Consider the following 121896-nt stretch of genomic DNA (forward strand, 5'->3'; position numbering starts at 1 on the left):
CAAATCCCCCCTGACTCCTGGGTGGCGTCCCACGCAGGATATGTCAGAGGTTCCCGTGTGTCAAAAGCGACCAGAGGCGTCCCTCAAGATATCGCTATTGATCACCATCCTGCCTTCCCCAGGAAGGCATCTCTGCCATAAAAGGCCCTGGAGGTGTGCCGGCATCCCTCCACTTCCCCATCGCATCCTAGGCTACGGATGGGTGCCTGGTGAATGGACTAGGAAACTGTGCCATGCCATGCCATTGTCTATCCTGAAGACTGCATACTGTTTTGCCATACTAACCCATGGAAATATTAGAAAAGTTTGGCAAGGGGAAATTACCCAATTTCAAAGCTTTAGGCAGTTTGTAGAAGACACTGACAAGAAACAGTAAAGACTGAAATCCATCATGGTCTATGCGACTTTCCAACACATGTGGTCCTTACAACCAACTTCCCTAGGAAATGGTCCCCGGTTGCATTTTAATTCAATCGGGTACTGGTTTCGGCCGGCTCCCAGGGGCGGTCTCGCGGCCAGAAGTGGCTAGACCAGGGATGTGGAGGGGATCACATTAGATCAATCAGGAGGAAACCTCACACGGGAGTCTTAAGATTGGCAGCCGTCCTGGTGACTTAGGTGGCTGTCCCATGCCCAAGAGAGACAACTTTATATAAGAACAGGAATAAAGAGAGGCCATTCAGTTTCTGGGTCTTATTGCCATTCTGGCCAGGGTACTAACTTACAGCCAAAAGGCAGACGCTCTCCTCCCCATAGAGTAGCCACGGGCTAGAGAATTACAGCCTGAGCAACTGACATGCAAGTGTTCCAATAAAACCATACTCCTTGAAAAACCCTGAAATGAGAGTAAAGGAAAAGGAGAGAAAGTACTCACCAATTCTGCACCGAAGCTCAGAGTCCCAATGTAAAGACTCACAGCCCCACGTTCGGGCGCCATATGATGAAGTTCTAGAACCTAGGTGAGGTTCGGTGGGCTGAGATCCGGAGCCGATGACCAAGAAAGAGACCTCTTTGGTGCAAAATGGTGGTTTGTTAAAGCACGGGGACAGGACCCATGGGCAAGAAGAGCTGCTGCCCCCGGGTTGTGAAGGATGGCAGGTTATGTACCCTGAGGTTGGGGGAAGTTGAGGGGAAGGGAGGTTTCAGTGGAGTTTTCATATGCGAAAGAGGGCCTACAAGGTGCCAGGATGTCCCAGGCCTACCAGAGGCCTTGCTCCGACGACGGCTGGATCCATGTTGTCTTTAGACCAGCCATTAACATTAAGATAGTTGGGCGACTTTTTGGTGGGGTGTCACAATCCCGCTATCAATCGTCTTTGTTAGTGAGATTTAGGACATTTGTAAGCCAAGGGAGACTCCGGTCTAGCAGGATTGTGAGCTCTGCAAGTTAACTATTTGCTTATTGTTCGTGGCAGTCAGGGCAGCCTGAGGGATGCTACACATAAGACAGAGGGGGAGGGGATGGAGAGGGGGGTGCAAGGCACCAGCTTTTGCTTTGTCTTCAGCCAGCCTCGTGCTCCCTCATCAAGGAGGTATCATTTCGGTGCGTTTTTTGTTTGTTTTGTTTTAAAGATTTTATTTGACTGAGAGCACAAGCAGGCAGAGGGAAAGTGAGAAGCAGGCTCTCTGCTGAGCAGGGAGTCTGATGCAGGGCTTGATCCCACCTGCAATCATGACCAGAACCAACTGAGCCACCCAGGTACCCCTCAGTGTTTTTGAGTAAACCATAGGGTGGTTTTAATTAATTTATTTACGTTATCTGTACACATAACATGGGGATTGAACACACAACCCAGAGATCAGGTCGCACGCTCTTCTGACTGAGCCAGCCAGGCACCCCCATGGTTCTGTTTTATTTGGCAGTTCTCTTAAGCTTAAGAGTTACTTTTTTAAAGATTTTGATAGTTTAATATGGGTATACTAACAGTGGATTTTTAACTTGGGGGCTTTATCCATAAATTTATCATAAAGGAAACTTCAGAACAACTTTTCCTGCAAATACAGTTCTCTGCACGCAGGGATTTATTTTTCCTCATCTTCCAGGAGTTATATGTTGATTTCGGTTGGATTAGATTTGGTGTTTACATTATGATGACTATGTAAATACCATTTGTAGTTTAGCCATGTAGTGTACTATGATTATTTTTCATTTCTTGTACAATTTTTAATTCTCCCTGGAGTTTTCTTATTTATTCCTCCCAGAAATTCTGGCCCTTGGTTCTCAGAAAGCCCTGCCCTTGGCACTGGATCCAGATGGGAGCCCGCTACCACGTGTGAGTAACTTGCCACCTGGACATCGGCTTGGGACTGCTTTCCTCACCTTGCTGGGCGGTGTGTCTCCCCGCCACCTCTCCAAAGGGAAGCTTAGTTTCTCCCAGTCCTTGTTTTTCACTTCCTTGGATGGCATTATCACTCTCACTGTACCGTGAGAGCTTCTCCAGATATTTTGTTGTCCTCAAAAATCTTCCTCTTGGCCTCCATATCCAGTCTGTAGCGTTCCCAGGGTATTTGTCCTTTAGCCATTATGTTTGCTCTTTTTCCTCTGCTGAAAGACTTTTTAATTTTTGTACGGATACCTAACTTCTAAGATGGCTGCGCCCTGTGTGTTTTCCCAATTATTCTTCGTGCGTAGGGATTTACTTTTCTCGCCAGCCCGCTGAGGCGGATTAGCCTACCCCATGTTTACCTTGTGTAAATTAAAGCTTTTGAAAATCAGTGCAGTTTGCCTCGTAGGATTTTAGGTGCGAGAAATGGGTATTTTCGGTAGGTTTTTACTGTTCCGAGCCTTACCTGGCTTTTCCGGCCAAAACGGCCACTTCGCCTTGTGTACGTCGATTACTGAAGGATGGCCGCCTGGGGGACCGGTGGCCAGATGAGCGCAGACATACTGACTCCAGGAAAAGCCGGAAGTCCAGGCTCTGCAGAAACGTCTCTGGCCCTCGTCAGCCGCCGTCGCTGGCGTGGAGTCCGGGCAGGGGCGCGGCGGGAGTATTCGCGGAAGTGCAGCCTGGGGATGTTGCGGTGGGGTCCCTAGAAAATCAGGTGTGTGTATGTTTCGGTTTGTGGAGCGGGATGAGAGGACCGAGGTGTCTGTGGCTTCCCGGGTGCTTGGAGGCGTGGGGTCCGTTGGGGAGCAGAAGCAAGTGGGAGCCCGTGAGGGGCTGTCTGTGGGTGCGGTGGCTTTGGAGTCGGTGCTGAAGGACTGTGGGGGTCAGTGATTACAGGTGTGTGGATATCCCGGTTTCCGCGTCCGTGGTCAGGGTTTGGTTTTTGTCTGTAGCGCCCGGTGACTGAAGACTAGGGAGGGGTGTGTTTTGTCAGTGAAAGTGCTTCCTGCTTCGGATTCGGGTTTTACCCTGCGGCTCAAAGACGAGCTGGGGCGCACGGTCAGCGATCCCTGGTGTGTCGGGATTATTCCGGAGGTCGGAGAGGTCCAGGTGTGTTGGCTCTTGAGAGGTTTGTGACGGCTGAGGCAGGTTGGTGGGTGGGTTGAGGTCCCAAGGTTTCTTTCCCTCCAGTCCAAGCCCCTAGATTGCTTTTGAGTTTACACATCTTCTCTCGACCCCGCAGTTATGAGAGCTTTGTTGGAGAGAGAGGATTAAAGATTACCCAGGTTGTTTCTACTAAAGATGAGGGTTTTGCCCTTTCTGCAGATTTACTCTGGACGTGTTTGCACACCCACTTGGAAATGTTTCTTTAAAAAACTTCTGTTACAGTATATGCTGTCAGGAAGCAAATCTGTGCCATTTTGACTGGAATCAATCTCTCCATTCATCTAGGTAGAATTAAAGATGTTTATGTTTAAGTAATCTCTACACCCCTTATGGGGCTCAAACTCATAACATTGATATCAAGAGTAGCATGCTTCACCGACTAAGCCAGCCAGGTGCCCCTAGATAGAATTTAAATACTTAAATATTCAGTTATTACCTTTGAAAGCAGATTATGATTCTCCATTTACCCATACATGTGGTTTCCTGTCCCTCCTGCCCATCGTGATCTTTAATTTTTTTGCCATTGTGAATGGTGTCTTTTAATTTTTTGTTCTCTTTTGATTACTATCTCTTAGAAGAGCAATTATGTCAAAAATACTTATTTTGTTTCTGCTTACTTCACTGAATTCTTAGTATTATGAGCTTCCCATTCCCTATCATTTTTATTAGAATGTTCAAACATAGTTTAAAGAGTTTTACATTTGAACACCTCTTATACCTGACACTTAGATTGTCATCATGATTTTGTTTCCTTCATTCTATATCTATCCATATATCACTTCTCAATCATTAATCTACCTTTTTTACAATTTTTAACATGTATTTCAAAGTAAATAGCAGGCATTTATATATTTCTCCCTGAATGTTTCAGCAAGCATATAATTAGAGTTCTACCTGTAGCAACTACTAATCCTTCTGTCTCTATAGATTTGCCTGTCCTGGACATTTCATATAAATGATGCAAATGCAGTCATATGCTATGTGCACTTTTGTGATTGGTTTCTTTCATTTAATGTAAGAGGGTTATCCATGTGGTAACATATATATGTACTTCATTCCTTTTTTATACCTGAATAATACCCCATTGTGTGGATATAGCACATTTTGGTTGTCCTTTCATCAGCTGAAGAATATTTGGGTTGTTTCTGCATTTTGGCTGTTATAAATAATGCTCCTATAAACATTTGTTTACAAACTTTTAAAAAAAATTACAGTGTAATTAACCTAGTGTTATTTAATTTGTACAATATGGTAATTCAGCAGTTCCATATATTACTCAGTGATGATCAAGGTAAGTATACTCTTTTTTTTTTTTGAAAAAAATTTTTTTAAAGATTTTATTTATTTATTTGACAGACAGATCACAAGTAGGCAGAGAGGGAGGCAGAGAGAGAGGGGGAAAGAGGCTCCCTGCTGAGGAGAGAACCGGATGTGGGGCTGGATCCCAGGACCCTGGGATCATGACCTGAGCTGAAGGCAGAGGCTTTAATCTGCTGAGCCACCCAGGCGCCCCAAGGTAAGTATACTCTTAACCACCTTCATCTATTTCACTAGTGCCCCTCCTACCACCTCTCTGGTAGCCATCAGTTTGTTCTCAGTGGTTAAGAGTCTTTTTTTTTTTTTTTAGTTTCTCTCTCTCTCTCTATTTATTTAAGTAATCTCTGCACCCAACGTGGGGCTTGAACTCATGACCCAAACATCAAGAGTTGCAAGTTTTTTCGACTGAGTCAGCCAGGTGCTCCTGTTTGCCTCTCTCTTTGTGTTTTTTTGTTCGTTTGTTTTGTTTCTTAAATTCCACAGATGAACAAAATCATATGGTATTTGTCTTTCTCTGACAGGCTTATTTCACTTAGCATTATACTCTGTGGACCCATCCATATTGTTGCAAATGGCAAGATTTCATTCTTGTTTTATGGCTGAATAATATTCCATTATATATGTTATATATCATATAATACTAATATATGCCATATATACCAATAATATTGTATTATGTATTATATATTACATATATAATCTATATATTATATATATTAGTTATAATAAATGTGTTTTATACACACATGCACATACACGCACACACATATATAACACACCACATTTTCTTTATCCATTCATCTGTCAATGGACATTTAGTTTGCTTCTGTAATTTGGCTGTTGTAAATCATGCTGCAGTAAACCTGGGATGCACATAGCCCTTTGAATTAGTGTTTTCATATTCTTTGGGTAAGTATCCCGGAGTGTAGTTGCTAGATCATAAGGTTCTATTTTTAGTCTTTTAAGGAATCTCCATAATGTTTTCCATGGTGGCTATACCAATTTGCATTCCCTCCATCATTGCATGAGGGTTCCTATTTTTCCACATTCCCACCAATACTTGTTTCTTGTGTTTTTGATTTTTATTATCCTGACAGGTGTGACATGATTTCTCATTGGGTTTTGTGTATAAAGACTTTTGGGTGGACATGCTTTTAATTCTCCTGGATATAATCCTGGTATGAAATTGCTGAATTGCTGGGTCACATGGTAAATATGTTTAACTGTTGGAAGAACTACCAGATTATTCTCCAAAGTGGCTGCATCATTTTGGATTTCCATTAGCAGTTATGCGGGTTCCGTTTCTTCCAGATACTTACAAACACTGTTATTTCCTTTATTTTATTTTATTTTATTTTATTTTATTTATTTGACAGAGATCACAAGTAGGCAGAGAGGCAGGCAGAGAGAGAGAGGGGAAAGCAGTCTCCCTGCTGAGCAGAGAGCCCGATGTGGAACTCGATCACAGGACCCTGAGATCATGACCTGAGCCAAAGGCAGAGGCTTAACCCACTGAGCCACCCAGGCCACCCCCCCTTTTTTTAACTATATCCATCCTAGTGAGAGTGAGTGGTATCTTGGTTGTGGTTTTGATTTGTATTTTTCTGAAGAATGATACTGAGCATCTTTTTCATGTGCTTATACTATGCATAAATTGAGATATATATATATATTTATACAAAATTGTTGCTTACAAAACATATGCAAAAAAGCTTAAAAAAAAAAAGAGAGAGACCAAAGGCATCCTCCCGGCTAATTTCCTAAGACATTAAAAAAAAATCTAACTAACCTTCTTTATTTTTAGACGTTTAACGTTCTTTATTTTTAAGACACAGGTCAGGCGTAGGCACGATTCACGGCTGCAGGAGAGCAAGCCCGCCCCGCTTCTCCCTCCCGCAAGAGCAGGTTTGGACTCTCCCTCGTTTTCTACTTAAGGCATTTTTTCCTCTTTTCGGACATTTGTTAGCATTTCTAATAGCTGCATAATATTTCACTGGATATGTGAATTTTTATTCATTCAATGAATTCTCTGTTAGCAGACCTAATAATACTTGTATATCAGTTTTGGATGCTTGTTCCATTATTCCCTTTGCAAAGATTCCTAGAAGTGGATTTCTTGGATTCTAGCAAGATCTCTATTGAAAGTATTCAATGCAAACTGTTAAAACCTTTCCCCTAAAGTAGCCAGTCATGTAACACTGCTATAAGAAATGTGTGTTTTGGACTTACTTATTTAAGTAATTTCTACACCCAATGTGCAGCTTGAACTCATGACCCCAAGATCAAGAGTCACAAGTTCTCACTCAGCCCACCAGGGACCCCAAAATGAGATCAACTTTTAGATGTAATTCTATAATCAGCCATCTGACTATAAGGTTTGTACACCTTATATTGTTTTTTGTGTGTGTGTGTGTGGCTTTTTTCTTTTTTAGATTTTATTTATTTGTTTATTTATTTATTTAGAGAGTGCACATGTGTTGGGGGACGGGCAGAGCAAGAGGGAGAGAGAATTTCAAGCAGATTGCATGCTAAGTGCAGAGCCAGACTTGAGGCTTGATCCCACAACCCTGAGGTCATGACCTGAGCTGAAATTGAGAGTCACTTAACCAACTGACCCACCCAGGTGCCCCCACCTTACATCGTTTTTAAGAAACATCTGTTGCTTTTCTGTCTTGTGTGAGGTCCAAATTAGAGGGATGGGCACATTGCATTAGCCCTTCAGGTAGGCCTCACGCAGGCTGGAACAAGTGAACACAATTCTTTGCAAATCCAGTTTGCTCTCCTCATTCCAGGACCAGGAACCAGACTCCCCCACTGGGAAGGCTGGCTCCCGTCTCTAGGACGACTACCAAACTGAGGAGGCGGTGAAGTAGGGGCAAATAACAATGGCACAGAGCTTTCCTATCATTTTTAAGTTGCCTCTTTCTTTCTTTTTTTTTTTTTTTTTAAAGATTTTATTTATTTATTTGCCAGAGAGAGAGAGAGAGAGCGTGCGAGAGCAAGAGTGAGCACAGGCAGGCCAAGTGGCAGCAGAGGCAGAGGGAGAAGCAGGCTCCCTGCCGAGCAAGGAGCTCTATGTGGGACTCGATCCCAGGACACTGGGATCATGACCTGAGCCGAAGGCAGCTGCTTAACCAACTGAGCCACCCAGGCGTCCCAAGTTGCCTTTTTCTTGACTGAGTGATCACTCTGGGGCTATAAACCTGTGACTATTTTCAGAGTTAGGATAAAGGTGTTGTTTTATTCTTTATTCTGACACTTCTTCTTGTTGTTTCAGTGTTTCTGTGGAAGTACACGGCCTTGGAACTTCCCACTCTGCCATTTTCATTCAGTGGGATTTTCCTCCATGATGTACATAATAATGATTAATTTTGTTTTGTCTTTTTGGTCGTGGTACTTTTTTAAAGACATAAACTGACTGTGAATGCAACTTCAGTGATGACCTCTGATTCCCCTACCCTTCCCTCCCCAGACATAATGGCTTTCTTGAACTTGTTCTATGTAATGCATGTTTTTTTTTTTTTTTTTAAGATTTTATTTATTTATTTGACAGAGGTCACAAGTAGGCAAGAGAGGCAGGCAGGGAGAGAGAGGAGGAAGCAGGCTCTCCGCGAAGCAGAGAGCCCGATGCGGGGCTCGATCCCAGGACCTTGAGATCATGACCTGAGCCAAAGGCAGAGGCTTCAACCCACCGAGCCACCCAGACACCCCTGTAATGCATGTTTTTATACTTCACTCAATGTATATATAGTCAGAAAGAATAGTCTTGTTCATAGGCTTTAATTTTTTTTCTCTTGGTTTGCCTTTGTTTCGTTTCACATGATGATTAAAATGGTTTGTTGGGATAATGCTTTGCTGAGCTTGTTTGTCTTCAAACTGAGATGTGTGCAAAAACTTTCGTACATGAGCACTCTTGGTCTTAAAGGAATAGAGGTCCAAATCTTCACCTTTTGAGATGTGGTTCTTCCAAAACTGACCTGTGTGAGAAGCCCCTTTGCTGTGGGGTATCTTGCATGCTGGATCTCCTTTCTGGGCTCATTTTCACAGACACCACTTCCAGTCCATAGTAGAAGGTGCTCACAAAGTCACAGTCTGGTGTTTCATCGCCCCAGAGTGCAGTAGACTCTGGGATTCCAAACAAAGGGACAGATAGCCTTGAAACCCTGTGAGGGGAGGAGCAGGGATAACTTCTTGGTCCAGAGGAACTGTGTACTCAAAGTGAATTTACTTTTCAGCCCTTAGGTTCTACTGTAGGAGCAAGATCCAACAAGTAAAGCGAGGAGGTGGGCTCAGGACCTGCGTGTGGTCATTTGTGGGGACACCACTGACCAGACACCAAGATTTCAGAAATTGAGGGGAATGAACTCAAGAAGAAACTAAACACACAAGTCCCCTTTACTGACTGTTTTCCAGTAACAGAAGAAAATGATTAAGGACCAGGTGACTTTGTTTTATTCCTTCCTTCATTCTGTCATTAATTTCTGGAGAACTTTTAAACTTAGTCGAATTACATGGAAAAGACTAAATTGGTAAAGTAGGACTTGCGTAGAAACAGACTGTGCAGAAATAGATTTAGATTCCAACTTTCAATATCAAGGCAGATAGGATCAGGAATATGTTCATAGGATCCACACTGAGGGACCCGTGTTAGAGCATCACAGGTGACTGGGCGTCCTACAGGCTGTGCTCGCTGTTAGCTTATGTCTGCTAGCTCTGGCGGCCATCACAATTAGAGAATCACAGTGATCACAGCATTTGCAATGACAGAGGAGAAAGCAGCCTGGTTCCACAAGGATGTCGCTATATATTTCGTGGCACTCAGTTGTCGGGACTTTTGTTTAATGGTGCTTCCTAGACGTTATATGGTAGACAGTGTCCTAAACTTCAACTTTCTCCTAAGTGCAAAAGAAGGTTTCTCGAAGAACTCTTCGAGGCTAGACCAGGAGAATTCAGTGGGCGCATTTCTTCCTGGGATCATAACAAGGTGACCCATGGACCCAGCCTTGTGGCTGTCAGGGTTAATCTAGAAATAAAACCTAGGTGACCTAAGAAAATGGGAGAGTTGCATGACTTTCAGAGGTCCTGTATGAACAGGTGACTAAGTTGGTGTTTGAGTTCAGATACGGCTGTAGAGTGTTGAAGGTACTGTTGTCTGGCAAGGTTGTTGGGATCCAGAGGTTTGCTTTTGAACTTGCCTTTATGTAAGATAGTATATGCTCCTTGCTCATGTTCAAAGCCAATTTGTACTGTCTCCTCTTTTATTACCTTTTAAAATTTAATCCTGTAGAAGCCCCTGAACATATTTAAAGATTAAAAAAAATTCCGATGATTACAAAGTCCTATAGCAGAAGTAAAGTTCCTTTTTATCTGTATAGAGCTAATGGTTCAAATACTTACATTGGAAATGTTTATAATTTAGCAGAATTTAATGGCTACTTATTACAGAAACTTGATTGCTACTGAATGATTAGAGAATATTTTGTTATATATAGGATTGACTGTGGATGTGTTTTTTCCTTCTATAACAATGTAGTTTTTTTTTTTTAAGATTTTATTTATTTATGTATTTGTCACAGAGAGAGAGAGAGCGCGCGCACAGGCAGGCAGAGTGACAGACAGAGGCAGAGAGAGAAGCAGGCTCCCTGCCGAGCAAGATGACCGATTCAGGACTCGATCCCAGGACCCTGGGATCATGACTTGAGCTGAAGGCATCGGCTTAACCGACTGAGCCACCCAGGCATCCCAAAAATGTAGTTTTGGTTTTTTTTTTAAGATTTTATTCATTTATTTGACAGACAGAGATCACAAGTAGGCAGAGAGGCAGGCAGAGAGAGGAGTAAGCAGGCTCCCCGCTGAGCAGAGAGCCCGATGTGGGACTCAATCCCAGGACCCAGAGATCATGACCTGAGCTGAAGACAGAGGCTTTAACCCACTGAGCCACCCAGGTGTCCCCCAACAATGTAGTTTTTAAAAAAATCAAGATACCTGGGGCAGCTGGGATGGCTCAGTCTGTTAAGTGGCCAATGCTTGATTTTGGCTTAGGTCATGATCTTGGCCTCCTGGGACCAAGCCCTGTGTAGGGCTCCGCACTCAGCCTAGAGTCCCCTTGAGATTCTCTTCCTCTCCCTCTGCCCCCCCCCCCGCTTGCATGCTTGCTCTCCCTCTAAAATAAATAGATCAACCTTTAACAAAGAATGAAAACACCTAAATGTATAGATGTAGCCTGTGTAGTGAACACAAGCACAGCAACTTCCTTTATATTCCTTCCATTTCAGTAACTAGAGGAACACTCCCATGACACAGGACTGTGTTCTTATAGGTATCTCTGACACTGGAGGATGTGGCCGTAGACTTCACATGGGAGGAGTGGCAGCTCCTGGCCCCTGCCCAGAAGAACCTGTATCGGGACGTGATGTTGGAGAATTATAGGAACCTGGTGTCAGTAGGTGAGGACAGCTTCCCTGGGTCACTCAGAGGAATGCATCAGTGGTCTTTCCTCTTGCAGCTTCTGAGAGCTCTGGCATGTCTATGCTGCTCAGCAGGGTAAATTCTCAGTCCCCAGATTCTCTGGCCCCAGATTCGAGGGTATAATGTGCCCATCCTGAGAGAAGACCTTTAACTTTGCCGACCTGCAAATTGAGTGACTCCTGAAATATGACTTTGTTCTGTGTTGGCAGACACCAGCCAGTTCACAGAGCCTACCTCTTCTGTCATTTCCCACGCACAGGGTATAAGGCCAGCAAGCCGGATACACTCTCCAGGTGGGAACAAGGGGAACTATGGACAACAGAAGATGAAATCCGCAGTCGAATCTGTCCAGGTGAGAGAAAACCAACAAGGAAGGTGATGAGGAAGTCGTATTTAGTCACTTAGACCTGTCCCAGCTGCAAGGGTGTCTAAGGCCATATGAACAGAGCTCCAGGAATCTCCCTGAGAAGGGCGCTTTTTCTTTGAAGTGCTTAGAGCACTTACCACTTCTTGGGTTCAATCCCTGTTTGTTTCATACAGGTCTCCATTAATTTTTTTTTTTTTTTAAAGATTTTATTTATTTATTTATTTGACAGACAGAGATCACAAGTAGGCAGAGAAAGAGAGGAGGAAGCAGGCTCCCCGCCGAGCAGAGAGCCCAACTCAGGGCTCAATCCCAGAACACTGGGATCATGACCCGAGCTGAAGGCAGAGGCCCCAACCCACTAAGCCACCCAGGCGCCCCTCCATTAATTCTTTTTTTAGAGATTTCATTTATTTGACAGAGAGAGACACAGCAAGAGAGGGAACACAAGCATAGGGAGTGGGAGAAGGAAAAGCAGGCTTCCCACTGAGCAGGGAGCCGGATGCAGGGCTCGATTCCAGGACCCTGGGATCGTGACTGGAGCCGAAGGCAGACGCTTAACGATTAAGCCACCTAGGCGCCCCTCCGTTTAATTTTCTCTCTAGATATCTTTTTAGAATTCCCAAATCTTACCACCCTTTATCTCCCAGGACTGTGTCACTACCTGTTCCTTCTGCTTCTCTTGCTATGGAAGTCTGTCTTCCACACCTCTCTCCAGAGGGAAATGTTTGTTTTGAGCACTGGCTGCTGGCTGCTGCACTTCCCTCCCCTTTGGACAATGTCAGCTTCCCTTCTTTTTTTTTAAAGATTTTATTTATTTATTTGACAGAGAGAGATCACAAGTAGGCAGAGAGGCAGGCAGAGAGAGAGGAAGGGAAGCAGGCTCCCCGCTGAGCAGAGAGCCCGACGCGGGACTCAATCCCAGGACCCCGAGACCGTGACCCGAGCCGAAGACAGCGGCCCAACACACCGAGCCACCCAGGCACCCCGTCTTAACATTCACCTCCATTTTTGGGAGTTAGAATTTCAACAGTGTGACTTTGGCAAGCGGGGACATAAACATTCTGCAGTAGCTGCTGTTCTTTATGTCTTAAATGTCTGGCCATGCAGGAAAACCTTTTGTATCTTCTTTACCCTGACACCACGACCACATACACAGGACTTCTCACACCATGTGTTGGCAGTTTTCCTCACACCAAGCGGTTCTTTGTGACACCAGCCAGGTCTTCTACCATTTAACTCAATTTCGACTTTATCTATCTGGAGGTAGCGTCAGAACCCACAGGTTAAGGGCTCTGTCACATGAGACTGCCCCCCACTCCTTCCTTCCTTCCACATTTTATTTATTATATATATATATATATATATATATATATATAAACAGAGAGAGAGAGAGCACAAGCAGGGTGAGTGGCAGGCAGAGGGAGAGGTAGAAGCAGGCTCCCTGCTGAACAGGGAATCTGACTCAGGGCTTGATCCCAGGACCCTGGGATCATGTTCCAAGCCAAAGGCAGGCGCTTAACCAACTGAGCCACCCAGGCACCCATATTTTTTATTTTTCTGGAAAGAATTATCACACTTATTGATTGAGGAAAAGGGTGTTCTTTTTTTGCCCCCCCACTTTAGATATCAGTCACACTTAGTAGGTCCCCAGTTTCAAATTTGTCTCATGGCTATAAATCAGAGGTTTTCATGAACTCCTCTCCCTTAGATTTGCTTACTTGCAACAACAACTCAGAGAACTCAGGGAAATACTTGTTGTCTACCAGTTTATTAGAAAAGGATATGATAAAGGACATGGATGAACATCCAGAGGAAGAGATGCGTAGGTGAGGTATGTGGGAAAGAGCAGGGAGCTTCCATCCCCTCTCCAGGCCCCTGTCTCCTAGCACTTCCATGTGTTCAGTAACCTGGAAGCTCCCCGAACCCCATACTCCTAGAATTTTCTGGAGGCTTCCTCACGTAGGCCAAATCAGTCATTAACTCTGTCTCCAACCCTCTCCCCTTTCTGGAGGTTGGAGGGTGGGGCTGAATGTTCCAAGATTCTAATGATAGCTTGGTCTTTCTGCTGACCAGCCCCCATCCAGCAGCCCACCTAGAGTCATCTTATTAGAACAAAAGGCACTCCTTTTTTTTTTTTTTTTTAATTTATTTATTTGACGGGCAGAGATCACAAGTAGGCAGAGAGGCAGGCAGAGAGACAGGGGGGAAGCAGGCTCCTCACTGAGTAGAAGCCCGATGCAGGGCTCGATCCCAGGACCCTGAGATCACGACCTAAGCCGAAGGCAGAGGCTCAACCCACTGAGCCAGCCAGGTGCCCCCAAAAGGCACTCTTATCACCCAGGAAATTCCAAGGGATTTATGAGCCCTGGGTCAAGAGCCAAGGTCAGAAACTAAACATGAGAACAAAAGTTGCTCTGAGTACTCTTATCACTTAGGAAATGGTATAAGTTGTAGGGGCTCTTTGTGGGAACCAGGGGTAGTGAAGTGTTGGACCCTTCCTTACCTTCTCAGCTCCCTTATGTAAAGTCTTGGCTATTCCTGTTGATTTCTTAAAATTTGTCATTCTTTGTTCCCAGCCTAGACCACATCATTAAACTCCATGCCTGCTTTGCTTTAATTTCCTTGTATAATTATTCGTTCTGATCATTAGTTTAGTCCATCTTAAATGAGACTGCTGGATGCATTCTCTTGAATCTTTCCTTTTCCTTATGATAATCAGTAACATTAAGTCCCAACTAATCATATTACTGGTCTTTTTTTTTTTTTAAGATTTTATTCATTTATTTGAGAGAACATGAGTGGTGGGCAGGGGCAGAGGGAGAAGCAGACTTCCTGCTGAGCAAGAAGCCCAATGTGGAGTTCAATACCAGGGCCCTAGATTATGACCTGAGCCAAAGGCAGATGCTCAACCAACTGAGCCATCTTGGCGCCCTATTTACCAGGCTAATAGGAAGGAAATTTCTCTTTATTTATTTATTTATTTTTTAAAAGATTTTATTTATTTATTTGACAGAGAGAGATCACAAGTAGACGGAGAGGCAGGCAGAGAGAGAGAGAGAGAGAGAGAGAGAGAGGGAAGCAGGCCCCCTGCTGAGCACAGAGCCCAATGTGGGACTTGATCCCAGGACTCTGAGATCATGACCTGAGCCGAAGGCAGCGGCTTAACACACTGAGCCACCCAGGCGCCCAGAAATTTCTCTTTGATCAACAATTTCCATGATAGAGCTCTTGTTTATATAGAGTTGGCTTCCCTTTTCCTACAGTCAAGGTCAGCTATATTTGAAGGAGTCTCCTTAATATGTTCCATACATGAGGCTCTTTCCTTGGTTCATTGTGTTAAATATTTTTGATTATTTTAATTGGGGTGTGTGTTTGTGTGTGTGTAGCATGTTACACATGGGCCCCAACAGCTGTGAACAACAGCAGCAGCAACAACAAAACTCTTTACAGAGATGAGTTTGTACAAGGAGAAACAAAACTAATCTAAATAAATGAATATGTCTTATGGTGAAAAGTGCCAGGAAGATCAGTGGGACAGCAGTGGGATAGTGTGTGAAGCCCAGGAGCTGCTATAGCACCTGGGAGTCTAGCTGGGGCCTCTCCGGGGAATGGGAGTAACTCTTTGGTAAGATGCCTTTGAGCAGCTGCATGAGGGATGTGAGTCCTTGGACGAACTGAGCTCCAAGTAGACCAAATGGTGAGTTCAAAAGCCCAAGGCTGGGGCACCTGGATGGCTCAGTTGGTTAAGCTTCTGTCTTCAGCTCAAGTCACAAAAGCCATTTGTGAAATAGTTTTATTGTATACCAAACTCATGGAAAGAATTATTCTTCTTTTCTTTCTTAGAGATCAAGAAAGATGATGGTCATCTACAGGGGCACTTGCAAAATCAAAGATGTCCAAAGAGAATGAAACAATGCCATGAACATAATGCATTCAGAAACATCATTCATCAGAGTAAAAGTAATTTTCCCTTAAGGCAAAATCATGATATCATTGACTTAGATGAGAAAACACTGAAATCAAATGTAAGTTTAGTCAACCAGAACAGAATCTATGAAGTAAAGAATCTCGTTGAGGTTAGTGGAGATACAAAATCCTTCTCCCATACAAAGCATGACCAGTATTGTACTGAAATTAAATTTCCTGAATGTGGGAATTCTATGAATAAAAATTCCCAATTCATCAAGCATCAAAGAACTGACAAGGTAGAGAAACCCCATGTATGCAGTGAATGTGGAAAAGGCTTCTTCAAGAGATCTCGGCTCATGGATCATCAGAGAGTTCACACGGGAGAGAAGCCTCATGGGTGCAGCATATGCGGAAAAGCCTTTTCCAGAAAGTCCAGACTCACCGAACATCAGAAGACTCATGTAGGTGAGACGCGGTATGAATGCTCTGAATGTGACAAAGCCTTCCCCAAGAAATCACGGCTAATCATGCATCAGAAAACTCATACAGGAGAGAAACCCTATGTGTGCAGTGAGTGTGGAAAAGGCTTCGTCAAGAAGTCTCGGCTCATAAACCATCAGAGAGTTCACACAGGAGAGAAGCCTCACGGATGCAGTCTGTGTGACAAAGCATTCTCCAGAAAGTCCAGGCTCATTGAACACCAAAGAACTCACACGGGAGAAAAGCCTTATGAATGCACTGAGTGTGACAAAACATTCCGCTGGAAGTCACAGCTCAATGCCCATCAGAAGACTCATACAGGAGAGAAATCGTATATATGCAGTGATTGCGGAAAAGGCTTCATTCAGAAGGGCAATCTCATTGTGCATCAGCGAACGCATACTGGGGAGAAGCCTTATATATGCAGTGAATGTGGGAAAGGTTTCATTCAGAAGGGCAATCTCATTATACATCAGCGAACTCACACTGGAGAGAAACCCTATGTGTGCACCGAATGTGGGAAAGGCTTTAGCCAGAAGACATGCCTCATATCACATCAGCGATTTCATACTGGAAAGACTCCCTTTGTGTGTACTGAGTGTGGAAAATCCTGTTCACACAAGTCTGGTCTCATTAATCACCAGAGAATTCACACGGGAGAGAAACCCTATACCTGCAGTGACTGTGGGAAGGCTTTTAGAGATAAGTCGTGCCTTAATCGACACCGGAGAACTCATACAGGAGAGAGGCCCTATGGATGTGCTGACTGTGGGAAGGCTTTCTCTCACCTGTCCTGCCTGGTTTACCATAAGGGAATGTTGCATGCAAGGGAGAAAGGTACACGTTCAGTCGCATTGGAGAATCCTTTCGCAGAGAGCCACAGCTCATCGCTTTCAAATGACAGCAGGCAGGAGAAGGACCCTGTTAACACAGTGTCCGTGCAAATGCCTACTGTAGCAGCTCAGACTTCCTTGCATCTCTGTGGGCTCCTAACAGATGGGAACATGGCCACTGTGGGACATCCAGGTGCCAGATGCGCACCATCAGCAGATAACAGAATTTGCACAGAGAAACCTTTCGAATGCAGTGAATGCGGTAGTGCCCTCACTGATCAGTTGTGTCATATTTTATGTCACAAAAAGCACGCTGAAATAAAATGTGATACGATCAAGGTGGAAAACCCTTGACTAAAACCTCCTTGTTCATTTTGCGACCAATAAGTGTGTACGGTGACAAACAGTATAAAGACCAGGCATAGTGCAAAGACATAGTATAAAGATCGGAAAAGCCTTTGTGGAAAGGTAGACCTTACCGGGGCTTCCTAGGTCCCGTATCATCAGCGAGCTCATAGCTGGTAGAAATAGAATGACGCTGGAAAAAGGCCTTCCCCAGAAGTAAGACCAGTAGGCGTCAGAGAGTTCACACAGGAGAACAACAGTTGGAAGAACCCTGAAGGCAGTGCATGTGGCCCGGTGGTCAGTGGAGCACTCTGCCTCATCCCTTGGCAGAGGAAATCGTACAGAATATCTTCGGCAAAGTACCAGAAAACACATAAAGCAAATAAGCCCTGTGAAGATGAATATTTTAGAGATTTCTGCCACAAGTCTGACATCATTTTACTTCAGATAATGTACGTAGTGTATATTTTAGGACCGTATACTTTGAATCAAACTCCTCATTGGTACAATGGTCACTCTTCAATTCAAAGCAGGTGGTATATATTGCACATCAATGGTTAGAGCTCTAACAGTGCACCCCCTCCCTTTTTGGGGGACATGAATCTTTCATTTCTACCCACCATCATTATAGGGTTAGCTCTGGTGTTTCTCTGGTTCTGAATTTATTCAGTTTATTTTAGGCTACCAAAGTCCGTCCTTCAGCCTTCAAAAGGAAAGTGAATACATTGGATTCAGTAGCGTACTGTCATGTGTTTGGATGTGTTTTACTTTGTAAATCTCACCCAAAGGAACAACTCTCCAGGACCCATGAATAACCTATCAGCCAGGTTCTTTTCCTAGAAATCTGGTACACACACTGCTCAGAAAAATGTTGATCAGCTGTTTCCTTTACCTACTGATGTTCTAGAACCCACATATGATGTCAGTGAACTGAACAAAAGTCCCTGCTGACTTCAAGCTGGCATTTTTAAAAAAGATTTTATTTATTTAGCTGAGCACAAGCAGGGGAAGTAGAAGGCAGAAGGAAAGGGAGAAGCAGGGAGCCTGATGTAGGGCTTGATCCCAGGACCCTGGGATCATGACCTGAGCTGAAGGCAGATGCTTAACCGACTGAGCCACTCAGGTTCCCCTAACCTGGCTTTTTTTTTTTTTTAAAGCTGGATTATATGTGTGTAGCAATTTGACCCTCCAACAAATGTAATCAAAGGATGTATACACCTACATTAGTTGAAAAGGACATACTCTAGAAGGTCCAGAGTATCCTGGTAACTTCTTGTTCAAGGGCACATTATTATTTGGAGAGGGAGCAGGAAAGGATTCACTTAGTTTTACACATGTAAAATGGGACATGGAGACTTTTTTTAAAAGGTTCGTATCTTAACTTTCCATTTGGATTATAAATGCCTATCTGGTTAGTTTAGACAGTCATATATTCCCCAGCACATATAAAAATAGGAAAGAATTACATAGCTTTGAAAGGTGATTGAAGTGAATGCTTGACTTAAATGAATGACCTAACAGACTAATCAGTCAAACATATTTTTGTCACTGAAATAAAGGAGCTATGGGAATAAAATTTCAAAGATCAGTGCTATCCAAGGAACATTAAAAAAAAAAAAAAATCCTGAATAGAGGCCTCTGGCAATATAGAAGGGGCAGACCAGTGAAGGAATAGGATCTGCAGAACAAGCCCAATTAATGGAAGAAAGAGATGTCACTTTAAATATTGAGGACATTGTGTTAGATGGGTGGAGGTGAGAATTCCGTCATGTCATGGAGAAGAGCCCTGACTCTGGTCCATGGTCTGCCACTGCCATGGCAACTTAAGAGTTGCCAACATCTCAGGGATCCCAGATCCTCTGTGTTGTGATGAATGGAGACATGACGTGGCATCATCATCCTCATCGTCAGGGGAATGGGGCCCGTGTCATCTCTTCTGTACTCAGGGTTCTTTCTCTTGGTTCAGTAAAGATCTATCCAGCTTAAAAACCATGAGTCCTGCTTACAAGGGAAAAAAGTGGAAATTTGGCGTGTTCCAAACTCTTGAGTCAATTACTCAATTCACTACTACAAATAACATTTTTTGAGCACATGGGATACTCTGGTGAACAAAACATGCAAACTAATGACCTCTAACAAGACGGATGCCAGGCAGATACTCTTTAATCAGAAATGGATTCCTCTTCGACTTGGTCTCCAGGTCTTCTCCGCTCCTTGTCTTGTGGATCTACACATTGTATCATGGTGGTCGGCGTCCTCCTACTTAAATCTGCAGTCAGGTCCCTGAATGGGCTGCGTGGCCTACCCTGAACCTGACCAGGTGCTGAATTCACCTTTCCAAGGTTTGCTCCCAGGTAAAGAAAACATTGTAGTGGGATAGAGTCTGTGTTATCCTCTTTAAGAAGGCCATCTCATCTTGCATCCTCTACTGCTCCACTCCCTCACCTTCATAAAAATTAGTTCTAGCTAGCTCTAAGCTCGCTGTTTGCCAAATGATAACCACATTGTTTTGTTAGAATTCTGAAATGTTCCATTTCCATCTTGGTGCATTTTAGGGAAATGCTCTTGTACATTTGAGGCCTCATCACTTTGTCCTTGGTCCGTGTACCATGTTCTCAACTGTTGCACATGGTGTGAGTGAGGTCAGGGTTCGGGGTCTGCTGGGCTCACTCTGCCTTGTCTGGCCCAGTGCGGGTGGGTATATTAGTCTGCTTGGGCTGTCATAGCAAAACACGGACTGGGTGTTTAAAACAGCGGACTTTTCTTGCTCACAGTTCTGGAGGCTAAAGTGTGAGATCAAGGTCCACAGGGCAGGTTCCTTCAGAAGTCTCCCCTTGCTTATTGACCACCTTCAAGTCACAGTCTTCCCTTTGTGTGTGTCTGTGTCCGAATTTCTTCTCATAAGGAGACCACTTAACACTGGATTCGGGTCCGGCCTGTGTGACCTTATTTCCACTGAATTATCTCTTCAAAGACCCTGTCTCCAAATACAGTCACTTTCTGAGGTATTGGAGATTATTATTTGAACATAAGGATTGATGTGGACAGGGGAGGGATGCTGGCATTTGTCCATGAATGCCATTTCAAATTTGGAAATTCATATTGGGCTAATGATAGTGCTGGCAGCCATCAGTAAACGATAGTGCCTTTTCCAGGTTTGAGGATTAATACAGGGCCATACGTCAGTATCTGGTAAGGCCCCTATGTATCTGGTTGAGAGGCTGAAGCTTTGGAGTCCCAGGAACTCTGGGCTGTGGTATAGACCTGACAAATACTACTTTCCCCTCAGTCCTTCAAAATCCCTCTTCAGGGATTTTGTTTTATATATATATATAAAATATATATGTACATACACATTTATATATGTTATAAATGTTATATATGTATATACACATGTTATATATGTATATACACACATACATGCATCAGATACATACAAACACATGCATTTTATGGAAAAACAGTTTGTCCCTGGGGGACAATGATAGACATAGGCACTATAGGTAACAGGAGAGATTTCACTGTATTTTTTTTTTCATTTTAATTTTTTAAAAGATTTTTTCATTTGAGAGAGCATGTGAGTGGGGGGAGGGGCAGAGGGAAAGAGAATCCCAAGCTGCCGACTCCATGCCGAGCACAGAGCCCGACACAGGGCTTGATCTCAGAACTCTTGAGATCATAACCTGAGCCAAAATCAAGAGTTGGACGCTTAGCTGACTGAGCCACCCAGGCTCCCCAGATTCCATTGTATTGAAAGTGCTTTAGGCTGGAAAATGGAAGTGGAAGCTCTTCAGCTGTTCCTCATGGAGGACCATGGAGGTTCAAGTGAAAAGGAGAGTTGATTTTGGAGGGATGTACCTTGAATGTCTCTAAAAGTTGTATTTACTGATTTCTGCCCACAGTATCCCTGCCTTTGGTCTTTGAACCTTTTCCTCTGATGATGTTAGAGAGTCAGGAAGTTTCTGGGCCTTGAACCAAATTGCCTTGCTATCTGAGATGCAGGCTGGGTGATAAGGGCCCCTGAGAAAATCTGTAGAAAGTGGTTAAGGTTAAGCTGGTTCCTGAGCGAGATCTTTGATTCCAAAGGCTTAGTGTGACATAATAAGAAATATATATTTGGTCTCTGCTCCTAGTTCCTGACTCAGAGCTTCTAAAACCCTTTTAATTTCCTGAGTTATAGGGGTAATAGGAGTATCTTACACAGAACTGTTAAATCCCTTGGAACTTCTGGTGATAGAAGTATCTTTAGTTCTAATAAAGTGACTCTTGGTGGGCTCCTGGATGTCTGCCGGATCGGGACTATTTACCCTTAACTAGAAGTTTGGAACTTTAAGGGAAGTTCCTAAAGATTAGGCCCAGAGATTAGGTTAATAGTCATCCCTTCCTTCGTTCCTTCATTCCTTCCTTCTTTTCTTTTCCTTTCTTACTTTCTTTTATTTCTTCCTGTCTATCTATCTATAATCATTTGAAACTTTTATCTTTAAAATGCATACATGATTCAAGTAGGTAGTTTTCTTTAAAAAGTAAAATATGTATATATATTTAAATGGTTAATATTTATGCATATATTATATATATATTCAGCAAACAAGTTCCTTTTTATGTTGGGGGTCCCCAAGACCATCTTTAGGTTTGATAATTTGCTAAGAAGACTCAGAACTCAGAACACTTGTTATACTCAAGGTTACATTTATTATAGAAAGGCTAGAGATTAAGACAGCAAAGGAAAAGGCACAGTGTGATTTTGGGGTGGGGCTGTGTATCAAGGAGTGTCTGGGTCTGTGGAGAAGCAGGAGACTGAAGTCAGCCATGTGTGTGTCCTGCCCAGTTGACATGATTGATCCCTGATAGAGAGTGGAGATAAGGCTCAGGTGAGCTTTCTCTGTTGGCAGTTCCCCCTGCCTATGGTCACAAGTTTGTGCCGAGGAAGTGACACCGCCCATAACTCCATTGTGGGAGGACAGCTGGAAGCTCCTTGTTTGGAACTTTTCTGTACTCTGCCTTTTGTGCCACTTTTCTTGGCTGATGTTAATCTGTATCGTTTAACTATCATAAACGGTAACTGAGTATAACGGCTTTCAGTGAGTCAGCAAATTATCATGCCCTTACAGAATATTCTCCATAGTTTCCGTAGCTCCATGCTATAATTTGGGTAATTTCTAATCCATTAACTGCCCCTTCAATGCCTCTCATACGCTTTTAAAATATGTGTGTTTCCGTTTTCAGAAATACTCTTTTCCTCAAATCTGCCTACTTGTCTCTTTATAGTTCCTGTTCTTTAACTAGTTCTATAACTGTGTCGTCTTTAAAGAGGAAGACGAAGGGTGGGGGGAGGAAAAGAGGGAGATGGAGCAGAGAGCCCAGAAAGGGGCCGATCTCAGGACCTGAGATCATGACCTGAGCTGAAATCAAGAGTTAGGCATTCAACCAACTGAGACACCCAGATGCCCCTAAAAAATGTTTTTTTTTAAACTGCTTATATTAATGCAGCATATATGGTGAAAATAACAGAATAACTTCCTTTACATAACCTCTGTATCAGTAAAAGGGAGGTGTGCCTGGATGGTTCAGTATATAGAGTATGCGACCCTTGATCTCAAGGTTGTGAGTTCAAGGCCTGCACTGGGTGTAGAGATTACATAAAAAAAATCTTTAAAAAAATAAATGGGAAACAGTCATGTTAAAGAGGACCTATTGTTACAGGAATTGCTGACACTGGAGGATGTGGCCATGGACTTCACCTGGGAAGAGTGGCAGCTCCTGGCCCCCGCCCAGGAGGACCTGCACCAGGACGTGATGTTGGAGAATTATAGGAACCTGGTGTCAGTGGGTGAGGACAGCTCCCCTGTGTCACTCAGAGGGACCCATCAGTGGTCTTTCCTCTGTCAGCCACTTAATGCTTTTGAGTATCTGCAGTGCTCCCAAGTGGTAGATTCTCAGATCCTTCTCTCATTTCAGACAAGAGTATATAATGACTTGTCTCCTGAGAGAAAAGCCTCTGGGTTGCAGATGTGAAAACTGTCTCCGTCCTTCAGATGTAGCATTCCTCCATCTTGACAGACCCCAGCCCATTTCGAAATGTTCTCTTTTGCATAAGCAGTTTATCAAGCTAGCAAACCAGATGTGCTCTCCTAGCTGGAATGAGGGCAAGAACTGTAGGTGATAGAAGAGGAAGTCCACCTGGACACCTGGGTGGCTCAGTCGATTAAGCTGCTGCCTTTGGCTGGGGTCATGATCCAGGGTTTTGGGATCGAGTCCCACATCGGTCTCCTTGCTTGGAAGGGAGCCTGCTTCTCTCTCTGCCTCTGCCTGCCACTCTGCCTGCTTGTGCACGCGCTCTCTCTCTCTCTCTCTCTCTCTCTCTCTCTCCCCCCGACAAATAAATAAAGAAATAAATAAAAACTTAAAAAAAAAAAAGAAGAAAAAGAGGAAGTCCACAGTTGAACCCATTCAGGTGAGTGGGTGAGAACAGCAAGGTGGACGGCTGAGGAAGTCACATTCCCATCAGTCAGGGAAGGCTCCAGAGCGGTGACAGTGTCTGAGGATGTCTAAACAACTGCCGCTCATAACCTTTTTCCCTCACGAGAGCTTCGGTGTAGGAGTCGAGGAAACTACAGCCCTTTTGTTCTTCAGAGAGCGGATCCCTGTTTGTATTACGTACATCTTGATTTTTTGTTGTTGTTTGGTTCTCTTCTTCCTACATTTCTAAGATCTCCTCTTTTTTAAGATTTATTTATTTATTTTAGAGAAAGAGTGTGTGTGAGTGGTGGCAAGGGGCAGAGGGAGAGAGAATCTTAAACAGACTCTGTGCTGAGTGAGGAGACCAATGCAGGCTTGGTCTCAAGACCCCAAGATCATGACCTGAGCTGAAACCAAGAGTCAGATGCTTAACTGACCATGCCACCCAAGCACCCCAACTCAAATCTCCTTTTTAAATTCATTATAACAGTGTCTCTACCTACTTCTTCTACCTCCTACCTCCCTTACTATGAAATCTCACCTTCTGGGCATTACTCCAAAGGTAGACTTTTGAATTCAACATAGTCTTCCAACTAGTTTATCTTCCCATTCCATTGCAAACTAGTGATTTTCCTTCCTAGCGTTCAACCTCACTTTAGATGCTGTGCCCACAGCGTCATCTGATCTGTGTGTTTCCGTGGGTTCTTAACTTATTCTAGACTAAATGTGTTCTCTCAAGGTTAGGATGGGATGTTGAAATCCTAATCCCCAAGGGGATGGTGTTAAGAGGTGAGGCCTTTGAGAAGTGACTAGGTTATGAAGGTAAGGTCCTGCCTCTTCTGCCATAGGAGGTTGTAGCTGGGAGGCACTGCCTATGAAAAAGGAGGTCTCCCAGACACCACATCTCTTGGTACCCTGATCTGGGACTTCCCAGCCCCCAGAAATATGAGAAATAAATTTCTATTATTTTTTGTTATAGCAACCTGAGTGAATTAAGATACTTCTCTTTCTCCACTCTGAAATTGACCAAAGGTTCTATTTTCTGTCTCTTGCTCTGTTCTAATTTCGTTAAAGCTTGCCTTCACTTTGATGAGTTAAGCTCTTATTCTCTATAAAGGCTCCTAAGTTCACAGAAACTCCTAAGTGAATTCAGAAATTTTCTTGAGGAACTAAAATCACTTTCTCTTCCACCTGCTTCTTCTTCTTCATCATCTTCTTTTTAAGTTTAGGGTCCTCTAAAAGTTTAGAAAAACAAGTATCTACTAAAGTAGTTAAGAAAGAATAGTGGGGGGTAGGGCGCCTGGGTGGCTCAGTGGGTTAAGCCTCTGCTTTCGGCTCAGGTCATGGTCTCAGGGTCCTGGGATCGAGCCCCACATCAGGCTCTCTGCTCAGTGAGGAGCCTGCTTCCTCTACCCACCTCACCACCTGCCTCTCTGCCTACTTGTGATCTCTCTCTCTGTCAAATAGATAAGTAAAATCTTAAAAAAAGAAAGAAAGAAAGAATAGTGGGAGTTAAGAAAGAGGTAGTGAGGTTGGAAGATCTCAGAGAGGCTGATTTTCTAGAAGCAGAACAAAAATGTCTTTCAAGAAAGTAAGTGCTGGGGCATCTGGGTGGCTTAGTTGGTTGGGCATCTGCCTTCAGTTTGGGCCATGATCCCTGCCTCCTGGGATCAAGTCCTGTGTCAGGCTTGGGGAGTCGGCTTGCTTCTTCCTCCCCCTCTGCCCCTCCTTGCTGCTTGTGCTCTCTCTCTCGTGTTTTGTCTCTTTGAAATAAATAAAATCTTAAAAAAAAAAAAAAGAGGAAGTAATCCATAAATATTATCTGGAATTGCTGATTCATCAAGTAAGAGATCAAGTAAGGGACAGGAAGGTGATCTTACTGTTGTCTTCCCATTCATACAGTTGCGTATATGTATACTTTTTTCACTTTAAATTCTCTTTTCATGATGTGGTCTTTGACCACACCCTTGTGTCTTCCTTCTATGAATTCTCATTGTACTTTGTGTCCATACCATTGAAACGCAGCCTTGAAAACACTGTATTCATCTATTTTTCAAGTATTTCTTAAAGCCTAGGCTCTTGTTGGGAGACTGTGTACATAATGCATGTATCCAGGCCTCTCCCTCTTGGTCCGGTTGGTTAGATTTTGGGTGCAAGTCTGGGGATGTCAGTATTTAAAGTTCTCTAGAGGATGCTGTTGTGGCAGTTTACTTGGTGACTCACAGCTGAAATGCTGAATTTCAACAGAAGCAAAAAATACTCTCTAGAGGCAAAGATTTTTGTGGTGAATATATGACATGGATACATGAAAATCTGTATGCAGTATAGGTTTTTTTTTTTTTTTTAAGATTTTATTTACTTGAGAGAGAGAGTGTGTACACATAAGCATGGGGAGCGGCAGGCAGTGGGAAAGGGAGAAGCAGACTCCTCATTGAGTTGCTGATGTGGAGCTTCATCCCAGGACCCTGGGATCATGACCTCAGCTGAAGGCAGATGCTTTACAATTGAGCCACCCAGGCTCCCCCTACACATTTTTCTTTTAAAGATTTTATTTATTTATTTGATAGGGAGAGACCAAGCAGGTGGAGGGGCCAAAGGAAAGGGAGAAGCAGACTCCCCATTGAGCAGGGAGCCCGATGTGGGGCTCAATCCCAGGACCCTGAGATCCTGACCTGAGCTGAAGGCAGAGCCTTAATCAACTGAGCCACCCAGGCACCCCTGCAACGTAGATTTTGAACCCAAGGTATTTCTGCTAGATTTCAAGGTTGAGGTTACGTGTCAAAATGGTTAGTAAAGATGTGATCTTGTGGAAATCCAGAGGAAATAGAACCTATAGTTATATAGAGAGCATGGGGAATGATGGCATGATATTTGGGAGCATATCTAGGTTTTAAATAAAGGTCATGTGGGGCACTTGGATGGCTCGGTCAGTTAAGCATCCAACTCTTGATTTCAGCTCAGGTCATGATCTTAGGGTCATGCAGTGGAGCCCTGCATTGAGCTTCATGCTCAGCACGGAGTCTGATTGAGATTCTCTCTCTCCCCACTCTGCCCCTTCCCTTGCTTGTGCATGTTCTTTCTCTAAATAAATAAAATCTTAAAAAATATATAATAAAGGACAAAGGATGGAGGCATAAATAATAGGAAATGTGCAAAGCCATGGCCAAGACTGCCACAGATTGGTCTGAAGCTAGCCATCTGAAGGCCAGTGTCAGAGGCTATTTGTGGGGGAAGTAGTGGAATGGAAATGGGTAAATGGGGTAGTCAAGGTAATGTTAACTTTTATTGCCACATTGAATGTTTAGATTTTATACATTAGTAATTGAGTTCTTTGAGATAGCATTATTGTAGAGTCTTTTACTTTGTTTTTTTCTAGCTCTGGGTCCTCTTAATTTCTACCTTGTAGTAACTGTATAGCAATAATAAGGAATAGCCAGGGGTTAGGAAAAACAACGTATAGCTGGCTTGAATCTTGGTTCCAAAGGAGGCAAGTGGTCCTTCCAGCTGTTTAACTGATACCAGCGTGGAGACAGAAATGTAGGATTATGGAAGAAGATGCAGTCCGTTGCAGGATGAGGGATCAGTGCATTAGGGATTTCAAAGTGGGAGAAGGTCAGTTGTGACATCTGTATGGGTACAGCATGCAGAGTGTGTTTTTCTTACCATGTTTAGGAACACATGTGCGGAGCACCTGAGTGGCTCAGTTGGTTAAGTGTCTGCCTTCAGCTTGGGTCATGATCTCAGCATTCTGGGATCAAGCCTACTCAGGGACGAGTCTGCTTCTCCCTCTCTCTCTGCCCCTCCCTACCATTTGAGCTCTCTCTAGCTTGCACTCTTTCTCAAAGAAATAAAATAAAATCTTTAGAAGGACATCTGCCTTTGGAGAACTCTGTGTGTCCATCCAGTCTGTTGGAAATTCCTGGATGGTCATCATCTCTCATCTTTGCCCCTTTATTCAGGAACATACCTCTGCTAGACTGAAAGTTGGAGTGTTGAGGTAAGAGTTACTTCCTAGGGGCACCTGGGTGGCTCAGTGGGTTAAAGCCTCTACCTTCAGCTCAGGTCATGATCCCAGGGTCCTGGAATCAAGCCCCACACTGGGCTCTCTGCTTGGTGGGGAGCCTGCTTCCTCCCCCTCTTTCTCTCTCTGCCTGCCTCTCTGCCTACTTGTGATCTCTGTCAAATGAATGAATAAAATCTTAAAAAAAAAAAAGAGTTACTCTCTAAACATGTGACCAGTGTGATGGTACTATGCAGAATGAAGAAAAGAGTAAAGTTTAGAAACAGGACAACTGCCTAGGAGTACCATAGATATGCTGAAATCAAACACTGAGGATTCAACCTTCTGAATTGCCTCACTGAACTATTTGTTCATAATAAGCATCTGCTTCTATCCTTGACCAGCATAATCAGTTTGTTTCCTTTGGTGGGATCTTCCCAACCAGAAGTCTAAATATTTGAGTGATTAACATCTTGGCCCTCAACTTTCTTTCAATCTGTGCATTCTCTGAACATGATCTCAGCTCATCCTTTATCTTTAAATATTTATATACTGATGTTTTTCACACTGCTCTGTCCACACAAGCCAATACTCAACATTGATATATCCAACTGGGTCCTGGCACTTTATGGTCTAATAAAAATCTAAATGTTTATGTGCTTCTAAAAGTCCACTTATTTCCCCCACATTCTGAACCTCAGTAACATTCACCCTCTTGAAGGCAGTTTCCATTTACCTCTTGACTGAAGCAAAATATTTAGGAGTAAACCTTAATTCCTCACGTTCCTTATCCCCCCATTCCCCATTTTGAACTCACGGGTTGAGACTTGTCTTACCCCATAGTGTATCTTAATTTTCTCCACCCCTCTTCATCTCCTTTACTTCTTCAAACCACTTCTTATAATTTAAAGCTTCCTCCTTTTCTTCTTTGCTTATTTTATTTTCCCTAACTAGAATATAAGCTCAGTGAGAATAATATGTCTGTGTGTCCCCAATACCAGCACTGTGACCTGTACCTAACAGGCATTTTATCAGGAATTGTGGAATGACTGAATGCAGCCCTTGGAATTTTGGATGACGTTTTCCTTCCACCTCTATTTTCTCTTCTAACAGTGGCTTTCTTATTTTCTACTCTCTGCATGTTTTTACAAGATGCTATTTAGAAAGCAGCTGACTCCATATTTACTCATTGTGAATCATCTAAGCTCATTTATATGCTTTTTGCTTTTGCCACTCGAGTTTTGTGTATTGTGTTTTTAACCAGTGTTCAAGAAATAAGGAAAATTATTAAAGATTCTTTCATCCTGAGGTCATACATTCAATACTAGAGGCTGGCCAGTCCACACCTAGGCATTCATTGTTCTCTTCTTTCCTAGAAGTCGAGGAAACTGATGATCATCTGCAGTGATATTTGCATACCCAGAGATTTCTAAAGATGACTAAATATTGAACAATGTGTTAACATAATATCTTTGAAAGTACTGTTCATTTGGACCAAGATCACTTTCCTTTAAGGCAAAATCATGGAAAAATTCTAAAATCAAATTTAAATTCAGTCAGTTAAAACAGAAGCTGTGTAATAAAGAACCTTGGTGAACACTGTGGAGATGGGAAATCCTTTCTCCTTACAAAATACGAGCAAATTCATACGAAAATGCCTGAAATTGGAAAACCCGTCAGCACTAAGGCTCCCATTTGTTAAGCATCAGAGAACTCACAAAATGGAGAAATGCACGTATACAGTGAAGGTAGGGAATCCTTCATCAGGAAGTCTCAGCTCACTAAAGACGAGAGAATTCACTGGGGAGAGAAACTCCATGGCTGTAATACATATAGGAAGGCACACACCACAAAGTCTAACTAACTGGAATTTAAATAAAAACTTGGAAAGAAAAAAAGATGTATAAATAATCCAAGATTCAAATACTTTTAAAAAAATGCCCATGTCTTATCTCCCCACATTGATTATATATTCCTTGACAGTTTTGTACTAATTTCAGTACCCATTAGCTACATGTGGAAATTTAAATGTAAATTAATCAAAATTAAATTGAAAATGTGTTTCATCAGTATTAAGGGTTCACATTTCAAGAGTTCAATAGTTTTTTGTGGCTAGTGACTACCCTGTTGGATGGTACAGATGTAGAACATTTCATTATCGCAGAAGAGTCTGTTGCATGGTGCTGCTTTATAGAGTCACATATCCTGTGTGGTATAGAAAAATAATTATATATTGACTTGGAAGATGAAGATGACTGGATTATAAAGTAAAAGCTCTATCTTTGCAAAGAATGAGCAATTGTAAGGCAGTTCTAAAAGAACAGAATTGTTCAAAAAACGTTTTGTGTACATGTGCATTATTAGAATAAATGTTTACTATAAAAGGGGGGAGCAGAAGAGGAATGGGAGGCCCAGGATAAGTAAAATAAAAGGCATGAGAACCTCAGTCTAAGATAGAAGAAAGCTAGCATATGAAAGGAGGCAAGATTCCTCTTGAGTGTACTGGAGAACCTTTACGTTGTTCACAGCCCTATCACCTCTGAACGTTTCCATAATTTCATAGTTCCCATTTCCTCCGTAACCCGCTTCATTGCACGTGTGATCTTCCTTTTCTTTTCTTTCTTCCTCTTATGACTGGGGCTCTTGTCCTCTCTCCTCTACCCAGTCTTTCTCTTGATGCAATAAAGGTATCTTGCTAAAAAAAAAAACCTTGAATCCTGGTTAGAGAAGAAGAAATGGATATTTGCTATGCAGGAGTTGTCTTATCTTTCATCACACACCCCTGGATTATTGGGGGGAGGGATTCAACACATATTTTTAAGCACCTAAATTTGGTTATGTCAACACTTGAGATTTGATTCTGTAATGCAGTCATTAGATAATTGAGAACAGAAAAATTTTCATGATTGATTTGTGTTTTGCTAGGATCACCTTGCCTGCCTTATGAAAACGAGATGGTACAGACTTAGTATCAGGTAGGAGACTAGGCCTGCATGGTAACGATGAAGTACTGACTTCATGCTTTGACCTGTGGTTACATGACTTTATCAGGTGGATTCTGAACATGATGATGGCCTACCGGCTTGAACACAGTGGGAGCAAACAGGTTAACCTGGCGTCTGTGCCACAACCTGTGTCCTAGAGATCTCTGGTTCCTCAGGGGAGTGAAGCGAATATGAACTGGAGCAGGGCTAGAAACGGGTAGCAGGCCTGCAAATGGCTGGCAAAGGCGGCTTGGTGCTGCAGAGGCACAGTACTGTGCTAAATCAGTTCTCTGTGGTCATTTTATTTTCTACACATGAATGTTCCTAAGATGTCCAGTTGCAATATCCAAAACACTGGAAACAGCCCAAAGGCAATTATGCTGTGCGAAAGAAGCGGCGGGGGCGTGGGGGAGGAGTACAACCACGACTCATTTCATGAATACGTCGCAGACTAATCTCTAATGACAAGCGGCTGCCTAGAGTGGATAAGAGGCATGGTTGGGATGAGGCTGGCAACAGGCTCGACGTCCGTGGCTTCAGACTTCTTTGCGACCGCCGCATACCCCATATCATCTCATTTTTCCAAACCGTGCACCCTTGCATCCTGAAGCACCCTTGCCCAGCTCCCAGGCAGCTAGGGCTCCGCCGCCCGGACACCTAACTCCGTCCGGGCTGACGCGCACCCTCTCCGGGCGCAACCCTCCCCGGCCACAGCGCACTGCTTGCTTTCTTGTCACCCTGCTTAAATTTTGACACGGCTTCTGAGCCTCTTCTCAATGAGAATCGAGACTGCTTTCTTGTCACCCTGCTTAAATTTTGATACGGCTTCTGAACCTCTTCTCAATGAGAATCGAGACTGCGGGGCCCGGAGGTTATTTCAATTTCCCAACTTGCTGAGACGTCCGGCCGTAGGAGCCACGCCCCTTAGACGGGGTAGGGCTCCCGGTTTTTGAATACTTGGCGCCGTTCCCCGTCCCTTACCACGAGAAGCCCTGCCCCTTCAAAGATGATCCCCATGTAATGTCTGCCTTGAGTGAACTCGAGCCTCTAACCATCTCCCCATTTTCCCGTAAGAGCTGAGGGGCCAGAAAGCACGAGGGATTCGGCACGCTCACCATCCTGTCACCGCGAAAACGCGGACGCCGTGCCTCCAGTACGTCAGGTGTGCCAAGATGGCGGCCCCCAGGGCGTCCAGGCGACGGGCGCACGGCTGTATGACCTCATTAGGAAGCGCCGGAAACCCGTAATCCGTTTTCCATAGAAACGCGCCAGAAACGCCGCTGACCCCAGTCAGGTGTTCCCTGGAAAAGAGGCTGGGTGAGGGAACTAGAGCGAAGGAAGTTTAGGGAAGTAAGTTGGGCCCTGAAGAGGTCGCTGCAGGCTCAGGAGAGACTCCTGCCCGCGTGTAGGTCAGTCTGTGGAGAAGGGTTGGGGAGGAGAGGGGCGGCCTAACGGCCTCTGGGTCAGTTGTTGATCCCTTAAGTTCGTGAAGGTAGCGAGGGGCGGGTGTGTTTTTGGAGGTGAGCACGGAGGAGTCTGTACTGTATGTAATCGAGATGTCTTTGGGGTCAGTCGTGGGGGGCCTTGGTGGTCAGTGATGGAATGTCTGAACAGATCAACTACCGAGAGTCCTGAAGTCAGGGTTTAGAGTCGTCGCGGGTCACTCTCCTTGTAGGTGATTGACAGCTGGCGGGGTGGTGTTTGTCAGTGAAGGCGGCGTTTGGCGCGGATCTGGAATAATTTGGAGCTCAGCGATGGGGGAAACATTAAGGGAGGTCCATGTATGTGTATCGCTGGTCTGGGTTTGCTATCATCTGTCTTTTGTGCAGGATTGTGTGACAACAGGCGTGCATATTCAGGAACACTGGTTGCTTGGTGCTTTGGGCTCATATTCGCTTCTGGAACAGAGTTGTTGAACGTTAGCCCTCCTCAAAAGCTTCAAGCCCAAATCTGTCCTCCATATAATTTCTTAATTTCTTTTGGCTCCCCCGCATGAGCCCATCCCTTTGAACCTGCAGAAAGGAAAGATTTGGGGGAGATGAAGGATTCAGATTTTAAATTAATTAGCCTTTTTTTCACCAGATTTTATTTATTTATTGGAGAGAGAGTACAAGCAGAGCGAGCAGCAGAGGGAGAGGGAGAAGCAGGGTCCCCGCTGGGCAAGTAGCCTGATGCAGAACTGGATTATAGAACTGCGAGATTATGACCTGAGCCCAAGGCAGCCACTTAACCGACTAAGGCAACCAGGCATCCCTAATTAGCCTTTTATTTAAGATTCTGTGTCTACCCTCCTGTAATTTTTGTGTATTCTTTTGGATATTTCCTCTCAGGTTACCTATGTATGTAAAGACTGCTGTTTTCCCAGTATTTATATTTTTGAGGTTTTTTTTTTTTTTAATTTGTTCCTTCCCCCTTTTTTTGGTGTGCTCATTGTTCCTCACATTGAAGTGTATGTAGATAGGGTATGTAAAGACTTTTAAAAGAGGTAGGAGAACATCATAGTTTAAAGGAAAAATTCGCTGTTCCTCACTGTCCATATGGCCTCATTTCTGAAATTGATCTGAAAATTACCTGCCAGGGAGGCATAGTTCTGTTCTGATTCTCCTTTGCCACTTTCCCCATCCTTGTTATCTCTACACATTCAGAGTCTTATGCCTAAGGCATGAATTCTGGGGAATGAATAAAGAGACAGAAATACTGGGACCATGTGTTAAGGTGAGTGCATAGCAAGAGAGAATGCAACGCTGAAAGTAATTTTGTTCTTTGGCCCACAGATCCTGACAAGAAATGAATGAAGAAAAAGGAGGCCCCAGGACCTAGATAGTGTCATCTCTGGGCCACTTTTGACTGGTGACTAGATTTCTGACTAGAAATTTAGAGCATATCCAGAAGAGACAAAGACAGAATATTGCAGTTGCTGGCTATTTCTCAAAACAGAAGAAAATGATCAATGCCCAGGTGATTTTTGTCTTGTTTTATTCTCTCTTTTGTTCCCTAATGGATGTGTAGAGGCTTGTAAAAATCCGTTCAGTATCTACAGAGAATTAAGGTTTGAATCTAACTCCAACATTGTCACAAAGCAGAAGGAAGAATATAGGGTTCAGGGGCGCCTGGGTGGTGCAGTTGGTTAACTGTCCGGCTCTTGATCTCAGCTCAGGTCTTAATCTGAGGTCATGAGTTCAAGGCCTGGACTGGGTTCCATGCATGGAGCCTACTTAAAAAAAAAAAAAAAGAAAAGACCATAGTGTTCTTATGATTCCTAGTAAATGATGAATGTTGGAACACCACGTGTAACTGAATCCTCTGGCTTACATTAGCCGTCACACTGCATCTCTTGTGTGTGAAACCCACATGAGAGAATCATGTTATGTGATATGCAGTGACCATGAGGAGAAAGCAGAATGGTTCCTCTGGCACTGAGGACTCAAGGAAAATGTTATATTCTTAGAGTTGATGGAGTGGACAGTGTTGTGAGCAGTAGCTTTCCAATAAAGGCAGCAGCAGACTTCCTACTGCTATTACAGAGTTCCTCAGAGTCTTCTGTGGGAATAGGCCAAGGAAACTCAGTGACCACAATTTTTGCAGGGAACCGATGCAAGGCTTCATGAACGGGTGGCTGAACTGGCATTAAATTACAGATTTGGCGTTAGATAGTTGCAGGAAAATTTTTTTTGGTAAGAGCTTGAGTTATAAGGTTTTGGAGTGTTTGCTGTGTAACTTCATGTTATCCCAGAAAATGTGTTATCATTTTCCATTTTAAGATCTAATTTTTACGTACTCTTCCTTTATTGCTTTTGTTTCCTATATTTGTACAAATGACTCATGAGTGTCATTTTTAAAAAAGGATTTGTTTGTTTATTTATTTACTTATTTATTTTAGAGAGAGAAAACACACAAGTGCGGGGCGGGGCAGAGGGAGAGGGAGAATCCCAGCCTCTGAGCAGGTAGCCTGGAGCTTATGCAGGGTTCGATCCCACCACTCTGAGGTCACAGCCTGAGCCGAAATCAGGAGCTGGATGCCCAAGTGATGGAGCCACCCAGAAGCCCCCCATGAATACCTTTTCTTATTTTTTTCTCATGAGGACCTTTTAAAGGAAAAAAATCCTCATGATGGAGTATACATGGGCAAAAAAATAAATGCCCTCTTTCTGTCCCCTTTCCGCATTGCTTCATACCACTTCAGCAGAAACTTGGTGTGTTCCTACTGTCACTGAATCTGTGTGTGCATCTGTATACATGTGCCCATGTAGAAATGTATTTAGATTTATGTATATTTGTGTTTGTAAACACAACTATTACGACATTTTGTGTATCAGTGGAATCATACTCCAAAGGACATAATCTGTTGATTTAAGATGCTATAATTCAAGCATCTGAAGGAATAATAACTGCAACGGATTGGTGACTATTAACTACAAAATTCATTTGCCTGTAATCATACTCCGCAAAAGGAGTTAAACGATGTAAAGCATTTAGTGAGTGCCTCCTAAGTGGTATGTGCATGATCCACGCCTGAAATCTTTCCTGGTACTAATAGGACAGGATCAGATTGCTAAATTTTCTCTTTTTTAAAAGATTTTATTTATTTATTTGAGAGCGGGAGAGCACAGAGGGAGAGGGAGAGGGAGAAGCAGACTCCCCACTGAGCAGAGAGCCCAGTGTGGGACATGATCCCAGGACCCTGAGATAATGACCTGAGCTGAAGGCAGAAACTTGACTGAGCCACCCAGGTGCCCCAAGATTGCATAATTTTCAACAGTCGGAATGGTCCAATATTCTTTTGCCTTCTTTTGAGATTGGAATCCTTATTTACTTGTTGGCCAGTTGGATTTTTTTCTCTTGCAAAATGCCTTTTACATTTAGAAAAACATTTTTTTCTTACCAGTTAATGAGAATTAACCACTGTGTATTGGTCCTTTATTTTGTTTATAAAAAACATCTCTCAGCTTGTCACTTTTCTTTTCACTCTGTCCATGATATCTTTTTCAATACAGATGTTTTAATTCTTTCCTTTCACAAAATTTATTGTTTTTCTATGGATTTTGGATTATGACATGAACATCATAGGTTCCTTTGTTTTATGGTTAACTCGAAACAGGGAAAAGGTATTTTCAAGTGTGATATTAGGTATGAACCTAAATTTTCATTTTTCCAAATGAGTCTCCATGTCACATAAAATAATCAGAATGTGATAATATCAACAGTGTTAAGAATATGCAGGCTTTACCAAATCTGTTCTCATCTCTGTGTAATCTCTCAATGATGTGGGGATAGATTCCCATCAGTTTTTCCCTGATATGGCAGGTCCATTGACAAGCAGGTCTCAGTTCATTCCCTGGTGGCATTCAGGTATAAGATTTATGACCACAGGACAGGACATTGAAGACATTCCACACTCTTGATCTGTTTTTTTATTCACAGAAGCTCTGACACCAAATGTGTCTATTTTAGTCAGACCTACTAATTCTCCAAATCTGTTGGGTGTCCTACCCACCCAGCTGGGTGTCCTACAATTCAACTTAATTCTGATACTCACTACCTGGGGTTCACATCAGATCCCACAGGCCAAAGGCTTGGTTCCATGAGACTGCCCCCACTTTAGGAGCCAGTCAAAAGTCCCAGATTGTTACCTATATTTGTGGTGACCAGCTGTAAATTTGATGGTTCCCACAGCTCCCCTTTCAGGGTTGGTAATATGCTAGAACAATTCATAGAACTCAGGAAAGCACTTTACAAACATTTACTGATTTACTGTAAAGGCTACAATTCAGGAATAGCCAAATGGAAGAGATGCACAGGGCCAGGGAAGGGAGAAGGGGTGAGGAGGTCCTCCCTCAGGGAACCACCCTGCCCCCACCTCAATGTGTTCACCACCCTGGGAGCTCCGCACGTCTGTTGTGTAGGGGGTTTTATGATGGTTTTCTTATACAGGCACAGTTGATTAAATCGCTGGTCATCCAGTCCGTCTTTCCTCCCTGGCTGCTGAGGGTCTTTCAGGTCTCTTATCCTGAAGCTCTGCAGGGGGCCCCCAGCCATTAGTCATCATGTCAGGATGCAGAAAACACTTAGGACTCCAGAGAGTCCAACAGTTTTAAGAAACTGTGCTGGGAACCAGGGAAAGACCAAATACAGATTTATCACAACATTTTCCCTGCTTCTGTTGTTTTTATTTCACTAAATTTTATCTCTCTTTAGTTGGTAATGAGTCTTTTCTTTCTGGTTGTTTTCATAGTTTGACTTTTGCTGCTGGTGTTCTATGCGGTCAGATTGATGAGTCTAGACTTGGATTTCCTGCCGGGTTTTGCTTGCTGATTAAGTCTGTGTTGCAGGATGTTCGGTCAGTTCTGAAGTTTTCTCAGTCCTGAGATCTTCGCATTGCTTCTCCGATTCTCTGTAATTGCCCCCAAAAACTATGTATAGGCCTCACTCTGTCCTCAGTCTCTATTAATTCTCCTTTACATTTTCTATCATTTTGTGTGTCTGCTTCATTTTTTGGTTATTTTTTTTAAAGCTTTATTTATTTGACAGAGATCACAAGTAGGCAGAGAGGCAGGCAGAGAGAGAGGAGGAAGCAGGCTCCCTGCTGAGCAGAGAGCCTGATGCGGGGCTCCATTCCAGGACCCTGGGATCATGACCTGAGCCGAAGGCAGAGACTTTAACCCATTGAGCCACCCAGGCGCCCCAATTTTTTGGTTATTTTTTTAAATGAATATTACAGTACACCGATTATCTCATAAGTGTATCTGTGATGCTAACCTTTTATGAAAGAACAAAAAACATACACTGGTCTCTGCCCCTAGTTCTGACACAAGGCTCCTAAAATCCTTGTAATTCCCTAAGAGAAAAGAGTACCATTGGCATCTTTTGTTCAAATATTTGGTCTTTGACCTCATCTGCGACAGAGTTCCTAAATCCCTTGGAATTTCCTGGGTGATAGAAGCATCTCTTGTTCTAATGGCATGACTCTGGGTGGATTCCTGGGGGTGGGGTGTCACCAGAAAGACCAACCCATGGTTAGAAGTGTGGGATTTTCAGTGATACCCCATCATCCAGAGAGGGGAGAGGGGCTTGAAATTGAGTTCATGACGAGTCATTCCTGTGTGATGGAGCCTCCATAAGATTCCAAAGGTGTGTGAGTTGGAGTGCTCTCCGTTTGGTGGACATGGGTACTGGGACATGGGTGCTGGGTGACACACCCCTCCCCTCATGCCTTGCCCTGTGGGCCCCTTTGATCTGGATGAAATCTGTATCCTTTATAATATTCTCTTACAATAAACTAGTATGCAGTAAGTAAACTGAGTTCTCTGAGCCACTCAAGCAAATTCAACCCAAGGAGGGAGTCATTGGGACCTCCAATCTATAGCCGGTTAATCTGAAGCCCGGGTGACGACATGAACTTGGATTGGTGGTGTCTGAAGTGGGGGCAGAGGTGGGGGCAGAGGTGGGCAGAGGGGGCAGAGGTGGGGGCAGAGGTGGCCTTGTGGGACTGACCTCATGAAATGTGACACTATCTCCAGGTAGCTCGTGTTAGAACTGAGTTGAATTTTAGGCTACCCAGCCAGTGTCAGAGAATTTCTTTAAAAACGTGCAGACCACAACATATACATCAGACTTGGTCTCAGCTTTGTAGCTTTGTAGTTACTATTAGCAGAACAACTTCCTGTGTACTTCTTATGAATCAATGAAAGAGAAACACTCATATGAAACAGGAACATGTTGTTACAGGAACCGCTGACACTGGAGGACGTGGCTGTGGACTTCACCTGGGAGGAGTGGCAGCTGCTGGCCCCCGCCCAGAAAGGCCTGTACCGGGATGTGATATTGGAGAACTACAGCAACCTGGTGTCAGTGGGTGAGGACAGCTCCCCTGTGTCACTCAGAGGGTGCCCAGTTAGTGGCCTTTCCATTCTCAGCTGCTTACACTCCAGAGCCACTGCTTTGCTCTATTTGGCAGAGTCTCAGTGCCTCCTTGGGCACATGATACAAGGGTCTGATGTACTACGACCTGCTCTTACTACCAGCACAAACGGTGCTAAACCTGTGGGGTTTTTCTACACCAACAGCCAGTTCTCCAACTCTCCAGGGACCAGCTGGTGTCCTCCCATTCATTTCAGTTCTGCCACTACCCAGAGTTAGCCTCAGACTGCTCTCACTTCAGATGCCAGTGGCCACTGCTGGGTGCCCACTACCTAGGTTACCCATGCTTCAGTCCAGCAATAAATTGGGCAATCCTGAAACCCCCTTCAATTTACTGGAACAGCTGACAGAACTGGAAAGCACTTTACTTAAGATTACTATTTTATTATAAAGGATAAAACTTGGGAACAGCCCAAAGGAAGAGTTGTGTAAGGCGTGGTATGGAGGGAGGGGTGTGGACCTTCCATGACCACTCCAGGTCTGCCCACCCTCCCAGCCCTTCAGGTGTGTTCACCAACCTGGAAACTCCCAACTTGGTGGTTTAGGGATTTTTATGGAGGTTTTATTCTGTAGGCATGATTGCTTAAATCATGATTAACTCAGTCTACCAGTGGCAGGGGCAGGGGATGGGAGCTGAAGGTTCTAATCTTCTCATCCTGCCAGGGTTTTTGTGGCAACCAGCCACCACGCTCAAGCTCTACAGGGGTCCCTGCCACCAGTCATTAGTTCGCAGAAAGACACACATCACTCTAGAGAGTCCAGGGGTGTTAGAAGTTCTTATGTCGGGAACGGGAACTTAGACCAAATGCTCTAACAGAAGATGCTCCTATCATAGCTGTCACTTAGGAAATTACAAGGGCCTTAGGAGCTCTGTGTCAGGAACCGGGTACAAAGACCAAATCCACATCATTATTTCACAGAGTCATATGTGCCCTCTCCTAAGAGACAAGTCTCTGCTTTGCAGATGTGAAAACTGTCTCAGGCCCTCAAATGTAGCATTCCCCCATCTTCACGGACCCCAGCCAGATTTGGTGAGTCCAAGTGTTCTCTTTCCCATGAGCAGGGTATCAAGCCAGCAAGCCAGATGCACTCTCCAGGCTGGAACGAGGGGAGGAACCGTGGGCGAAACAGGAGGAAGTCCCCAGTGGAACTCAGCAGGGTGAGTGAGAACCGGGACCCTGGTAACCGGAAGTCGCCCTCGTCATCGAGAGAAGGCTGGCAGCAGTGCTCCTTGTATCTTTCTCCCATAGAAGAACTTTCCCTTTAGGTCTTCAGAGGGAAGTTGAACTCTTTTATTCTCTTCTGATATCTGATCCTTGCTTTTTTTCATTTTACATCTTGATTTTTGTTGGTTTGCCTAGTTTTCTTACATGGAGTCTGTGGCTTACCCTTTCTTTGTACCCTGTCAGAGTGTGTGTCCCTATTCCTTCCGCCACCCTGGCTGTGAAATCCGTACCCCCCATCCCCCAGGCCTTACTAGAAAGAGCTGTATGAATTCACACTGTTTCTGACTATGGTACCTTCCCGCCTGGCTCTTGGGAAATGCCAGCTGCCCTCCCAACGGCCGGCTCCAGCCCTCTTACTGTGTAAGAGACACAGTAACCTGGTCTCTTACGGGGCATCAGTCCTTTCTAGCTTTCTCTTCCACTCGAGATTCTTCCAACTCTTTTCCATTTTCTCTGCTGAATTCCTAATACTTGAGGCTTTCCTTCTGGCTCATGAATTAAGCTCTTTCTGTTGTCTGGAAGAGACTCCAAATTGGTGTCTCATATATACTGTGTAGCGTTGTGGGTATTTTACCTGCCCAAGATTTCTGAGTCCCTGCATGAGGAGAAGTAATCCCCTTCCCTCCACTGACAATCCCCTTCTATCTCATCTGAGCATCAGATTCGCCTTTTGTACTGTACACCTTACCCCGTCCACACTGCTCTCAGCTATAGCATTCTGGTCTTAAAGGCCTCTGCTCTTGCTGTTCAGTGTTTCACTAGAAAAGATGGTTTTACATTCTACATCACTTCTAATCAGCTTATGCCTGCCTTGATGGCTTCCTTTGTATGGTTAATATTTCCGACTTTCCCTTGGTTTGTCCAAGGTCTTCCCATTTCTCTAAATCATTTGTTTTCCCTATTTTTTTTTTATTTCCAGCATAACAGTATTCATTATTTTTGCACCACACCCCGTGCTCCATGCAATCCGTGCCCTCTATAATACCCACCACCTGGTACCCCAACCTCCCACCCCCCGTCCCTTCAAAACCCTCAGATTGTTTTTCAGAGTCCATAGTCTCTCATGGTTCACCTCCCCTTCCAATTTCCCCCAACTCCCTTCTCCACTCTAAGTCCCCATGTCCTCCATGCTATTTGTTATGCTCCACAAATAAGTGAAACCATATGATAATTGACTCTCTCTGCTTGACTTATTTCACTCAGCATAATCTCTTCCAGTCCCGTCCATGTTGCTACAAAAGTTGGGTATTCATCCTTTCTGATGGAGGCATAATACTCTATCCCCAGGGGTACAGGTCTGTGAATCACCAGGTTTACACACTTCACAGCACTCACCAAAGCACATACCCTCCCCAATGTCCATAATCCCACCCCCTTCTCCCAAACCCCCTCCCCCCAGCAACCCTCAGTTTGTTTTGTGAGATTAAAAGTCACTTATGGTTTGTCTCCCTCCCAATCCCATCTTGTTTCCTTGATTCTTCTCCTACCCACTTAAGCCCCCATGTTGCATCACCACTTCCTCATATCAAGGAGATCATATGATAGTTGTCTTTCTCTGCTTGACTTATTTCGCTAAGCATGATACGCTCTAGTTCCATCCATGTTGTGGCAAATGGCAAGATTTCATTTCTTTTGATGGCTGCATAGTATTCCATTGTGTATATATACCACATCTTCTTGATCCATTCATCTGTTGATGGACATCTAGGTTCTTTCCATAGTTTGGCTATTGTGGACATTGCTGCTATAAACATTCGGGTGCATGTGCCCCTTTGGATCACTACGTTTGTATCCTTAGGGTAAATACCCAATAGTGCAATTGCTGGGTCATAGGGCAGTTCTATTTTCAACATTTTGAGGAACCTCCATGCTGTTTTCCAGAGTGGCTGCACCAGCTTGCATTCCCACCAACAGTGTAGGAGGGTTCCCCTTTCTCCGCATCCTCGCCAGCATCTGTCATTTCCTGACTTGTTGATTTTAGCCATTCTGACTGGTGTGAGGTGATATCTCATTGTGGTTTTGATTTGTATTTCCCTGATGCCGAGTGATATGGAGCACTTTTTCATGTGTCTGTTGGCCATCTGGATGTCTTCTTTGCAGAAATGTCTGTTCATGTCCTCTGCCCATTTCTTGATTGGATTATTTGTTCTTTGGGTGTTGAGTTTGCTAAGTTCTTTATAGATTCTGGACATTAGTCCTTTATCTGATATGTCATTTGCAAATATCTTCTCCCATTCTGTCAGTTGTCTTTTGATTTTGTTAACTGTTTCCTTTGCTGTGCAAAAGCTTTTGATCTTGATGAAATCCCAATAGTTCATTTTTGCCCTTGCTTCCCTTGCCTTTTGCGTTGTTCCTAGGAAGATGTTGCTGCGGTTGAGGTCAAAGAGGTTGCTGCCTGTGTTCTCCTCAAGGATTTTGATGGATTCCTTTCGCACATTGAGGTCCTTCATCCATTTTGAGTCTATTTTTGTGTGTGGTGTAAGGAAATGGTCCAATTTCATTTTTCTGCATGTGGCTGTCCAATTTTCCCAGCACCATTTATTGAAGAGGCTGTCTTTTTTCCATTGGACATTCTTTCCTGCTTTGTCGAAGATTAGTTGACCATAGAGTTGAGGGTCTATTTCTGGGCTCTCTATTCTGTTCCATTGATCTATGTGTCTGTTTTTGTGCCAGTACCATGCTGTCTTGATGACGACAGCTTTGTAATAGAGCTTGAAGTCCGGAATTGTGATGCCACCAACGTTGGCTTTCTTTTTCAATATCCCTTTGGCTATTTGAGGTCTTTTCTGGTTCCATATAAATTTTAGCATTATTTGTTCCATTTCTTTGAAAAAGATGGATGGTACTTTGATAGGAATTGCATTAAATGTGTAGATTGCTTTAGGTAGCATAGACATTTTCACAATATTTATTCTTCCAATCCAGGAGCATGGAACATTTTTCCATTTCTTTGTGTCTTCCTGAATTTCTTTCATGAGTACTTTATAGTTTTCTGAGTATAGATTCTGTGTCTCTTTGGTTAGGTTTATTCCTAGGTATCTTATGGTTTTGGGTGCAATTGTAAATGGGATGGACTCCTTAATTTCTCTTTCTTCTGTCTTGCTGTTGGTGTAGAGAAATGCAACTGATTTCTGTGCATTGATTTTATATCCTGACACTTTACTGAATTCCTGTATAAGTTCTAGCAGTTTTGGAGTGGAGTCTTTTGGGTTTTCCACATATAGTATCATATCATCTGCGAAGAGTGATAATTTGACTTCTTCTTTGCCGATTTGGATGCCTTTAATTTCCTTTTGTTGTCTGATTGCTGAGGCTAGGACCTCTAGTACTATGTTGAATAGCAGTGGTGATAATGGACATCCCTGCCGTGTTCCTGACCTTAGCGGAAAAGCTTTCAGTTTTTCTCCATTGAGAATGATATTTGCGGTGGGTCATAGATGGCTTTGATGATATTGAGGTATGTGCCCTCTATCCCTACACTTTGAAGAGTTTTGATCAGGAAGGGATGCTGTACTTTGTCAAATGCTTTTTCAGCATCTATTGAGAGTATCATATGGTTCTTGTTCTTTCTTTTATTGATGTGTTGTATCACATTGACTGATTTGCGGATGTTGAACCAACCTTGCAGCCCTGGAATAAATCCCACTTGGTCGTGGTGAATAATCTTTTTAATGTACTGTTGAATCCTATTGGCTAGTATTTTGTTGAGTATTTTCGCATCTGTGTTCATCAAGGATATCGGTCTATAGCTCTCTTTTTTGGTGGGATCCTTGTCTGGTTTTAGGATCAAGGTGATGCTGGCCTCATAAAATGAGTTTGGAAGTTTTCCTTCCATTTCTATTTTTTGGAACAGTTTCAGGAGAATAGGAATTAGTTCTTCTTTAAATGTTTGGTAGAATTCCCCCGGGAAGCCATCTGGCCCTGGGCTTTTGTTTGTTTGGAGATTTTTAATGACTGTTTCAATCTCCTTACTGGTTATGGGTCTGTTCAGGCTTTCTATTTCTTCCTGGTTCAGTTGTGGTAGTTTATATGTTTCTAGGAATGCATCCATTTCTTCCAGATTGTCAAATTTGTTGGCGTAGAGTTGCTCATAGTATGTTCTTATAATAGTTTGTATTTCTTTGGTGTTAGTTGTGATCTCTCCTCTTTCATTCATGATTTTATTTATTTGGGTCCTTTCTCTTTTCTTTTTGATAAGTCGGGCCAGGGGTTTATCAATTTTATTAATTCTTTCAAAGAACCAGCTCCTAGTTTCGTTGATTTGTTCTATTGTTTTTTTGGTTTCTATTTCATTGATTTCTGCTCTGATCTTTATGATTTCTCTTCTCCTGCTGGGCTTAGGGTTTCTTTCTTGTTCTTTCTCCAGCTCCTTTAGGTGTAGGGTTAGGTTGTGTACCTGAGACCTTTCTTGTTTCTTGAGAAAGGCTTGTACCGCTATATATTTTCCTCTCAGGACTGCCTTTGTTGTGTCCCACAGATTTTGAACCGTTGTATTTTCATTATCATTTGTTTCCATGATTTTTTTCAATTCTTCTTTAATTTCCCGGTTGACCCATTCATTCTTTAGAAGGATGCTGTTTAGTCTCCATGTATTTGGGTTCTTTCCAAACTTCCTTTTGTGGTTGAGTTCTAGCTTCAGAGCATTGTGGTCTGAAAATATGCAGGGAATGATCCCAATCTTTTGATACCGGTTGAGTCCTGATTTAGGACCGAGGATGTGATCTATTCTGGAGAATGTTCCATGTGCACTAGAGAAGAATGTGTATTCTGTTGCTTTGGGATGAAATGTTCTGACTATATCTGTGATGTACATCTGGTCCAGTGTGTCATTTAAGGCCTTTATTTCCTTGTTGATCTTTTGCTTGGATGATCTGTCCATTTCAGCGAGGGGAGTGTTAAAGTCCCCTACTATTATTGTATTATTGTTGATGTGTTTCTTTGATTTTGTTATTAATTGGTTTATATAGTTGGCTGCTCCCACGTTGGGGGCATAGATATTTAAAATTGTTAGATCTTCTTGTTGGACAGACCCTTTGAGTATGATATAGTGTCCTTCCTCATCTCTTATTATAGTCTTTGGCTTAAAATCTAATTGATCTGCTACTCCTGCTTTCTGCTGATGTCCATTAGCATGGTAAATTCTTTTCCACCCCCTCACTTTAAATCTGGAGGTGTCTTCGGGCTTAAAATGAGTTTCTTGGAGGCAACATATAGATGGGTTTTGTTTTTTTATCCATTCTGATACCCTGTGTCTTTTGACAGGGGCATTTAGCCCATTAACATTCAGGGTAACTATTGAGAGATATGAATTTAGTGCCATTGTATTGCCTGTAAGTTGACTGTTACTGTATATGGTCTCTGTTCCTTTCTGATCTACCACTTGTAGGCTCTCTCTTTGCTTAGAGGACCCCTTTCAATATTTCCTGTAGAGCTGGTTTGGTATTTGCAAATTCTTTCAGTTTTTGTTTGTCCTGGAAGCTTTTAATCTCTCCTTCTATTTTCAATGATAGCCTAGCTGGATATAGTATTCTTGGCTGCATGTTTTTCTCGTTTAGTGCTCTGAAAATATCATGCCAGCTCTTTCTGCCCTGCCAGGTCTCTGTGGATAAGTCAGCTGCCAATCTAATATTTTTACCATTGTATGTTACAGACTTCTTTTCCCGGGCTGCTTTCAGGATTTTCTCTTTGTCACTGAGACTTGTAAATTTTACTATTAGGTGACGGGGTGTGGGCCTATTCCTATTGATTTTGAGGGGCGTTCTCTGAACCTCCTGAATTTTGATGCTCGTTCCCTTTGCCATATTGGGGAAATTCTCCCCAATAATTCTCTCCAGTATACCTTCTGCTCCCCTCTCTCTTTCTTCTTCTTCTGGAATCCCAATTATTCTAATGTTGTTTCATCTTATGGTGTCACTTATCTCTCGAATTCTCCCCTCGTGGTCCAGTAGCTGTTTGTCCCTCTTTTGCTCAGCTTCTTTATTCTCTGTCATTTGGTCTTCTATATCACTAATTCTTTCTTCTGCCTCATTTATCCTAGCAGTGAGAGCCTCCATTTTTGATTGCACTTCATTAATAGCTTTTTTTATTTCAACTTGGTTAGATTTTAGTTCTTTTATTTCTCCAGAAAGGGCTTTTATATCTCTCGAGAGGGTTTCTCTAATATCTTCCATGCCTTTTTCGAGCCCGGCTAGAACCTTGAGAATTGTCATTCTGAACTCTAGATCTGACATATTACCAATGTCTGTATTGATTAGGTCCCTAGCCTTCGGTACTGCCTCTTGTTCTTTTTTTTGTGTTGAATTTTTCTGTCTTGTCATTTTGTCCAGATAAGAGTATATGAAGGGGCAAGTAAAATACTAAAAGTGTGGCAACAACCCCAGGAAAAAATGCTTTAACCAAATTAGAAGAGATCCAAAATCGTGAGGGGGGAGAAAGGGGATAAAAAGAGGTTCAAAAAGGAAGAAAGAAAAAAAAAGAAAAAAGAAAAAAAAAAAAAAGAAAAGAATTAAAAAAAAAAAGGAAAACACCTAAGAAAAATGTAAAAAAGAAAAAATATATATATTAGATAAACTAGTAAAAAATCGTTAAAAAAGAAAAAGGTAACAGTTAAAAAAAAAAAATTTTACCCAAAGGCGAGAAAAAAAAAAAAAAAACAAAAAATGAAAAAGAAAAAAATTAAATTAACTGCAAGACTAAAAAAAAAATCACAGGGAAAAAGCCATGAGTTCCGTGCTTGGCTTTCTCCTCCTCTGGAATTCTGCTGCTCTCCTTGGTATTGAAACCGCACTCCTTGGTAGGTGAACTTGGTCTCGGCTGGATTTCTTGTTGATCTTCTGGGGGAGAGGCCTGTTGTAGTGATTCTCAAGTGTCTTTGCCCCAGGCGGAATTACACCGCCCTTACCCGGGGCGGGGTGAGTAATCCGCTCGGGTTTGCTTTCAGGAGCTTTTGTTCCCTGAGCGCTTTCCGTAGAGTTCCGGAGGACGGGAATACAAATGGCGGCCTCCTGGTCTCCGGCCCGGAGGAGCCGAAAGCCCAGGGCCGCACTCCTCAGTGCACCCTCAGAGAACAGCGCCCAGTTACTCCTGTCTGCCTGACCTCCGGCCGCGCTCCGAGCTCTCCGAGCCTGCGACCAGTTCAAGGTAACACCGAGCTGTGAGCTTACTGTCGGCTCTGTCTCTGTAGCCGGCTTTCCCGTTCCAATACCCGCAAGGTCTGCGACACTCAGACACCCCTGCTCCTTCTGTGACCCTGCGGGACCTGAGGCCATGCTGAACCCGCGTGGGCTTCGCCCCGGTTTAGCCTCTGGAGCGATGTCCCTCAGCGGAACAGACTTTTAAAAGTCCTGATTTTGTGCACCGTTGCTCCGCCGCTTGCCGGGAGCCGGCCCCTCCCCCCGGGGTCTATCTTCTCGTCGCTTTGGATTCACTTCTCCGCCGGTCCTACCTTTCAGAAAGTGGTTGTTTTTCTGTTTCCAGAATTGCTGTTCTTCTTCTCTTCGATCTGCCGATGGATTTTCAGGTGTTTGCAATCTTTAGATAAGCTATTTAGCTGATCTCCGGCTAGCTGAAGCAGTCTCAGCCTGCTACTTCTCCGCCATCTTGACTCCTCCCTCTGTTTTCCCTATTTTTAAAAGCAGCTTTGAAATAATTCGCATAACCTATAATTTGCCAACTTAGCACATACAATTCAGTGCATTGTAGTACATTGACAGGGTTATGTAATCATCCCCTTAAGCAATTTGGAAGATTTTCATCACTTTGAAAAGAATCATTTCCAGGGCGCCTGGCTGGCTCACTCAGTAGAGCATGTGACTCTTGATCTGGGGGTTATAGAAATTACTTAAAAATAAAATTAAAAAAATAAACTAAAAATTAAAAAGAAACTTTTCTTTCCAGGCTCTGGGCAGCCACTGATCGACTTTCTACCTCTAGAGATGTGACTGTTTTGGATATTTTATATAATCATAAAATATTTGGTCTTTTGTGTCTGGGTTCTTACATTTAGCCTAAAGTTTCTAAAGTTCTTCCATGCTTTAACATGTGTCAGTACTTCATTCCTTTTTATTGCCAAATACTATTCCCACTGTATGGATATACCACAATTTTATTTACTCATTCATCTGTTCATGGACTTAGGGTTTTTCCACTTTTTGGTTTTTATGAATTATGCTATGAACATTAATTTTCCTTGGCATACACCCAGCAGTGGAATTCTAGAAGCACATAGTGCTTCTAGACTCGTGGCCAGCATTACCTCCTCCCAGCCATGGTATGTGAGGATATGCAAAGAGTATTGTCAACCAGGGGAGCTCACTTGAACCTTTGGCATCCAGTGGTTTTACTGGGTCTCACTCACACATTGCCTACATGGCTGAACTTTAGTTTTTAGCCCCACCAGAAATCAGACTAATTCCTATAGTCTCCAGTTCCTCTGAGGGTCCAGAGGTTGAAACTGACATGGCATGGCTCAAAGTCTCCTTCATAAACCACACTGTTAGAGTATCCAATGTCCAAAGGCCCCAGGCAAACAAAGGAACTCCTATCAGGTAGGACATTGTGAGGGCCTAGAGATCACTTCCCTGGAGCCAATGGCAAGGGCCAGACCTCTCTTTGGGTGAAATTAAATCTTAACTGAAGGTAACTATAAAAATAATAAAGGGAATAATTTAGAAATAAAAAGGAAATAGAGCTTGTGGTTGTATCGTCAGAATTGAACGACAGCATGATATATACAAAGGACATCTACATTTTGAATTAGGAAGATGCCACTGGGAATTAGGAATGAAGGCATGAAATAGGAAACTGCAAGGCATGGTATTGACTACTCGGAATGGCTTGAAGTTGGCTGGACGAAAGCAGCATTAGAAGGTGTTGATGGGAGAATCAGTGGAGTGGACACATGGATAAATGGGAGTATTCGCGAGGGTGTGCACTTTTGTTGCCTGAATGACTGGATTTGATATGTAGGAGTACTTGAGGTAGCGTGGTGGAGGGCTGTGCTTGGTTTTGCATTTTTATTTTAAAGATTTTATTTATTTATTTGATAGAGGTTACAAGTAGGCAGAGAGGCAGGCAGAGAGAGGGGAAGCGAAGCAGGCTCCCTGCCAAGCAGAGAGCCCAATGCGGGGCTCGATCCCAGGACCCCAGGATCATGACCTGAGCCGAAGGCAGAGGCTTTAATCCACTGAGCCACCCAGATGCCCCGGTTTTGTATTTTTTGTAGCTCTAGGTTCTATGACCTTTCACCTGGACAGTGGTAGTGGAGTAACAATAAGGAACAGCTAGATGTTATAAGAAAAACTGAAGGTAAAGCTGACACACCTTGGTTTTAGAGGAGGAAGTTGCTCCTCTCGTACAACCTGTTGCCAACCAAGACACAAACGTAGAGCTACTGAACTAGATGCTGCTGCTGGCAAGTGAGGGAACAGCATATCAGGGACTCTGAAATGGGAAAACCTTGGGTACGGTTTCCATACTGAACGCAGAATGTCACTAGCTTGACAGTTTCTATATCCTGTGCAGGAGCATGTCAACTTCTGAAAATGGCTACCCAATACACTGTCTGGCTGCCAGATTTCCTACAGTCATGATCAGCTTATTCAGTGTAGATGGAACGTATGATAAGGCTAAGGGTGGTGTTCACTAAATCTGACTGATGTCTGTAGAAAGTTAGTCTGGTGGTGGTCTACAGAAAGACCAATTGAGGAACAGGATTACTATGCAAGAGTCTGTCTCGGGTCACTTTCAATTCTGAAGACCTTACTTGATTACTTGCTAGGTAACAAATGCATTTATTCATACACCTCCATTTGCATGGTTCCCCAATGTCCCTAGTCAGATTTTGGGTTCTCTAGGTGAACTTAAAGAATCCCCAGTCCAAGTGTTGAAATGTCTAAAACCTCCTGTGCCTTCAACCATCTTTCATTGTCTGTGTTCTCACAACTTTTCACCCAGTCGTCTTTTCTTGAGGACAGGTATGTTATCATTTCAACACTGCTATCTCCATCTACACCTCCAACTAGACCTCGATGTCTGTACTACATTGCCCAGTAATCCTCACAAAGTTTATGTTCTACAACACAGCTTTTTCCCTATACGTTCTGAATTTCAGCAATATTCCTCATCTCCATTTGACATGCCTTTACCTACCTAGTGGTAGGTACCCAGGCCATATGGTTATCAGGGAAATCCTAGATTCCTCACTGTCACTAACCACTCTCCACTGAACTCATCATTCAACTGTCTTGTCTTTATGGAGGTATATCCTGATTCCCTCCACTTTCCAGTCTCCATTGCTCCTTCAATCACATTTCACAATATCCAACTCCCTTCTTTTTTCTTTTCTTCATCATTTGGTTTTCCCTAACTAGATTTATGATCAGTGAAAGTGAGGCATATTTTATATATTCCAAACACCAGCATAGTGCCTTGTACACAGGAGCCATTCAGGAAACAGTTTGGAGTGAACAAATGCAACCCTCATAGTTCTGGATAGTGGTCTCTTCTCCCTTTATGATCTGGTGTTTTTCCAAGTTCTCTGGAATGGTGTTCCTCCAACCCTGTCGTTTGCTGCCAACAATGACTTGCTTCTGTTTTTACTATTTCTGCGTGTTTTGTGAGATCCTAGTTAGAAAGCAGCAAATCTACATACATTGTTAGATGCATAACCTTATTTATACTTACTGCTTTTCCCTTTTGGTTTGTTTATATTACTGTGTTTTTACTAATATATAAGAGATAAGGAAAATTTATATATGGCATTTAAAAAAATTTCATTTATTTATTTGACAGACAGAGATCACAAGTAGGCAGAGAAGCAGGCAGAGAGAGAAGGGGAAGAGGGCTCCCCGCTGAGCAGAGAGCCTGATGCAGGGCCCAATCCCAGGACCCTGGGATCATGACCCGAGCCAAAGGCAGAGGCTTCAACCCACTGCGCCACCCAGGCACACTATGGCATTTATTTTATACTGTTATCATAGGGTTGTCAGTAATGTGCCATTTGTTAAGAAACGTGAAAGAATTTTTTAAAGTTATATTCAAAACAAGATTATGAAAGGATTCATTGTTCTCTTCTCTTCTAGAACCTAGCAAAGTTCATAACCACCTGCAAGGTCACTGGGAAAATCCAAGAATGCTGAAAGGGATGGAACGAAACCACAAAAATGATGCATTTGGAAATACTGTTCCTCAAAGCAAAAATCATTTTCCTTCCAGGCAAAATCATATGCTTGAGTTCTATATAAAAACTTTGAAATCAAATTTAAGTTTAGTCAACCAGAGCAAAAGCTATGAAATTAAAAACTCTACTAAATTCAGTGGAGATGTGAAGTTATTTCTGTGTGATAAGCATGAAGATTTTCATTCAGCTGTTAAACTCCCTGTAAGTGCAAAACCTATTAGCAGTAAGTCCCAAGTCATTACGCCTCAGAGAACTCATGAAATAGAAAAACCCCATATATGCAGTGAATGTGGAAAAGCCTTCATTAAGAAGTCTCAGCTCACAGATCATCACAGAGTTCATACAGGAGAGAAACCTTATGGATGCAATATTTGTGCAAAAGTGTTCTCCAGAAAGTCCAGGCTCAATGAACATCAGAGAATTCATAAAAGAGAGAAATCCTTTCTATGCAATGATTGTGGAAAAGTCTTCACCATGAAGAGTCGTCTAATTGAACACCAGCGAACTCACACTGGAGAGAAACCCTACGTATGCAGTGAATGTGGAAAAGGTTTCCCAGGCAAGCGGAATCTCATTGTGCATCAGCGAAATCATACTGGAGAGAAATGCTATGTATGCAGCGAATGTGGAAAAGGCTTCACTGGGAAGAGCATGCTTATCATACACCAGCGAACTCATACTGGAGAGAAGCCCTACATCTGCAGTGAATGTGGGAAAGGCTTCACCACGAAGCACTATGTCATCGTACATCAACGAAATCACACAGGAGAGAAACCCTATATATGCAATGAATGTGGGAAAGGTTTCACGATGAAGAGTCGACTAATTGAACATCAGCGAACCCACACAGGTGAGAAACCCTATGTATGCGACGAATGTGGCAAAGGCTTTCCCAGGAAGAGTAATCTCATTGTACATCAGCGAAATCATACAGTAGAGAAATCCTATGTATGCAGTGAATGTGGAAAAGGTTTCACCGTGAAGAGCATGCTTATCATACACCAGCGAACTCATACTGGAGAGAAACCCTACATCTGCAATGAATGTGGGAAAGGCTTCCCCCTGAAGAGTCGGCTGGTCGTCCATCAGCGAACACATACTGGCGAGAAACCTTACAGATGCAGTGAATGTGGGAAAGGTTTCATTGTGAATAGTGGACTGATGTTACATCAGCGAACTCACACTGGAGAGAAACCCTATATATGCAATAAATGTGGAAAAGGTTTTGCCTTTAAGAGCAATCTTGTGGTACATCAGCGAACTCATACTGGAGAGAAACCCTTCACGTGCAGTGAATGTGGAAAAGGCTTCACCATGAAACGCTATCTCATTGTACATCAACAAATCCATACAGGAGAGAAATCCTACATATGCAGTGAATGTGGGAAAGGCTTTGCTATGGAAACTGAGCTCATTTTACATCAGCAAATTCATACTGGAGAGAAACCTTATGCATGCAATGAATGTGGTAAAGGCTTCACTGTGAAAAGCCGACTAATCGTTCATCAGCGAACTCATACAGGAGAGAAACCCTTTTTATGTAGTGACTGTGGAAAAGGCTTCTCCTCAAAGAGAAATCTTATTGTACATCAGAGAACTCATAATGGAAACAAACCCCAGTGACACAATGAATACGGTCACACCCTCAGGAGGAAAATACACCTTGTACGACATCAGAGATTTCACGCAGAATTAACTTCATGTGTACTGACTGTGGTAATCCCATTCCCAGGGAATTTATGCAGCAAACTCTGTAGACTGTTAATGGAAGAAAGCCTTCAATACCAAGTCAGCAGCCATCGTACATCAAAGAATTCATAGAAAGACTCTATGGATTTCACAACACCTTTCATTTGTTAAGCCTTGTCAATACACACAAGAAATGTGTAAGTCAAGGTACCTAAGCCTTTGCAGAGAATCTGAACTCATTACCTACAAGTGAACTCTCACAGGGGGTAAACTGTGATAGTTCAGTGACCTCATTAAACATCAGTGTGCTCCCAGCATACCTGAATATAGTCAGCATAGATCAATTAGCCTGTTGCTAGATTTTCACCCTTGGGAAATACTGAATTTGCACAGGAGTGAAGTTCAATGAATGCAGAGAATGTGCTAGTGCCTTCAGCGATCAATTACCTCATATCATATGTCACAACAGGAAAAAAACCTGATACTTCAATGCAGAAAAGTTCTGAGGAAACATTTCTAGGTAATTACATATATGAAAAGTATATATTAAGATAAAGCTTATGAATGGAGATAATAGGAAAGCCTCCTATGGGAATAAAGACCCTGTCCCATCAGTGATCATAATAGATCCTACCAGCGAGCTTACACACAGTAGCAATGATATGATTGTGCAAAAGCCTTTGCCTGGAATTAAAACCTCAATAATTGTGTGAAATTCATGTTGAAGGAAAATGGCAGTAAGTATGAATTTTAGTGCTACATTCTGCCTCATTTCTGATAAATTCATTACAGACATAAAACTCATGAACACACTAAATGTGGAGTAGCTAGCAGAGAAATTTTGGAGGAAAGAAGCCTCACGAAAACGATGCATACCTGAGTTTTCCATTAGAAGTCTAATCTTCTACATCTGATGTCCATTTTGGGGCAGGAAACCTTGAACCATATTCTCAGTGAGGCCATCATTTTAAAGTAGGCTATCCTCAACACTGATTAAATTTTAATGTACAAAATGCAGGGGCGTTCTGTGCCCTATTTGCATCATTGTATCATTAGCTCTTAGATTTCTTAGGTTCTAAAGTCATCTCTTTTCAGGCAAAAGAAAAAGGAATATATTTATAAATGTAATTTAACAAATTAGGGTGTATTTATTCAAGTTTGAAAGTAGCTTATGAAAATAACCTTATATATGATTTTTCTAAGTTTTTGGAAATAATTTTAGACTCACATAAAATTATAAAGTGTACAAAGTTCCTGAGTACTTGTACTTGGGTTCTTCAGTGACAGTATCTTACATAACCATAACACATAATCAAAACCAATAAAATGACAGGGGTACAGTGCACTAAGTAAACTATAGGCCTTATTTGGTTTTCACTAGTGTTTGCATGCATTAATTTATGTGCTTTGTCTTTTAGTGTAGCGTTATAAGAAACCTGATCACATATATAGACTCCCGTAAATCTCACCACAGTCAGGATGCAGAATTGTTGTGCCCACAGAGAAAAATCCATGTGCTGCCCCTTTATAGTGACACTCTCCCCACAACCCTGATCCATGACGACCACTGACCAGTACTCCATCACTCTGATCTTGTCATTTCAAGGATGCTGTTAAAATGGAATGACACAGTGTGACCTTTGGGATAGGCTCTATTTCACACAGCAAATTTCCCTTAAGATTCATCCAATTTGTTGGGCATATAGTTTTACTTTTTCTTACTGAGTAGTATTCTTTTGCTATGAATGCACCATAGTTTATTTGTTCAATATTAGTGGACTTTGGGTTGTTTCTAGTGTTTCATTATTATGAATAAAGATACTATGAATCCAGTTCGGTATGAACATAAGTTTTCATTTCTTTGGGATAAATGCCCATGTTAAGTTTGTGTTTTTAACTTTATAAGAAACTGACAAACTTTTCCATAGTAGCTATACTAATTTATATTCCCACCTTCAGTGTATCAGTGCCCCAGTTGTATCTTGTCCTGCACTTGGCACAGTCATATTTGATCCTAGACTTCCTGTCAGATGTGTGTAGTATATAATGGTGGTCTTTTTTTTTTTTTAAGATTTTTATTTATTTGACAGAGAGATCACAAGGAGGCAGAGAGGCAGGCAGAGGGAGAGGGGAGAAGCAGGCTCCCTGCTGAGCAGAGAGCCCCATGCAGGGCTTGATCCCAGGACCCTGAGATAAGGGCCTGAGCTGAAGGCAGAGGCCCAACCCACTGAGCCACCCAGGTGCCCCTATAATAGTGGTCTTAACTGATCTTTCCCAAACCTGCTTATACACTGAGCAGGTAAAGTTGTCATTTTTGCTTTCAGTTGTCAAACATAACTTTAAAAACTCAAAGGGGAATAGCTTATTACATCTGATGATATATTTACCTTTTTCATTTCATTTTCTTCATTCCTGGTGTCATTCTTCATTCCTTCTGTCATTCCCTTTTTGTTAGAGCTTCCTTTTTTTTTAATTTTTTATTTTTTTATAAACATGTATTTTTATCCCCAGGGGTACAAGTCTGTGAATCGCCAGGTTTACACACTTCACAGCACTCACCAAAGCACATACCCTCCCAATGTCCATAACCCCCCTCCCCCCAGCAACCCTCAGTTTGTTTTGTAAGATTAAGAGTCACTTATGGTTTGTCTCCCTCCCAATCCCATCTTGTTTCATTGATTCTTCTCCTACCCACTTAAGCCCCCATGTTGCATCACCACTTCCTCATATCAGGGAGATCATATGATAGTTGTCTTTCTCTGCTTGACTTATTTCGCTAAGCATGATACGCTCTAGTTCCATCCATGTTGTCGCAAATGGCAAGATCTCATTTCTTTTGATGGCTGCATAGTATTCCATTGTGTATATATACCACATCTTCTTGATCCATTCATCTGTTGATGGACATCTAGGTTCTTTCCATTGTTAGAGCTTCCTTTATCAATTCTTTTCGAGCAGGTCTGCTGGAAAAAAATCTTAGTTTTCCTAGAAAAAAGCCTTTTGCTCTCCCCTTTTTTCCCTTGTTGTTCTTTTTTTTTATATTTAAAAAATTTATTTATTTTTATTTTTTATTTTTTCCCTTGTTCTTCTTTATCCAGTTATTTCCTTGATATAAGAACATGTGGGATGCCTGGGTGGTTCAGTCATTTAAGCCTCCGACTCTTGGTTTTGGCTCGGTCATGATCTTAGTGTTGTGGGATCAAGCCCCACATCAGGCTCTGTGCTGAGTCTACTCCAGATTCTCTCCCTCCCCCTTCCCTCCACTCACATGTGTGTATGCATACATTCTCTCTCTCTCAAATTTTTTTAAAAAAAGGATATGCAATCTAGTTTATAAATCCTACTTGTGGCACCCCCCCCAAATTTGCCATATTTAAAAAAATAAAATAAAAATTTTTAAGTAGGCTCCATGCCTACTTAAGTGTTATGGCAGTGTTATGGCAGTGTTGAGTAACTCATTCCTTTAAGGAATTTATTTTTATTTTTTAGCATTTGCACTGTGCCAAGCACCATTGTCACTGGGGACATGTTAATAAACAAAACAGGCAGTCATGTCCTTTAGTGAAGGTGACTGAGTAAAATAAGTACATAATAGAATGTCAGTTAAGTGCTATGGAGAAATAAGAAGGCAAGTACATAGCTTATAATGGAGGAGCTATTTTGTTTTTCAATTATTTATTTGACAGAGAGCACAAGCAGGGCAGCAGTAGGCAGAGGGAGAAGCAGGCTCCAGGCTGAGCAGAAGCCAGACAAGGGCCTCAGTCCCAGAACCCTGGGATCACCACCTGAGCCAAAGGCAGATGCTTAACTCACTGAGCCACCCAGGCACCGCTGTGGTATGGGTTTTCAAGGACAGCTGTTCTGAGCAATGTAATTTGTACTAAGACCTACGTATACTGAGGGTAACCAGCAAGCATAATACTTGTAAGCCGGGAACACTCCAGACCTGTTTTCTCTGTTTTCTCTGGGCTTCCTGCCTCAATATTCTCTGAGAAGTTTGTAAAATATGCAAATTTTTAAGTCAAACCCCAGACCTCCTAAACCAGAACCTCTAGTCTTCGGCCCAAGACCCTGTATTTGTAAAATAATCTTTGTGATCTGTACTTAAATTTTAACATCTTTGCCCTAAATCCCGGATCAGTGCACCTGTTACCACCACTACACTGTAACAGGATGAATTCCGGGTAGACACTCTCTACAGTAAAGAATCAGATATGAGTGTTCTACCAACCAGGCCCTCTGATCCACTCCAGTTCTTACCCTTTCGTAGAGCTACACATCCTGCCATGGCAAGGTCAGATCAGCTCATTCCTGAAATCGATCAGGCAGTGTCCCAGAATGGGCTGCCCAGGCTACCCTGAGCTCTCTGGACCAGACGCTGAACTCACTTTTCAGAGCTTGACATCCCAGGTGAATGGGGTGACCCATTTAATTCCTGAAGAGAATAAAATACTCTTGCAATTAAGAAATTATACTGACAATAAATTCTTAATGTATGGAAATTAGAAAACATGGGGTGCTTGGCTGGCTCAATTGGTAAAACATGTGATTCTTGATCTCAGGGTCATGAGTTCAAGCCCCATGTTGGGCATGGAGCCCACTTAAATAATTTATTTTATTAAAAAAAATTTTTTTAAAGATTTTATTTATGACACAGAGAGATAGCAAGAGAGGGAACGCAAGCACGGGAGAGCTGGAGTGGGAAGAAGCAGGCTCCCCGCTGAGCAGGGAGCCAGATATGTGGCTGGATCCCAGGACACTCAGCAGAAGGCAGGCACTTAATGACTGAGCCACGCAGGTGCCCAATACTTAAAATTTTAAAGAAGTTTTTAAAAGATTTTATTTATTTGACAGACAGAGATCACAAGTAGGCAGAGAGGCAGGCAGAGAGAAGAAGGGAAGCAGGCTCCCCGCTGAGCAGAGAGTCTGATGGGGGGCTCCATCCCAGAACCCTGGGATCATGACCTGAGTCAAAGGCAGAGGCTTTAACCCACTGAGCCATCCAGGCACCCCTAAAATTTTAAAGAAGTTTTTTAAAAAATTAGAAAACATGTATAAACCATTGAAAACATTTTAAATAACCCATAATTGTACTTGAGTCTAGCATTGTTTATAATATATTCTCCCCAAATTTTCAAACATATGTAAGTATATTTCATGAAAAAAAATTGAGGTTAGTTTTTTAATATTTATAACGTTATGAGCATCTACATCATTAAATACTCTAAAACTTCTAAAATTGACATTTTCATAATAAAGTAATATGGAATTATGACACAAAGATATGTAAACAATGGAGAATTGCAAAAATTGGGAATGTGAAAACTTCTGAAATACACTTAAGTACAAAGCCAGAAGTAATCCAAACTAAATGTTTACTTAACCAACCACAAGTAAACAGGCAAATGCTTACAATTTGTTCCCATAATGGGGGTCATAAGATTTATATTATTCTGAAGATATATTTTTTTCTTCTTGAGAATACAGTTATCTTTCCTTATTTATACTGACAATTTTAGTATATTCTTTTCAGTTCCTATGTACTGTTTGGCTTAGTGGATGTTTCATAATTTACCAAAGTAATTGTCTATCATCGTACATTTAGATTTTTTCTTTTTTTTTTTTTTAAAGATTTTATTTATTCATTTGACACAGAGAGATCACAAGTAGGCAGAGAGGCAGGCAGAGAGAGAGAGAGGAGGAAGCAGGCTCCCCGCGGAGCAGAGAACCCGATGCGGGACTCGATCCAAGGACCCTGAGATCATGACCTGAGCCGAAGGCAGCGGCTTAACCCACTGAGCCACCCAGGCGCCCTAGATTTTTTTCCTTTTTAATTGCAAAAGCCAATGTTGTTAATATTAAGAAAATTTGGGGGGCACCTGCGTCGCTCAGTTGGGTAAGTGTCTGCCTGCCGCTCCTGGTCCTGATCCCAGCATCTTGGGATCCAGGCCCTCATCGGGCTCCCTGCTCAGTGGAGATCCTGCTTCCCCCTCTCTCTCTGTCTGCCGCTCTGCCTGCTTGTGCTCTGTCAAATAAATAAATAAGAATCTTTAGGGGCGCCTGGGTGGCTCAGTGGATTAAGCCACTGCCTTCAGCTCAGGTCATGATCTCAGGGACTTGGGATTGAGCCCTGCATCGGGCTCTCTGGTCAGCTGGGAGCCTGCTCCCCCCCTCCCCCCCGCCTGCCTCTGCCTACTTGTAATCTCTCTGTCAAATAAATAAATACAATCTTTAAAAAAAAATCTTAAAAAAATTTTTTTTTTAGTAAGTAAACTGTTGCAGTTAGAATTTCTACATCAAAGAGAATGAAAAATGTAAATTGATTCAGGTCGCTTTCTAAAGAGGGAGTAACTAAATCCTCTATGATTAAACCTCCCATGCCTAAATAATAATAAAAACTTTAAAGTGTGCGCTCTTAAAAATCTGGGCACTATGCAAAGTATAATAATTACATTATCTCGTAATTTCATATTCAATACCCCAGGGTCATCTTCATTTATTTTTGTAAGGCAAACAAACATTTGCACCTTCACTTCATCCCTTTCCTTACTGCAGGTAGTAGCTGTGTATCCACTCCCACGGGGGGATTAGCATTTCTTTAGGAAGCCCACCCTCTTAGCTTCGCCCGTCAAAAGCGGTCTTCCTTCTGAACGACTAGGGCCTTATCCAGTCTATACACAACCGCCCTCTCCCTAAACCTAAGACGTTAAGCGACCACTGGTTTTATCAACTCTATGACCGAGGCCTCTCCAGCGACGTTCCAGCTTCTTCAAACTTTCTTCCCCACGTCGGCCTTGGTCTGAGCCCATCCCAGCCGTACGGACACCTGCCTTCCTCTAAGATGGCCGCGTCCACGGTGCTCCCGCCTAACGACTGCACTCGGCAGTGCACAGAGGGCGCCGCCATCTTTCTTCTCTCGGCGGATAAACATGCCTGGTGGCTTTGGGTAGACACCAACCTCTGAGTCTTACCCGGTTAGCATAACTCTGTTGACCATCCCTCCCAACAGGAGGTAAAAACACTGATGTGGCCCGTCATGATTTCGATCTCCTCACACAGCCGCTATGCCCCCTCCCATCAGACGGGCCGGGGTGGGCGTGGCCGTTATGTCACAGAGCCGGGCCAGTACTCGGCGCTCCGAAATCCCGTAGCGCTCCCAGGTCCTCGCGGGAGGCGTCGGCCCAGGAGGACCCGAGTCCCTAGGTACCGCGAGGAAGCGCACGCGGAGAGGGGTGGCTTTGGAAGTGGGTGGCCTTTCGTGGCTGCCAACAGCGTCTGTAGCGGTTCGGGTTCAGGTGAGTCGGGTTCTGGGCTTAGCTCTCGGCCTGTGGGGTCAGTGAAACGGGAGCGTGTGTGAAGAACCGCGGCTGGGATTTTATTGGGATTCAGTCCCTGAGGAATCTGAGGGGAGTGATGGGGCCTTTGGAAAGTCGGTGCTTAAGAGTCTGAAGAAGTCCCGGCCGAGCGGCCTACTGTGTTAGGGTTTGAGGTCCACGTGGATCTCACTGTCTGTGGGACTCGGTGGTTGAGAAGTGGGGTAGGGAGTATGTCCGTGAACGCCTGTCTCGTCTGGCTTCCGCGTCAGAGAAGCCTGGTTTGGAGATGTTCCTGTTGGCTCCTTGGGCTTGCTTGTGGGTTAGTAGGGCCTTTGATACAGGACTTCCTCCTGGAGACGCCATGTGGAGCTGTCAGTGTTTGAGGAGGTCCAGGGCCCCCAGAGAATCGGAAGGTTCAGGATCAAACCATGAATGCGGGAGACCTGAAAGGTGCATTTTCTCCAGTTAATCCGAACCCAGTTCACTGCTTCAGTCCGTCCTCGTGGACCTTACTGAAAAGTTCGTCTCCCAACATCACCACTCTTCTAACATTCCCACAAGATTAAATGGGTTCGGAGTGAGCCTGTGATATATTGACTATTAAAGATGTAGCTTTTGTTTTTCTTGCCTTCAAGTTCACTGCACTTTTGGATATTTCCTTTTAGAGTCATTCTAAGTGAAAGCTTCTCTTTTACCCTATCTTCTGTTTCATAGTGAAAACCTTGTCCTCCCCCTCCCCCCATTTAGGATCATCTGTATAAACACAAAGAAAAATTAATTGTATCATGTAATTGCTCATCCTCAACATATTTGTGTAGGAGATGATATTTATACTTCTTAATCACTGCAGTGAGTATCAACACGGTTGGTGAGCCAATGCCATGGTGTCTGAGTGAAACATTAATATAATAACTGTATTCAAAAGTATTCAATTATAATTTTAGTAGTTTTACTGAGGTTTAATTTACATACCATAAAATTCACCAGGCATAAGTATTTACATTTTGGTGACACTTTGGCATTCTTTTTGATTTTAGGTATTCTGATGGGTATGGAGCAGTACCTTGTGGTTTTATTTATTTTATTTATTTTTATTATTATTATTTTTTACCTTGTGGTTTTAATTTGTGTTTACCTAATAATGACTAATGATGTTAGTTAAACATCTTCTCATATGCTTATTTGGCATTCAGATATCTTCCTTGGTGAAGTACTTGTTCAAGTCTTTTACACTTCTGTGTTGTCTTTTCTTGTTAATTTTTGAGAATTCATTCTATATTCTGGATACAAGACTTTTCCTTTACCAGTTATATGCTTTGCAAAGATTTTCTCCTAGTCTTTGACTTGCCTTCCAACATTCTCTTAACAGTGTGTTTTGGAGAGCAGAAGGATTTAGTTTTTATGAAGTCCAACACATGAACTTTTCTTAATGAATTATTCTTTTGATGTGCCTAAGAAATCTGCTTTGCTGCAAGAGCAGAGGATTTTCTCCAATTTTTTCTTCTCAAAGGTTTAGGGTGTTCTGGGTTTGTTTTTTTTTTTAGGGTTTTCACTTACTTTTTTTTTTTTTTTTAAGATTTTATTTATTTATTTGACAGAGAGATTACAAGTAGGCAGAGAGGCAGGCAGAGAGAGAGAGGAGGAAGCAGGCTCCCTGCTGAGCAGAGAGCCCGATGCGGGACTCGATCCCAGGACCCTGAGATCATGACCTGAGCCGAAGGCAGCGGCTTAACCCACTGAGCCACCCAGGCGCCCCTTCACTTACTTTTTTTTATTTTGAGCAAGATATATGATCCGATGTATGGATCCAAGTTCTTTTTTTTTTTTTTTTTGTATAGCATGTCTACTTGTTCCATCAACATTTGTTGAAAGGTTGTCCTTTCTCTACTGTACTGCCTTTGCACCTTTGTAAAATGTCAGTTGACTATATATATATTCTGTACTCTATTCTATTCATTCATCTGTTCTGACACGGATATTACCCTGTCTAGATTACTGTAGTTTTGATAAAAATTCTTGTAGTCAGGTGGTACAGACTCACCAATAAAGTCTTATTTATTTTAGAGAGTAGGGGGAGGGGCAAAGGGAGAGGGAGTATGCATATCTGAAGCAGACTCCAAGCTGAGTGTGGAGCACGACACCGGACGTGATCCTAGGACTCGGAGTTTACAATCTGAGCTGGAACCAAGAGTTGGTAAATCAACTGAGCCACACCCATGCACCCAATCCTGTTCTTTTTTACAGTTGTTTTAGCTATTCTAGACCTTTTGCATTTGTATGTGAATTTAAGAATCAGGTTGTCAGTTTATACAGAAAAGCCTCCTGGGATTATGTTTGAGATTTGTGACTCTAGGCCAGTTCTGGAGAATAGTCTGTTCAGTTCATTTAAAAAAAAAAAATGGACCATTTTCTGACATGGACAAAGTGTATCTTTCCATTTATTTAAGTCATCACAATTTCTCTGATACAGTTTTCTTTTCTTCTTCTTTTTTTTTAAAGATCTTATTTATTTATCTGACAGACAGAGATCACAAGTAGTCAGAGAGGCAGGCAGAGAGAGAAGGGGAAGCAGGCTCCCTTCTGAGCAGAAAGCCTGATGCGGGGCTCGATCCCAGGGATCATGACCTGAACTGAAGGCAGAGGCTTTAACCCACTGAGGCACCCAGGCGCCCCCTCTGATACAGTTTTCAAAAGGTGTTTTAAATTTTTGGTAATCTTTTTCCCTGAGTATTTCACCTTTTTTTAATCATTTTCACCTTTTTAAAAAAAATCATCATTTTATTTGCTTATCTTTTTTGTTTCAAGTTTTTATTTAGATTCTGGGTCGTTAACATATAGTGTAATATTGGTTTCAGGAGTAGAATTTAGTGATTCATCACTTACATATTAATATCTAGCACTCATTACAACAAGTGCTCTCCTTAATGCCCGTCACTCATTGAGCCCATCTCCTCCTCCCCCCATCAACCCTCAGTTTGTTCTCTATAGTTAAAAGGGTCTCTTATGGTTTGTCTTCCTCTCTTTTTTCCCCCCCTTCCCCTATGTTCATTTTTTTTGTTTCTTAAATTACACGTGAATGAAACCCTATGGCATTTCTCTTTCTTTGACTTGTTTCACTTAGTGTAATATACTCTAGCTCCATCCATGTCATTGCAAAACGCAAGATTTCATTTCTTTTTGATGGCTGAGTAACACTCCATTGTATATATGTATGTATGTGTGTGTATATATTATACACCACATTTTTATCCACTCATCAGTTGATGGACCTTTGGGCTTTTCCCATTATTTGGCTATTTTTGATACCACTGCTGTTAACATTGGGGTGCATGTGTCCCTTCAAATCAGTATTTTTGTATCCTTTGGGTAAATACCTAGTAGTACAATTGCTAGATTGTAGGGTGGTTCTATTTTTAACTTTTTGAGGGACGTCCAAACTATTTTCCTGAGGGGCTACACCAGCTTTCATTCCCACCAACAGTGTAAGAGAGTTCCCCTTTCTCTGCTTCCTTGCCAACATATGTGGTTACCTGTGTTGTTAATTTTCGTCCTTCTAAAAAGTTGTGAGGTAATATGTCATTGTGTTTTTGATTTGTATTTCCCTGATGATGAGTGCTGTTGAGCATCTTTTCATGTGTCTGCTAGTCATTTGTAGGTCTTCTTTGGAAAAATGGCTATTTGTGTCTTTTGCCCATTTCTTAAGTGGATTATTTAGTTGGGTTTTTTGTTGTTGTTGTTTGTTTATTTGTTTTGGTGTTGAGTTTGGTAAGTTCTTTATAGATTTTTGGACATTAACCCTTTATCAGATATGTCATTTGCAAATATCTTCTCCCATTACATAGATTGCTTTTTAGTTTTTTTAGTTGTTTCCTTTGCTGGGTAGAAGCTTTTTATCTTGACGAAGTCCCAAGTTCATTTTTGCTTTTGTTTCCCTTGTCTCCAGAGACATGTCTAGTAAGAAGTTGCTATGGCCAATGTTAGAGGTTGTTGCCTGTGTTCTCCTCTAGGATTTTGATGTGAGACAGGGACCAGTTATTTTCTTACCTGATTGTATTTGAGTCCTCTGTCTTTCTTCGTCAGTCTAGCTAAAAGTTTGTCAGTTTTTTGTTTATCTTTCCAAGAAAGGCAGCTTGTATTTTCATTGATCTTTTGTCTTTTTAGTTTCCACTGGATTTATTTCCACATTCTATTTTGTTATTTCCTTACATTTACTGATTTGGGGCTTTGCTTGTCCCCCCCCCCCACTTCTTTCCCATGTAAAATTAGGTTGTTTATTAGAGAGCTTTCAAGTGGATTGACCAGGACCTGAATTTCTATGAACTTCTCCCTTAGAGACATTTTTCCTGCATCCCATAACTTTTCATAGGTTCTCTTTTTCATTTGTCTCAAGGTACTTTTAAAATTTCTTTTGATTTCTTCTTTGGCCTCTGGTTGTTTACTAGCATGTTGTTAAATCTCCACATATTTTTGACTGTCCCACTTTCTTTTTGTGACTGATTTCTACTTTCATACCATTGTGGTTGGACAAGATTTGGACCAGAGGGTGAAGGGAGCATTCAGATTAAAGGTTAGTTTCCTGGGGTATTTTCTGAGGGCAGACCACAAGTTCCATGGGGACAGAATAAGGTTTTGTGAGTCTGGTGGGGATGGTCAACCCGTGTTAGAATTACTGACTACTACCATGCAGGCTGTGTACCACCATTCATGCTGTAGTCCTGATGGACTTGTACTCCATTCAAAACATTTTCTAGGAGCTGCAGGGTTGGCCTTCTCTAAGAGAAAGTTGCCATGTGGGTTCATCACATGGCTCGAGGTCAGCAACCAGGATGTACAGTAAATTGGGGATTCAGAACCCGACTTTATGTTGGAAATGATAGAAATGGGGCATGATGAGTTTCATGACAATAGCCAAGGTCCCGAGTGACCCACTGGGTGTTGGTGGTAGTTTGAGTAGTGGGGCTGAATAAATAATAAAAATCTTTAAAAAAAGCTGCCAAACTATTTTCTAAAGTGGTTGTATCATTTGCATTCCCAATAGCAATAAATGAGAGTTCCTTTTGCTCCATATCCTTGCCAGCATTTGGTGTTATTGGTGTTTTGAATTTTGGCTGTTCTAATAAGTGTGTAATGGTATCTCAGAGTTGTTTTAATTTGTAATTCTTTAATTATGATGTTGAGAAGCCTTTCATTTGCTTATTTGCTATCCTTGTATCTTCCTTGGTAAGATGTCCTTTTGGGGCTTTTGCCCATTTTTAAAACTGGGTTGTCTTTTTTTATCATTGAGTTTTAGGAGTTCTTTGTATATTTTGGGTAACAGTCCTTTATCAGATATGTCTTTTGCAAATATTTTATCTAGTCTGTAGCTTATCTTCTCATTCTCTTGAGATAGTTTATATTTCTAGCTGTTACATTGAAATTTATCATCTACCTTTTTTTTGAGACACAGCGGGCACTTAAGTATACGAGGGGTTGGAGGAGGACAAAGGGAAAGGGAGAGAGAGCCTTAAGTGGGCTCCACACCCAGCCTGGAGCCCCATGCAGGACTTGATCGCTCGACTCTGAGATCACAGCCTGAGCTGAAATTAATTGTTGGACACTTAACTCACTGAGCCACCCAGCCAACCAAACTGGCATTCCTGGGCTAAATCCCCCTTAGTCACTGTCTGTAATTCCTATTTATAGTATCCTAGATTTTTTTTGCTAATATGTGTTTCTTTCCTCTAAATTCTTGTTTATTGACATAACAGTTCAATATCGGTTTTGGGAGTAGAGTTCAACGATTCATCCTTTACATATACACCAGTGCTTATCATAACAAGTGCCCTCCTTGATACCATCACCCGTCTATCCCATCCCCCACCCACCTTCCTCCATCAACTTGTTTTTTCTCTGTAGTTAAGAGGCTCTCATGATTTGTTTTCCTCTGTTCTTCCCCCCACCATGGGTTCATCCATTTTGTTTTCTTAGATTCCACATATGAAAGAAATCGCACTGTATTTGTCTTTCTCTTATTTCGCTTATTGTTTTGGTAATATGTTAATGATTTTTCATGTATTTCATGAAAGAGATTAGTCTGTAATTTTCCTCTCTTTTGGTGCCTTTGTTTGGCTTTGGTATTTTGATAATAGTGACACCATAGAAGGAATACATCTGGGCATAAGCATTAATTTGTGAGGTAGTTGTTTTTAAGTAGGCTCTGTGCCCAGCATGGAGCCCAAAGTGCGGCTTGATCCCTGAGATCAAGTCCTGATTGGAGATCAAGGGTTGATTGCTTAACCAACTGAGCCATGCTGGTGCCCCAGGAGACAGTTTTTAATTACTAATTCAATTTCTTGTTTTATGTCTATTTGGCTTTTTTTTTTAGAACTGTTCTTCTGTCTGTTTTGTTATTTGTCTCTTTCCAGGCATTTGTCCATTTCATCTAATTAATATTTATTTTTAATTCATGATTACTCAGAAGTATACTAGTTAATTTCCAAATGTTTGTGTATTTCTGAATTTCATTCTGAAGCAGATATCTAATTCAGTTCTGTTCTGGTTGGAAAATATATTGTAAATTTATTGACATTTGTTTTGTATCTTAAATTATGATCTTTCCTGGAGAATGTTTTTTGTACCTTTGAAGAGAATATATATTTTGTTGCTATTGAGTATGGCATCAAATAATTGTCAGTTGATTATGGTGTTCAAGTTTTAAATATCTCTGCTGGTTTTCTGTTTTTTTTTTTTCTTTTTAGGTTTTTAAAAATATTTATTTGAGATTGAGTGTAAGACAAGAGTGAGAGTGAGAGAAAGAGAGCACAGAAGGAGAGAGAGAGAAGCAGATTCTCTGCTGAGTAGGAAGCCCGAGGTGGGGCTCGATCCCAGGACCCTGAGATCTTGACCTGAGCCAAAGGCAGACACAACCCACTGAGCCACCCAGGCGCCCCTGGTTTTCTGTTGTTTTTTGTTTTGTTTTGTTTTGTTTTAATTATTGACAGTGGAATTTTGAAGCTTTCAACTATTATTATTGAATTTTCTATTTCTCTCTTTAATTTTGTCAGTTTTTATTGGTATTTTGTGATTCTGCCATTAGGTGTATATAGATTAATAATTTATAGGTTCCTCATTTACCTTTGCTATCATTATTGCCCACCAGAGAAAACTCACACAAGCCTTGGCATCAGAGTTTTTATTGGAGTTAATGAGCACTTATGACTTACTGCTTGTGTGGCTGACCTTAGTCTCCTCCAGCCCCTCCAGAGGCCCGGCTGATACCACATGGTCCATGGCCCTTCCCCATAAATCATTTTATTAGAATAGACTGCCCTGCATGGCCCAAGCCTCCCAGGTGAGCAGAGACACTCTTATCATGCAGGATATCCCAAGGACTTAGAAGTTTCCTCCTAGAAACTAAGGGCAAAAGCCAAGCCTCTGTTGGGCAAGGTTAATCATTTAGCGCACAAAGTGGGATAAGACAGGCTGTGATTTGCTTGGTACACCAGTCTTCACACTGAAGTGTGTGTACCCATGGGGCATATAAAGACCTTCAGAGCAGGGCATGAGCACGCATGCTTTTTAAAGACACAATGTCCAGATCTTCAGAACCTTCCATATGTTCTAAGTGGTTGTTATTCATAATCTACCAGCCTCTGAGGCATCGTGCTTTATTGCTTTTGCTTTCCCACCTCGCCTTTAATAGCCATGCGGCTTCTACTTCACAACGAGAGGCGCACCTCTCACTCATTTAGGACCCTTCTTTACTGCCCTAGAGTGTGAAAGCCTCGGGGGCACCAAATAGAGGCAGAGTTGGAAATATCGAGGTCCTTTAAGGTAAGTGTGTAGCAGCAGTGATCACACGTCGGCCCAGAGGAAATGGACACTCAAAGTCAGTTTGTTCTTCAGCCACAGGTCTCAGGTCCCCAAGAGCAAGAGTGATCAAGTGAAGGAATGAAGGAAGAAAGAAGAGGTGCTTGGACTTGGATATCATTGCTCCTAGGGACAACTTCAAGCAGACACCGAGCTTTCTGACTCTTAAGAACTTCGTGGCAGATGCAGGAGAGATGAAAGACAGAAGAATCCATGTTACTGTTCAGTGAGCACAGAAGAAAATGACGAAGGCCCAGGTGATTTTCGTTTGTTACGTTTTTCGTATGTTTTTCACAGGTTTCTGGTGACCTGAGAAAAATCAGTTCAGCCTTTTAGTATAAATTGGGATTATTGGATTCTGGGGAGAAATTAACTTAGACTCTAAATTCAAAGGCAGGGCAAAGTGAAATCAGGAATGTTTTACTCACAGGGGTTATTCTGAAGGACTACTGTTAGAACACGGGTGTGACTGGTGCATCCTGTGGGTTACGGTAGCGGTCACTTTGAGTCTGATATCTCTAAGAGACATCATAACCAGAGAGACATGAAAAGCTGCATGATGTGCACTGACTCTGTGGGGAAGGCAGGCCAGTTTCTTGGGGGATTCAAGAGTTTATGCCACTTGGGTCTCCTGAAATTTCTTTTCTTTCTTTTTCTTTTCTTTTTCTTTTTTTTTTTTTTTTAAAGATTTTATTTATTTATTTGACAGAGAGAGATCACAAGTCGGCCGAGAGATAGGCAGAGAGAGAGGGGGAAGCAGGCTCCCTGTTGAGCAGAGAGCCGGATGCGGGACTTGATCCCAGGACCCTGAGATCATGACCTGAGCCGAAGGCAGCGGCTTAACCCACTGAGCCACCCAGGTGCCCTAAAAAGAAAAAAACTATATATAGTTGAGGCTATATGGTGATTAGAATAGCCTTCCTCATGCTTCTTCCATGTTAACAAAAGTAATTCACATCATATTAAACAGGAGCGTGTTATTACAGGAATCACTGACACTGGAGGATGTGGCCGTGGACTTCACCTGGGAGGAGTGGCAGCTCCTGGGCCCCGCTCAGAAGGACCTGTATCGGGACGTGATGTTGGAGAACTACAGCAACCTGGTGTCAGTGGGTGAGGACAGCTTTCTGTGTCATTTAGATGTGCTCAGTCACTGGTTTTTCCTCTATCCCTCAAAGATAGCTTTGCAGTCATTACGGTCTTCAGAAGAGCCCCCTCTCTTGACCCTAAACAGAGGAGTATAATCTTTTCTATCCTGAAAGAGAGCTTTTACTTTGCATATGAGAAATTGTTTTGTCTATAAAATGTAATGTTTTCCCGTCTCAACCTACTTTACCCCAAGTCACTGCATCTAAGTCTTTTGTCATTTCTCACGAACAGGGGGTCAGGCTACCAAACCACATGCATTGTCCAAGCTGGAAACCAGAGGTGAACCATCGATAACAGAGGATGAAATCCGGGATAGAACCCATCTGGGTGAGTGAGTACCGTGAAGGGGAGTGGTGAAGTGATCTTCTAGTCTTTAACACAAGGTGTCACAGGTGTCTGAGGATACCTAATCAGCTCCCCCACATATTCCTTTCCCCAGATGAGAACTCTTTATCTTTTGTGGGCATTTAGCTCTGAATATGCTCCTTATCTCTTCTTGGATCTGATATTTATTTCGTCTTAATCTTTATAATTTTCTTTCTTTTTTTTTTTTTTTTTTAAAGATTTTATTTATTTATTTGACAGAGAGAAATCACAAGTAGATGGAGAGGCAGGCAGAGAGAGAGAGGGGGAAGCAGGCTCCCTGCTGAGCAGAGAGCCCGATGCGGGCCTCGATCCCAGGACCCTGAGATCATGACCTGAGCCGAAGGCAGCGGCTTAACCCACTGAGCCACCCAGGCGCCCTTTATAATTTTCTTTTAAAATTGTCAACAATAAAGAGCCACTCCCACCACAGCATCTTTAAAACACTTTTATTCCATACTGTCCTCATGAGAATTTGTTACTGTCTTGTTTTCCTAGGATTCGGGGAGTTTAATAGTCACCTGCCAGAGCTCTCTCAAAACCGGAGGTTTCTGAAGAGGGCACAACAATACGGGGAGCAGAGTGCATTTAGACATACTGTTCATCCGAGCAAAATACATTTTGCCATAACGCAAAATCACATGTTTGACTTATGTAGAAAAGCTTTGAACTTGAGTTTAAGTTTAGTGAACGAGAAGAGAAGATGTGAAATAAGGAAGGCTGTTGAGTTTAATGGAGAAGAGGAACCTTTTCTGCCCGGTAATCATGAACATTTGTATTCTGGAATTGAATTCCCTGAAAGCACAAAACGTAGCAGCACTGAATTCCAAGACTTTAAGCATCAGAGGACTCCTAGAATAGAGAAACCCCACGCATGCATTGAAGGTGGGAAAGCCTGCAACAGGACGTCTCCCCTCATTTACCATGAGAGCGGTCGTAGAGGAGAGAAACCCAATGGGTGTGATCCACGTGGAAAACTCGTCTTCAGAAATGTCATGTTTGCTAAACATCCAAAAACTCATACACAAGACAAAGTCTGTATCATCAGTGAATACAGAAAAGGCTCTAACGGGAAGAGCAGTCTCACTTTGCCTCAGCAAACCCAAACGGCAGAGAAAGCCTACACATGCAGTGAGTGTGGAAAAGGCTTCACCATGAAGCGCTATCTGATTGCACATCAGCGAACTCATAGTGGAGAGAAACCTTATGTATGCAGTGAATGTGGAAAAGGCTTCACGGTGAAGAGCAATCTCATCGTGCATCAGCGAACTCATACCGGGGAGAAACCCTATATATGTACTGAATGTGGAAAAGGCTTCACCATGAAGCGCTATCTTGTTGTCCATCAGCGAACTCATACTGGAGAGAAGCCTTATATATGCAATGAATGTGGAAAAGGTTTCACAGTGAAGAGTAACCTCATCGTACATCAGCGATCTCATACTGGGGAAAAATCTTACATGTGCGGCGAATGTGGAAAAGGCTTCACCACCAAGCGCACCCTCATTATACATCAGCGAACTCACACAGGAGAGAAATCTTACTTATGTAATGAATGTGGAAAAGGCTTCACTACAAAGCGCACCCTCATTATACATCAGCGGACTCACACGGGAGAGAAACCGTACGAATGCAGTGAGTGTGGGAAAGCCTTCAGCCAGAAGATATGCCTCATACAACATGAGCGGTGTCATACTGGAAAGACTCCCTTTGTGTGTACTGAGTGTGGAAAATCCTATTCTCACAAATACGGTCTCATTACCCATCAGAGAATTCACACGGGAGAGAAACCCTATGAGTGCCGTGAATGTGGAAAAGCCTTCACCACAAAGTCAGTACTTAACGTCCATCAAAGAACTCATACAGGAGAGAGACCCTATGGATGCAGCGATTGTGAGAAAGCCTTCTCCCACTTGTCAAACCTTGTTAAACATAAGAAAATGCACACAAGAGAAATGGGTAGATTCAGTCAAGTTGGAAATCCTTTTAACACAGAATCACAGCTCATTACTTATGAGTGAACTGCTGAAGCCCTATGAATGTGATGACTATGAAAATGCCTTCTTTGGCAACCAAGACTTCATTAAACATCAGTGTTTCCAGCAGATTGGAATGTAACCATGGTACTGCCAGTTTTTGGATATGTGCCCTGAGGAGATTAAAGAACTTGTCCAGGAGGTAAATCTGGTGGCTACGGTGAATTTGTTGTGCCTTCAGTGATCCTTACCTCATATTTTCTGTCAGTGAAAACATGTTGAGAAAACTCCGATACATTCAATGTGACGATACCTTGGGCAAAACTTTTAGCTTCATTATATTCTGAAAAGTATACACTGAGGCAAATTATGTGTAGGCAGAGAATAGGAGGGCCTTCAGGGGGAAGGTAGATTTTATTATCAGGGATCATCATAAAGCATCAGTGAGCTTATTGTTCATAGAAATACAATTAAAAAAAATTGTATGATAATCATGGGAAAGCTTTCACCCAGAAAGAAGACCTCACTGAGGGTCAGAGTCCACACTGGAGGACAGTATATATATGGCAGGATATCAGTGACACAGTTGGCTTCATTTTGTCAGGAGATCATATAGAAATGAAAACTTCATGAGCATGCTAAATGTGGAGCACCTCTAGTCAAATACCAGAACTCATGAAGGAATGACGTCCTGTGAAAGTGATAAATGTCGGAGTGCTTTTAAATGTTTTCAGTGTTTTAAAATGTTAAGTCTGACTTTTTAAATGTTTTAAATGTCAAGTCTGACCTCATTATACATCAGATAATTCATCTGATGTACATTTTCAGATGATACTTTGAAACCCTTTTTTTGTGGCCTTAATTTCATAGTTTCAAAAAATCATCTGCTTTCCTCATTACTGATGAATATTTATTGTTATATATAGTGCAGAGTGTCCTAGGGAGTATTCTAGGACTATCCTGTATTATATGATTTGTTTTTACCTCTCTTGGGCTCTAAACTTAATTGTAAATATAGCAAATTGAAGTAGTTTAAAAGGAAATAATGTTTTACATTTATAAAATAACAAGTATTTGTACTTGCTTAACTGAGTTTATAAATACGACCAAATATTTTATAAAACCACCTTCCGAGTTATTTTTGTAAAATGTTTAATTTGAAATCATTTTAACTTATAAGAATTTGCAAAATAGTCCAGAGAGTTCCCTAGTATCCTTTACCTCACGTCTCCCAGTAAAAACATTTACGTAAGCCACGTCTTGTTATTGAATCCAGGAAAATGACTTGGTAGTATACTGTTAGCTAAGCCCTTAACCTTGTTTGGATTTCATTAGATTTTCATGTTTTTTTTTTTTTTTTTAATGCTTTAATTCTAAGAAGTTTTATTACATACACAGATTCATGTACTACTACCACAACCATCATGTAAAACTATAACCAATACAGATGTCCTCATTGAACCTTTTTATGCTTATACCCTTTATCCAAACCTACCTCTCACAACCACTTCTGTTCTCCATCAAGATAGTTGTATAATTTTGTTACAAAAATCATTTTTACAACTGGATTTAAAATATTTTATATGTTATATTTATTGACATAATTTTATATTTTCATAAAAGTTATTACATTATTGACTATATACAAATTTATAATTTTTTATTAGTAGAACATATGTAAACTTTTCATGTTTTTGTCATTTGGCAAATTGCTCTCAAGACTTACATGAGTTGGGGCCCCTGGGTGGCTCAGTGGATTAAGCCGCTGCCTTCGGCTCAGGTCATGATCCCAGGGTCCTGGGATTGAGTCCCGCATCGGGCTCTCTGCTCAGCAGGGAGCCTGCTTCCCTCTTTCTCTCTCTGCCTGCCTCTCTGTCTACTGTGACCTCTCTCTGTCAAATAAATAAATAAAATCTTTAAAAAAAAATTCTTTAAAAAGACTTACATGAGTTAATGGATGGTTGTTTTATTTTTATTAGTGAGTAATAAACATACTAGATGACCAGTTTGTTTTTTACTTCATTCTTGGAAGAGATCTCCTGGTTTCAGCTGTTGTAAAGATGGTATGAAATCCGCATACACGGTTTTGTGTGAGTATAAATTTTCATTTCGCTACAATAAATTCAGGTGTATGATTGTTGGGATGTATGGTAAGTTGTGTATAGCCTTAAAAGAAACTACTCTCGGGGCACCTGGGTGGCTCAGTGGGTTAAAGCCTCTGCCTTCGGCTCAGGTCACGATCCCAGGGTCCTGGGATCGAGCCCCGCATCGGGCTCTCTGCTCAGTGGGGAGCCTGCTTCCTCCTCTCTCTCTCTGCCTGCCTCTCTGCCTACTTGTGATCTCTGCCTGTCAAATAAATAAATAAAATCTTTAAAGAAAAAAAAGAAAAAGAAACTACTCTCTTCCAGTGTGGCTGTGCTGTTTTATATTCTCACAGGCGGTGTGTGAAATACTTGTTTAGTGCACTTAAGGTAACTACTAATAGCCTGCTGTTGACTGGAAGCCTTACCGCTAACATGAACAGTCCATTAACGCATAGTTTGTATATGTGTTATATACTATCTTCTTAAAGTTAGGAAAAAGAAAATATTATAAAGTCTTCTTCTGGGGACCCAGATGGCTGTCAGTTAAGCATCTGACTCTTGGTTTGGCTCAGGTCATGATCTCATGGGTCATGGGATCAAGCCCCATTCATTTGTATAGGACACAGTTTTTTGATGCCATGGGTTTTGTAAATAATGCTGCAATGAGCATGGGAGAACAACTGTCTTTTTGAGATAGCGATTTCATTTCCTTTGGGTACGTTCAAGCAGAATTATTGAATCATACAGTGGTTTTATTTTTAATTTTTTGAGGAAACTCCATACTGTTTTCCATAGTGGCTGCACCAAACTTACAGTGTCCTTCATTCTTTCTATGTCTGTATGTTCATTTATGATTTATTTAACAAATTACCTACTGAGGCACATTCATATTGGTATTAGTTACTTTTGCATTACAAAATTACTTTCCTAAAAGTTAATGTCTAAAGACAAACATTTACTAATTCTTTTGTGTGGGTCTAGGGTTGGGATTGTCTCGTAGGGCTGTTTGGACAGAGCCTGTATGAATGAGATGGCTTTTTTTTTTTTTAAATACCTCTAAGCCTCCGATGGAATTGATGGGGTCTTTCACAGGCTCTCATGCTGCAACAGGCTAGCCTGGGCTCTATTCTAATGTGTTAGAAGAACTCCAAGAGATAGACAGACTATACCTCACGGAGCAAGTCTAGTTCTATCCTGTTATTTGTCCTATTGGAAACACTGGTCAGAGTCACTAGGAAGGAATGCTATCCCAAAGTGCATATAGAGATGGAAGAGAAGTATATTTGCATAACAAATTTGTATTTGTTATTTCCTTAAAATTGGTGCCATAATCTTGTACATTTTCTCAAAAAAATAAATTTCTACTGAATCCCTGAAATTAATTGCTGGCTCAAAGAAATGAAAAGTTTTAAGTTGGATAATTGCAGGATTGTACTCCAGAAACATTTTATTGGTTGATATGCTCGTCTGAATCCTGACTAAACACATCAAATACCTAATATTAAACATGTGCATTTTAAACTTCCAACTATGATAAGCAAGATAGTAACATCTCAGTTCACTCAAAGCCATGTGTGGTGGACAATTTACCTATGCAGATGAGAAAAATAAGACTTAGCACAAGGGTGTCTTTATTGCATGGCCTCGCCACTCTGAATGTTATTCGTCGTTCAGCCTTTATGAATATTAAGGCTTAACATATTTTTGCTTCCTGTTCATTTTGCACTTATTTGAATATTAGATGCACTTAAAAAAATCGGATATTTGCAATTTTATAAGTGACTTTTTAAAAAAATTTTATTTGACAGAGAGAGAGAAATCACAAGTAGGCAGAGAGGCAGGCAGAGAGAGAGGGGAGAAAGCAGGTTCCCTGCGGAGCAGAGAGCCCGACGTGGGGCTCGATCCCAGGACCCTGGGATCATGACCTGAGTCAAAGGCAGAGGCTTTAACCCACTGAGCCACCCAGGCGCCCCGGATATTTGCAATTGTAAAAAATAAGTGGCTTGTTATTGAGCTATTTAAAAAATTAGTTGGTCTTTTTCCTATTCCTCTTATAATAGGATGTGGAGAGTGGCTCTCATACATGGATGGTGGAATGGGTTGATACACTAACTGGAGTATAGTTGGCAATTTCACATGCATAAGCCTTTCCCTCCAATCTTCCCTATTTCTGGCCTTCGGTCCTCAAAGCCTGTCTTCCTCTCTGGACCCACGGAAAGATCCGCCTGCGTCCTCGGGTCAGCTTTCACCCTGGGCACTGACCTTTTATGACTTGCCGTGGCCTTTTCCCCCCATTACTTGCCCCCAAGCCTAACTGGCTCGTTCCGACGCTTTTATTTCCCAGTGGCCACCATCCCTGTGCGCCCAGAACTTCTGCTTTGTCCAAAAGTCTCTTCAAACCCATTTTTGCTAGAAACTCGGTGGAGGCTTCCGTAGATGGGTTCGCCTTTCCCCAAGCGAGTTCTGTGCTGGACAGATACCTCCACTTTCTTTTAACGGGGTACTGCCAACGGAGCCATCTAAGTTTAATTTTCCAGTCGGCTCACTGAAAGGGATTTCCGCCGCGCTGTTTTTGTCCGGTTTAAGCTTCAGCCTAGAGACACCAGTGCGCTTCCGCCGGCACCCACCAGCCCTTCCACTTTCCCAACGGTCTCTGCTCGCGGGCACTGAAGGGGCCCCTCGGCGGCCCGTACGACCGTGATCTAAGATGGCCGCTCCCGTGGGGGCACGGCCCGGGCGCGGCCATGTTGCCGCAGCGGAAAAGCCGGGATCCAGTTGCCTTTTCTCTAACAAATGCCTCAGACCCCTGTTGGCCACCGTCCGGCAGTGCCGAGCCACGCGGGCGAAGTTCGGCGAAGTAAGTTCAGGCGCCGGCCGGTCGTGGTGGTGTGTGGCGAAAATCAGGTCAGTGTCGGGGCTGTTCGTGGGCGATGGCTGAGGAGTGGCGGTCGGCGTCCGCCTGGGATGACGCGGCGGGGATTCCAGCTGGAGGAGGGCGTGGGTGGGTGTACCGCTGTGTGTCGTGTGCGCTTGTGGCGCCCCTCGCCCCAGTCCGGAGTCGCTCTCGCGGCTCGTGGTTGAAGATCTCTGGGGAACAGCGACCTGGGGCCGAGGGCCCATCTGGGGGCCGTTTACTCCCTGGGGCTCGGAGATGGCTAGCCGGAGGGTGGTGACTGTCCGGGACGGCTGCATATGGTGCGCATTTGGTTCGGGGCTCGAAGATGAAGCCTGTTTCGGGGTTCAAGTGCAGGGATCTGTGGGGTTCACGGGGTTCGGGGATGCTGCCCCGAGCGTCCGCGCCGCTGCTGGAGAATGGGCTGCGCCTGGAGGCCCGGGGCTTGGCTGCTGCCACTGACGCGAGATGCCTTTGCCTCCCCCTTCTGCCCGGTAGCCCCAGGTCTTAAGCTCTAGTTTTGGCCCCCAACATCATCCCTTACTGTCGAACTTCAAAGTTTCTGGCGAGATGAATGATGCCGCGTACCTCATAGCGGTTTCCTGTTTAAGATGCAGCCTTTTCTCCTTTGTCCTGCAAGATTTCTGCACATTCCTCTGGGATATTTCTTTTCAGACTCCGTCTGACACAAGCAAAATAACATCTCTTGTCATTAAGTTGTATTCCCAAGGGATAACCCTTGTCTAAATTTTAGTACATTCCAGTTTGAGGCTTCCATGTTATGTGCTTAATATTGATAATCCAGATAAATTATGTAAATGGTAAAATGATTTTCTGTGTTCCCTTATTTCATGTAATAAACATTTACAAATGATTTTAATGCAGGATTAATTTAATGTGGTATTGTGAGTGGATTTGTAGTCAGTGTTTGCATATGTTTGTATAAAGGTGCAATGTTTGAAATGTTTAGGTATCATTTTGGGGACATTTCATGATTATGCATTTACTCATGGATTTGTTCCCCTGCCTTTCATCTCCAATGTGGACTTTTTTTTTTTTAATCGCAGTTGTAAGCGTGTTATTCCTATCTGACTCCCTTTTCCTTATAATTTTCTAGAATATAAAAGATCAATTAACTTTATTTATTTATTTATTTTTTAAATCCTTGTGTGTTAATCACGGGTGAATCTTTTTATTTATTTATTTATTTATTTGTCAGAGAGAGAGAGGGAGAGAGAGTGAACACAGGCAGACAGAATGGCAAGCAGAGGCAGAGGGAGAAGCAGGCTCCCTGCCAAGCAAGGAGCCCAATGTGGGACTCGATCCCAGGACGCCGGGATCATGACCTGAGCCGAAGGCAGCCGCCTAACCAACTGAACCACCCAGGCGTCCCAAGATCAATTAACTTTAAATATCTACTTGCTACTTGGCCACGCTACTAAATTCTTATTGCAGTATCTTTCTCTCCACCTAATATTTTAGCATGGAAAATTTTCAAACATACAGAAATATCAGAAGAATGTTAAAGTATCCATCCATACACCTACCACCTAGATTCTACCATTAATGTCCTACTAGACTAGCTCTACCGGTTATCTAACTCTCTGTCCATCCTTTGTTCATGAGGCAGTCTTTTTTGTTACAGGTAGGGAGAGGTGGAGGGAGAGAGAGAGAATTCCACGCAGGCTCTATGACCAGCACAGAGCCTGAGACTGGTTCTGTCTCACAACCCTGAGATCATGACCTGAGCCAAAATCAAGAGTTAGAAGCCTAACCGCCCGAGCCACCTGGACACATCGTGAGTCAGCCTTCTGTTCGTTTCAGTGCATTCTAAAGACAGCTGCCGTCCTGTATGGTTACTCTAAATGCCTCTGGAATTACATGACTAATAGAGTTCTAATAGCTTTTTACTTGTTTCCTTTTTTTACTTAATGGACAGATTTCTTATTTACAGATAGTCTTGACCTGCTATGAAGTGGAATGAAAGTGCATTTTGGAATGAATGAATCTTGTTTTTATTAATTTTTTTTAAGATTTTATTCATTTATTTGAGAGAGACGGTGAGAGAGAGCACAAGCTGGGAGTGGGGACAAAAAGAGAGGGAGAAGCAGACTCCCCACTGAGCTGGGAGCCTGACAAGGGGCTCAATTCCAGAACTCCAGGATCATGATCTGAACCGAAGACAGACACTTAACTGACTGAACCACCCAGGCACTCCTGAAATGAATCTGATTTTTCAATCCACTGTGTGATTGATGTGACCTGTGTCTGATTCCCTGATAGCAAAAAGAAGTCAAAATCTCCCTCAGGGGTTGTTTTGAAGATGCAGTGAAGTAAAATACCTAAAATGGTGATCTGTGATGGCAGGAATCTAGTATATTTGAATAAGAAGGCTGATGATTTCCCCATATTTATGGTTTTGTGCTTTGTAAAATTTAATTTGCTCTCTCCCTGCCTCCCCCTTGTTGCTCTGTCTTTATTCTTTTAAGTATGAAAACTTTTTTCCTCGTTATTTTATTTATTTATTTTTTATTTTTTCTATTAACATATAATGTGTTATTTGCTTCAGGGGTACAGGAAATATGAAAACTTTTAAAGCTATGAGCTTACATTAATGATCTAGCAACACAATTTTAATTATAGAATGCTGATAATTTTCTGATTTAAAACGTAAGTGCTCTTATGGAAACTATAATGAAGAAACTAAATGTCCTATCAAATACTACACTATTGCCAGTATTTCCTTTTCAGAAATTCTTAGAAGTAGATTTTTAGTTTACTAGCAATACTTTGAATGTTAAATTGGATGTTAAATTATTCCCATGAAATGTCCTGTTCTTTAACTCTGACCTTGACCTCTTTGTGGTTTATGATGGTATAGGGACAGCTGGGTGGCTTAGTTGGTTAAGCGTCTACGTTCAGCTCAGGTCATGATCCCAGTGATCAAGTCCAGCATCAGGCTCCTTGCTCAGCGAAGAGCCTACTTCTCCCTCTGACTGCTGCCTGCTGCTCCCCCTGCTTGTGCTGGCGCTCTCTCTCTGACAAATAAATAAATAAAATCCTTAAAAATTTTTAAAAAATGATGATATATACTTTTTCTATTTAAATGTTGTAACCAGTCATCTGACTAAAGAGGTATATAGACATATTAGGTGAATATTTATAATTGGCCTTTTTTAAAAAAAAGATTTTACTTATTTATTTGTCAGAGACCGAGATAGATAGAGCAAAAGCAGGGGCAGTGGCAGGCAGAGGGAGAAGCAAGCTTCCTGCTGAACAAGGAACCTGCCCCCCCCCACCGCAGGACTTGATCCTGGGATGGAAACCTGAGCCAAAGGCAGTCACTTAACCAACTGAGCCACCCAGGCATCCCCATGTGGTACTAAGTTAGACTTAAACTCTTACCAGTTTTGTTTCTCTTGACCGCTTGCTCCTCTGCTTATGTTGGTGGATCCTTTCCTTTTTTTTTTTTTTTTTTTTTAAAGATTTTATTTATTTATTTGACAGAGAGAAATCACAAGTAGATGGAGAGGCAGGCAGAGAGAGAGAGAGGGAAGCAGGCTCCCCGCTGAGCAGAGAGCCCGATGCGGGCCTCGATCCCAGGACCCTGAGATCATGACCTGAGCCGAAGGCAGCGGCTTAACCCACTGAGCCACCCAGGCGCCCAGGATCCTTTCCTTTTGCTTGAAGAACATTCATGTTTGCTGTGACACAGGTTTTCTGATGAACAATTCTCTCTGCTTTTGCCTGAAAATGTCTTTATTTCAGTTCTATTTCTTTTTTTTTTTTTTTTTTAAAGATTTTATTTATTTATTTGAGAGAGAAACAGTGAGAGAGAGCATGAGCGAGGAGAAGGTCAGAGAGCGAAGCAGACTTCCCATGGAGCTGGGAGCCTGATGCGGGACTCGATCCCGGGACTCCGGGATCATGACCTGAGCCGAAGGCAGTCGTCCAACCAACTGAGCCACCCAGGCGTCCCTTCAGTTCTGTTTCTAAAGAATATTTTTGCTGACCATCCTATATAGGTTTATACTTATAATTCTCTACAAAGTATCAAGAAATGGATGGTAATGAGAAATTAAATAAGACCCCGCTTAATATTTGCTTAGCACGATGTTCTCAAAGTCAAAATGTATGCAGCCTGGGATGTAAGAAGACTTTTGAAGAGGGGGATGGACATGCCTGATTTAAAAGATAATGGGGCACCTGGGTGGCTCAGTTGGTTAAGTATCCAACTCTTGGTTTTGGCTCAGGTTGTGATCTCAGAGTCATGAGACTGAGTCCTCTGTTGGGTTCGGTTCTGTGCATGGATCCTGCTTGGGATTCTCTCTCTCCCTCTCCCTCTGCCTCTCTCGTGCTCACAGTTGCTCCCTCTTTTTCTATAAGTAAATTAATTAATTAATTTAAAAATTAAAATGTGTACACCTTAACTGTCTGTATGTCCTCGTTCCTAAAATGAATCCACCTAAGGAGTTCTCTGCCACTGGGTATCACACTCTTCTGGGTCTCTGTCCCACATTCCCTCTGATAGTCGTAGTGCTTCCACTCTACAGAAGAAGGGTGCTTCCCAAACATTCTGAATTTTATGTTTTCTTGGCCCAGAGTGCTTAATAAAAAGACAGATCTTTTGGGGCCTTGGTATAAGGCGAATACACAGCAACAGTGACAACATCTGGGCCTAAAGAGAATGTGCCACTCAGAGTAATTTGTTTTTCAACCTCTAGGTGCTGGCTCTCCAGGAACTAGACAAATCAAGGGAAAAGGGAGGAGAAGACTCCAAGACTTAGATGACATAATTTCTGGGGAAACCATTGACTGGAGACTGAGATTTTTGAACAGAAATTTAGAGCTGATCCGGAAGAGCTAAAGACAGAGCATCCGAGTTAGCAGCCATTTCCCCAAATCAAAAGATGATGATCCAGGCCCAGGTGACTTTTGAGCTCTTTTATTCTTTCCTTTATTTCCCAATGGATTTGTAGAAATTGACTAAAAAAAAAGATCAGTGCAATTAAAAAGAAAAGTTTAAATTGAGAATAGCAGGATCTGGAGAAAACTGGGCAAAGTAGGATCAGGAACCTATTTTTCATAGGATTCATACTTTGTGATTCATGTTGGAATGAATAAATGTGACTGTGTAAGACCCTATAGATCACATGAGCTGTCAGTTTGCTGCAAATATCTCTGACAATCATCACAAGAGAATCTTGGTAAGTTACATGGTAGGCATTACTGTGATATGTCTATTGCCAACACTTCTGACACCAAACGTGTGTTTTTGTGCACAAATGACAAGTTCTCCAACTCTCCAGATACCACCTGTCTACAGTTTGATTCAATCTTGACACTGACTGCATGGATTTCCTGTCATACTCCACAAGTGTTCCCTCATGTCAGATGCCAAGAATTTGGTGCCCAGAGTACTCGTACTTCTGACTTGACTACAAATAGGCCGTTCCCACAATCCCTTTGTTGGTTTTGATAATTCACTACAGTGACTCACATAATTCAGTTTACCAATTTATTATAAAGGATAAATTTATTATAATTACCAATTTATTATAAAGGATAGAAGGTTGAAACAGGCAAATGGAAGAGAAGCCGAGAGCAAAGTATGGGAGAAGGAGCAAGGACCTTCCATGCCTTCTCGAAATAAGCCACCCTCCCAGCACCTTTATATGCTCACCAACCTGGAACTTCTCTGAGCCCTGTAGTGTAGTGTGAGTCAGTGTTGTTGTTTTTGTTGTTTTTAAATATTTATTTGAGAGAGAGAGCATGTGCATATGTGCACAAGGTAGGGGGTACAGAGGGAGAGGGAAAAACAGACTCCCCACTGAGTGAACCGGATGAGGGGCTCATACCAGAACCCTGAGATCATGATCTGAGCCAAAGTCAGATGCCTAGCCCACTGAGCCACCCAAGTGTCCCTTGGAATGTTGGTTTTTTTATGGAGGTTTCATCATTTAGGGGCAATTGATTAAATCACTGGCCATTAATGATTATCTCAATCTCCAGTCCCTCTCCCTCCCTGGACAGCTGGGGTGGGGCTGAAAGTTCCAGCCCTGTAATCAGTAGGTTGGTTTCCCTAGCAACCAGCCATATCCTTAGGGTATCTAGGGTCCCACTAGTGTTACCTCATTAATATATATTCAGGTATGGTTGAAAGGAGCTTATTATAAGTAATGCAAGATGCCCTTCCCACCCCAACCACTTAGGAAATTCCAGGGCTTTAGGAGACCTTGTGCAAAGAACCAGAGATGAATACGAAATACAAACTTCTTATATCACAATATCACAGGCATCAAGTGTGAGGAGAAAACAGACTGGTTCCTTGAGGGATGTTAATATTTCATGGCACGTAGGTCTGAAGTTGACATAGGTCTCTGATGGTTTTTCAGAGAGGTATTGTGGTCAGTGAGGTCCTTAACTGCCCCTACTACTTATAAATGTAAAAATGTGTTTCCTACAGCTGTTTCTTCATTGTATCTGTTCCGGTATTAACCCTACCTAATGATATGCACACATACATATATGTTTGTCTTTTTACATATGTGTCCATAAATATGTTCTTTATAGTTTTAAAAAAAAATTTTGCTTAGTCATCTGTTAATCCTTTTGCTTTGTACATGTTTTATACAGTTTCTTTTGTTTATTTTATTAACCACTGAAATAAGTATGTATTGTCTTATCTGCAGTCTCTTCGCTGCTGGTTTTGGTGTTAGCTCGAATGCTTATGGTGCATTTAGAAATCTGTACTATTTGTCTGCTTATAAGTGTTATGTAGTTCAGTATTGGCAAAGAGGCTCTCAAATATATATAGATTATAGATTCCTACACTAGCAAGAGGATTTTGTGATACATACTACAGAAATTTTCTTAAATTTTCAAGTTCATTGAATGAAAGAAGAATGCACATGACATAATATACAAGATTTTTTCTATCACAATGTATTAAAGAATAAAAACCACCATTTCCTATATAGTGAAATGAGCAGAATAACTTCCTTTATCTGTTTTTTCCATATCACCACAAGAATATCACTTCATTAAACATAACTGTGTTATAACAGGAATTCCTGACTTTTGATGATGTGGCTGTGGACTTCACCTGGGAGGAGTGGCAGCTCCTGGCCCCTGCTCAGAAGGACCTGTACCGGGACATGATGTTGGAAAATTATAGGAACCTGGTGTCAGTGGGTGAGGACAGCTCCCCTGTGAGACTCACAGGCGCTCTGCCAGTGGCTCTTTCTTTCTCAGCTACTTAACTCTTTAATACTCTGAGATGGGAGATCCTCAGATCCTTCTCTTGCCTTAGACAAGACTGTATAATGTCCCATCTTCTGAGAGAAAAGCCTTGATGTTACAGATATGAAACCTGTTTAGTTCCTAAAATATAACATTATCCCTTCTTGATGTACCCCAGTCCCCTGAGTCTTCTGTCTTTTCTCACGAACAGGGTATCACGCCAGCAAGCCAGATGCACTCTCCAAGTTGGAGCGAGGAGAATTTTGGACGAGAGAAGATGAAATGCACAGTCAGATCTGCCCAGGTGAGTGAGAACTGGCAAGGTGGCCGGCTCATTAGTGTTAGGTCATTCAGAGAAGGCATCAGGACTGTGACCATGTCAGGAAACATCAGCAGCCGTCCCTGTATGTCTCTTCTCATATGAGAATTCTTTTTCATTGTTGAAGTTTAGAGGAAAATATGCTCCTTTTTTTTCTTTTGAGTTTGGATCCCTGTTTATTTATTTATTTTTAAAAGAGATTTTGTTTATTTATTTGACAGAGAGAGAGAGAGAGAGATCATGCGTAGGCAGGGAGGCAGGCAGAGAGAGAGGGGGAAGCAGGCTCCCTGCCGAGCAGAGAGCCCAATGCAGGGCTTGATACCAGGACCCTGAGATCATGACCCGAGCCAAAGGCAGAGTCTTAACCCACTGAGCCACCCAGGCGCTCCTCTTATTATTTTTTAGAAAGATTTATTTCTTTATTTTTAGAGAGAAAGTGTGCATGAGCGGGAAGAGGCAGAGGCAGAGAGAACCGTCAAGCAGACTCCCTGCTGAACACAGGATCTTAACGCAGGTCTCGATCCCACAACCTAAGATCATGACCTGAGCCAAAATCAAGAGTCGGAGGCTCAACCTACTGATCAACCCAGGCTCCCCTTTTTGAGTTTTTTTTAAGGATTTTTGTTTTTAAATATCCAACATGGGTATTTTAAACACCCAACATGGGCCTTGAACTTGTAACACTGAGATCTAGAGTCACATGCTCCAGTGACTGAGCCAGGCTCTCCCTCCTAGGATTTTCTAATCTTCCTCATCTTCACCCACTGTCACAGTGTTGTTGCTTGTGTTACCACCCCTCCTGCAATGAAATTCCACTTTCCAGGCCTCTCTGGAAGAAAACAACTTTAAGTTCATTACTTTCTTCTTACTACTTTCCTTACCTGCCTTACTAGGAAATAATGATTTCCTTCCATAATATCTAACCCCACCTTGGATGCTTTGTCTCCATGATAACCTGGTTTTTCTGTGCACTTATGTTGTTCCTTGGCTCCCCTCCCCCACTTTCCCACCAGAACCCTGGAGGTTCTCTCTCCCTACTTCTGTTTTCATTTTCTTCTCAGTTCTCATAACTCTGAAAAGCTTCCTCTATTCCCATGAATTAATCTCTTTCCTTTCTCTCATACATCCTAATTGGCTTCTCTCTTAATACAGTCTGCTTTCTTTCGATGTATTTTATCTTCTTGGTAGCAGCCTATGACTTCACATTTTGTGTATGAGAACAGGAATCATCTTCTCTCCATCTTTTTAAAAAATTTAGGTTCTTTTTCAGCTCAACACAACTACACATTTTAAATTTCTCCCTATCCTGGCATGTTTTCTACTTGCTGAGGTTTCTTCGTTTTTGAAGGGGAGTGGGGTAGAGAGAGAATTTTAAGTAGGCTCCACAGCCTGACACAAGGCTTAATATCACAACCTGAGATCATGACCTGAGCAAACATCAAGAGTTGGATGGTTAACTGACGGAGCCATCCAGGTGCCCCTGAGCTCCCTTCTTAAAGGTCATTTGATTAATAAGAAAATATCTTTTTTAACATGCTACATGATTTCCAACCCAAACCAGGTCATAACTTAAGTCTGCTTCAAGTAATTTCCTTCATGGTTTTGCTAATTCATATTTTTCTTTAGTTACTAGATACTATCACTGCATTTATTTTCCTAAAGCTTTTGTTTTCACTTTTATTTTTTTTTTTTTTTGGTAATCCAGTCAATCACGCCCTGACACTGGCTGTGGCCATTTATTATTACTTTCCAGTTTCTAAAGTAATGGCAAAATGGAATATCCCCTAATTTTTTAAGACCTTGACTCTGATTCTTTTTTTTTTTCCTATTGAAGTGTAATTAACATACAGTGTTATGTTCATTTTGGGTACACAATATAGTGATTCAACAATTCTATGTATTTCTCTGCTCATCAAGATAAGTTGCTCTTAACTCCCTTATCTATTTAACCCATCCTCCTATCCACCTTCTTTCTGGCAGTTATCAGTTTCTTCTCTCTAAGAGTCTGCTTTTTTGTTTGTCTCTTACCGCTTTGTTCACTTGTTTTTTTCCTTAAATTCCACATATGGGTAAAATCATAAGGTGTTTGTCTTTCTCTGGCTGACATATTTCACTTAGTATTATATCCTCTAGATCCATTCATTTTGTTGCAAATGGCAAGATTTCCTTCTTTTTTACGGTTTAGCAATATTCCATTGTATGCGTATTGCGTATACCATATCTTCTTTATCTTTTTTCCCCAAATTTTTATTTAAATTCTAGTTAGTTAACATATAGTTTAATATTGGTTTCAGGAGTAGAATTTAGTGATTTATCACTTACATACAACACCCAGTGCTCATCACAAGTGTCCTCCTTAGTACCCATCCCATTTAGGCCATCCCCCACCTCCCTCCCTCCAGAAACCCTCAGTTTGTTCTCTGTAGTTAAGAGGCTTATGGTTTGCTTCTCTCTTTTTTTTCCTATGTTCCATGTATCTTCCTGTATGTTCATTTGTTTCTTAAATTCCACATATGAGTGAAATTTTATGATATTTGTTTTTCTGACTGAATTATTTCACTTAGCATAATACACTGTAGCTTCATCCATTTCATTGCAAAAGGCAAGATTTCATTCTTTTTGTTGGCTGCGTAGTACTCCACTGTGTGTATGTCTGCATATTACGTCTTCTCTATCCATTCATCAGTTGGTGGACATGTGGGCTCTTTCCATATGTTAGCTGTTGTTAATAATGCTGCTATAAACATCAGGGTGCATGTGCCCCTTCAAATCTGTATTTTTGTATCCTTTGGGTAAATACCTAGTAGTTCAATTGTTGTATCATAGGGTAGTTCTATTTTTTTTTTTTAAAGATTTTATTTATTTGAGAGAGCAAGTGAGAGAGCACTAGTGGTGGAGAGGGAGAAGCAGGCTGCCCATCAAGCAGGGAGCCTGATGCAGGGCTCGATCCCAGGATCCTGGGATCATGACCTGAGCCGAAAGCAACCACTTAACCGACTGAGCCACCCAGGTGCCCTAGGGTATTTCTATTTTTAACATTTATTTTTAAAAAAGATTTTATTTATTTGAGAGAGTGAGCTTGAATGGGGGAGGGGCAGAGGAAGAGAGATAAGCAGACTTCCCGCTGAGTGTGGAGCCCAAAGTGGGGCTCAGTCCCAGGACCCTGAGATCATGACCTGAGCCGAAGGCAGACACTTAATGGTCTGAGCCACCCAGGCACCCCCAGGTGAAGGCATTTTTATTTATTTTTTATTCTTTAATTTTTTTAAAAAGATTTTATTTATTTATTTAACAGATCACAAGGAGGCAGAGAGGCAGGCAGAGACAGAGGGAAGCAGGCTCCCCACTGAGCAGAGAGCCCAATGCAGGGCTCAATCCCAGGACCCTGGGATCACAACCCAAGTGGAAGGCAGAGGCTTTAACCCACTGAGCTACCCAGGCGCCCAATGTGAAGGCATTTTTAAAACAGTTTTATTCCAGGCTAAGATTATGAGAGATTACAGAGTGATTCATTGTTCTTTTCTCTCTTAGAAATCAGGAACGTTGATGATTCTCTGCAACGTCACTTGGAAAATCGAAGCAATCAGAAGAGTGTGGAACAATGGTGTGAACATGATACATTTGCGAATATTCTTAATCAGAGTGAAAGTCATTTCCTGTTAAAGCAAAAGTATGATATATTTGACTTATGTGAAAAGCCTTCAAAATCAAATTTAAGTTTTGAAAGCAGGGGTATAAACTATAATTCAAAGAACTCTGAGTTTAATGAAGATGCGAAATCCCGTCTTCATACTAACCATGAACAATTTTATGGTGTAATAAAATTTCCTGTAAGTGTAAAACCCATCAACAGTAATTCCCAGGTCATTAAACAGCAGAGAATTCACAACATGCAGAAAGCCCGTGTATGTGGTGACTGTGGGAAAGCCTTTGTCAAGGTGTCTCAGCTCATTGATCATCAGAGAGTTCATACTCGAGAGAAACCTCATGGATGCAGTCTGTGTGGGAAGGCATTCTCTAGAAAATCCAGGCTAACTGAACATCAGAGAACTCATACAGGACTGAAACACGAATGTACTGAATGTGACAAAACATTCTTCAAGAAATCACAGTTCATTTTACACCAGAAAACTCATATGGGACAGAAGCCTTATACATGTAACGAATGTGGGAAAGTGTTCATCAAGAAGTGTCAGCTTATTTATCATCAGCGAACTCATACAGGAGAGAAGCCCCATGCATGCAGTCTATGTGAGAAAGCCTTCTCTACAAAGTTCAGTCTCACTACACATCAGAAAACTCATACAGGAGAGAAACCTTATATATGCTGTGACTGTGGAAAAGGCTTCATCGAGAAGAGGCGTCTTGTTGCACATCAGCGAACTCATACTGGTGAGAAACCTTTTATATGCAATGAATGTGGGAAAGGTTTCACCTTGAAGAACAGTCTTATCACACATCAGCAAACTCATACAGAACAGAAATTGTATATGTGCAGTGAATGTGGAAAAGGCTTTTCAGTGAAGCACTGTCTGATCGTACATCAGCGATCTCATACAGGAGAGAAACCCTACACATGCAGTGAGTGTGGAAAAGGCTTCACCTTGAAGAGTCCTCTCATCAGACATCAGCGAATGCATACAGGAGAAAAGCCCTATGTGTGCAGCGTATGTGGAAAAGGGTTTACCATGAAGAGTGATCTCATTGTACACCAGCGAACTCATACTGCAGAGAAGCCATATATATGCAATGATTGTGGGAAAGGCTTCACCGTGAAGAACCGTCTGATTGTACATCAACGCACTCACACAGGAGAGAAACCTTATATATGCAGTGAATGTGGGAAAGGCTTTCCAGCAAAGATACGGCTGATTGGACATCAACGAACTCATACAGGAGAGAAGCCCTATATATGCAATGAATGTGGAAAAGGCTTCACAGAGAAGAGTCATCTCAATGTACATAGGCGCACTCATACAGGAGAGAAACCCTATATATGTAACGAATGTGGCAAAGGCTTAACTGGGAAAAGCATGCTCATTGCCCATTTGCGAACTCATACTGGGGAGAAACCGTATATATGCAATGAATGTGGAAAGGGCTTCACCATGAAGAGTACTCTGGGTATACATCAGCAAACTCACACTGGGGAGAAACCATACAAATGCAATGAATGTGATAAAGCTTTCAGGAAGAAAACCTGCCTCGTACAACATCAGAGATTTCACACAGGAAAAACTTCCTTTGCGTGTCCTGAATGTGGAAAATATTCTTTGCGTAAAAATGACCTCATTACCCATCAGAGAATTCACACAGGAGAGAAACCGTATGAATGCAGCGAGTGTGGGAAAGCCTTCACTACAAAGTCAGGGCTCAATGTTCATCAAAGGAAACATACAGGAGAGAGGCCCTATGGATGCAGTGATTGTGGGAAAGCTTTTGCCCACTTGTCAATCCTTGTTAAACATAAGAGAATTCATAGATAGTCACTTTGGGATAACCTGTTGCCAGTTGTAGGCCCTCAAGATAATAGTATGTAATGAAAATAACAGTGCAAAGAATGGTATCATCTTGAGTAATCAATTGTGTCATATTTTATATTGAGGAAAAAATTTACAAAACAACTCACAATCGTCCTTGATGAAAATGTTTTAGGACATTATACATCTAAAAAGTGTAGATTGAAATAGATTCTATGAATGTGAAAGATGAGGAAAGCCTTCAGTGGGAAGTAGACCCTATCATGTGATCATCACAGATAATGAGTATTTCCAGTTGGCAGAAATGTAACTGTGGGGAAACCTTTGCCCGGAAGTAAGACCTCAATAGATGTCAGTTTACACTAGACAAGTACTTCCTATGGCAATTAATATAGTAGGGCTTGGAGTAATATATTTGCCAGGAAATCTATACAGAAATAACTTAGGAACACATTGGATGTGGTGGACTTCAGCAAAATATCAGGCAACTTAGAGGAAAGAAGCCTTGAAGCCTTGGGGAAATGATGAATGAGAGCATTCTGTCACATCTAAACATAATGGATAGCACGCTGCACAAGCATCCAGAACAGGATACTTAAGCTATATTTGATTGCCTTGTCATTGATTTTATAAATTTTAAATAGTGGCCGTTACTCTCACCATGAATCAAATTTTAATATGTACAGTGCAGGAGTGTTCTATGCCTGTGTCATTATATAATTAACTTTAGAATTTCTTTAGTTCCAAGTTTGTTATTATAGAATACTTGAAGTATTTCAAAATGAAGCAATATGTTAATTTCATAGTATAACAAAATATTTGGATGTGTTTAACCAAGTTATAAGTACCATCAGTTTTGAATTTGAAATAAGTTTAGAATCACAAACACTGGAATATTTCAGAAATTTCCTAAATGCCCTTCAGCCAGCTATTTCCAAAGGTAACATTTTACATAACCAGAGTTAATTATCAAATAGAGGAAAGTGAAATTATAATGCTTTTAAACACAGGATTTACTTAGGTCTCACCATTTTTTTTTTTTTTAAGATTTTGTTTATTTATTTGAGAGAGACAGCATGAGCAGGAGGGAAGGTTGAGGGAGAAGCAGACTGCCCACTGAGCAGGGAGCCTCATGCGGGACTTGATCCCTGGGATCATGACCTGAGCTGAACAGACACTTAATCGACTGAGCCCCCCAGGTGCCCTGATCTCACCAGTTGTAACATGTACTCATCTTTCTTTCTTTCTTTCTTTCCTTTTTTATATAGTTTTAAGAAACTTTATCACATGCGTAGGTTTGTGTAACCAACACCACAGAATGTTTTGTCAACACAAACCTCTTCATGCTACTCCTTCATAGTCAAATTTTCTGTGACCCTGACCCCTGACATCAGAGATTCTGTAAGTTTGTCATTTACAGACTATGAGGAAAGTAGAATCATTTAGCACTTACTCTTTGGCCTTGTGAGATAATAGAAAATACATACATTGGTCTGTACCCCTTGTTTCCTGGCACACATTCCTAAAATCCTTGTAAATTACTAAGTGAGGAGTGCACTAGGGGAATTCTTTTTTTAAGATTTTATTTAGTGATTTGACAGAGATCAAAAGTAGGCGGAGAAGCGGGCAGAGAGGGAGAGAGAGAGAGAGAGAGAGGAAAGCAGGCTCCCTGCTGAGCAGAGAGTCCGAAGGGGCATTTTTTATTCTAATGAGGCAGCACTGGGTGGGCTCCTTTATGGCTTCTGGATTGGGACAGGTCCCCAGAGAGAGACAAAGCCATAGTCAGAAGCTTAGGACTTCAGCCTTGTCTCCTCTCCCTTTCCCTCCCTACCCCCAATCCTTCAGAAAAGAGAGCGGGAAATTGAATTAATAACTGATCAATTCTACCTGAGGATGCCTCCATAAAACACCAATGGCAGGTGAATTTCCAGGTGGGTGAACACAGCCCTCCACGTCCCCAGCACTGGTGGAGAGTGTGGGTAGAGCACGGAGAGCACCGCACTCGGTCGCGGTCACCCTCCGGGGAGCCCTCGCAGGCTGGGGTTCTGGTGCGCCTGACTGGGTGTGGGTCCCGCGTGAGGGGCCTAGCCGGTGAAGCAAGAACGCGTGTGGGGACATGTGCCATATTTGGGGTTTTATTTGGGGCCAGTCACCAAGGAATGCGAGCTTGAGTTAAGGCGTAGTCTTCAGAGACTGATGATGAAAGGACGATGGTCAGGGCCCAGGGCCTGTGTGTTAACTCAGGCTCAGTGACTGAAAACTAGGTGGCAGGTGCGGACCCGTGATCACTGCCCTTAGGCTACCTTAGGGATGTCACCCAGGGGTCCTGACAGGGAGCAGCCTGCTACGGTAGGGGCGGGAATTTCCATGGACCAGAGCTCCTGGGGTGAACTTGAGATTGAATTTGAGGTCAGTGTGTTTGGGGAGTGCAGGGTTTGTCTGTGTTTGGGAGCATTGGAATCTGGGAGTTTTGAGACCCATAGCCCTGGGCTAGTGGGTGTTTTGAGGCTCAACCTTCAGATGGAAACATTTCCTTTTAGTCTTTTGAGTCGCTTCTCAAGTTTCCTAGAAAAATGGGAAGAAAAATTTTTCTCCTACACCCACTCTTCCCACTGTCCCCACAGAAATGGGAGTAGTTCACCATGATCAAGTGGTGTGTCCATGACTAAAGAGGGGATTTTTAACTTAAGACCAAATTTACTCTGATATTTCCTCTCAGGTTTGACACAAGTAAAAGCAACCATTGTCCTAAATGCTCCTCCTCCGTGAGAGCTATTTTGTTAAAAGAGATTTTTTAGATCACGTTTCAAAAAATTGGGGTCATCTACATTCAAGACTCTGCCTAGCTTCTAACACTCCTGTATGCTTTTGTATTGTCTCTAGAAAATATCAAAAATTCCTTTTGCTCCCCCTTATCAGCAGCATTTTCTACTCAAAATTTTTTGGATTTTGGCAACTCCAATATCTGAGTCCTTGTATCACACAGCGGTTTTAATTTGTGATTTCCTAATACTGATCATCTTTTCATATGCTTGTTTGCCATCCATTTGTCTTTGATCAAGCACCTGTTCAAGGTCTTTGCCCATTTTAACAGAGTTTTCTTATTATACATTTTATATGAGAAAATCAAGGAAACATGATTTCTGAATGCATTATTGTATTCCTGGACAGAAAAAAGATAGTAGTGGAAAAACTTATGAAATATGAATAAAATATGTAATATAGTTGAGTATTACACAATTTTAAAAATTAACATATAATGTATTATTTGTTTCAGGGGTATAGGTCTGTGATTCATCAGTCTTACACAATTCACAGCACTCACCATATCACATACCCTGCCCAGTGTCCATCACCCAGCCACCCCATTCCTCCCACCCCCCTCCACTCCAGCAACCCTCAGTTTGTTTCCTGAGATTGAGAGTCTGTTATGGTTTGTCCCACTCTGATTTTGTCTTGTTTCATTTTTCCCTCCCTTCCCCTATGATCCTCTATCTTGTTTCTCAAATCCCTCATATCAGTGAGATCACATGATAATTGTCTTTCTCTTACTGACTTATTTCACATAGCATAATACCCTCTAGTTCCGTCCACATCATTGCAATGGCAAGATTTCATTTTTGATGGCTCCATAATATTCCATTTATACAATGTTGTTTTCTTAATTTGACAAATGTACCATAATTATATAGAGTAGTCACATGAGAGGAAGCTGAATAAAGCATATGTGAACCCTTTGTAGTATTTTGTGACTTTTATATAAATCTAAGCTTTTCTGAAAACAAAAAGTTTATTAGAAATAGATATAACCTATGTCAATTATATCTTAGTACAAATGGGAAAAATAGGTGTAACCTAATTTTATCACAATACCTCATTGAAAACATAGTTCCATATTATAAAATGTTTATGCATATCTATATATGATATTATTATTAAACAGCTGTAGTAATATAGGTGAATTTGTAGGGCGGTAACTAGAGTCACATAAAATGTATGCATTAAAGTAAGGTATACTTGAAGAACAAACTCTTCAATTATGTTCAGTTTCTATTTTGATCCTCTTTATTCAAATTCTCACATTCTTTTTTTAAAATTTTATTTATTTATTTGAGAGAGAGAAAGATCACAAGTAGAGAGGCAGGCAGAGAGAGAGGGAAGCAGGCTCCCAGAGAGCCTGATGCGGGGTTCAAACCCAGGACCCTGGGATCATGACCTGAGCCAAAGGCAGAGGCCCAACCCACTGAGCCACCCAGGTGCCCCTCAGATTCTCACATTCTTACTGCAAGATTTGTTGTAACTTTTTTCTTATATGTTCCGGATATCTCCATTTACTTTTACTCCTAGGTAGTTTATATATTGCAATTCTATGTGGTGTCTTTTAAAAAAAATCATAACCTATACATTTTGTAGTATGGTACAGCAATTCATTTCAACAGGTTTATTGTCAAAATGTACATATAACATTTACCATTAGTGAGTGTACAACTCGATGACATTTACTAAGTTTAGAGACTTGTGCCACCATCACCACAATCCAATTTTTAGAAATTTTCATGATTACCAAAAGTAACTGGATGGTTGTTTTGTTATTGTCATTATTGTTATTTGCCAAACATTTTGACAATTTTTAAAAAATATTTTGTCAGAGAGTGCACAAGCAGGGGTAATAGCAGGTAGAGCGAGTAGCAGGCTCCTCACTGAGCAAGGAACCTGATGCCAGAATCAATCCCAGGACCCTGAGATCACAGCCTAAGCTGAAGGCAGAGGCTTAACCTACTGAGCCACCCAGACATTCTGATACTTCTTTATATATTCTGAATACAAGTCCTTTATGAGATGTATAATGTGGAAATATTTCTCCTAATCTCTTGCTCTACTTTTCACTTCTTAAATACTGTGCTTAGAAAGTGCAAATGTTTAAAAGAAAAAGTACAGATGTTTTAATTTTAATTTATTTATTTATAATTTTTTTAAAAGATTTTTATTTATTTATTTGACAGACAGACCACAGGTAGTCAGGGAGGCAAGCAAAGAGAGAGAGGAGGAAGTAGGCTCCCCACTGAGCAGAGAGCCTGATGCGGGGCTCAATCCCAGGACCCTGAAACCATAACCTGAGCCGAACGAAGGCAGAGGCTTTAACCCACTGAGCCACCCAGTGGCTTATTATTTCTTTTCAGCATAACAGTATTCATTGTTTTTGCACCACACCCAGTACTCCATGCAGTCCGTGCCCTCTCTAATACCCACCACCTGGTCCCCCCCCATTATTACTTTTTAAGTAGGCTCCGTGCCCAGTGTAGGGCCTGAACTCAAGACTGCAAGATCAAGAGAGTCACATGCTCTACAGACTGAGCCAGCCAGATATCCGAAATACAAGGTTTTTTTTTTTTGTATTTTATTTGTATTTATTTTGTATTTTATATATATATATATATATACATATATATATATGTAATTTTAACTATGTCCAACTTAATACTTTTTCTTTTATGGCTCATCCATTACTGTCTTGTCTCAGAACTTATGGCTAACTTAGTTGATTTATGTACATTATCTTCAGTTTGCCTTTCTAAATTTCATACTGTTAACCCTTACATTTAGGTCTGGGAAATATCTTTAGTTAATTTTTGTATATGGTTAGAGGTAAAGGTCCTAATTTATTTTTCTGTAAATAGAAATACAATTATCCCAGCATTGTTTGTTGAAAAAACGAATCCTTTGGAATCATCTTGGTACTTTGGGAGAAAAGCTATTGACCCTAATAGTTTTGGACTGTCAGTTGTGGTTCTCTCTTTCTCATTGGATCCAGACCCTTGTTCGCCTCCCTTTAGTGGCCTTTCCCTGAGGCCCCAATCCCAGCCCCAATGCAGGTTCCTCTCAGATGCTCTTTCCTTTAGTTGGTGATGGCCAGTCTCATACCCACGAGGGAAAGAAGCACAAAATCATTCACTGCAACTGCCCCTGAGAACAATGTATTACTTAAAATATAACCCCTGGGAAATTTTACTAGTAGTTACCAAGCACATTTAGATACAGCCTTAAGAAAAACAGATACTGCAACAGGCATCTGTTGGAGAGGACAATATATGGCCTTGAAGCCGAGCAGCTGGGGATGCCTGCCTCGCTCAGGGCGGAATGCCACCTGCTTCATTTTTCCGTTATCTCCCCTTCCTCCACCGGAGAGCGGAGAGCACCTGTGGCTACTTATATAAGTCCTTTGAATGTGCTTGTTCAACTATAAACTTTATACTGTTTGTCCAGACATATTTTGCCCTCCTTCTTGTTTATCTACAAGGCATATGACTAACGTTTGACTTTCATTGACTCTTCTGTTGGTTACTGTTTCTATCTAATAAAAGTGAGACTGTGGGGGCTCCTGGGTGGCTGAGTGGATTAAAGCCTCTGCCTTCGGCTCAGGTCATGATCCCAGGGTCCAGGGATCGAGCCCCGCATCGGGCTCTCTGCTCGGTGAGGAGCCTGCTTCCTCCTTTCTCCTCTCTCTCCGCCTGCCTCTTTGCCTACTTGTGATCTCTGTCTGTCAAAAAAAAAAAAAAAAAAATCTTTAAAAAAAGCGAGACTGTGGAGTTGCTTGGGCAGCGGTCTTTTCGACTTCTGTCCCCTGCTCCCAATCTCTTGCAGCTGACTTGTTTGTGCCTAATTCTTTTCCCGTTTGCCGACTGGAAGTGGCAATTCACCTGTAGCCCAGAAGGTGACCTCCGCCGTTTCAGTAAGAATCAAGTATGGGGCCTCCTGGGTGGCTCAGTGGGTTAAAGCCTCTGCCTTCGGCTGGGGTTGTGGTCCCAGGGTCCCAGGGTCCCAGGATCCCAGGGTCCTGGAATCGAGTTCCACATCAGGCTCTCTGCTTCACGGGGAGCCTGCTTCCCCCTCTCTCTCTGCCAGCCTCTCAGCCTACTTGGGATCTCTGTCTGTCAAATAAATAAATAAAATCTTAAAAAAAAAAAAAGAATCAAGTATGTGCTGGCTGCTACATTCTTACAGGGCCTCATGACTGCCTGTAAATCTCACCCATAGTTAATATCAAATTGAAAGAAAAACCAGCGAAATCTTGCAAATGTAGTTTTAGAAGTAGAAATTCGAAGAAAACCTTAGTGATCTAACACTCCTGGCATGTACCCTCATCCTTGAGCACTAAGCATATAACCAGCAATCTGCGGAGGAGTCCAGTCCTCGAGCTACTTAAATAAACTTACTAAGTTGCACCACAGTACCTCTCAAGAATTCTTTCCTGACTGCTGTGATCAACAGTCCTGCAACGACACTGTTCTAAAAAACCGCTTCCTGCAAGCAATTTTTCACCAAAAGCTTTCCATGGGTGTCTGCTTACCAGATGTATTACCTTTTTTTTTTTTTTTTTTTTAAGATTTTATTTATTTATTTGACAGAGATCACAAGTAGGCAGAGAGAGGAGGAAGCAGGATCCATGGGGAGCAGAGAGCCTGAAGCGGGGCTTGATCCCAGGACCCAGGGACCATGACCCCAGCTGAAGCCAGAGGCTCCAACCCACTGAGCCACCCAGGCGCCCCCGGGTGTATTACCTTTTCTCTCCAGAAGGTCCTTCTCTGCTGCGGTATTCACACCTGAAGTTCCACTGACTGTTTTGAAACTTCCTTTTTTTTTTTTTTAACTTCCTTTTTTAAAAATACAAAGTGGTTAATATACACCTTGACCTTGTTACTTCCTGTCCAGTCCACGAACACGATTTAGCCCACACCAAGAGCTTGAGTCTCTAGGAATCTACCCGTTTCCCGCACCAGCCAAAGTTTAGGACGAGGTATGAATGGCTTTTCAGGACCTCGCCCAGCCCGGCTAGTGGCCGCAAACCCGTCCCTTTGATTCGTGTTCGTCAGGCGTCCAAACATGGCCGCCCCCACAGCCACAACGAGCGGGCGCGGACATATTGTCTCCCTGGAACTAACGCCAAGCAGTTGTTCGCCGTTCTTCAAAGGCTTCAGGTCCTCCTCGGCCGCCATAGGCTGACGAACAGTTTGGGCGACGTTCCCAGGAGTAGAAGCAGTTCGCGGAAGTGTTACGTTTAGACTTCCTTTTTGGTCTGGAGAAAATCAGGTCAGTGTGTGTTTTTATTCCTTGAAGATTCTCTGGTCTTTATTTTCTATTTTTGTTCCATTAGGAGGTTAGTTTCTCACAGAATGACGTGACGTCCCCAGGGTAGAAGTGGAGTAGGGTGAGCCCGTGGAATTATTGGCGGGGATCGATTGGGCCGAGCACGAAAGTGGAGGCATTTGAGAGGAACGAGCTGGGAGTCTGTGATTCACTTGTCCGTGGTTAGGGTACTTTTGGGGTCAGTAAGTCGGCTCAGGGTCTGTAGAGCTCAACCTCAGTGTCCGGGCTGTCCAGAGCTTGGGGTTCTGCAGATCCGTCCGCATGTCGGTGGTGCAGGCTATACGGATCATTGACGATGATCGCAGTGTCTCGTTCCAGTTGGGGGTTTAATTTGGGGCTCAGTAATTTTGGGGCTCGGGTGGATGCTCGTAACATCGGGGTGTCTGGCCTGCGTTTTGGATTAGTAAGGGGGTGTGTAATGAGTGTCTGGTACAGAGAGATGCATGTGAGGGCCGTAGCTTTGGACGCCAAGGACTCGGGGCTGTGGTTTCGATTGAGGTTCCAACCTCGGCTGCTGAAACAGAGGCTGCAGAGCTCAGAAGAGTAGTTGGAAACCCTCTGTTTTTTTTTTTTGTTTATTTGTTTTTAAAAGTCTTTTGTTCAGAGGTTGACTGACTTCAGACGGAGGGATTCACCCACCACCCCTCTCCTCTGTCTGTTAGGAGCCGTCAATGGCTGCTTTCCCGCGGTAAAGGAAGAATTGAGTCCTTGTGCCAGGGATTTTAAAGTTGAAAATGTGTAATTTCCATCCCTTTGCAGAAAATGTTTGTCAATGCCTGCACTCACCTCTTAATAACTAACAGCGGCGAGCACTGTTGCTTCCTTTCCCGACATACGTTCACACTTCACTCTTTGCTGGAAGACTGTCCATTTTGTTTAGTATCCGTCCTTCTTGCAAGGTGACCCACATCTCGGTTTATTAGTAAGTACTGTTTGGTCTTATTCAGGCATGGTGCTTCCAGTTCCGATTGCTAATGACTGGATTTCTGTGAAACAAGCTTGGTATATTTTATAGTGCAGTTCTAGCCAAGTATGTGAAAATCTGCTTAGTGGTTTCTGGGGGAGCCTTTTCTCTTTTATATAAGCAATTCCATGAATCTCTTTTTCCATGTCCACGATGATATTGTCTGAGTATAACCTTAATACTCATTCCAGTTAACAGTGTTTATAATTTATTCTTATCTCAGTGTATCGGGTCTACTCAGCAATCAGGTGGTAGTGGACATACCTATGTGTCCAGTTGCTTACCCATAAAATTCATCTGCTATATTGTCTGGAGTTAACATGTTTCCAGGAGGGTTAGACAATAAAATTTATGAATTTATCCAGGATTTCAAACTTACAACCGAAAAATGTTCCTAGTATTTTTTTCAAGACAAAAAAAAAAAAATAGTCTATTTTACCTGAGTTATCCGTTTCACTACAAATGGGCATGTTTTATTGTGTTTTTTTTTAAAGATTTATTTTATTTATTTATTTGACAGAGATCACAAGTCGGCAAGAGGCAGGTAGAGAGAGAGGAGGAAGCAGGCTCCCCGCAGAGCAGAGAGCCTGATGCGGGGCTCGATCCCAGGACCCTGGGATCATGATCCGAGCTAAAGGCAGCGGCTTAATCCACTGAGCCACCCAGCCGCCCCTTATTGTTTTTCTTTCTTTCTTTTTTTTTTTTTTAAAGAACAGGATTTGGTGTTGTTGAGTACTTCTATTTATTTGTGTAAAAGATCTACCAGTTGATCTGTATAAAAGTAATGTATATTTATATAAGGCCATCACTGCCCATGTCAAGAAACAGAATGTTGCCAGCATCCAGTGGTGCGATCTGAGTCTCCTCCTAACTATATTGCATTCTCACACCTAAAGGTAATTACCATCCTGCTGTCAGTATCAAGCCCTTTAAGGTTTTTCTTTATATAGTTTTTTTTTTTTAGATTTTATTTTTTTATTTGACAGAGAGAGATCACAAGTAGGCAGAGAGAGAGAGAGAGAGAGAGAGAGGAGGAAGCAGGCTCCATGCCAAGCAGAGAGCCCAATGTGGGGCTCGATCCCAGGACCCTGAGGTCATGACCTGAGCAGAAAGCAGAGGCTTAACCCACTGAGCCACCTAGGTGCCCCGTAAAGTTTTATCATATTAAAAAGTCATTCCTGGGCGCCTGCATCTTTAAATGTGAGGCTGCTTTTGCTCAGAATTTTTAAGAATGATTCATGTTTTTGCAAATAGATGTATCTGTGTTTGCTCTGCAACAAGAACCAGGCATATTCTGTGAATACACAATAAATATTTTAGGAGTTGCTACCATAAGAAGTTTGTCTCATACGCTTCTTTGTTTTTGTAGTACAGTCTTTAAAAACATGGAAATGATGTAGGAACAATCATTCTTAGCTTCAAATTGTGTAGTAGTTGTAGTTTCTACACAGCATTACATATTTTGAGTACTATTAATTAAACGTATTCTCTGCAGTTTGGATTGTTAGGAAGAGTGCTGCTGTGAAAATTCTTGTCTGTTTTCTGGTTCACGTGTGCCCTTATTTCAGTGTGAAGGGTGGTGTAGCTTACATGTGTATCTCAGAGTGAAATTGCTGTGTCTCAGGGTGTGTTTAACTTCATCCGAAACAGGCGATGCCAGAATATTTTACAGAGCGGTTGTACCATTTATAGTTCTTCCAGTAGAATATCATTTGCTTTATACTATAGTTTATGTAGCCTCTTTAAATATCTTTCTATACCCTAATATTGTTGAGAGATTTTCTTATATTCTTAAAAATATATTGATTTGAGGGACGCCTGGGTGGCTCAGTCGTTAAGCATCTACCTTTGGCTCGGGTCATGATCCCAGGGTCCTGGGCTCCCTGCTTGGCGGGAAGCCTGCTTCTCCCTCTCCCACCGCCCCTGCTTGTTTCCCTCTCTTGCTGTGTCTCTTTCTGTCAAATAAATAAAATCTTTTTTAAAAATTTGCATCTTTCATTAACATTGATAGCTGTTCTCTACTATGATTTTTGTGTATGTTGTGGGGTGGGGTTCAGCCATCTCCTTGTCCCCTCAACCCCAGAACAGATATCTCATTGTCCCTGCATCATTTTTTAAAAAGACAACCTTAGGGGTGCCTGTGTGGCTCAGTCGGTTAAGTGTCTGACTTCGGCTCAGGACCCCTAGATCATGACCTGAGCTGAAGGCAGAGGCTTAACTGACTGAGCCACCCAGGTGCCCCAGAGACATGGCATCTTTAAAATGCTTGGTTTTCTGGGTCACTGTCATAGTCAGTGTCTTACTCTTTATTTAAGTCTTAAAATTTCAGTACTTCTCCCTACTTATCAGATATTTTTGGTGTTCTTCAACAGAGTGCCGTTGATGGATTTTGTTTTGTTTGTTGATGGGCTGTTTGTTCTGTCGGTTACTGGGAGAGGTGTGATGAAGTCTTCTATTAGAATGATTCGTTTGTTCTTGTTTTTTGGTCCACTTTTGCTGTATATATTTCAAGTGTTGTTAAGTGGATAGAAGTTGCAAATTTTTATAATGTGGTGAATTGAATCTCTTAACCAGTGAGTGTTCTCTTTCTCTGTAGTGATATTTGGGCTTTTTGGTCCATTTTGTCTGAGAATATAGTTACACCAGATGATGTATGGTTATTCTTCCCATGGTGTATCTTTTTCTAATCTTTTGCTCTTGAATTTTCCAAGCCATTGTTTCAGACATGTAACCCAAAATAGCAAACTGTTAAATTTTATATTTTAATCCAGACTATTTTGAGACATGTGTTTAATTTACTGAAATCCTTGTTTTATTTATACTTCATATAATTCTTAGTATGTTTTGTTTAAGAACAGTCATCTAAGTGTGCTGTAGTACCCCACTTGTTCTTAGTCCCCCCCCGCCTTTTTTTGCCTTGTTTTGGATGAATTTGTCATTATATTCCCCCTTGTGTTAGCATGAAAATTACATACATTAAGACAATTGTTAGTTTTCATCAGGACACTAGAGATAATATACAGCATGGAGCCTTCCTTTTTCAAATTCTTTTTATTAATTAGTACTTTTACACTCTTCTCCAGTGAGACAGGATCTGAGAACACTTCAACTTTATTTACTACTCTCCAGTTTATTTACAGTATTCTGTACTTATATCTTTATCTATTTAAAACTTCCTGAGATATTATGAAGTAATAATACTTAACTTGCAAGACAGTGCCTCCGGTTTGCCCAGTACACTGGTTTTCAAACCAGTGTGCTTGAAAGAAGTGCTTGTACTCACCGACTGTACAAAAGCTGTGGAGAGGTACCTGAACACACATGGTTTAAAAGAAAACAGTACCTCGATCGTCTCCTTCTGTGTGCTCTGTTTTACAAAAGTGATTTGCGTGAGATTCCCTTTCTCCTGAGGCACAGTGCTGGGGTAGATCTCATTTTCCTCTTCAGTGTCACACTCTCCCAACTTACATGTCACAGAACAAAGGAAAACTTCGTGCATTTAAAACCTCGGGCTTTAATGGTCAGAAAAAAGAATCTTCTGGGCCAGCAAATAAAGGGATGCTTAGCAGTGCTGTGTGCTCAGGAGCTGTGAAATGGTCTGGACCAGAGGAAATGCGCCCCTCAGACTCCCTTGTCTCCTCAGCCCACAGGTCCTGATGCCCCAGGAGCAAAAGGATCATGTGAAGGAGGAAGAAGTTACAAGATGTGGTGTCAATTTTTATTGGGGCGCATGTGACCGAGACTGAGATTTCTGAAGGAAACTAGAAGTAGATTCAGGAGACACAAAGCTGAGTTTTCCCACTGCCAGCTGTTTCAGAGGCCAGAAAAAATGATCCAGGTCCAGGTGACTTTTGGTTTGTTTTATTCTTTCCTTTGTTCCCTAATAGAATTGTAGAGGCCTGTAAAAAATCAGATGCATTAATCTGAAAAGCATACATATTTCTTCTGCCTATCGTATACATATGGATGGTGTTTCTAGGTTAAGAAGAAGATTGAACTTTTATATGTTATAGAAACTTCTCATTGGATGAATGGATGGATGACTGTGCACAATTACAGAATATTTAATTAGGCATCTGCTTCTGCAATGTTTCAAAATACCCACCCCCACTAGATATTTAGATATAGTCTATAGAGTGGAAATAAGCAGACAAATTTTAACATTTCTTCTCTATCATCAAAAGGACATCACTTCATTAAAGAACACTGTTGTTAAGGAATCCCTGACATTTGATGATGTGGCCGTGGACTTCACCTGGGATGAGTGGCAGCTCCTGGCCCCTGCCCAGAAGGACCTGTACCGGGACGTGATGTTAGAGAACTATAGGAACCTGGTGTCAGTGGGTGAGGACAGCCCCCCAGTATCACTTGGAGGGTCCCCATCAGTGACCTTTCCTTTCTCAGCTTCTTAAAGCTCTGTGGTGTCTGTATTGCTCTGAAGTGAGATTCTTATTCCCCTCCCTGGCTCCAGACACAGGGGTCTATTCTCCCTTTTCCTGAGTGCAAGCCATTACTTTGTACATATGTGTGATTTACGATGACATATATATGTATCGCACTTACATGTCTGTGAAACAAATGTATTTTTGGTCTTCATCCCAAATTTTGGCACAGAGCTCCTATAACAGTTGTGATTTCCTGAGTTATAAGAGGATAATAAAATGGGTATCTTTTGTTACTTAAATAACAAGACCATTTCAACCACATTCGAGTTTATGTTAATGAGGTGATTTTTTGAAAGCTACGGTTTAACCGAAGGCCGGAGTCTGGTTGCCAAGGGAACCAACCACCATGACAGGGTTGGAACTCTGAGTTCCATTGCACCTCTGGGGAGGAGAGAAGAGTTGGAGTTTGAGTCAGTCACCCAAGTCTAATGATTTCATTAATCATGTCTACTTAATAATGTCTCCATAATAACCCAAAAGGACAGTTTTTTGAGACCTTTTGAATTGGTGAATTGGTGAATTGGTGCTCAGAGAAGGCATGGAAGCCCCCCACCCATTCCCACATACCTGGTACTGCGTTCCTCTTACACTGGGCTGTGCCTGAGTTTATAGCAAACCAGCAATGTGATAAGGAACCTTCCTGAGTTCTGTGAGTTGCTCCAGCAAATTAACTGAATCTGAAAAGGGGTCATGGGAACCTCTGATGCATACATATTCTATCAGAAGCCCGGGAAATAATTTGGACTTGTGACTGGGGAAGTCTCAGGGAAGTGGGGAGGTGGGTGTGCAGTGTTGTGGGCGTGAACCCCTAACCTGTGGATCTGAAGGCATCACGAGGTGGAGAATGTCAGAGCTAAATTGTTGGACACTCAGTCAGTGTCCCTTGGTGTCATGGAATTCCTCAGTGTGTGAAAACCTCCCGTATCGGATGTCAGTAGTACTGCAGAAGAGTATCAACAGTAAAGGAGATGCATAGTACAGGAAGGTTTTCCTCTATGATGTGAAAATTGTTTTTTTCTTAACTGTAACATTCGGTGGTCTTCCCAGACCCCAAGCCTGAAGCTTGGTCTTTTATCTTCTGTCATTCCATGAACAGGTTTTCATTCTGGCAAACCAGATGCGCTCTCCAAGTTGGATCCAGGAGACCCAACATGGACAGGAGAAGATGACATCCCCTGTCGTACCCTTGCAGGTGAGTCAGAGAACCCGGAGGGGGTCAGGAGGGGGCAGGCTGTGGAAATCATACTCTGATTGGTCAGATAAGAGGCACAGCTGTGAGAGGTAGGCAGTGCCTTCATGCATCTCTCTCCTGATGTGTGACCTCTTTTTCTTCTTAGGAATTTAGAGAAAAATGTATGTTTTACCTATTCAGGGATCTCTTCCATTTTTATTTTCTGTACATCTTAATTTTTTGCTTATTTGCATAGTTCTCTTTTTCTTAGGATTCACAGATCCTTCTCTTCTTCTTCTTCTTTTTTTTTGTTTTGATCTTTCCTTTCTTCATACCCTTCTACCTTCCTTGCCAAAAACGTCCACTGCCCAGAGGCCCCTCGCCAAACAGAAAACTTTGAATTCCTCACTGTCTTCTAACTGCTGCACCTTTCTGTCCCACTGGTAATGTTGGTTTTCCTTCCTGACCTCCTCTAAATCCTGGATGCTGTGTCCCCAAAGTAAAGTGGTCTTCACTGGGCCCTTGTCCTCACTTTGAGGTCCTCCAAAGGTTCTGTTTTCCATTTTCTCATCTGGTCTCCTAACTGTCAAACTTTTCTTTATTTTTTTCCCTTTCTTCCTTCCTCTCTGTCTTCGTTTTTCTTTCTCTCTTAATCTCTCTCTTTTTCAAAGCTTTATTTAATTTATTTAATTAAGCTTTATTTAATTAAGCAATCTCTATATCCAGTGTGGGACTCCCACTCACAGCCTGAGATCAGGAGTCTCATACTTCTCTAACTGAGCCAGCTAAGCACCTCAAACTTTCTTTATTCTAATAAGCTAAGCTTCTTCTGTTCCCTGCAGGAGACTCTCAAACTGACATGTCGTGAAAGTGATCCGCCAGACTCAGTTCTGTATCATTCACTCACCCCTTGGCAACTCTCCCAAGTTCCCAATAAGCGCAAGGAACTCTCATCATCTTCCCTCCCAGAAAACCCCTATAAGCTTAGGTTCTCTATACTCCTGTGCATCTTACATCCTGGCCATGCAGACATTACCTCAGATGTTCCCTATATGCAGGGCTGTCATCTTTTTTTTTTCCTAAAGATTTTATTTTATTTGACAGACAGAGATTACAAGTAGGCAGAGAGGCAGGCAGAGAGAGAGAGAGAGAAGGAAGCAGACTCCCTGCTGAGCAGAGAGCCTGATGCGGGGCTTGATCCCAGGACGCTGGGATCATGACCTGAGCCGAAGGCAGAGCCTTTTTTTTTTGTTTTTTGGTTTTTTTAAAGATTTTATTTATTTATTTGACAGACAGAGATCACAAGTAGGCAGAGAGGCAGGCAGAGAGAGAGGAAGGGAAGCAGGCCCCCTGCTGAGCAGAGAGCCCAATGCAGGACTCGATCCCAGGACCCTGAGATCATGACGTGAGCCGAAGGCAGCGGCTTAACCCACACTGAGCCACCCAGGCGCCCAGAGCTCTCATCTTTAAAGGAGTCTCTTGTTCATGAATTTGAGCTTAAAAAATATTTTAGCATTCTCCAGTCTCCATTTTTTTTTTTGTTTTTGTTTTTTGTATTTTGTGTTTTTTTTTTTAATTTACATTTTATTTTCAGCATAACAGTATTCATTGTTTTTTGCACCACACCCAGTGCTCCATGCAATCCGTGCCCTCTATAATACCCACCACCTGGTACCCCAACCTCCCACCCCCCACCCCTTCAAAACCCTCAGATTGTTTTTCAAAGTCCATAGTCTCTCATGGTTCACCTCCCCTTCCAATTTCCCCCAACTCCCTTCTCCTCTCTTACTCCCCTTGTCCTCCATGCTATTTGTTATGCTCCACAAATAAGTGAAACCATATGATAATTGACTCTCTCTGCTTGACTTATTTCACGCAGCATAATCTCTTCCAGTCCCGTCCATGTTGCTACAAAAGTTGGGTATTCATCCTTTCTGATGGAGGCATAATACTCCATAGTGTATATGGACCACGTCTTTCTTATCCATTCGTCTGTTGAAGGGCATCTTGGTTCTTTCCACAGTTTGGCGACCGTGGCCATTGCTGCTATAAACATTGGGGTACAGATGGCCCTTCTTTTCACGACATCTGTATCTTTGGGGTAGATACCCAGGAGTACAATGGCAGGGTCATAGGGAAGTTCTATTTTTAAGTTCTTGAGGGATCTCCACACTGTTCTCCACAGAGGCTGCACCAACTTGCATTCCCACCAACAGTGGAAGAGGGTTCCCCTTTCTCCACATCCCCTCCAACACAGGTTGTTTCCTGTCTTGCTAATTTTGGCCATTCTAACTGGTGTTAAGGTGATATCTCAATGTGGTTTTAATTTGAATCTCCCTGATGGCTAGTGATGATGAACATTTTTTCATGTGTCTGATAGCCATTTGTATGTCTTCATTGGAGAAGTCAATCATATCAAAAAATGGGCAGAAGATATGGACAGACACTTCTCCAGTCTCCATTCTAACCTAAGCCAGATCATAACTCAGGCCTCCTTTAATTCCTCTATGTATTTACTAATTTTCAACTTTCTTCTCGTTCCTTGTAGGTGTTGAACTGTTGTATTCATTTCTCTGAAACTTTTATTCTTTTCCATCATATTCTGCTGACATTAAGTCCCAGTTAACCATGTTACCTGTCATAGGATATGAAATTGTGTTCTCCATAATGTATTTTCTTTCTTACACAAATACAGTTTTGTCATCTCTCTTACACTCTCAAAACTGTGTTCTGTACATGTGATTGCTTCCTTCCTTCATTCCTTTAAAAATCATTTGTGATAGCACTGTATGCTTGAGGATCCAGTGGACATGCATACAAGTACACCAAGAGCTTTCATTCTAAGAGGTTTAAGAAATTAATCAAAATAAATAATATGTCCAGAGGGTTAAAAATACTATGATAAAAATATAGTCATTAGAACAGAACAGTAGGGGCTTGGTCTCCTCTTTAGGAATGGAACTTACAAGGTGCCTTAGGGCCAGGAGGTGAGGGAGATTAGCAGGCTGCTGGATTGGGAGTGTTCCAAGCAGAGAGCAAAGCAAACTTAAAAGCCCAAAGCAGGAATGTGTTTGAGAAACATCAAGGAGCTGTGTGGGCCGAGTGGAGCGTGCTGTCGGGAACATGATGGAAATAAGGTCAAAGAGGCCATAACAGCAGGGGGAAGGGAGAGTAAGATCATCCAAGTAATCCATTTCAAGGAATCGTGCTTTTGTTTCTAAAAAGATGAGAAAACATGAGCAGTTCTTGAGTACTGGGATGACACGAACTAATTCTGTTTCCAGAGAATCCCTCTGGTTGTTGTACAGGCAGTAGACAGTGGCAGGCAGAGGAGCCATGCACCACGTGTTGGCAGATCAGCTGGCTTCAGCATGGGTGGAGGGGAAGTGTTGGTTACGTTCTGGATGTAGTGATTACAGAGGACACGTGAGATTCGACATTAATGTGGCCTTTGTGAGAGGAAGGAGTGGATGGAGGTGGAAGGTAAGGCTCTGGGCATGATAACAGGTGTTAGGGACATTAAAACAGCGTGACTGAACAATGAGTGCTTGGCCTTGCCCGTGATTTGAGGTATGGGAAATCCTTGTGAAGGTACATTTGAGCAGGTAGATGAGGGATGTGAGTAGGCTCCCTGGGTAAGGAGCGTTCCACAGTAAAACTGGAAAGCTCAAAGGAAACAAAAGCGAAAATAAACTTTTGGGACTTCATCAAAATCAAAAGCTTTTGCACAGCAAAGGACACAGTCAAGAAAACAAAGAGGCAACCCATGGAATGGGAGAAGATATTTGCAAATGACAGTACAGACAAAAGGTTGATATCCAGGATCTATAATGAACTCCGCAAACTCAACACACACGAAACAGGCAAACATATCAAAAAATGGGCAGAAGATATGAACAGAGACTTCTCCAATGAAGACATACAAATGGCTATCAGACACATGAAAAAATGTTCATCATCACTAGCCCTCAGGGAGATTCAAATTAAAACCACATTGAGATATCACCTTAACACCAGTTAGAATGGCCAAAATTAACAAAACAGGAAACAACATGTGTTGGAGAGAATGTGGAGAAAGGGGAACCCTCTTCCACTGTTGGTGGGAATGCAAGTTGGTGCAGCCTCTGTGGAGAACAGTGTGGAGATCCCTCAAGAACTTAAAAATAGAACTTCCCTATGACCCTGCCATTGCACTCCTGGGTATTTACCCCAAAGATACAGATGTCGTGAAAAGAAGGGCCATCTGTACCCCAATGTTTATAGCAGCAATGGCCATGGTCGCCAAACTGTGGAAAGAACCAGGATGCCCTTCAGTGGATGAATGGATAAGGAAGATGTGGTCCATATACACTATTTAGTATTAAGTATTATGCGTCCATCAGAAAGGATGAATACCCAGCTTTCGTAGCAACATGGACGGGATGGGAAGAGATTATGCTGCATGAAATAAGTCAAACAGAGAGAGTCAATTATCATATGGTTTCACTTATTTGTAGAGCATAACAAATATCATGAAGGACAAGGGGTGTTAGAGAGGAGAAGGGAGTTGGGTGAAATTGGAAGGGGAGGTGAATCATGAGAGATTATGGACTCTGAAAAGCAATCTGAGGGGTTTGAAGTGACGTGGGGGAGGGAGTTTGGGGTACCAGGTGGTGGGTATTATAGAGGGCACGGATTGCATGGAGTACTGGGTGTGGTGAAAAAATAATGAATACTGATTTTCTGAAAATAAATTAAAAAAAAAAAAAAAGCTCAAAGTAAAACTGGAAAGCTGGAAAGCTCCTGAGGCAGGAGTGTGGTCTGCAGAAATTAGGAAGGGTAGACAGAGCAAGACTGGAGAGAAGGTCAACGGGGTGGTGGGTGGGGGTTGGGATAGCAGGTCGCATAAGAGCCTTTCAGGGACATGGTAAGACCTTGATTTTATTCCTCATGAGATGAGAAAACATTAGGGAGTTTCGAGCAGTGGAGGCTTGACTCGATATAATTTATGTTCGGAAGGATCACCTTGGCTATTGTCTAGAAAGCTGATAGGAGCTGGCTGGGCAGGAACAGGAAAGCCAAGCAGGAGGCTGCTGCTGTAGAACAAGAAAGTGATTGGCTTCCACGAAGGTGGGAGGCATTGGTGTTGGTCCGGTTCCGGTTATGATTATGAAGAGGGCAGGCGGGACTGATCACGGAGGGAGAAACTATGTGTGAGTGAGACACAGATGACAGGTGGTGCTGAGTCCTGTCCTGGTTAGAGGGAAGAGTAGAGGCGTCATTTGCTGTGCCGGAGGGGCTTTGTGGAGGAGGAGATTCAGGACGGGAGATCAGGAGTTCCCTTTTGGATGTTGTAGGTTACATGTTGTTTGGAGCCCAGCATGTATCATTATTGTTGCTCCCCAAGGCAGATGGTGACAGCGAATCCTCCAGGGAGGCTTGTCTTCCTCCACAGTGTCACCTGATTTCCTGTATCTCTCTCCATCTCCATTGCTCCTTCACATCAGTTTTCACAGTGTGCAGCTTCCTGTGTCCTTTAACCAAATGCAATGTAGGCCCCCTGAACATGAGGACTCAGAGTGTGTCCCCAGCATGAGTACCGTATCCTGCACACAGTAGTCCTCAGTACAGATTTGTGACGTGACTGAGTCTGTCTCTGGCCAGTTTGGATGAGGTGGCCCTCCAACCTGTGGTCTGCTGCTCATGGGAAATTGTGTGTATTTCAAGGCCTCGTTTAGAAATCAGTCAAATTGTATTTCTTTCTTTTTTTTTTTTAATAAAGATTTTATTTATTTATTTGAGAGAGAGACAGTGAGAGAGAGCATGAGCGAGGAGAAGGTCAGAGGGAGAAGCAGACTCCCCATGGAGCTGGGAGCCCGATGCGGGACTCGATCCCGGGACTCCGGGATCATGACCTGAGCCGAAGGCAGTCGTCCAACCAACTGAGCCACCCAGGCGTCCCACAAATTGTATTTCTTTATTGTGAAGGATCCAACCTTGTTTTTACACTAACTATCTTTTGGGTTATTTATATTATTTTATCAGATGTGCAAGGAACATTAAACATGTATTGATACTAATTTCAAAGAGCCATCACTAAATAGACATATGACATCAAGGGAGTCTTTTAGTTGTCTTTTGTCCAAAACAAGATGATAAATGAATTCCTTATTCTTTTCCTTTCTAGGAATCTGGAAACTTGACGACTATTTGCCAGAGCACTTACAAACTGAAATGGAGAACAGCGTAGAGCGATGGCACAAACAGAGAACATTTGAATGTAATGTTCGTCAGAGCGCAGCTCGTTTTGTGTTAAGGCAAAATCATGATATGTATGACTTACATGGAAAAATTTTAAAACCAAACTTAACTTTACTTCACCAGAGCAGAAGGTGTGAGATAAAGAACCCTGCAGATCTTACTGGAGATGGGAAATCCCTTCTGCATGCTAACAATGAACAATTTCATCCTAGAACTAAATTCCCTGAGAGCAGGAAACTCATCAGTACTAAGTCCCAGTTCATCAAGCATCAGAAAACACAAAAAACAGACAAGCCTCATGTATGTAGTGAATGTGGGAAAGCCTTCATCAAGAAGTGCCGGCTCACTAATCACCAGATCATTCATACAGGAGAGAAACCCCACAGGTGTAGTCTGTGTGGGAAGGCGTTCTCCAGAAAGTTCATGCTCACTGAACACCAGAGAATACATACAGGAGAAAAACCTTATGAATGCTCTGAATGTGGCAAAGCCTTTCTCAAGAAATCACGGCTCAGTATACATCAGAAAACACACACAGGAGAGAAACCCTATATATGCAGTGAATGTGGGAAAGGCTTCATCCAGAAGGGAAATCTCATTGTACATCAGCGCATCCATACTGGAGAGAAACCTTACATATGCAGCGAGTGTGGGAAAGGCTTCATCCAGAAGACATGCCTGATAGCGCATCAAAGATTTCACACAGGAAAGACTCCCTTTGTGTGCAGTGAATGTGGAAAATCCTGTTCCCAGAAGTCAGGTCTCATTAGACATCAAAGAATCCACACGGGAGAGAAACCCTTTGAATGCAGTGAATGTGGGAAAGCCTTTACCACAAAGCAAAAGCTCATGGTCCATCAAAGAACTCATACGGGTGAGAGACCCTATATCTGCAGTGAGTGTGGGAAAGCTTTTGCCTACATGCCTTGCCTTGTTAAACATAAGAGAATACACACAAGAGAGAAATGTGGAGACTCAGTCAAAGTGGAAAATCCTGCCTCAGGGAATCACGGCTTAGCACAGACTGGTGGTGCCACGCAGGGGAAAGACCTTGTCAATACCGTGCAGGTGCCTTCTGTGGCTTCTCAGACGTCACTAAACATCAGTGGGCTCTTAGCAAATAGGAATGTAGTCATAGTGGGACAGCCTGCAGCCAGATGTGTGCCCTCAGGAGACAACAGAGGATTTGCACAGGATAGAAACCTCATGAATGCAGTGAATGTGGTCATGCCTTCCGTGGTCAATTATGTCTTATTTTATGTCGCAGAAAACCAGTAGGAGAAAGCAGAGAAGGGTTGAGCAAAAATTTCTAGGTCATATTATATCTGAAAAGTATATACTGCGAGGGACGGTTACGAATCCTGAGGGTGGGAAAGTTTGAGCTCATCCTATTAAAAATATGCCTTGAAACAGAGGCATTATCTGATGTCAACCCAAATACATACGCCTCAGTTGCTGTGTGTGTCTGTCAAAGGAATGAAGGAATATCGAGTTCAATAAGTGCAGGAAATAAGTTCAATCAGGACTAACCTTGGGTGGGCAGGATATGGGGCATGTGTATATCAATTCAGTTTCTGCAGGCCAATGGGAAGGAGTAATTGGAAACTGGGATGTCTGCTGTGAACTCTTAGAAGGTTATTTTATACAGAGGCACTTACGGAACAGCAGCCTTAGAATGGGTCAGCTCATTCATTTACCGAGTACTTGTTAAGTACTCCCTTTGTACTGGGTCCTGTTTGAGGAGGTGAGGATTCAGCGGTGACCAAAGCAAAAAGGCCATGGTCTCCTGGGAGAGAGCACTGAGGTCCTGGATTATCTTTCAGTGGTACATTTACACCAGCTAATGTAGAAAGAGGATGTAAATATCTATTCTACGTGAAATAGATACCGTCTTGGTTCATTCTGGTGGCTGTAAGAGCATTCTGTAGCCTGGATGGCTTATAAAAAGAGAAATTTATTTAAAAGAAAAAGAAGTGCAGAGTTCCTACAGAATGAAAGGTTCAGAATGTTCTAAATTACACACGAGAAGTCTTAAATAAAGTAATAAAAGAAAAAAGTTATTTCTGTTTTGGAAGCTGCAAGGTCAAAGATAAAAGTGGTGGGAGATTTGGTGTCTGCTGAAGGTCTGCTTCCTGGCTCAGGGAAGGCAATCATCTCACTGTGTCCTCACACAGGGGAAGGGGAGAGCCATTCTCTGGGATGTCCTACCAGGGCACTAATTCCATTTGCATATGTTCTACTATCATGACCTAATCACCTCTCAAGGCCCCACTTCTTAGTACCATCATATCTGGGATTAGGATTCAATACATGAATTTGGGGGAGGGGACACAAACAGTCCAGAGAAGATAATGGAGTATGGAAGTCCCCTTATGTGTGGGGTATATGTTCTAAGACCCGCCAGTGGATGCCTGAAGCTAGGCAAGCACTGAACCCTATCCTATATACAGTATGTTTTTTCTTATACAGGCACACCTCTGGTGAAGTCGAATTTATAAATTAGTCATAGTAAGAATTAACACCAAAACCAATAATAAAATAGAACAAGTATAACAATACCCTCTAATAAAAGTTATGTGAATGTGGTCTTTCTCAAAACATTTTACTGTCCTTTACTCGCCCTTCTGTGAGTATGAGAGATGATAAAAGGCCCATGCGATACGAAGTGATGTGGAGGACTTGTGACTCAGGGTTAGGTCTGTCAGGAGGATTTGTGACTTGGGGTTAAGCCACCGCTGCTGTCAGGAGGATCATCTGCTTCCAGACCGCCTTTGACCTCAGGTAACCCCTGAAAGTGAAGCCACAGATAAGGGGTGACACTGGTTCTAGGGATTATGATAATTTCTTACTCAAAGGGTATATTACTTCAGTGGAGGGCAAGGACTCAATGGATTTTAAAGCACCCTAGGATATAAGTAAGTTGTTTTTTTTTTTTTTATGTCCATATCTTCTGAAGTAGGTTAAACATTCCTTGACATTTTGTTTTTGCTATTTAAATTTTAAAGTTTTGAAAATAAAATAAAAAATCAGTTCCTCAGTTGCACGAAACCAAATTTCAAGTGGTCAGTAGCATCTGTGACTAGTGGCTACTCCTTTGGACAGCACAGTGAGGCAAATTTTGTAGCTTCACTATATGGCTGAAAAGCATAGACTGAGAGAAATCTGTCATTATCTCCAGAAATTTATCTTGGAGCGTATTGGTTTGCGTGGCTTTATGTTACCGAGCACAGAAAAATTAAGGCAAATATGTTGGTCTGGAAAGTAAATAAATTAGCCAATGGACTGGTCAGAATGTTTTGTCACTGAAGGAAGCAGTAAGTCATTCGAAAGCAGTTCTAAAGAATACAGACGTCTCCTTCCAAATCGTGTGTGATTAGAGACTCAGTAACTGAGTATAAACCAGGCAAGAACATAAAAAAGAGGTCCTCAGAATAAAAAAGAGGACAAGAGTCTTTGTTTCTAAGACTGGAGAATCTAGGAAATGGGAGATGAGGTCCTTAAGGTATATGGAGAATAACCTTTCTATTTGTCCCCAGAACCATCACCCTTGAGAGCTGCCACCGAATCAAGGATTCCAGCTGGACTGGTCGCTGCTGAGTTGAGACATGTGCTTTCTCCTTAGGATTCCTTCTCCCTCTTCTGGGAGTGGGGTTCTTGGCCTCTCACTACTGAATATTCTCCCTCAATCTCATAAATACCACATAGTTATCCACCTACCTGAGTTACAATCAGTTCTCTCGAAAAGAAACTTCCTGTCCTGTGCCTGTCTCAGCATTCAATGAGAAATGCCCGGTTATTGGTATTCGTTCCTTCAGATACATTCTGAAGCTCACTGAGGAAACATTACTGAACAAAATGGGCAACAGCACAGCCTTTATGGACCTTACAGTCTAGTGAGGGGGAGACAGTGGATTACCTAATCTTAGGAAGCGATAAATACTGTGAGGAAAAAGCCTAGTAATACTAATTGACAGTAATGTATAGGTTGCAACAGGAGAGGCTCTTCTCTGCCTGCCACCCACACACCCATGAGCTATTTGGATATAATTTGAGACAAGACAGAAGTAGTGAGGGGAATCACCCATCCTAATATTTGTAACCACAGAACAGTGTACAATTATTTCTTTCTTTTCTTTTCTTTTTTTTTTTTTAAGATTTTTTATTTATTTGACAGAGATCACAAGTAGGCAGAGAGGCAGGCAGAGAGAGAGGGGGGAAGCAGGCTCACCGCTGAGCAGAGAGCCTGATGCGGGGCTCGATCCCAGGACCCTGAGATCATGACCTGAGCCGAAGGCAGAGGCTTAACTCTCTGAGCCACCCAGGCGCCCCTACAATTATTTCTAATGATTATGACAGGCCTCTTGTCTCACATCCTCTGAGAAACTTAAAAGAATGCAAACTCCCAAGTCACACCCCATGCATCCTAAACCAGAATCTCTGAGGCGGAGTCTAGGACAACGGCCTGACAAACACCTAATTTTCTGCACTCTTTACCCTAAAAACAATTACTGCCTACCACCGCCCTCACAGTATATCTGGATGGATTCAGGTGCTGCCTTTCTCATTGGCTCTAGGTTTGTTGGCCTTGATTTTGGTTGCCTTTTTTGTCCTTTTGCCCAGGCTTTGATTTTGTTGGCCTTGCTGGCTTTTTTCCAAGGCTCCAATCCCAATTTGGGTCGTTCCAGCTGCTATTTCCCTCTGGTGGGTAATAGCCACCCCTCACGCGCTGCCAGTTTCTGGGAATCTTCTGTTCTTTAAAAATTGCTTTCGTAAGCAAAAATTACTTGGGCTGCCTGGGTGGCTCAGTTGGTTAAGTGGCAGACTCTAGATTTCTGCTCAGGTCAGTATCTCAGGCTCTTAGGATTATCCCTGCCTCTAGCTCCTACTCCTTGGTGAGTCTGCTTGAAGTTCTCTCTACCCCTCCCCTGGCTCTCTCTCAAACAATAGAAATCTTCAAAAAAAAAATTAAAACATTACCAAAATTTCTATGTTTCCTAATTTTTTTTAAAAAAGATTTCTTATTTTAGAGAGAGAGCCCAAGTGAGGGAGAGTGCGAGGGGCAGAGGGGCAGAGGGAAAGAGAGAATCTCAAGTGATTCCCCACTGAGTGTGGAGTCTGGGCTCAGTCTCACAACCCTGAGCTCAGGACCTGAGCCAAAATCCAGTCAGTGCTCAACCGACTGAGCCACCCAGGTACTCCTTATAAAGAGAATTTTAAAGGATTCTTACCATTAGAAGTTTTAGGTCAGGGAGAATGACAAATTAAAACTGTACAGATAGTTCTAAAATACCATGAAAAAAATATGTACGGATTGTTAGGGTCCGTGATCAAAGGAACGAGACTGACACAAAGCGAAAATCAAACAAAGCTTTATTTTGTGCCAAACATCAAAAATCAAACTGACTGGTAGGGGATATCTCTTACGAAGAGACAACGACGATGATCCCGACAAGGTCACTCCCAAGAAGGCCACTCCAGATGAGGCCACTCCGGAAGAGGCCGCTCCCAAGAAGAGGCCACTCTGGACGAAGCCGCTCCCCGGAGGAGGCCGCTCCCGACAACGAAGAGGCAACGACAACAGCGACAATGACAAGGAGGACAACCCCGATGACACAGACTCTGCTCCCCATGACACCACTCTGACAAGGCTGGTCCCCAGAGGAGGCCACCGCTCCAGTCGAGGCCGCTCGCCAATGAGGCCGCTCCGGACAGGGCCACTCGATGACAAGGTCGCACACCCACAGGGCCACTCCCTGGCGAAGGCCGCTCTGGAGGAGGCCGTTCCCTGATGGGGCTGCTCCAGACGAGGCCTCGCCCCAGACAATGCTGCTCCTGAGTAGGCCGCTCACCGAGGAGGCCTCACGTCGAGGAAGCTGCTCCCCGAAATGACACAGCTCTGGCGAGGCCCCTCGCAGCGGGGCTGCGGCTGGGGGCAACAAGATCGCTTGTGGCTCGGGGTGGCTCGAGGTTCAGGGCAGCAAGGCCGCTGGGGGTGGCGAGGCTGTTTGCGGTGGGGCCGTGGCTCAGTGGTGGCGAGGCTGCTTGGCCCCGAGGCTGTGGCTGGGGGCGTCGAGACCGTTCCCCGCGGCGCCGCTGTGGAGGCCTGGGCTCGGTAGTGGGGAGGCTGCTGGCAGCTCTGAGGGCTCTCCTACTCCTCCTCAGTCTCGCAAACTAACCTTTATAGGGGTGGTTGAGCCCAGCCCACATACAGGTGGCCAATGAGACTGCAATACACAGAGAAAACTGCACAATCATGCTAGGTCTGCCACACACAGAAAAAAAAAAAAAAAGCAACTGCTAGGTAACACACGGGTGGCCAATTGAATTTCAATTTACCCTAGTAGATATATGCGCGCCCCACTGATTGGATGTCTTCACCTGGCCTGACCCGCCCTTGTATCTAGGCTTTGCAAGTAAGTTCCTCTGGGAGGGGCAGGGTCAATCTAAGTTTACTGCATAGGGTCAATCTAAGTTCACTACATGAACACAAAATGACTCCCTCTGGCCAACCAGGCCCCTACAGGGATTATACCCTCTCCACTCCCCCCCACCTCTTTTGCCTGCATACAATAATGGCTAGTATTTCTTAAGTATGTTTATTTTACTTGGAAATGATGCCAAACAAGGCAATAGCTTATCTGATCACCTGATCACTCTCCCGTGCTGGGTATTTTGGGGAAACACTTGCATATATCTGAAGCCTCACCCATCTCCTTTCCCTACTGGATGGGGCGCCCTAGACAGGTCTCCGAGGGCATCTATTTCCGCAGCCCCGCCCTCCACCATTCGCTCAGCCCTATCTAGGGTCTCCGACCCACCTAACACAGAACTGCACTATTGTTCTCACCTCCACTCCACCCCATTCTCAAATCTCACCAGGACTAGAAGTCTCCCATACTTCCTCCATGGTCTGACCGCTACCCCTTTAAGGCCTTGGCTCCCACACCGCCCGTAGGCGGTCGAAGAGTCCTCGTGTCCTCTAGTCCTTAGCTGTCTGGGTCTTCCCCACCCAGCGGAACCTCACTCCCCGCCAAGATGGCCGCCCCCACGATGCTCCTCTGTAAGGGCTCACAGGCGCCGCCATCCTTCCAAAAGGCTAACCAGAAAAACCACAGGGTGATGCGGGCCTTGAGTACGGTCTGCCTCTGCAAACTTATTCATCACAGAGCTGTAGCCAACGAGAAGGCGGAAAAGGCAAGGAGATACCCCAAATCGACTTCAGCATCGTCTTTGGGCCCTAAGCGGCAGCCCCCGCTACCGTCTTTTGGACCCAGACCGCTGCAGGGGGCGTGGCCACGTAGGTCACAGAACCGCATCCCGGGCCAGAACCCGGCTGCCTGAACCCAGCGAGGTTGAGGACACACCTGATGCGTCTCTAGCAACAGCGGGGGGCGCCGGGACTGGGTTATTTGGGAAGTGAGTTCAATCTCTGGTAGCGGCAGGTGGAGCCTACCGAAGTTCAGCGTCAGGTGGGTTTCTCCGGAGTGAGGCTCCTGAGACCCGTGAACTGCCTTTTTGGGGATTTGTTTTGGTTCGGTCACTGGGGAAATCTGGGCTCTAGTAATCGGCCCTTCTGGGGTCCGTGTTTTTAAGCGTTTAAAGAAATTAATGACCGAAGGCCCGACTGTCTGCGTCTGTGTCGGCGTGAGTGATTCTACTTGCGGGACGTGGTGAGGAAGAGCTGGAATGGTAGAGATGTGTATCAGGTGTGTATCAGGTGTGTTATCAGGTTCACGCTTCCCTGCGGGGCTCGGACATGGAGAAACTTGGGATGCAGGGTGTTAGCGAAGGCATTTCTGGTCAAGATTTCAGACTTAAAGGGGGCCTGGTGGCTCAGTTGGTTAAGTGTCCGCCTTGGCTCAGGTCATGGTCTCAGGACCCGGGAGGTGAGCCCAAGGTAGGTCACCCTGCTCAGCTGTTAGCGTCTCTGGTTCTTTTCTTTGTTGGGAGTTCTTAGTCATTCTGTCAAGGGATGGTTGAGTGAATGAACAGAGTCCAAAATATCAACCACAACCCAAGCAAGGTGCATCCTAGGCACATCTGGAGTAGTCGGTCGGAAGTCACCATTGAAAAATAAAGCCAAAATGAAACCCAAGAATAAAATTTTAAAAAAGTTAGGCCGCCTGGGTGGCTCAGTGGGTTAAGCCTCTGCCTTTGGCTTAGGTCATGGTCCCAGGGTCCTGGGATCAAGTCCCACATCAGGCCCTCTGCTCAGCAGGGAGCCTGCTTACCTTCCTCTCTCTCTCTGCCTACCTCTCTGCCTACTTGTGTGATCTCTGTCAAATAAATACATAAAATCTTTTTAAAAAATTTGAAAAGTAAAAAAGAAAAGAAAAAAATGGGGAGACTATACTCACTCAGGATGGACAAAGCAGGGTGATCCAGTTGTTCTTCATGAATTTTGGTCTGTGTGTTAGAGGACACTACATCCCCAAATTACAAGGAAAGTAAACCATATATAACATATTGAGTAGAGTGAAAAAAGGAGTAAAATGAAGCATATTATCTAAAAAGAAAAAGATAAAAAAAAGAAAAGGAGAATTTTATCTGAAAAATAAACAAGCTGTGAGGCAGCACCTAGAGCTCAATATACTATTTTCCCCTGACATTGGGATATTACAGTATTACAGGATCCGTAGGGCTGTGGTCCACCTGTTCTTCCAGACTGTCCTCTGTCACTGTTTCTTTTTTAATTTATTTTTTTCTTTTCAGCATAACAGTATTCATTATTTTTGCACCACACCCAGTGCTCCATGCAATCCGTGCCCTCTATAATACCCACTACCTGGTACCCCGACCTCCCACCCCCCGCCCCTTCAAAACCCTCAGATTGTTTTTCAGAGTCCATAGTCTCTCATGGTTCACTTCCCCTTCCAATTTCCCCGACTCCCTTCTCCTCTCTAACTCCCCATATCCTCCATGCTATTTGTTATGCTTCACAAATAAGTGAAACTATATGATAATTGACTCTCTCTGCTTGACTTATTTCACGCAGCATAATCTCTTCCAGTCCCATCCATGTTGCTACAAAAGTTGGGTATTCTTCCTTTCTGATGGAGGCATAATACTCCATAGTGTATATGGACCACATCTTCCTTATCCATTTGTCCATTGAAGGGCATCTTGGTTCTTTCCACAGTTTGGCGACCGTGGCCATTGCTGCTATAAACATTGGGGTACAGATGGCCCTTCTTTTCACGACATCTGTATCTTTGGGGGTAAATACCCAGGATTGCAATGGCAGGGTCATAGGGAAGTTCTATTTTTAAGTTCTTGAGGGATCTCCACACTGTTCTCCAAAGAGGCTGCACCAACTTGCATTCCCACCAACAGTGGAAGAGGGTTCCCCTTCAACATCCCCTCCAACACATGTTGTTTCTTGTCTTGCTAACTTTGGCCATTCTAACTGGTGTAAGGTGATATTTCAATGTAGCTTTAATTTGAATCTCCCTGATGGCTAGTGATGATGAACATTTTTTCATGTGTCTGATAGCCATTTGTATGTCTTCATTGGAGAAGTGTCTGTCCATATCTTCTGCCCATTTTTTGATATGATTGCCTGTTTTGTATGTGTTGAGTTTGAGGAATTCATTATAGATCCTGGATATCAACCTTTTGTCTGTACTGTCATTTGCAAATATCTTCTCCCATTCCGTGGGTTGCCTCTTTGTTTTCTTGACTGTGTCCTTTGCTGTGCAGAAGCTTTTGATCTTGATGAAGTCCCAAAAGTTTATCTTCACTTTTGTTTCCTTTGCCTTTGGAGACATATCTTGAAAGAAGTTGCTGTGGCTGATATCAAGGAGATTACTGCCTATGTTCTCCTCTAGGATTCTGATGGATTCCTGTCTCACGTTAAGGTCTTTTATCCATTTTGATTTTATCTTTGTGTATGGTGTAGGAGAATGGTCAAGTTTCATTCTTCTACATACAGCTGCCCAGTTTTCCCAGCACCATTTATTGAAGAGACTGTCTTTTTTCCAATGTATATTTTTCCTGTTTAGTCTAGTTTATTCCTTTTTTAAATTTTTATTTTCAAATATTCATATAGAGTTAAACTTCAAGGTAATCCCCTTTCCCCAATCAATGCTACCCCTATAGGTAAACCAATTCCTAATCCCCCTTTATCTTAGGAAAGTTGAGTCCTTTAACAAAGATATCAAGATACTTCCAGGAAGAATCAAAACAACCTTCCTCACCCACACTGAGAATTTACAACAACTCGCCCATCTTTTTCTTCCACCAGTATTTCTGTGTTTTTGTGTTTGTCCTGATAGTATATAAGTCTTATACTCGGGGTTCTTTTTGACGAGGTTCTTCCTTTATTTGCATATATATATGCAAATATATATATATTATTTTTTATATCTTGTCATATAATTTTTTTTTATTTTTTATTTTTTATTTTTTTTTATATCTTGTCATATAATTTTATCAGTCTTTTTGTTTGTCTGTGTTTGTTTGTATACTTCATAAATCTTACCTTGGGGCCCATTTAGGCTGAACCTTCTCTTTTATCTCAGCTTTCGTTCCTGTCTCTCTCCCTCTCTCTTTTTTTCTTTTCCTTTTCTTTTTCCTCTCATTTGGGTGGGGAACCCTGATTGCTCAGAAGCGTTTCAGGGTGCACCTTGATTGCACCATAGTCGATACATCCAGCTACATCGTAGTTCAGCCATCTCTCACCAAAATGACTAGGAGGAGGAATGCCCAACAGGAGGAAAATACAGAGGATGGACCTTCTGCAACAGAGCTAATGGCTATCAACATAGACAATATGTCGGAAAGAGAATTCAGGCTAACAATTATCCAAGCAATAGCTAGGTTGGAGAAAGCCATGGGTGACCAAATGGTATTGATTAGGGCCGAACTGAAAATGACCAGAGATCATGTTTTCAATATTAGGGAAGAGCTGAAAGCTACCAGGGATGAGCTTCACAATGCTCTCAATGAGTTCCAAACTAATCTAAATTCTCTCAACGCTAGAATAACTGAGACAGAAGATAGAATTAGTGATCTGGAGGACAAACAGATAGAGAGAAAGCATCAGGAGGAAGCCTGGAACAAACAGCTTAGAAGCCATGAAAACAGAATCAGGGAAATAAATGATGCCATGAAACATTCCGACATCAGAATTATTGGAATCCCTGAAGGGGAGGAGAAAGAAAGAAATCTAGAAGATATAGTGGAACAAGCTCTTCATGAAAATTTTCCGAATCTCATGAATTGAACCAGCGTTCATGTACTAGAGGCCAAAAGGTTTCCCCCCAAGATTACAGAATCTCAAAAGTCCTCGAGACACCTAATAGTAAGAATGAAGAATTATAATTGTAGGCAGAACCTCTTGAAAGCAGCTAGGACAAAGAAGATCCTTATGTACAGAGGAAAGCCCATCAGAATAACGTCAGACCTTTCCACAGAGACCTGGCAAGCCAGAAAGGGCTGGCAAGATATATTCAGGGCACTGAATGGGAAGAACATGCAGCCAAGAATACTTTATCCAGCAAGACTGACATTCAAAATGGATGGAGAGATAAAGAGTTTCCAAGACCGGCAAGGCTTCAAAGACTATGCAACCACCAAGCCAATACTGCAGGAAA

The 121896-nt window shown here is 42.5% G+C and overlaps 3 protein-coding genes across 16 annotated transcripts; all 3 read left to right on the top strand.

Moving 5' to 3' along the window:
* Window positions 1–7073: 7073 nt before the first annotated feature.
* ZNF613 (zinc finger protein 613) lies at window positions 7074–17228 on the top strand. 2 transcript variants are annotated; one of them, XM_032324015.1, is made up of 5 exons: window positions 7074–7186; window positions 9047–9251; window positions 11131–11257; window positions 11539–11631; window positions 15490–17228. In XM_032324015.1, the coding sequence occupies exons 2-5, from the start codon at window positions 9237–9239 to the stop codon at window positions 17220–17222; spliced, it is 1968 nt and encodes a 655-aa protein (XP_032179906.1). In that variant the 5' UTR covers window positions 7074–7186; window positions 9047–9236; the 3' UTR covers window positions 17223–17228. The 2 variants fall into 2 exon arrangements, with proteins under 2 accessions (XP_032179906.1, XP_032179907.1); XM_032324016.1 differs by lacking the exon at window positions 9047–9251.
* A 14643-nt stretch (window positions 17229–31871) lies between these two features.
* On the top strand, window positions 31872–90420 carry LOC116579136 (zinc finger protein 432-like). Of its 8 annotated transcripts, XM_032324123.1 has the most exons (6): window positions 31885–32065; window positions 33431–33614; window positions 38382–38508; window positions 39637–39732; window positions 50881–52566; window positions 70520–72913. In XM_032324123.1, exons 2-6 carry the CDS (start codon window positions 33600–33602, stop codon window positions 71362–71364), a joined length of 2769 nt encoding a protein of 922 aa, XP_032180014.1. In that variant the 5' UTR covers window positions 31885–32065; window positions 33431–33599; the 3' UTR covers window positions 71365–72913. The 8 variants fall into 8 exon arrangements, with proteins under 8 accessions (XP_032180009.1, XP_032180014.1, XP_032180011.1 ...); XM_032324118.1 differs by lacking the exon at window positions 70520–72913 and having other exon boundaries at window positions 31872–31973; window positions 50881–54144; XM_032324120.1 differs by lacking the exon at window positions 70520–72913 and having other exon boundaries at window positions 31885–32006; window positions 50881–54144.
* Window positions 90421–97317: 6897 nt separating this feature from the next.
* On the top strand, window positions 97318–112860 carry ZNF350 (zinc finger protein 350). 6 transcript variants are annotated; one of them, XM_032324138.1, is made up of 6 exons: window positions 97351–97425; window positions 98145–98246; window positions 102090–102290; window positions 102631–102790; window positions 103988–104083; window positions 110229–112860. In XM_032324138.1, the coding sequence occupies exons 3-6, from the start codon at window positions 102276–102278 to the stop codon at window positions 111578–111580; spliced, it is 1623 nt and encodes a 540-aa protein (XP_032180029.1). In that variant the 5' UTR covers window positions 97351–97425; window positions 98145–98246; window positions 102090–102275; the 3' UTR covers window positions 111581–112860. The 6 variants fall into 6 exon arrangements, with proteins under 6 accessions (XP_032180032.1, XP_032180026.1, XP_032180031.1 ...); XM_032324141.1 differs by lacking the exon at window positions 98145–98246 and having other exon boundaries at window positions 97318–97425; window positions 102090–102300; XM_032324135.1 differs by lacking the exon at window positions 98145–98246 and having other exon boundaries at window positions 97318–97425.
* Window positions 112861–121896: the final 9036 nt, after the last annotated feature.

The sequence above is a fragment of the Mustela erminea genome, chromosome 19 (assembly GCF_009829155.1).
Source record: "Mustela erminea isolate mMusErm1 chromosome 19, mMusErm1.Pri, whole genome shotgun sequence".
Classification (NCBI taxonomy): domain Eukaryota; kingdom Metazoa; phylum Chordata; class Mammalia; order Carnivora; family Mustelidae; genus Mustela; species Mustela erminea.

What these genes read in the sequence shown, in the direction of transcription:
- LOC116579136 (XM_032324123.1), top strand. An exon ending in CCCCAGTGGAACTCAGCAGG is followed by an intron (nt 39,733 to 50,880) that starts GTGAGTGAGAAC and finishes CTTCTCTTCTAG; the next exon opens with AACCTAGCAAAGTTCATAAC. An exon ending in AAAGAGAAATCTTATTGTAC is followed by an intron (nt 52,567 to 70,519) that starts ATCAGAGAACTC and finishes ATCTGATTGCAC; the next exon opens with ATCAGCGAACTCATAGTGGA.
- ZNF350 (XM_032324135.1), top strand. An exon ending in TAGGAACCTGGTGTCAGTGG is followed by an intron (nt 102,791 to 103,987) that starts GTGAGGACAGCC and finishes TTCCATGAACAG; the next exon opens with GTTTTCATTCTGGCAAACCA. An exon ending in CCCCTGTCGTACCCTTGCAG is followed by an intron (nt 104,084 to 110,228) that starts GTGAGTCAGAGA and finishes TTTCCTTTCTAG; the next exon opens with GAATCTGGAAACTTGACGAC.
- ZNF613 (XM_032324015.1), top strand. An exon ending in TAGGAACCTGGTGTCAGTAG is followed by an intron (nt 11,258 to 11,538) that starts GTGAGGACAGCT and finishes TCCCACGCACAG; the next exon opens with GGTATAAGGCCAGCAAGCCG. An exon ending in CCGCAGTCGAATCTGTCCAG is followed by an intron (nt 11,632 to 15,489) that starts GTGAGAGAAAAC and finishes TTTCTTTCTTAG; the next exon opens with AGATCAAGAAAGATGATGGT.